Source organism: Phocoena phocoena, chromosome 3 (genome assembly GCF_963924675.1).
Source record: "Phocoena phocoena chromosome 3, mPhoPho1.1, whole genome shotgun sequence".
Taxonomy (NCBI): Eukaryota; Metazoa; Chordata; class Mammalia; order Artiodactyla; family Phocoenidae; genus Phocoena; species Phocoena phocoena.
In genome coordinates, this window is record NC_089221.1 from 63,819,160 (window position 1) to 63,963,338 (window position 144,179).

Genomic DNA, 144,179 nt, shown 5'->3' on the forward strand with positions numbered 1-144,179 from the left:
ATTATATATATATATATATATATAATAACTAGCTTGTATGTGACTTTAATGCTATAAATACTCACTGCCTTTCTGGTACTTTTAAAGCACAGCCAAAAACAGTTTGGAATGGAATTCCAAGTTGGTTCCCTCTGTCTCATAGATGCCTAACAAGTGGTTAGTTCTCTGAAACCACCAGTTCACACTCCTGTACAGCTGTTCCAAGCCAACTGGGATTCTAGGGAAGCAGCTGGACTGACCAAGGGCCTCACATGTGCCTAAATAACCAACCTATCTAAACCCACAGCCAATCCTCAGTCAACTCCATGGTCCTAGGGAGCCCTAACCTGTCGCTTCCATTTTATCACCACTCACTAGAAGGGCAGCCGACAACTGGAAACCTCTGCAATGAGTACAAACAAGCAGAAGCACTCTTAGGGCAGCATTTCCCTAAGTGTATTTCTCAGAACACAAATCCCACATGACACCTCCTAAAAAAAAAAATCCACATAAAAATAAATTAGGAAAATAGTGTATAAAATACAGGCCCTTCTTGGAGTCTGAAACCACCAACAGCATATGTAAGGTGCTGAGAAGCCTACAGTAACTTAACTTTGTCTAACCCAGCATTTCCCTATTTAGCCAAAGAACCCACTATTCATATAATAACAATATATTCTGCCAAAATATATCTTGAAATGCTTCTCCAAAGAACTGAATTACAGTTTAAAACTATCTTACAATATAATTTCAAATTAATAATAATGAGGATATAAAGACTTATTTTCTTGCATTTTTTTAAAGGAACTACTTTGTTTTACTCTGAATAGTCTTTTATCATAACATTCCACTCTCTGTTTACAAACATCCAACTCAAAGCTATCTTCTATCATTGTTCAAGAATGTTCATTCTCATCAGTAATCAATGGCCTCCTCATCTGGAACAAATGATTTTTGTATGCTTTTTGATTCCGAGGATACCTCTCCACCTCAATCACAATAATTTTAAGTCTAGGGGAGGTAACCTGGGCTTCTAGCAAACATTATATCCCAACAAGAGTTTGGGGCTAAATAAATTTAAAAACCCTTAAAAAAAAAAAAAAAGCAAAGCACTCCATCTTTACATCTCTATGAAAATCAACATTTTTGAAGATCTAATGAAACTTCAGTTAAACCTTTGAGACTAGGATTACTGACCTTTGGTTCATGTAATTAACAACAAATTTCTTAAAAATCTAGTCATTTCTTAGGAAATATGAAAATATTGAAAAGTAAATATAAGTTCCACAGAGCTGAACAAGAAAAAAGGCAAAAGATAATTCTAAATGCCAACAACATATACAAAAGACCGTCATTACAACCCAAATATAATATGTGGCTCTACTCAGGATTTCAATTATATAAATAATTAAACCAAGACAAAGTCAATCACTAAATCCCTGTGAACTTAAAAAACAAAAAGCACACAGACACACTGCATTTTGTTCATCAAAGCATGATCCTAGTGTAGAGAACACTTGCAAAACAAAGAAGGATCACCACACAGAGACATGGAGGAGTTTTTTTCCAAAATATTTTATCCTCATAAAAGGATACCATACCATAGGGGAAAAAGATACAATTACAAACATAAAACTGTAGAATTTTTAATCTCCTAGGGAAAAGGGGTTCTTGGTTTTAGGGGTTCTTGTTTTTTCTTTGCTGATAAGGCAAAACAGATCTTTAGATTATCATTTGTTATAAACCTGAGTTGTTTTTTTCCTTTAAACTCAAGAATGAAATAAATTAATTTATATTATGCATTTATTAATCTGGAACTGAATACTGTGTTTAAAGCATTAAATTTTAAATCATAATTTATCTAGATAATGATAAACTTATTGAATTTATTTTTAAAACCCTTTTATTTTGAAATAATTATAGACTCACAAAAAGAAGTTGCAAAAATAGTACAGAGAGATCCTATGTAACCATCCCTCAGCTTCCTGTCTTTACATTTAAGCATTTATATTTTGGTTTCAGAGGGATACAATTTTTGACAGTTTATGAAAAAGTAAACAGTTTAAGAAAAATCTAATAACATGGTAAATGTCTATTCCTGGAAGAGGCTCTAAGAAAACATACTACTGACATCAAATACCACTTTTATCACATGATACTACCTTTAAAAATTGGTTTTCTGAGATACTGTTACGAATTTCTGCCTCTTTTGATGTCTAGTTTTCTTCCATTTTTGCAGACTTCTGAAAATTGTAACTTAGCTCTGATTGAAATAAGCTTCCCCATTCCTTTAAGTTAATATATCTAGCCACATTAAATGAACAGAAATTACAAATGGAAATCAAAATGCTTCAGATTTAACATAAAATCTCTAATCCTCTAGCACTCAAAAAATAAAACAAACATGTCTAGGTTGAAATTTAATTCGTTTGTCAGTGCCAACCTTTTAGGGGGAAAAACATTGTGTAGGAATGACTGTCCTTAAAGGTCTTTTACAGTTTCTTTGGTCTTAGGGGAATGGCCAGTCTTATGGATAACTGATGACAGTTTGCTGATGAAAGATCTTTATCTTATGGGAATTATCTGACCAATTTTCTCATCCTATACTACCAAGAAACATAAACACAAACATAGTCCCTTTTCTCATATTATCCTCCACCATCACTTCCAAAACAAAGTGGCTCACAGTATTTTAAGACTGTGGACCATTTATCTCAGCGAACTCAAACTTTATCCGAAGCATATCCTGACAGGTTGCTCAAAAGCTCTCTGCCCAGTTATTCCTTTCCAAGAGCTTCCTGTATGTGTGGCTGATCCCTGGAGTGGTTTGTGTTCAGTGATAGCTTCCTAGCATCTCATTAGCTTATACCAAAAACCTCAACTAAGTAACCCAGCATATAAATTCTCACTTATCTAAATCATATTTTGCATCTTAGGAAAGATAGTCTGGAAGCATCATGGCCTATATAGCATACAGCTAAAGGGAGTTCAAAGCAGGAATGACCAAAAGGAAATAAATCATATTTACAGTCGTCTTTCTACTGAAAAAGGATACTTGTTATTCTAGAATGATATTTTTTTATTAAACTTTCAACACACCAAACATTACAGTATGCTTACTGGCTGCATCTTTGTGTCGTAAGAATACGATATTACACATTCTTATAAAAATGTAAACACATTTTGCTTACTCATGGACAGTAGTAACCTTATTGACAGAAAACTTTACATAACCCAGTATTATCCTTTGACTTTGCCCATGGAGAAACCTGGAGTTAAATTTACCATTCAATTTTAGAATCTGTTAGGGTTAATATAGTTCTTCCTCCTACAAATTTTTTATTTTGCCAAAAACTAATTTTAATTGTCCTGTTTTACATATTTGACAATTGTAAGTCACTTCAGATACTTTTTGAAAGTGTTAGTAGAAATCATAATCGAAAATGACTACCCCTGACTAAAGCATAAGCAGGTGATTAATGTGCTAACCACCCATCTCCAATAAATACCAATCCTAGAGGACAGTGAAGTCCTATGGTCATGATTTCCAACACAGAATATTCAAACAGATTTCCGATTGCTGGACTCTAACAGAAGACTAAGACTAACGCATAACACACACACACACACACACACACACACACACTCTCTCTCTCTCTCCCCCACCTGTTGCAGAAGTAATGTGAAACTCATTAGTTTCTTTCTCTCAATGCATCCAAACATGAACAAGACTTTGAACACTACCCTGTTTCTCATTAAAACTTTCAAGAAAAAATATTTACAATGACATAAAGACTTCTGTATAAATAGCTACCTAAATACAGAACAAATTGAGAGGATGCAGGTCAAACACAGCTGAGTTCCACTCAGCTCAAATTAGACAAGTCTCTTGAGTCCAAAACTGTTTTCCTAACCTGGGGGTTTCTGCAGGATGTGACAAGATTTGCTGAGCACCATAGTAATCTTTTAAGACACTAATCAAAAACATGGTCCTATATTTTAAAAACCCCAGAAGTAGTTTTAGGACAGCAGAAGCACCTCAGCCACTAAAATAAGCAAGATTCTATTGTAAGTAAAATTACCCGCACAGGAAATCTTTGAACAGTTCAGCAACCAATAAATAGAAAATGTTCTTTAAAATCTGCTATTTCCGATTACTCCATTGAATCCTTCAACTGCAGTTAACTCTATGGAAAATAATTAGTTGTCATAAAGGTTTTGACTGCATGATATGTTTCTTAGGAAGAACACTGGTCTGAGCCAAGCATGGTGAACCTGGACCAGGTGCATGGTAGGTACTTCTAGTTCTCTGGCAGTAAGCGCCTCCTGAGTAGTGTCTAACAACCGGGCAAGTGTCAGTTAGACTTTACAGCCTGGCATAATAACGATGCCAACACATTCAGCTCTCCCGAAATCAACCCAAGAAAGAGATGACTAGAGTTAAAGATGTACTACGAATACACAGGTCTAAAGCTCCAATAAATTAAAACAGCCCTTGCTAACCTGTATTGAACACATGAGCAAATACTTTTATATTGAAGTGCATACAGTCAGACAAATATTATATATAACCATCTTTAATATTTATATGTATGGTAGTAACTCCCCCAAAGATTAGACTTATGAGAGCATAATTAAAAAACACATTCCTCATTGCTTTTTAAAGTTAAATACAGGCTTTTCTATTGAAGTAAATAGAATATTAGAATAATATATTTTCCCTAACATCTAAAATAGGCATCAGATTACTAAACAGAAGAAAAAAAGGCTTCAGCTAAAGAGCCACATATTAGATATTTAGACTGGTATAAGGATACTAAATTAATAAATTAACTTGGATAAACTAACAGTGCACATTCAGAACCGAAGTGTAGCTTTGGGCCAGCAACATGTGAACCAAAGGCAAAAATCTGCCAAGGTTAAGGCAGGTTTTTTATTTACAGTACAACGTGTTTTCTTTTTTCCCCAAGTTCATTTAGCATTTACCTTGATGTTACTTAAAGTGCATTGCCAAGCTAAAACACGAGCTTCCTAACTAAAAAAGAATTGCTGTCATAGAAAGTTTCTTTTGTTTTAGAGTCTTCCTTATACCTATTCATGAATTTTCTTTTTGCCTTCACACACTTCGTGTAAGAGATTACTGCAACAATTATATGACTTTGGACACAAAGCATGAAGACTGTCAGGGTGACAGCCGTTGTGAGGAATTACTTTCTTCTTCTGCTGGAGTCAATTTAAGTGTTGGCAGTTTCCGAGGAGGAAGTTGAGGGCTTTGGCGAAGATTGTCATCCATCTGTGGAAAGTACAAAAGGTACATCTGACTTATGGCTATGGCACCACTTATATGGACTGTGGCCTCCCCATCCAAACTATAGTCTAGAAGAGTACCGAACCTTATGTTTCTAGGACTGCTAGAGAAACCTTTTTCTTGCAAATAATCTCTCAAGAATTCTAAACATCATACCTAAATACTGGCTGACTCAGTATATGTATGAAAGCAATATGGCTCATCCTTGATGACTTCACAAAATTACAATAATTCCACATAATGAACAGTCTACTGAACTCAACCACAGCACAACTTGGTGTAAGAGATCTTCTAATATTAAGTGTAAAAGCAGTATTTCTGTTACATTACTCTCCACAGTTTACAAAGTATGTTCTCATTTGATCTTCCCAACACAACTGTAAAGGAAAAACAAAAAAAAAGGCGGACACAATCATTCCCTACTTTACAGATAAGCAAAATGAAGCTCAGAAAGGTTACCAGATTCGCATTAGGTTGCAAAGCTAGCATCAGAGCTGAAATGTGAACACAGGTCTTTTTATTCTAACACTATTGTTCTTTCAACTATATCTCATTGCCTCAATAAAAATGACCTGTACTCTACTCAGAAAGATCACCTCTTTAAGGCTATGACTATTTAGACCAAGAGAAGCTAAGAAAAGATACAGAAAGAAGGATAAATTCTTTAGACCTAATCCAGAGGCACTGCAAACACTGGATTAGTTCTAAGTCTGCTCCAGAGAAACAAATCAAGAACATATTTAGAAAATGTCCAAGAGTTTCAGACTTACCCTAAGGAGTACGTTAGCATCCCAGGAAATACTAGGACAGGGGTTACTTAGAACTGAGTCAGACCTTATAAAACTACTTAGAAAACTACCTTTAACCAGGGTACCCCAAAATCAGAGTGCAAGGTCCTGGTGTTGAGCTGCTTCATAGAAGACTTGAAAGCAGCTGCCATCAATGACCCAAAACCAACAGAATATAGCATCTTATCACCTACTTGATAGGTAGGCTTTTTTAGAGTTCTGAATATAAGCAGCCCAAAACTCTCATCTTCTCAAGATGCTTTTATAAAGTACAGGGGAAATGTTTCAGCAGAGGTACATAGGGTTCATAATAAAGGGAAAAGAATAAAAGATTAACTCTTAATTTTCCGAGGGAAAAAGTATTCCCAGTGAACTATCTGAATCAATTGTGATGTCTTTTTTTTCCTTGCAAGAACTAAGTTCCTCAAACATAACTCTTTCTTTTTTTTAAGCTCTAGATTTCCTGTCTAAATGGTGAATGGTGGTAGCCAACAGAATTTGTTGTTCTAATGTCTTGTAGCAAACAGTGAACTGTACTGAAGAGCAGATGGGAAGTGGGGTGGAGGGAGGTGCTGATATAGGGTCAGGAAACTCTCATATATTGATGATGCCAAAATGGAACTGTATCAAGTGGTGACAGGGCCTCCCGGCTTCACTTTCTGCATATGTAGGTATTTCATGGTTCCCTTCACATGTCTAATGAATTTGCCACAGATAGAAATGGAAGCTATACTGGACAGCCTTCATCTAGCAGAAAAGTATCTAAAACAGTCTGAGTAATCTTTCCATTATCCACACTTAACTCTCAGTGTATTCCCTCTCATGAGATTTGCTGGGTTAGGCTATGAATTAAGACAAACTTGGCTTTCATTCAGCTTACCCAAACTTTAATAAGAGGGACATGCAATACCATAAAAAGAAATAAAATGGTCATTCCAGAGAGTGGCAGCTATAAATCTGGCTATTACCAACAGTAGTAATGGATACATACTTTCATTCATGAGTTAGATGACTGACTAACTGCAAAGCCCATGCTGGAATCCAATTTCTAGGGTTCAAATTCCCTCTCTACCTCTTGCCAGCTGAAAGGCCTCGGGCAGGTGATGTTATAAGCTACTCTCGAAGCTTCAGTATCTCATCTGTAAAATGGGAATGACAAAGTACCTGCACACACAGAGCTGCTGTGAAGATTAAATGAGATAACTCATATAAAGCTCATATAACACAGTGCCTGTTACTCAATCCCCCAAATCCTCTAGCCAGTGTTATTAAGCCACAATGACCTATTAGTTTGTGAAAGAATAAAGCATTATGCATTTGCATAAGAAAAAAAGCAAGTTTATCAAACATTTGAGGAAAAAATGCATAACTCCCTTGTATTTTTCCAATTAGAATCACCCTTGAAATTTCCATTGTTGGCTCCCTCCCCTACCCAATTCCTCAATATCTCTCTCAACAAATGCATACTCCCGAAGTGGCAGAATATCCACACTGGCAAAAATTGTAGACAACGTTTAGAACAGAGGATAGGAAGGAGACAAAATAAAACCATTTACGTGGAAGAAAGAAAAAAACACCATAGTGCTTTTAGCAAGACAGGATAAGCACAGGTGCTTACAATCTCAAGAAACGTTAACCCTCAGAGACAGAAAGAAGCAGACAAGCAAGCAAGGAGTGTTTTCTTGTTTGTCTCTCTCTTTTTTTGAAGCCAGGCTTTTGGGTCTCCTAACTTGCAAAGTACTACTAATTGGGTGGTAAAAGTAAATCCAATACCATTATCAGATCTTTCCCCATAGCAATCAGGCCATTACTGGCTTCAAAACACTGTATTTTGTACAGCTTTAGTAAATGTATGTTTAAACAGCTTTCTGAAAAAATAAACTTAAAAAAAAAGAAAAACTGAAAAGGTAAAGTTAATGCATAACCCAAAACAATATTAATTGCAGAAAGGAAAATACTAAACTACTATAAAATAACAATTGAAGTAAACTTGACCTTTTCAATCAAGTTGGATTCCTTATTTACAAGTTGTGTGAGTTTCTGCAGATTTGCATCTACCGTTTCTTGTCCAGCAGGAGAGATGCCTAAGAAGCCAGGACAGAAATCAGAAAGAGGAAATTCTGAAAGCCTTACAGGCTGTTTAGATTCAAAGAATATTGAATCTATCCAACCCTCCTAAGTGCCCCATTGCCCACCACACCCTCCAAAAAAGGCAAAGTGAAAAACCATTCTGGGTTCAAAGGCAAACTTAAGAGGGAGAGTAATGCTCCAAAACCAAACCCTAAGCTAAAATACTACATTTGTCCTTAAGGAGACCCTGTTAGCCAAGCATTATGCAGATAGCCAAGGTCATTAGAGCACAACAATCCTCATTTCCTTCTCAAATATGACTTGTACCTTCCCCCCCATTTCACATAGGTCTTTAGTTACAACTATTTGAACAGCTTTCTAAGGCCCAAACAGTTACCCATAAAGCATCCGAAGTACTTGGAGGAACTTTAAAAAATACAGATTCCTGGGATCCATCCCTAAGGGATTCTAATTTAGTGAATCTGGTAGAGGACCCAAGATTTTGTATTTGTTCTGTAGTCAGGTTTGCTAACCGCTGCTCCCAAGTAACAAGGTTGAAAGTTATTCAGTTTCATGACCCCCAAACTAACTAACCCCTCCCTTGTTATATACAAGTGTATTACATACAAAACACATAACCCACTATAAAAAGTAAACTGTCCCTAAACCAACGATCCTTATGACTTCTATTCCTTAAAAGGACAATTCTGGCCAACTCTCCCCATACAAATTTTGTGTCCCAATCACTTAAGCACAAGGCCCAACACTCTCGAAGAATCAGAGCCTAAGTGACAGGTGCCCTCTGTTTACTATACCTCCAGTCTGATGTAATCAGTTTTGAAGTAGTGGAATCATGGGAGTGTACCTCACCAAAATCAATCTGCTGCTCATTTCTGTTCACACAGGAAAATGCTAGAAGCAACATTTAAAGTAACTGCCCATTTGCATTAGGATAAATGCTATCTTTCGGCAGGGACACAATAAATACCTGTGGTTAATTTTAGAAGAAAATGACCCACTTCAAAGGAGCAATATTTAAAGAACAAGAAGCAAGAACTGTATAAAATCCAGAACAGACAAACGGCAAATATATATTTCTCTATTTAAAGAAGAACTAACACATGGGAGTAAAAGTAAGTTGGAAAAATGCAACTTTCTGAAGTTCTATAAACCAGCATTTAAAGACAATATACAAACTTCTTTAATAAGTAATGAATTTGGCTTATACATCCTTAGGAGAATATGCAAGTATTCTATGCAAACAAAGATTAGCTGAAGAGGAACCAGCTTACCTCCAAGACTAAGCCTAAAATAACTGTTTAGGATGTCATCACAAAAGCGACACAGGTTGGAGAGCTGTTTCAAATGTTCTTGTAACTGAACTTTAGGAAAGCGTACTTTATAAAGAGGTGCGAGAAAACCAAACACATAGGCATCCAAAGTAGAAGGCCTAAAAATAAATTAAGGATTTTTTAAAAGCACATAGAAAATATTAATTTGGGATTACGTTAAAAAAAAAAACACTTTTTCTCAAATACATTTGTCAATTCTGAAGTATACAATACAGTCTTTTAAAAGGTTTCCTACCCATTCTGGCTTATAGAAATGATGCAGCTAGGGTTTTACTCAGTTGTAGCTTTTAAAAAATACTCTACCCATTTTATTTAGAAGAAAATTAAGTTGTAAATTAAAGATTCATTTTTACTCATAAGTATTATATAGAGACTGGAGACATGGTGGGAATAGTCTTAGAAGTTTCAAATTCACATATGTAGCATATTAAGTCAATGTAAGATTACCGCAACAGAAAAAGTTTCCTATAGTAAAAATCCATTAAATATTTTTTTTAAGTGAAAAACTCATTGGGGATGGGGTGGGAGGACCAGGCAAGGGAACTTGCTTTAAATAACTGCTCACTGAATACATGCAAACAAAACATCAAAATGGTTTGTAAGGGAATGCACTCACGTATCTCCAAAGAAAAACTGAGATGTTCCCAGTCTGTTTGACAGAAGATTTAGGCACTCCTTGGCATCTCTGTATATCTAATAAGGATGAAATTACATCTCAAAGGTAGGAAAGATACTTTGAGAACTCCTTTTCAGACTGGCATCTATAGATAAGTTCATCCCTGCTCCTTCTCTTGTCCCTCCTCTGGAGGGCCCTTGCTCTGAAGGTAATTCCAATCATACCTGAGCTTCTACATCTCGGAGGTGGTAGAGGGGAGGCTCTCCCCTGGTCAGGAGAATCCTATTCAGTGCTCCCTTAGACATCCTTCCAGGCAGGATCAAACTCAAGGGAAAAGGCATTCGTGAAGCAAACCATGGCTTTGTCACAGTAAAGTAATTGTCACTATCAACCCAGAATGTGTGAAGCTGCAAAAGGAGGGAAAAAACACTACAAAGATATTCTTTTACTAAAAGGAAGATCCTCAATCAATGTGAAAGTTTTTCATAAATATCTCTGAATGAAGTTGACTCCATACAAGTTTTCCAGTTAGGATGACTCAAGGATAAATCAATGTTTTTAAATGTGTGAGTTTTGTTGATTGCTCTAACCCAAGCACCCAGAATAAGGCCTGGAACATAGTAGGTGCTCAATGAATATTTGTTGAATGAATGAATTACAGTTGGCCCAACTCTATACATGGACAAACTCCAATCTTTCACAGAGAATCTTTATTTCCAAAATGATATTATCTTTCACTTTGTTGTTTCATACACTAGTTGAACGTCTAACAGAATCAACCCAGTTCTGCAGTTACATGAAAGAATCAAGACTGATACATAAATGAAATTTCTTCTCTTAAGCCTTTTCCATTATTTTTCTTCTAAATCGATTAAGTACATTTTCAGTAAGTCACTAAGATACTGTAATATTCACCAATGCTCACCACTGCAGGAAGAAGCTTCTCTTCGAGGAGAGCAATGTAAGCTAGTGTATCTGCCCCTTGTTTTGCTGACAGTTCATAATCGGCATTATATTTCTATTAAAAAATAAAAAACCAAAAACCTCATAAGTCAAGAACATCCCAAAACAGTGAAACTAAATAAATTGGGACTCCTATTCTTCCTCAAAAATGGCAAACATATTAAAAGGGGAAAAGAGAAATACAAATTCAGTGACAGATGCTGCTTAATGCAAATAAAGTTCTCAGCACAGCATCATGCACACGTTAAGGTCAATAAATGTTAGTTTTAGGTGTTTATTTATTATTAACTATTATTTCAATGATTGTTAATGACCTAGTTTAGTTTAGTGCATGACATGTAGTACAAACTTAATAGAGGCTATTATTATTCTTATTAACAATAAGGAAAAAGTTCTAATTAGTAGCATTTTCCCCTTGAAAAGAGAAAACCTTCCAACTGAGAAAAGTTCTAAATTTTGTTGATATAGGACTTCTTTTTTTAAACTATTGGCAAAATCAATGATAACTTTTACATTTATGTAAACTGTTACAGTTTAAACATTTTAGATATATAAATCTTGGCATGTTCAGATATTTTGGATACATTATTTCATGAAACATTTAACTGCAACTATTAGTTTAAGTGCTTTTAAAAAATAAATAGTTGCTAGTTGATGGGAACTCAGACCTCACACCAAGCACAAAATGTGTAGCAATTATGGAACTAAATTTACAATCATATCAATAAGTATAATAGTGAAAATGGTTAAATTGAATCTACTTACACCTAAGCTTCAATAAAAACCAAGCAAAGTGCATGAAAATATAAATTGACTATAACTCACTATATGCCTTTTGAATCACAGTACAACTCATGATTTAGAGCAGTGACTCTCAAATCTATTCTTATTTCAAGCCCTATGTATCTCCAAAAAAGAATTCTAAAAAAAAAATTTTTAATGCACTTTCTTTGGAAGCAACATGCAGGGATCAAGAATCTATTTCTCCAGAAGGAACCCACCTGTTTTCTTAAAAAGTTTAGTATTTTTGCCGGCTGAGAAACAATACTGTCTTCAGTTGTCAAAACTGGTACATCTCCTGTAATCACAACACAGTTTACATGTAAGGAAGAGACTCGATATCCTCTGAAGAGACTCCAATAGCCTAAAAACTATGCCAGTCACATTTGGAGAAGAAAAAAATGAGTAACTCATCTTAGGTTTTTGCAATTTCACACACACACAAAAAGTTTTGGAGAGCATTTTCATTTCTCATAATTTCCACTGATTTGGCTTCTCCTTTGAAGTATTACTCAGAATGATCAAAACATAAGCAACACACAGCTAAGGTCGTGGTAAGAACTAAAACCCCAAGGTACTCCATGGCTACAAGCCCCCTAGCTTTAAATAAGAGGGGGGAGGGGGCTCACAGAGGGCAGAAATGGGTGTTTAAAAGTTTACACTGTACCTCTTGAACCTCTCCAGGTGTTATCTATGACATTGACTTTCAGGGGTGCACCAGAAAACTTGGCGTAAGCCTGAAAGAGAGTTTGCAATAAAACATTTTAGACTGAATACGTAATGCAAATCTGCAGGGCAGCTTTACTTCAAAGCCGGGTCCCCAGAAGGCAGAAACGCCTGACTCGGGGGCTGCGTCCCTCCCGCTACTTCTAGTCGGGGTTGCGCGCTACCAAGATTTCGAGGACTTTTTTCCCCCCAAACGTTTGAGGGATGCAGAGCGGGGAGCGCGCGCCTACTGCTTTGGGCTTTCATTCCACTGCACAGACGGCTTTGCAAGGCTGAGAAAACTCGGAGCCAAGCGGAGAAGCCATGACTTCTCCTCCAGGATTCGGCGGGGCCACAGGCTAGGCTGTAACTCGTTGGACGGGAGGGAGACCCGGGCGGTGCAGCGAGCAGCGCCCCGGCCGGCCGGGCCCGAGCGCGGCGGGAACCAACCCCAGCCGCCGGGACCCGGACCAGCCAGCCTCGCGTCTCTGGCCCCGCCCCTTCTTTCCCGCTCCCTGGCCCGCGAGGCGGCCTCACCATCACCACCAGGGACTCGCTGTGCACCGACGGGAGCCCCCAGCCGCCTCCCCAGCACCTGAGCTCCAAGGGCGCCGCCATCTTGCCGGGGCCGACCTTTGCTATCCCGGAAGTACTTTTGCTGCCTACTTTCCGGCACGTGGAAACGCGGGGGCGGGGCGCGAGGGAAGGAAGGGTACTTTGGGGACTGGGAGAGGTGCAAGGCGGGAAGGGCCAATGAAGGGGTTAACAACACGCTTAGCATCAGTTTGGCCTGGGGTTTAAGAGTCCTGGGCAATGTCAAACAACCCGCCAGTAATTCCTCAAGTACTTATTGGCTGCCATGTGTACCAAGCACTTTGACTATTACTACCCTGGGCCTAAATAACCCATTTGTAAACCAGGCATGACAAGTTTATTCACAAGATTGTTGTGTTTAAAATTATGACATAGAGGTAAAGAACTTGGCATATAGTAGGCACTCTGTAATTGTTTGACCCCTTTTCCCCATATATTTGGCTTCTGCTTCTTGCCACTCTCAATCTCAATTAGTCACCTTCATATTTGCTCATTACACTCTTCCTAAAAGTAACACGTTTCCTGAAGTTTGTCAAGTGAATTCTGCCGTTCTTCAGTCTGGAATATTGTTCTTCCCTGGCACTGCTCCCTCAGAAATGAGCTTAACTGTCACCTCCCTGGGACAATTTTCCAAAGTTAGGAACTTATGGGTTCCTGTAGCATCTTGTACATACTTGAATTGTAGCTTCTATCTGATACAAACCTTTTGCCTTTCATTGTACCAGAAGTTCTTTGAAGACAGAACAGGGCTGGCTTCATAGATGTGAGACCTCTGCAGTCACACAGGGCCCTATACTTAGAAGAGCTCACACTTGTTCTGGTGTCATTGTCTTGAAATTCTTAATAATTTTTGAACAAAGGGCCCTGCATTTTTTATTTCAACTGGGCCCTGCAAATCATGTCACTAGTCGTGTCTGTGGGCCTAGTGGGCATGAACTACATGTTTCTTAAACATCAAGCTGACAATTTCTCAGAAAAAATGGAGGAAAAAGAGGAAAGATAGGCCTTGGGAATGCCATGATCGTAACATGCTCTCTGGGTCTTGAAATTAGCACCTGGATGTCAGGCTTCTTTCTAGAAGGCAAAGTAAACTTTCTGGGATACCCTCCCAGTCACTCCTCTGAGATCTTTCCTTCCTGTGCCTCTGAGATGGCTGGGTCCCTTTAAACTACTGAAAACTCAAAAGAAATCTCTGCAAGTTTTCGTAAAATTACAATTGAACAAGTAATTGCTAAGCACTCCCTTACTGTTTACATAGCCATCTAAATTACAGTATGAATCTGCTAAAGTCCATTTTCATGTTTCAAAGGCAAGAGTTCTCAGAAATGGGTAGGGAAGTTATGTCAAAGGTGACATTCCTTTAACAATACTTTAAACTGGGAAATGCATACATATGTACCATTAAAATTAAATGTCAAAATATTTATTGAGCAGCTACTATGTCCAAAACACTAAGGCTCTGGGAGAATACAGAGATAAATAAGATATGACTTCTCTCCTCAGGAGTTTATACTCTACAAAGGAGACAAAGGATTAGGTGTAACAAGTTAGATTATCATGAGTAAAGTTAGAGATAAAAATAAAATACTATGGAAGCAGAGAGTAGGAATGATACATCCTCTGTGGGATCAATGGAGTCTGTCTGTTCAGTCTTCAGAATAAAGCAGGTAATTCAACATCCAGATTCAAGTAATTGGACCTCCCTGTTTAGAGGATTAAAATCCCAAGCCATAAAGCTCAGAGTCCATATACTACAATTAGACATTTTAAATAATCATACACAGAGAATGTAGATTACTTGAGTCTTGTTTATAGGAGGGAGGGAGGTGAAAGTGGATGCACATTCTTTGTGGACACACAGCATAATTACTCAGTTTACCCTTCTCTATTATTGCTGCTGTTACATACAACAGTTTCATTTGCATTAAAGAGAAATTAAATATCCTAGCTTTGAGTTGAGACAGAGAATAGCATGCTAATGCTTCTGATGAGAGAATCCTTACACACAGGTTTATTAGTGCCTGTTTAATAGCAATCTTTTATTGTTGCAATTCCTCTTGAGAGTCTGTATTTTCTAGATTGAATTTTAAAACCCTAGGCCAGTTGATTGCACAACCAGGCTGAATATTGTTCCAGAGAACCACAGAGAAAGCTGAAACCTTCAGGAATTATGCCTGGTATGGGTAGTTGGTATGCCCCTGCGCCTTTTTTCTGGCTGCTAGAGAGTATTATTCAAAGTTCATCAAAATAATTTCAGATTCCTACCAGGAAGCATGCTATCTGCAAAACATTCATGTATGTGTGGGATGACCTGAATTACAGCTTTATAATGAGTATTCCAGACAGTGTTTTCCCTGAGAAAGAAATCTTATTTTTCAAAATATAGACTTTGAAAATGGCTTCATCTAGTGATGGTCATCTGGACTCCGGGGACCTGATCTTGGCATCCATTCCTATCCCTCATGTGTTTCTTAACTTAGGAGACATGGTATTAAGATCTTTTGTCTGGATGATTAAGAATCTGTAATATGGTGCTGTCAGCAAAGATGAAAGGTTTGTGACAAGTGATTATGCATTATGAACTAGAGAGCCTTGAATGTCACTTTCAACTCTAAACTTCTGTAATTCAGTTCCATGTTTAGATAAGGAACCCTTGGGGAGGAAACTAACAGACACTGAATAGAAGTCAGGAGAGCTGGTTTCCTGATTTTGTTTCTAAATAGCCATATGACCTTGAGCCAATCATTTTACCTTTATTCCTCAACTCATTCACTTATAAAGTGAAGGTTGTTTTAGCTCTGAGATACTATCATTTTATGTGTGATAAGCATTTAATAATAGCTGACATTCATGGAACAATTTCTACATGCCAGAAATAGTTTTAAGTATCCAACATAACTCATTTGATCTTCATAATGACTCCATGAGGTAAATACTGTTATGTTCCCCTATTTTCAGGGAGGAAAATTAAGGCACAAAGATGTTAATTAACCTTCCCAAGGTCACCTAGCCAATAGGTGATACAGGCAGGATTTCAACCCAGGCAGTCTGGGCTTATACTCTTAACCACTATGTCATTCTGCCTATAGCCTTCTTTTTCTTTTAAAAAAATTTTTATTGAAATATAATTGATTTACAATGTCGTGTTAGTTTCAGGTATACAGCAAAGTGATTCGGTTTTATATATATAAATATTATATATATATATATATATATATATATATATAACTTTTATACATTCTCTTCCATTATAGGTTATTACAAGATACTGAGTATAGTTCTCTTTGCTGTACAGTAGGTCCTTGTTGGTTATCTATTTTATATTTAGTAGTGTGTATATTTTAACCTCAAACTCCTAATTTGTGCCTCTCTCCTTTCTCCTTTGGTAACCATAAGTTTGTTTTCTGTGTCTGTGAGTCTTTCTTTTTTTTTTAAAGAAGTTCATTTGTATCGTTTTTTTTAGATGCCACATATAAGCAATATCATATGATATTTGTCTTTCTCTATCTGGCTTACTTCACTTAGTATGATAATCTCTAGGTCCATCCATGCTGCTGCAAATGGCATTATTTCATTCTTTTTTATGGCTAATATTCCATTGTGTATATATACCACATCTTCTTTATCCATTCATCTGTTGCTGGACACTTAGGTTGCTTCCATGTCTTGGCTATTGTAAATAGTGCTGCTATGAAGATTGGGGTGCATGTATCTTTCTGAATTATGTTTTTCTCTGGATATATGCCCAGGATTGGGACTGCAGGATCATATGGTAGCTCTGTTTTTAGTTATTTAAGGAACCTCCATACTGTTCTCCCTATATAGTGGCTGTACCAATTGACATTCCCACCAACAGTGTAGGAGGGTTCCTTCCTCTCTACACCCTCTCCAGCATTTATTACTTGTAAACTTTTTGATGGCCGTTCTGCCTGTAGCCTTCTAAGTAGTCCTATAAAAATCATAGTTTCACTCAGAGTAGAATTATCAGTGACATGATATTACTATCATTATTTATTTAATAGTATTTGTTTAGAATTAAGCCATTAAACAAGTTCATGAAGCAACTTCTATATGCCCAGCACCTTGCTGGGCAGTCAGGGAATAAAAACTTGTGTTCATGCTTTCAAAGGGATAGTTGATAAAACAAAGCCTACATATTTGAGGCAACTAGAGATGTTTAGGAGGTACCATTTTGTCAAGCAGACCACAAGTCTAATGTGGCTTTAGACAAAGTCTTTAATGTACTGCAATGCTTGGCAAAGGCCTGGTAGAAGAAATAGGACTTTAGCTGACCTTGAAGGATGAGTGCATTGGATTTAAACTGGCACAGAGGAAGGCACTCCATGGGCTATACTACATATATAAGTCAAGGCTTAGAGATGGGAATGACAATGGCAAAGAATCTGAAGACAAGTAAATGGATGCTGGATTTGACAATAAGCTGGAGACTGATCAGGAAGAATGTTGATTGACTAACTTGAGAACCATAATTGGTGATATTGGAAGGCATGGGGATATGTAGTTTTGAGGAAGTAAAAAAAGAGTAAAAGTCTTAATACAATATTAATGGATTCACATAATCATGGACGGGAGGTGGAATGCTATTGTTTCATGGACATGAGAGGAGGAAGTGTTTTATGAATTCATGCATTGCATTATATGAATTTAAATGTGAAAAAAATGAAGGGAGGAAATGCTGCAGAATATTGTTAGAAGACAGTCACCTGGCACCCTTGCACTGAGCATTTCTCATTGAATAGGTTGTTAGAAATCAAACTGCAAAGATTACTAAAGAGAATGGTATTAGGAATAGGGGCAGGTATAATATCACAAGGAATATGCCAGATAAAGGAAGGAAAGGAATAGGACAGGAGCAGAATACTCAAGATAAAGTTCTTGAAGGAGTTTACAGGGTGGATCTACATACAGACATGGTGAGCAAAAGCCTGAAGATGGCAGAGAGAAGAGTGATGGGGTCCTAGGAATTACCCTAAGAGTTGAGAGGCTGAGATCAGGAGTTTGAGCAGTGGCGCTGGCAATGAAAATGAGAGACATGCTTTCTTTCTGACACTAGAGTAAGTTTCAAGGAGAGCACGGAATTCTGAGTTAGCTCAAATCAGTTACCTTCAAATTTCCCTGTTACATTAGAAAACAAATCAAAAGAGCCTGAGGGAAAAAGATTAGGGGCTCTAAAGAGAGAGAGAAAGCAATTTAGAGGATGTATCAGGGAATTAGTATCTAAAGAGAGAGAGAAAGCAATTTAGAGGATGTATCAGGGAGTTAGTAAAAAGTGAATGGAAGGGCTTCATTGGTGGTACAGTGGTTAAGAATCCGCCTGCCAATGCAGGGGACATGGGTTTGAGCCCTGGCCTGGGAAGATCCCACATGCCACAGAGCAACTAAGCCCATGCGCCACAATTACTGAGCCCGCGTGCCACAACTACTGAAGCCTGTGCGCCTAGAACCCCTGCTCTGCAACAAGAGAAGCCACGACAATGAGAAGTCCACATACTGCAACGAAGAGTAGCCCCCGCTTGCTGCAACTGGAGAAAGCCTGCGCACAGCAACGAAGACCCAATGCAGCCAAAAATAAAAACAAATAAATAAATAAATGTATTTAAAAAAAGTGAATGGAAGCATTGCTGACAATGACAAAGGTCAAATTTAAATTAGTATGAAGGAGACAAATCAAGTGAGAGCCATGGGCAGGCTAATAATTAGATGCTCTTTCAAAGAGACATTCTTTAAATATTTATTCAACTATTTTTATGAAAGTGAAGTTAGCTAGAGAATGTAACAGGATCAATTTACATTTTACCAATTCCAACTATTAGAAGTCCTATGTGGAGACCTGGGTTTTAATACCCTTTAAAGCTTGGCCCTGAGGATGATAGAAAAGGGAAGGGATCCTAGGAATTGCCCTATGAATTGAAAGAAGATGGAATCTAAAGCTTCAGCAGTGGGGCTCAGCCATCTTGAAGCCTAGCTAAGTTAGCACAATTGTGTGACTTCCTCTAATGGTACCTTATTGCCTAGAAATGTAAATGGGGAGCCAGGCTCATTTATTTATTTGGTATCAAGGCTATTAGGCAGTGATATATATTGAAAGAGATTCATTTTGCTCCTCCAGCATAGTGAACCTGTTGTCTGTATTTTGTACAGGCATACCTTGGAGATATTGGTCAGTTCCAGACTACCACAATAAAGCAAATATCGCAATAAAGCAAGTCATACAAATATTTTGGTTTCCTAGTGCATATAAAAATTATGTTTACACTATACTGTAGTCTGTTTAGTGTACAATAGCATTATGTCTTTAAAAAACCCAATTTAAATCCCTTAATTAAAAATACTTTATAGCTAAAAAATGCTAACCATCATCTGAGCCTTCAGCAAGTCATAATCTTTTTAAAATAATAACATTAAAGATCACTGATTACAGATCACTATAACAAATATAATAATGAAAAAGTTTGAATTATTTTGAGAATTACCAAAATGTGACACAGAGACACAAAATAAGCAAATGCTGTTGGAGAAATAGTGCCAGTAGACTTGCTCAATACAGTGTTGCCACAAACCTTCAATTTATAAAAAACAAAACAAAAAGCAATATCTGTGAAGTGCAATAAACAAGTTATGCCTGTATTAAAAAGAACTAAGTGAAAAAAATGTCATTTGACATACTGATCAATTATGCAGAAACAGAAGAATTATATTTTTAAAGTGGGGGTAGTAAAGGGTCCTAAAAAGAAATAAGGTTTCTATACTTCACTCAAAGTGATAGAACATCATATGCCTGTAGACTGTGATAAGTTATATATGTATATTGTAATACCTAGAGCAACCAATAAGAAAATAATGCAAAGTGATATACTCAAAAACATTAAATAAATCAAAATAGGATTCTAAGAAATGTTCAAGTAACCCACAAGAAGAAAAAAGAGAGAGAGAATGAGAGAGAAACAGAGGAATGATTAGCAGGGAACAAATAGAAACCGAATAATAAAATGACAGATTTGAACTCTACAAAATCAGTTATTACTCTAAATATAAATGGTCTAAATACACCAACTAAAAGACAGAGATTGGCAGAGTGAATGAAAAACCACAACCCATAATAAGGACCCACCATAAAACACAGAGAACTCTTCTCAATACTCTGTAATGACCTATATGGGAAAAAAATCTAAAAAAGAGTGGATATATGTATATGTATAACTGATTCACTTTGCTGTACAGCAGAAACTAACAAAACATTGTAAATCAACTATACTCCAATAAAAATTTAGAAAACAAACAAACACAAGCCAGATAAATACTGTCTACAAAGAACTTCAAATATAATGACAGAGGTAGGTTGGACACAAAAGAATGGAGAAAACTATACCAGGCAAATATTGATCAGATAAAAAAGTAAGAGTGGATATATTAATATCAGATAAAGTAGGCTTCAAAGCAAAGAAAACTACTAGAGACAAGAGGGATATTATATAACAATAAATAGGCCAATCCACCAAGAAGCCATACCAATCCTAAATGTGTACTCCAAACAGCTGTGTTTCAAAACACATAAAGCAAAAACTGATAGGTATGAAAGAATAAATAGATAAATCCATAATTATAGTTATGGTTACCCCCTCCCTTCTCAGCAAATTGATAGAACTACTGGACAGAAAATAAGCAAACATCTCAATGAATTAAACAGAGGATTTAATTGACATTTATACAATGCTCCAATCAACAACAGAACACACATTCTTTCCAAGAGCTCACAGAACATTCACCAAGATAGACCATATCCTGAGTCATAAAGCAAACCTCAACAAAAAATTTTGATGAGATCATACAGAATATATTTTTTGACCATACTAGAATCAAGCTGGAAATAAGAAACAGAAAGACAACAGTAAAATCTCCACACTCTTGGAAATTAAACAAGACACTCCTAGATAATCAATGAGTCAAAGAGGAAGTCTCACAGGAAAAAAATATATACAATTGTATAATATAAATATGAAACAGCCTATTAGGAGAATGAAAAGATAAGCCACAGACTGGGAAAAAATATTTGCAAAACACCTATCTGTTAAAAGAATTGTATCCAAAATATACAAAGAACTCTTGAAACTCAACAAGAAAACAAAGAACCCAATTTAAAAATGAGGAAAAGATCACTAGGCTTCCGGGAAGATGGCGGAAGAGTAAGATGCAGAGATCACCTTCCTCCCCACAGATACACCAGAGATACATCTACACATGGAACAACTCCTACGGAACACCTACTGAGCACTGGCAGAAGACCTCAGACATCCCAAAAGGCAAGAAACACCCCACGTACCTGGCCGTGTAGATGAAAGGCTCTCGGTGCTGCAGCCAGGAGTCAGTGCTGTGCCTCTGAGGTGGGAGAGCGACCTTCAGGACACTGGCCCACAAGAGACCTCCCAGCTCCACGTAATATCAAATGGTGAAAATCTCCCAGAGATCTCCATCTCAACACCAGTACCCAGCTTCACTCAACGACCAGCAAGCTACAGTGCTGAACATCCTATGCCAAACAACTAGCAAGACAGAAACACAACCCCACCCATTAGCAGAGAGGCTGCCTAAAATCATAATAAGTCCACAGACACCCCAAAACACACCACCAGACGTGGACCTGCCCACCAGAAAGACAAGATCCAGCCGCATCCACCAGAACACAGACACTAGTCCCCTCCACCAGGAAGCCTACACAACCCACTGAACCAACCTTAGCCACTGGGGACAGACTCCAAAAACAACGGGAACTACGAACCTGCAGCCTGCAAAAAGGAGACCCCAAACACAGTAAGATAAGCAAAATGAAAAGACAAAAAAACACACAGCAGATGAAGAAGCAAGATAAAAACCCACCAGACCTAACAAATGAAGAGGAAATAGGCAGTCTACCTGAAAAAGAATTCAGAATAATGATAGTAAAGATGATCCAAAATCTCGGAAATAGAATAGACAAAATGCAAGAAGCATTTAACAAGGACCTAGAAGGACTAAAGATGAAACAAACAATGATGAACAACACAATAAATGAAATGAAAAGTACTCTAGATGGACTCAATAGCAGAATAACTGAGGCAGAAGAACGGATAAGTGACCTGGAAGATAAAATAGTGGAAATAGCTACTGCAGAGCAGAATAAAGAAAAAAGAATGAAAAGAACTGAGGACAGTCTCAGAGACTTCTGGGACAACATTAAACGCACAAACATTCAAATTATAGGGGTTCCAGAAGAAAAAGAGAAAAAGAAAGGCACGGAGAAAATATTTAAAGAGATTATAGTTGAAAATTTCCCTAATATGGAAAAGGAAATAGTTAATCAAGTCCAAGAAGCACAGAGAGTCCCATATAGGATAAATCCAAGGAGAAATACGCCAAGACACATATTAATCAAACTGTCAATAATTAAATACAAAGAAAACATATTAAAAGCAGCAAGGGAAAAACAACAAATAACACACAAGGGAATCCCCATAAGGTTAACAGCTGATCTTTCAGCAGAAACTCTGCAAGCCAGAAGGGACTGGCAGGACATACTCAAAGTGATGAAGGAGAAAAACCTGCAACCAAGATTACTCTACCCAGCAAGGATCTCATTCAGATTTGATGGAGAAATTAAAACTTTTACAGACAAGCAAAAGCTGAGAGAGTTCAGCACCACCAAACCATCTCGACAACAACTGCTAAAGGAACTTCTCTAGGCAAGAAAAGCAAGATAAAGAAAAGACCTACGGTAACGAACCCAAAACAATTAAGAAAATGGGAATAGGAACATACATATCGATAATTACCTTAAATGTAAATGGACTAAATGCTCCCACCAAAAGACACAGATTGGCTGAATGGATACAAAAACCATACCTGTATATATGCTGTCTACAAGAGACCCACTTCAGACCTAGAGACACATACAGACTGAAAGTAAGGGGATGGAAAAAGATATTTCATGCAAATGGAAACCAAAAGAAAGCTGGAGTGGCAATTCTCATATCAGAGAAAATAGACTTTAAAATAAAGACTATTAGAAGAGACAAAGAAGGACACTACATAATGATCAAGGGATCGATCCAAGAAGAAGATATAACAACTGTAAATATTTATGCACCCAAAATAGGAGCACCTCAATACATAAGGCAAATACTAACAGCCATAAAAGGGGAAATCGACAGTAACACATTCATAGTAGGGGACTTTAACACCACACTTTCACCCATGGACAGATTATCCAAAATGAAAATAAATAAGGAAACACAATCTTCAAATGATACATTAAACAAGATGGACTTAATTGATATTTATAGGACATTCCATCCAAAAACAACAGAGTACACATTTTTCTCTAGTACTCATGGAACATTCTCAAGGATAGATCATATCTTGGATCACAAATCAAGCCTTGGTAAATTTAAGAAAATTGAAATTGTATCAAGTATCTTTTCTGATCACAACGCTATGAGACTAGGTATCAATTACAGGAAAAGATCTGTAAAAAATACAAACACATGGAGGCTAAACAATACACTACTTAATAACGAAGTGGTCACTGAATAAATCAAAGAGGAAATTAAACAATACCTAGAAACAAATGACAGTGGAAACATAACGACCCAAAATCTATGGGATGCAGAAAAAGCAGTTCTAAGAGGGAAGTTAATAGCAATACAATCCTACCTTAAGAAACAGGAAACATCTCGAATAAACAACCTAACCTTGCACCTAAAGCAATTAGAGAAAGAAAAACAAAAAACCCCCAAAGTTAGCAGAAGGAAAGAAATCATAAAAATCAGATCACAAATAAATGAAAAAGAAAGGAAGGAAATGATAGCAAAGATCAATAAAACTAAAAGCTGGTACTTTGAGAAGATAAACAAAATTGATAAACCATTAGCCAGACTCATCAAGAAAAAAAGGGAGAAGACTCAAATCAATAGAATTAGAAATGAAAAAGGAGAAGTAACAACTGACACTTTAGAAATACAAAGAATCATGAGAGATTACTACAAGCAACTCTATGCCAATAAAATGGACAACCTGGAAGAAATGGACAAATTCTTAGAAATGCACAACCTGCCAAGACTGAATCAGGAAGAAATAGAAAATATGAACAGGCCAATCACAAGCACTGAAATTGAAACTGTGATTAAAAATCTTCCAACAAACAAAAGCCCAGGACCAGATGGCTTCACAGGCAAATTCTATCAAACATTTAGAGAAGAGCTAACACCTATCCTTCTCAAACTCTTCCAAAATATAGCAGAGGGAGGAACACTCCGAAACTCATTCTGCAAGGCCACCATCACCCTGATACCAAAACCAGAGAAGGATTTCACAAAGAAAGAAAACTACAGGCCAATATCACTGATGAACATAGATGCAAAAATCCTCAACAAAATACTAGCAAACAGAATCCAACAGCACATTAAATGGATCATACAACATGATCAAGTGGGGTTTATTCCAGGAATGCAAGGATTCTTCAATATACGCAAATCAATCATCATGATACACCATATTAACAAATTGAAGGAGAAAAACCATATGATCATCTCCATAGATGCACAGAAAGCTTTCGACAAAATTCAACACCCATTTATGATAAAAACCCTGCAGAAAATAGGCATAATGGGAACTTTTCTCAACATAATAAAGGCCATATATGTCAAACCCACAGCCAACATTGTTCTCAGTGGTGAAAAACTGAAAGCATTTCCACTAAGATCAGGACCAAGACAAGTTTTCCCACTCTCACCACTCTTATTCAACATAGTTTTGGAAGTTTTAGCCATAGCAATCAGAGAAGAAAAGGAAATAAAAGGAATCCAAATCAGAAAAGAAGAAGTAAAACTGTCACTGTTTGCAGATGACATGATACTATACATAGCGAATCCTAAAGATGCTACCAGAAAACTACTAGAGCTAATCAATGAATTTGGTAAAGTTGCAGGATAGAAAAGTAATGCACAGAAATCTCTGGCATTCCTATACACTAATGATGAAAAATCTGAAAGTGAAATCAAGAAAACACTCCCATTTACCACTGCAACAAAAAGAATAAAATATCTAGGAATAAACCTACCTAAGGAGACAAAAGACCTGTATGCAGAAAAGTATAAGACACTGATGAAAGAAATTAAAGATGATACAAAGAGATGGAGAGATATACCATGTTCTTGGATTGGAAGAATCAACATTGTGAAAATGGCTCTACTACCCAAAGCAATCTACAGATTCAATGCAATCCCTATCAAACTACCCCTGGCATTTTTCACAGAAGTAGAACAAAAAAATTCACAATTTGTATGGAAACACAAAAGACCCCGAATAGCCAAAGCAATCTTGAGAAGGAAAAACGGAGCTGGAGGAATCAGGCTCCCTGAGTTCAGATTATCCTACAAAGCTACAGTAATCAAGACAGTATTGTACTGGCACAAAAACAGAAATATAGATCAGTGGAACAGCATAGAAAGCCCAGAGATAAACCCATGCACATATGGTCACCTTATCTTTCATAAAGGAGGCAGGAATGTACAGTGGAGAATGGACAGCCTCTTCAATAAGTAGTGCTGAGAAAACTGGACAGGTACGTGTAAAAGTATGAAATTAGATCACTCCCTAACACCATACACAAAAATAAGCTCAAAATGGATTAAAGACCTAAATATAAGGCCAGAAACTATCAAACTCTTAGAGGAAAACATAGGCAGGACACTCTATGACATAAATCACAGCAAGATCCTTTTTGACCCACCTCCTAGAGAAATAGAAATAAAAGCAAAAATAAACAAATGGGACCTAATGAAACTTCAAAACTTTTGCCCAGCAAAGGAAACCGTAAACAAGACCAAAAGACAACCCTGAGAACGGGAGAAAATATTTGCAAATGAAGCAACTGACAAAGGATTAATCTCCAAAATTTATAAGCAGCTCATGCAGCTTAATAACAAAAAACAAACAACCCAATCCAAAAATGGGCAGAAGACCTAAATAGACATTTCTCCAAAGAAGATATACAGACTGCCAGCAAACACATGAAAGAATGCTCAACATCACTAATCATTAGAGAAATGCAAATCAAAACTACAATGAGATATCATCTCCCACCAATCAGAATGGCCATCATCAGAAAATCTAGAAACAATAAATGCTGGAGAGGGTGTGGAGGAAAGGGAACCCTCTTGCACTGTTGGTGGGATTGTAAATTGATACAGCCACTGTGGAGAACAGTATGGAGGTTCCTTAAAAAACTACAAATAGAACTACCATATGACCCAGCAATCCCACTACTGGGCATATACCCTGAGAAAACCAAAATTCAAAAAGAGTCATGTACCAAAATGTTCATTTCAGCTCTATTTACAATAGCCCGGAGATGGAAACAATCTAAGTGTCCGTCATCGGATGAATGGATAAAGAAGATATGGCACATATATACAATGGAATATTACTCAGCCATAAAAAGAAACTAAATTGTGCTATTTGTAATGAGGTGGATAGACCTAGAGTCTGTCATACAGAGTGAAGTAAGTCAGAAAGAGAGAGACAAATACCGTATGCTAACACATATATATGGAATTTAAGAAAAAAAATGTCAAGAAGAACCTAGGGGTAAGACAAGAATAAAGACACAGACGTACTAGAGAATGGACTTGAGGATAAGGGGAGAGGGAAGTGTAAGCTGGGACAAAGCGAGAGAGAGGCATGGATATATATACACTACCAAATGTAAGGTAGATAGCTAGTGGGAAGCAGCCGCATAGCACAGGGAGATCAGCCTGGAGGGGTGGGATAGGGACGGTGGGGGAAGGGAGGGAGATGCCAGAGGGAAGAGATATGGGAACATATGTATATATATAACTGATTCATTTTGTTGTAAAGCAGAAAGTAACACACCATTGTAAAGCAATTATACTCCAAAAATAATAATAAAATAAAAATGGGGAAAAGATGTGAAGAGACACCTCATCAAAGAGGATATACAGATGGAAATAAGCATATAAAAAGATGATCAACATCATTTGTCATTAGGGAATTGCAAATTAAAACAACAATGAGATATCACTACACACCTGTTAAAATGGCTAACATCCAAAAAACTGACAATCCCAACTGCTTTGCAAGGCTGTGGAGCAACAGGAACGCTTATTCTTTGCTGGTGGGAATGCAAAACTTTGCAAGACAGTTCGGCAATTTCTCCCAAAGCTAAACACTATCTTACTATATTTTGTGGGTTGAATTGTTTCCCCCTCCCCCAAAATTATGTTGAAATCTTAACTCCTAGTACCTGTGACGTGACCTTATTTGGAAATAGGGGCTTTGCAGATGTAAACAAGTTAAGATGATATCATACTGGATTAAGATGGACCCCAAATCCAGTAACTGATGTCCTTGTAAGAAGGAGACATAGAGACGCAGAGAAAGAGAGACACAGACACACAGAAGGGAAGACGGCCATGTGCAGATAAGCAGAAATTGGAGTGATGTATCTACAGGCCAAGGAATACCAAGGATTTCTGGCAGCCACCAGAAGCTAGGAAGAGGCAAGAAAGGGCTCTTTCCCAGAGTCTTCCGAGGGAACATGGCCCTGCTGACACTCAATTTTCACTTCATTTCTAAACTCCAAAGCTGAGAGAATAAATTTATGTTGTTTTAAGCCACCCAGCTTTTCATAATTTGTTACAGGAGCCCTAGGAAATTAATATACAATCTAGCAACTGTACCTCTAAGTATTTACTCAGCTGATTTGAAAACCTACATCCACACAAAAATCTGCACAGGAATGTTCATAGCAGCTTTATTTATAACACCCAAAACCAGAAGCAACCAAGATGTCCTTTAATAGGTGAGTAGATAAATAAACTGTGGCATATACATACAATGGGATATCATTCAGCTATAAAAATAAATGACCAATCAAGCCCCCCCAAAGACATGGATGAACCTGAAGTGCATATTGCTAAATGAAAAAGGTGAAACTGAAAAATTATATGATTCTAATTACATGACATTCTGGAATAGGCAAAACTACAGATATAGTAAAACGACTGATGGTTGCCAGGGGTTTGAAAGGAGGGAGAGAAGGTTGAATGTAAAGCACTGGGGGTTATTTAAGGAGATGAAACAACTTTGTAAGATACTGTAATGGTGGACACATGATATGATCCATTAGTCTAAAACCGTAGAATTTTACAGCACAAAAAATGATCCTTAATATATGTAAATTTAAAAATTATTTAGGAGGTCAGGGGATCCCAGCATGGGATATAGACTGTGACAAAAGAATCTTTCTTACAAATGCACGAAACAACCACACTGAAGGGGATGGATGGTGGTCCTAATCTAAGCAACTTTTGAAATGAGTGTAGTCTGTATGACTAAAGGCAAAAAGAACTGTACATATGCTGTACTGTAGTTGATAAAGTCCACAGGTACGGGTATGGGTTAGCAATTCTGGTACTGTTATATGTACTATGGAGTTGAACAATTAAGTACATGGATGGCAGACGATAGGCGTCTTCACTGTTGGAGGTGGGAAGTTACAGATTAGATAAAAATCAAAAGAAATCTGAATAAAGTATGGACTTTAATTATAATTTAATATATAATTTATATATGTATATAAATTCATTTATGTTTATTCCATTGCATTAACTCAAGTTACTAGGTAAGAAACAAATTCACGTGCCTCATTTTTTTACGGTGGTAAAAGTGAAAAATTCTTTTCTCTCTGATCTTTTTAGGTGTAGATGTATTAATTATGTATGTGGACTTGTTTAAAAAACAATCTATTTTTACATTTATTCTTCTTCAAGATAATTTCTACTTGTAGATATGGCCAACAGTTTATAAAAATTAAGAGAGACCAGTTGACTCTCAGTTAAACTGTTCATCTGGTCCATAAGTGTCTTTCTGCTATTTGGATTTCATAAGCCAAATGGTATCTTAAAATTAGTAAATATGCTTACAATTCGGTTGAACATTTTTTTCTATGGAAAATGTTATGAGTACAAAAACGACATCTAGAGATGACTGTCAATATATATTTTCTTTGCATGTATGATATATTTGTTTCTGTGTTTTAGAAATACGTTAGAAGGAGGCTGGGTAACAGAATTAGCAGCAACATTTTAAACTTCCTCCTCACAGTAATCCTAGGAATGGTATTATACTCATCTCACAGATATATCCCTCCCAATCCAGCAAACATTTATTGAGTTTACTAAATGCTGACACCAGTGTTACCAAGATAAATAAGATGTGGTTCTTGTTTTTGAGTGGCTTATATTGAAGGAGATAAACATATAACATTCATTCTGTGTGCTTCGTGCTGATGGGGATAAGTTCAGGGTATTATGAAATTATATGGGAGGGATAATTCACCCATCTGCAGAGCGCTTGGAGTTGCAGTGTCAGGCAAGCACCCCTCATGGCCAGGGAGGAGTTCCTAGCAGAGATAACAACTCCAGTAAAGACAGGGAGTAGAGAAATAGTATGCTGTGGTCTGAGAACGTGTAATTCAACATTTTAGGATGATAAAGTGAGCAGTAGATAATAATGAGAAATAAGACTACAGGCATAGTCAGAGACCTGTGTAGTCATGCTAAGGAGTTTGGACTTGGAGACACCAAGGGTAGATATCTTGTCCTGAAAAGTGATTACATGAGGATTTTTACCTAGTTCTGTTTGTCTCCAAAGCCTGAGCTTTTTACACTAAATAATATTTACTTCATAGGCATTCTTGACATTAACTATTTACCAAAGATATAAATAAATCATATTGTAAGAATGAGAAAAGAACAATTCGGAAAATAGTTAAATAGCATTATTTGGAAAAAGCCACTGTTATACAACCCTACTTCCAACATGCTTTGTACTTCAAGTTTATTGATTAAACATCTTTTACTCTCATATTTTATACCATACCATGCATTCTATTTTTGTTAACTGTCATCAATATTAAAACAGCAAACTGACCGGCACCTAATTCTGGGCTTACTTGGTAGTGCACCACTTGGTGGTGCTCCACAGCAAGCACTCTGCTCTTTGGACATCCAGTTACTGCCTTTAGTAGCTGCCTGACGTAGATGTGGATCTGACACCAGACCTTTACATCAAGGGCACCTCTACCAAGGCACGTCTGCTGGGCCTGATGGGAGCAGAGGTCTCTCTCAGTCCTGGCTTCGGGGTCTGACATCCCCTCATAGGATGTCAGGAAGGCCCTGTTACTAAGGATGACTCTACTGCCCCTAAACCATTAACATTTTCCAATGAGGAACAGCGGCCCAAGGACCATGCTCTCTGCCATGTTTAATAGTCATCCTGCCTCCGAAGGGCTGGAAGCACCTCTCTCAGTGACCTCATGCTCCATCCTGATGTGAATGGTTTTCATCCTCTTTCACCAAATCATTTAGAAAAGGTGCCGAGAAAGTCAACTATATTCATTTGGTACAGAGCAGAGAGAGAACATTTTATGTTCAAGAATAAATTGTCCAAGCAGTAAATGTCATTGGGGTGAATCCTGTAATGAGACAGGAGAGAACAATTGGACAGTTCGGGAAACTCCAGGAGAAAAAAAAGAGGAAAGACTGAGAACTAAACAAAAGAGTATTAAAATTACAGGGATTCAGAAAAAGACTTCTGAACACAATTGTATTGATGGTGTTGGGAAACTTTAACTAGTGCATGCCCCTTCAGCAGGAGGTAGCTGGAGGAACAATTATTTCAATGTACGTTCACTTGAAAAACTTTGTTTCATCTTTCTCTTTTAAAATGTAATTAAGTGCCCTGATTCTTTTTTTTAATTTATTTTATTGAAGTATACATTGATTTACAATGTTGTATTAGTTTCTGCTGTACAGCAAAGTGATTCAGAGATACACACACACACACACACACACACACATATTCATTTTTCTATTCTTTTCCATTGTGGTTTATTACAGGATATTGATATTGAATATAGTTCCCTGTGCTATACAGTAGGATCTTGTTTTTTATCCATTGTATATATAATCATTTTAAATGCCCAGATTATTATCATAAGAAGAAAGAATGTAATTTTTTTTCAGAGAGAACAAGTTTTTTTTTAAGTTCCATTTTATAATCTGTTATAGGTGAATGAGTAGCAAGTTAAGCATTGTGTTTAACTCCTGACATGGAGAATGGAGGGTAGATATATCAGGAGGGTGATATAGAATGGGCTTCAATAATTTGCAATAACAAACTTAGCTGGGTAGTAGGAACGAATATTTGCTATATTATTCCTTATACTTTTATATATGCCCGAAGCATTTCATAGACTTTTAAAAACCAAATTAGAGATTCAGGAAATACTTAGGGAAAGGAGAGAGGGATCAAGAAAGGGAGCAGAGGGGAAGGGGATTAGACAAAGAGGAGGATTAAGCAGGGAGAGATAGAAAAATAGGTGAATGCATGGTTTTGAACCTAGAGAGCTTTCTTTCTTTTTTAAAATATTTATTTATTTATTTACTTACTTAGTTACTTACTTACCTACTTATTTATTTAGCTGCGCCGGGTCTTAGTTGCGGCACTTGGGATCTTTGTTGCAGCGTGCGGGATCCTTTAGTTGCAGCATGCGAGCTCCTTCTGAAGGGTTAGGTTAGTGGTCACACCATGCTGTTTGCTAACGATTTGTCCTGATTGAGTAAGCTCTCTAACCCCTTCCCACCACACATGAGACTCAAGAACTGCCCATGGCATTCTGATCTCTACAAACCAGACATAACAGCAGTTCTTCCAAAGGAAAAAGGGCAAAAGAAAGAAAGAAAAAGAAAAAAAACTGAGAGCAAATGCAAGAAAAAAAGAAAAGAAAAAGCAATGAACATATATGTATGAATGAACGTACAGCAACTCAAAACTGCTCCCCTTTGGGGAAGCCGGTGCCATAGCCAAGTTCAAAATGAAATCCCATATCCCTCCAGACCCCTTGCTAGCCATTACTGTATAATTTATATGCAAGTTGCCTGCATAGTTAATCTTCCTCTCTAGCATCTGGTATTTATCATCAGAAACAAATTGGTGTGAGATTCTGGAGAAGCTCTTCATATATTTTGGGTTTTAAACATTCCTCTACAAGTCTGTTTCTTTAAAAGTTAAAAGTACAGCTGAGCACAGGGAAATAGGTGATAGCAAGTGGGGGGATGGGTCATTCATACTTGGGGCTCTCCCAATATGGCATAAATGAATCAGAGCCAGAGAGGTGACGATAAAGGGAACTAAAATTTAGAGCTAAAAGGACTTTGAAAACCTCCCAGTTCAGCTTCCTGATATTCTACCCGTGGCTGGTCACTTTCACAAGGAATCCTAGCTGCAACAGCTGAGCTGAAACTGGAGGCTACGTTTTCTGAAGTAGCATTCAGGGTTGCCTCAAGGGTTTATTTTTTTCCCCAAATGGAGAAAATAGAAAAGTTTTAGATTATCCATTTTAGAGTGATAACTAAAATGTGTAAATGATATTGTTCATTCTGTAAGTGGGATCGGCGCTGCATTCAACTGGCCTGGAGAAGTCAGGACTCTGTCTGTGCCTTCTAGGCAGGTGCTTTCAAAGGCTGGTGACGCAGCATCTCTTGGTATTTGTTCCTGAGATGCAGATCTGAGGTCCTGCCAGACACATCCTGCAGGCTGGACCTTTGATGACATTGGGTTGGATCCTTCTTGCTTCTTACCTGCTAGAGAGTCTTCCCTTCTCTGAGGCTTGTGGATTTGATTTAGAAATTCAGAAAAATTTTAGAAATGGACAAACAGACGAAAGATTAGAGAATTGTTTACCCATTGGGGCAAAGGGGCAAATTTTAGCATTCTGCAACTGGGGTAAATGAAAAAAGTAAAATGAAAGCCAATTTCAAACATTAAAATAATAACGAGAGCTCAGAAATGACAGTAATTAGACTAAGATCATGTGGAAAAGTTGCATTCAATACATTTTGGAACAAGGTGGTTTTTCCTTGTTCTTTTTCTTAGCTCCTTTTGGGACTATTTTAGTGCTTCAGTGCTACTACTCAGAAAATAGTGTAAATGTATTCATTTTTACTGTAATATTCCCCAGCTCTTCCTATATTGGCAAAAGATAATAGATTATGGATTTCTTAAAGTTTAGCAGCTTGTAATTCCATGTATAATATAAGTATAGTTAAAGTTTAAATTAATTAGTAAATTTGCAGTTATCTGAATTAACTATTCTTTAAAATTTAATTTAGCAGATGTGATGATTTTGTGATAACATTAAGTCATTTCTCATATATTTTAATATACCTAAGTCACAGAGCATCTTAAACTTGGTAAAGAGAGAGCCGAGTGTAGAGGGTTGAGCACTAGATAAGAGATCCGGAGTGAGCCAGTGACAGAACCTCAACCAGAATGCAGGTCTTCTGACCCCAGCCCTGGGTTCATACACATGTCACATATTTTTATGAAAGACAAATATTATTGTTTTGGATCTTACAGTCACTTTTCTTCTAGTGATGTGGATGGTGTATTGGATTTTGTCTGAGATTATCAATATTAATTATTCACATTCTTCTCAAATTATAACCATTTAGTTTTATTTTGAGAGTGAAGAAAGCAATAGATGGTCCTGCAAAAAAAGAAAATGAAAGACCCTGATTTGTGTATTTGGGGTAAGGTCTTAGAACAACCTGGGCCCAGGTCCAGAATAAACGAGGACCATTCCTAGCAGAGCATAAGAACATTAGAAAGTCTATTATCACATCACAGCTATTTAACAAAAATCAGATTGATATGATTTTCAGAGAAGAAACAAAAGATACTCTCAAGCTGTGTTCATAATAATACGGTCTTTCTGAAAGTTAATCAGTTTGTTTACATATCACATTAACATAAAAAATTTTTCTAAACAGTGAGCATCTTCTAACTAAAATCAGTGGTTTAAATTAAAATATAAAAGTGGTTCTACCAGTGAAAACTATGGCAAATATCTCCATCTAAGATAAGGTTGCCAGATAAAATACAAGATGCCCAGTTAAATTTGAATTTCATATGAATAATGGATAATTTTTTCATATAAGTAAAAACTTCAAATTTAATTCATCTTCCTGTATTTTTATTTGCTAAATCTGGTAACTATAATCTAAGGGGCAAATTTTGTTTCCAAATACTGCTTCTGAATAAAATCCAAAGTATATGATAGTCAGTTAATTTGGAAAATAAATACAATTTCAAATCTTATTTAGGTAGGGCTTCTCAAAACCAGCACTACTGACACTCTGGGCTGGATAGTTCTTTGTTGTGGGGGGCCGTCCCGTGCATGGCAGGATGTTTAGCAGCATCCCTGGCCTCTACTCACTAGATTCAAGTAGCATCCCCCCAGCTGCGACAGCCAGAAATGTTTCTAGACATTGCCAGATGTCCCCGGGGTGGGGTGAGGGGGCAAAATCGTCCCTGGTTGAGGACCATTGTTCTGAGGAAAGAAGCTTATTTATACGAAAGTGTGGTACATGTATCTTGGGAGAAAACTAGCCTGTCCTGGTCTTGAAGAAAGAAGGGAAAAACCATATTTTACGTAGTTTTCATTTTAAAGCGTCTTGGGAGAGATACCAATGGAGGACTGATGGGAAATGTTTGAGGAGTTGAGTGGGTAGACGTGGGATTGTTTTACAACCTGAGGCTTTATTAAAGAAGCTTCTGTTTCCTCTTTGAGAGGAAAAGATGGTAGAAAGTACTCAAGAGAAGCCTCAGGTTCCCAACATGGCCTTCATCCAGGCTCTGAGAGAACAGTTAATACAGAGTCTGCTGATTCCTGGAAAAGGAGTGTTTTATTTGGATAGCAATAACTGAAATTCCAACCTAGACCACCTAGGTGAATAATCACGTATGTGTGTCCAAAAAGACCAAATTGCCAAGAGATGTGTTGTGAACCAGAGTGGGGAAACTTTACTATTTGATGTTCAGAAAACAATTCGACAGGGAGTTTTGCTACGAGGTTGTTGCTTCTATTTTCCGCAAGAAAACATATGAATTTAGTTTGCTGTCTAAACCAAGAAAGTAATGTGGTTACACATACTATGGAGAAGTTTTTAAAGAATTGACCTTTCAAGTCTTTGTGCCTCTAATTACTATTCTTTAGTCATACAGAGTCACTAATCATTCCTCCTGCAAGAAATTTTCAGCATAATCCTGTTTTCCACTCAAGTTCTACAGGATTGCCAGATTGCAGTGAAAAAAATCAAATCTACTTCCAGTAAAGAGAGACTCAAAAGAACAGTGGTTCAAATAAAATGCCAAAGAGAATAATCAGCTTCTTATTCTACTTTTATTAATGTGAAATCTACAATTTTGTGAGGATAATACAAAAATTTTTTTTCTAGTAATTGAGTCATTCTAACTAAATTTAGGCAAATAGTCCTACTAATGTTACTTTTTAAAAAACGTATGTTGGGCTTCCCTGGTGGCGCAGTGGTTGAGAGTCCGCCTGCCGGTGCAGGGTATACGGGTTCGTGCCCCAGTCCGGGAAGATCCCACATGCCGTGGAGCGGCTGGGTCCGTGAGCCGTGGCCGCTGGGCCTGCGCGTCGGAGCCTGTGCTCCGCAGCGGGAGAGGCCACAACAGTGAGAGGCCCGCGTACCACAAAAAAAAAAAGTATGCCAAGGCAATTCTACTCTAAGAGTGAAGCGACTCAGTTCCAGAGTTTTTTCTTAGACAGACAATATACACAATGCTTAAAGATGCAGCAAAGGTGCACTGTCCTTAAGATAAAGTCTGGAATCCTTACTGTGGTTTACAAGGTCTTAAATTACCTGACTGGAGTTGATCACACTTTCTCCAACTCCTATTGTATAGGCTAAGCTGCTCTAACATAGAAACCCAACAATAGAGTGGCTCAGATAAGACCAACGTTGATTATTCTCTCACATAACAGACTAGAAGGATGCAGGTGGTCAGTGGTCCAGTGTTCATGGGGAGCTTGACCCATGACATCATCCAGTGGCCCACCTACCTTCTATCTTGTTGCTCCTCTACCCTGTAAGGCATTTCCTCATTCATATGGTCAAAGCTCATTCACCACCACCCTCTCTGTGTTCCAACCAGTAGAAAAGTAGGCAGAAAGAAAGGCAAATAACTTTCTTTTAAAGATGTGCTGCAGGGTGGGTTTCCTAGGAAATCTGAGATGGGGATTAGCATGTAAGAGGTTCGTTAGGCAGTGCTCTTGGGATCAACCTCTGCAGGGGGAAAGGAAGGAGGCAGAATTGTGCAGAGAGAAGTTAGGCTGCAGGACAATCACAGCCAGGCCTCAACTGACCCTATAGTTAACTGTGAAGGAGAGATGGCCCTTCAGAGTTGGGATGGGGAGTTGGGCCTTTATATCCCTTGACCAGTTATTGGCTGTGAGCTGCTCCAGGAAGAGGGCATGACCTTGGATGAGATGGCTCTTTTGAGCTCTTTTTACAAAGAGGGCCGTCAGCCAACAACCACACCCTACCCCGCATGCCCCAATGGCTAGAGGGCAGCACAGCACAGCACAGCACCCATGACGGGATATGACCCGGAAGTTGTACAAACCCCTTGTACTTACATCTCCTTATCTAGAATGTCTAGAATGGCCACCACAGCTGCAAAAGAGGCTGGGAAATACAGTCTTTAGCTAAGAAAACATATGCCTATCCTTGACTAAAAGGAAGAAGGGGTGAATGGATATTGGGGAATGATCACAGGAGGAAAGGAAAATCATTGTTTGAGTTTGTTCAGCTTGTTGACTCTTTTAGATCAAAAACTATTACATCAAGGAAGCTGCCCACAAAGCACAGAGGCAGAAAGAGAGGTAAAAGTGGGGCGAGAACAACTGAGAGGTGATGATATCCAGTGATGTCCCTTGAGGAATAATGACAACACCAAACTTGGCTAAATTTTGGAATGATCCAGGGCTGGCTCCCCGGAGCTCTGCAGGAAGAGGTTCCCAGGGCACACTTCCAATCTGCTCCCCCAAACCCAAGCCACAAGGAGAACTGAATGAAAAGCCTCTCCTTAAAGTGTCCTACTTTGAGCTCTATGCCCACCTCTGGGATTGGATGCTTTTCTCAGACCTGTTACATATCAGAACCAGTTGCTTTATGTAGAGGATAAAAATACTGAAACATGGTTGTTTCTGCCAAAGAACCCCCCCAGTAATTATGTTGACCTAAATCAGACCCAAATCAGACAGCACTAATGTATCACTTTCTTTTAGTGGTAATGGGACTTTCTGCAAAATAACAGTGTGTGAAAAGGAAGGAGGCTAAGAAAAGCTTATGTGCCTGCCCCCCTCTATCTGAACAAAGCAGCTAGACCAGTTCCTGCCACTGACTGGACCAGGGATTGGAACCTGACATAAAAGCCATCTATAGGCTGAACATAAGGAGATCAGCTTCTGAAGAAGCACAGCAATAAAACTCTTACCAAGAGTGGCACTGTATTGGATAGTGTGGGACTAACCAACCAACAGATCCTCTTAGGCATTTGGCACAAGGCAGAGAGACGAGCCAGTATGCACTAACAGTGAAACTAGAGAGAACAAAGCAGAGGGAGGATGAGGAACCATAAACTGTCTGCTTTCTAGAATGGCTGATGGGCTCCCAGAAGTATTCCTCTCTCCTCTCTCCCTGCCCTCATCCCCATCCTTTCCCATACACCCAGTGCTGGAATACAGGGAACTTCTTAGCTGCAAAAAGGCAGGGCCATGGGGATCCTCAAAATGGAGCAAGTTTCTACCCTCCCCCCCCCACACACAAAATAAGTGTTTAATTTCTTAACCCCAGAGGTGTCTTACCAGGATCCTGCATACTGATATTTTAAGAATAAAGTGGTAACATGAAGGGCCCTACTTTGAGCCTTGTGTCCACCTCTGGGTTTTAGCCATAGCCAAGCACATGTGACAGGTGGTAATGGTGGGCTGCCCAAAGTGTATTTGTACCAGTCAGTATAGGATAAAGCTTAAGAAAACAGGTTCCAGAATTCCACAGATCTGGGTTTTAATCTTAGGTCTGACACGTATTAGCTGTGTGGCCTTGGAAAAGTCTTATATCCTCTGTAAGGATCCATCTCCTCTTCTGTAAAATAGGGACATAATAATAGTAACTGCTTCACAGGGCTTTTGTAAAAGTTAAGTGAGGTAAAACTGGCTCTTGGCACAGGGCATAGAATGTAGTAAGCGCCCAATAAATCAGCTGTAATAGTAGTTACCCCATAAATAAGCCTCCTTGGAGGAAAATTACCCTAAGACATGAAGAAAGTCAATTTGACCCAGAAACAAAGTCTCAGAAGAGAGATTCTGGCTATAACTTGGTGCCCAGCTCTTAGCTCTGTCTCCTGGTCCAGCTTCCCAGTGATTCATCATCAAATCCCATAGAGGTAGGATTATAGTAAATTAAGAAAAGAGTTTTTCTTTGAAAACTGGTTAAAGCTTTGGTGTACAAGGCAGTGTTGCTTTGGCATCACCACAACTTCCTATGATACATGTGTTCCTCCTAACCAGGAAAGAAGTAATCTCTCAAACTTCACTTCAAAATGCTGCACAGCTTTGGAATCTCACAGGATCCAAAGCACCAGAGGTGGTACTCAGCAGATGTGACAGTGGTTTCCAGCAGACATGAATGTGGTCACTGCCAGATGTGATAATGGTACCCAGCAGACATGACTGTGGTCTCCAGCTGATGTGACAGTAGTATCTAGTAGACCAGGATATGGTTCCCAACAGATGTAACAATGATCTCTAGCAGAGATGACAATGCTCCCCAGCAGATGTGGTGGTAGCTCCAGAAGCAGAATGGTGCTCTGTGGATGCAGCAGGACCCTTGGAAGCAGCAACAGACTTAAGCTGATTGATATCAAGAGAGGTGCTGGAGCTCAAGGGTGTGATATTGTCTAAGGTCAGGGGAAGAGAGCAAGAAAATGACTGACACCATGAAGTAGCTGCTAGTATTTATTTGTGAACATGTGTGGATTATAGCCCAAGGTACAGAAATTTGGGGTATGAGGGAAGTGGAGAAGAGACTCTGATTTGAACCAGACTGAAGAAATAGGCAGGCAGCTATGGAGTACACTTCTATTGACTGGCATTCCCATAAGAGTCAAACAAAGGGCTTTACTTATAGCACCGTATTCCAAAGCAGACTTGGAGAGAACACTGTACCAGGAGCCTGGAGAACTGGCTGTTCATTCTGGTCTGCTACTGACTGTCTCTGGGGAAATAAGTTAACCTCCTTGAACCCTGGCTTATCCTCATACAGAAAAGAGAGAAGAGGGTTGTACTCAATAACTGAGGCCCTTTCTGTGATAGTCTTATGTCATCACTCCCAGATTCAGATAAAGCCAAGGTCTCCCTAACACTCCTTCCACATTGAAATGTGTTTAACTCCCAAGAACTTGGAGATGTTACCATTCCTGTAAGTAATCTTGTAATGGAAATTTTACATCCTTTAAGATAATTAACATTCAGTACCCAATCTTAGAACATTATCCAAACTTAGATGAGAAAAGATGAAGCAATGAAAAAGGTGTTACCTTATCATACTTTTATTTTTTTGGCATTAAAAAAAAAAGACAATTAAGGGATGAGGAAAGTTTTCATTTCTTTAGTACTGAGTTGGTGGCAGCAAAAGCCAAGTGAGATTTGACGATCTCAGGGATAGACTTGCCCTAGGTGACCCAGGTACCTAGGGGAAGGTACAGCCAAGGTGAGTGATGTCCTCTGGGGCTTACATGGCCTGGTCACAAGTGAGAGACCTTCTATAAAGGTCTCAAAGACCCTGGGAACATAGGAGAGTACATTCTAAAGGGCTGACACCTGCCTCACCTTGGGTGGGTAGGTGGGAGGAGTTAGCCAGGACCTCTATGAGCTGTACTGGGAGAGGTGAACCCATGTTATTATTATTATTATTTTTTTTTTTTTTTGCGGTACGCGGGCCTCTCACTGTTGTGGCCTCTCCCGTTGTGGAGCACAGGCTCCGGACGCGCAGGCTCAGCGGCCATGGCTCACGGGCCCAGCCGCTCCGCGGCATGTGGGATCTTCCCGGACCGGGGCACGAACCCGTGTCCCCTGCATCGGCAGGCGGACTCTCAACCACTGCGCCACCAGGGAAGCCCCTGAACCCATGTTTTGAAGCTCATCTCTTTGGCTTCTGGCACATTCCTTCTTCTGATAAGGAACCTCTGGTAATCACATGTCTCATTGGAACATTACCCTCATCTACTAATGTAAAATGATGGCTGACTGTCAACATTTAGAAGGTCCCTGGGGAGGCCAGGTGTCATGGGGAAGACGGCCAGACTGGCTTCCAAGGGGAATGTTCCTTTCCGTGGTAAAAGTACCATAGACCTGGGTTGGGGATTCAGTCATAGAGATGCAGAAGCTCTTGTCTTGTCATTGTGGAGGGAGGCTGAAGGATAATAAGCAGACTGCCCTTATTTTCATTAAAAGGCAAAGTGTCTTTAACAGGGCTGGCATTAGCTTCAGCCTGGCAAGTACATTCCTTCTTTTTTTTTATTCAAACGGAAAGTCACAAAAATTATAATCATCCTCATCCGTTCACTCAGTCCCATGTAATTAATTTTTTTTCATCTTGATCTTTTGTTAGCAGTTTTATGAGTTCGTCAGTTTTCCATTAGAGTTCTGAAAATGCTTATTCATTCAGTTCAGCAGTGTAGTCAGTTACCAGAAACCTGTACTTGTCAAGTCTTTTCCGTGAATTCCTTGAAGATGAAACCCTTTTATAGGAACATATTTGCAAAAGCATCAGAGTACACCCAGAACTGTCTGTAAATGACAAAAGACTTAAAAATGACCACGGTTAAAGATTTGATGAAAGTTCATAATAATGCAATTGACAAGGAAATTTAGTTATTTCTGAGATATACATTTTAAAGGAATAACTAGAATTATGACTTATAACATTATGTCAGAACATATAAGATTTTTAGAAATTTCATGTAATGTCTGAAACATTTATATTAACATATTTCCATACAAATAACGCAATGAAAGTTTAGTATTAGTTGTTTTGTTTGTTTGGTTTTTTATACTGCAGGTTCTTATTAGTCATCAATTTTATATACATCAGTGTATACCTGGCAAGTACATTCTTAGACAAACTGCCAGGAAGCCAGTTTAACAGAAATTTGCTTGGCGAGCAACAAGGGTGAGGTTGAATGGGGTCAGCCTGTAATTACCTGATGCATCCATTTCTACCATGTGGCCTGTCTGCCACTTGGCCCAGAAGCGTTGTATCAGCGGCCAGGACAACTCACGTATCCACTGCCAACTTTTGCCTCACTAACTCTTCCCATACCACCCATTTCTAAAACTTCAATGTCTGACCAGTTCCCTTTCTGACTGCCACAGTCTCTCCTTAAATGTGTTAAAATTTTTCATTGGGACAGGTTAAAGTCACGTCTCTGTATTCTACAAGATGTGGCTGTATACTGGGTTTACCCATTACCTTTGGTCAGCTGGCAAAGAGCTATTTCTTTGCATAGCCTAATTCTTGGGGTCACCCCATTGTTGGCCTCCTCCCATATAACAACTACACTGTAGTCTTAAAATGTCATTTTGTTATTTCATTTCATTTTTATTTTCTGTGTTCTTTTGAAGGTCTCCACTGATTTTTTTTTTGAGTGGGATTGCTCTGAGAAAGAATGTTATTTTTAGCATAAATTGAATCAAGTGCGATGAACTCGTATAACAAATTCAACTGCCATAATCAGCTTCATTATATCAAAGTAGGGGAGCTTCTTTCTCCATTACTATTTCTACCTGAGAGACAAAACTGTGTTCACAAATGATGAAACATATATATGTATAATATCATGTTTAAAATACTACTAGCTCTAAAAGTTGGTCAGTAGTAAGTTCTCATTTCTCTTCTTCATAATAGATTTTGCTTGTCGTGTTAGTGTTTTGCACCACTAACTGCTACTAAAAACCCCAAGCATAGACAAGCTGCTTGGAATTCCAGCTCTGGATGAATTGATTCAAACAGGGTAGACTAATTCATACCACTCTTCCTGTGCAGCCACTAATGAAGAAGACTAAAGAGCAAGTAAAATAGTTACCACTTTCCAGATTTCAATTTTTTATTTGCTTTAATCATTTCATTTTTACTTATTGATCCATTCAAGTAGATGTTTATTTATTCCTACCTAATTTGTCCTACAGAGCATTTAAGACACGAACACAAGATGAAAATAAGGATCATAAAAAATAAAAATAAATGTTAGATAATCAAAGTGGGAAGGAAGAGTTAAAAGATCTATAGGATAGTAGCTCCTACATAATTATTAAAGTGGAGGTCAATGTTTGGGCGGGGCTTCCAGGTGGCAAAAGCAAAAATGAAAATATAATAGATACAAAATTACCTATTAGCCATAAAGAAATCTCCTAAAATAAACAAAGCTTTTTGTTGGCACTTGGATCTGAAGGAAATTTCTTATTTATAGCTTTATATAAGAAAAACTCAGTGATATGGATGGCACAATCCCGCAATATAGTTTGGCAACATGCAAACCAAAAGAATTTTGTGTATTGGGGGGGGAGGATTTTTTCTTTGTTAATTTCTTCCTTCTACTAGTTCCTGAGCAATACATTTTCTACTCTCCCAGAGGTAAGCATAAATATTTTAATATTTAATAAAATCTAAACTTATCAATCATTTTACCTGCTCCTGAAAAATACAAGATCATTATAAGACTCTATCTAATTGCTTCCCTCCCAACTTTATTGTTTATAGTACTTTAGTTCTATCTTGCTTTTTAATTCTACAAATTAAGCATCATTGTTATTGTTTTATATGACCAATGTTTAAGTCTATTTATTTATAAAACCTTTGCTCATCATTTCTTCTTGTATTTCAGACTTCCAATTTGAGTTCATTTTTATCTGAGTCTGAAGTATATACCTTAGGAATTCATTCTGTGAGGATCTATACTGAGTTTTATTTGTCTTTAAATGTCCTTATTTTACCCTTATTCTTTTCATTAATTATAGAGTTTGGGATTGATAGGTTTTTTTTCCCTCAGCACATTAAAAATAATATTCCCTGTCTTCTGGCTTCCATTAATTATTATTTATCCTGTTTGAGATTTTTGGGGATTCTGTAGTTTGATGTCTGTCAACAATTCTGAAAAATTCTCAGCCATTCTCTCTTTAAATATTGTCTCTTTTCCATTCTTTCTAATATCTCCATCTGGAACTCCAATTAGACATATGGACTTCTTACTCTATCCTCCTTTACTTTTAACTTCTCATATTTCTTTTTAATCTTGTTTCTCTGTGCTATATTTTGTACAAGTTCTTTAGATTTATCTTCTACTTCACTAATTATCTCTTAATTTTGTCCAATCTACCATATAATTCATACATTGTTTTTCATTTCAATTCTATTTTCCTTTCCTAGAAGTTCTATTTCAAATATACTTTAAAAATTTTTTTGTTTCTTGTCCTTATTTTCAGGCTTCTCTTTTATTTCTTGAAGCATATTAAATATACTTATTGTATAGCTTGAAAGTCTGTGAAAGTGTGATTCTGTTTTAGTTGTTTCTGTTGGCTCTCACCTGTGGTGCCTTATTTCCTTGAATGTTTTGTAATTTTTTTTATTATTTGGAACATTATCTGTAGGAATTCTTTGAGAACTGGGTTACAGTTTTTGTCCTCCAGAGAGGATTTTTTTGGACTTTAGTTGCCTGGAGACACTACCAGATCTCTATGATATTTTTTCACGCCATACAGTAGCATGAATTTAGCACTACAAAACCACAAGAAGCAACATCAACTATGAAGGATTCTTCCTTTAAAAAAATTTTTTTTAATTTATCTATTTATTTATTTTTGGCTGCACTGGGTCTTCGTTGCTGCGTGCAGGCTTTCTCTAGTTGCAGTGAGCGGGGGCTACTCTTTGTTGCAGTGTGTGGGCTTCTCATTGAGGTGGCTTCCCTTGTGGAGCACGGGCTCTAGGCACGGGGGCTTCAGTAGTTGTGGCACATGGGCTCAGTAGTTGTGGCTTGCGGGCTCTAGAGCACAGGCTCAGTAGTTGTGGTGCACGGGCTTAGTTGCTCCGTGGCATGTGCGATCTTCCCGGACCAGGGATCGAACCTGTGTCCCCTGAATTGGCAGGTGGATTCTTAACCACTGTGCCACCAGGGAAGTCCCTGAAGCATTCTTGACAAAAATATTTAACTTGAATCTAATAATGAGAAACAATTGGTCAAATTCAGAATATAGGACATTCTACATGACAGTTGGCTGGAATTCTTCAAAAAAGTCATTGTCATACTCACACATAAAAGGCAGGATACTTTTCTTAATTAAAAGAAGCTTAAGAAACAGACCAATCAAGTTCAATGCACTTTGGGCAGCTTCTGTTTTTCTTAAGTCATAAAATATATTTGGAAGACAATTAAGAATATTAGAATACAGACCATATAGTAAATGACATTTTATCATTACTTTTCTGAGATGAGATAATATTATGATTCTATAGGAAGATGTCCTTATTCTAGGAAATGCGTGTTGAAGTATTTAAGGATAAAGTGTCCAGTGATTATAAGTTAATTTCAATTGGTTCAAACCAAAAAAACAGGTATTTATCGATACACACACGTGCACGCACGTGCACACACACGTGTGTAGGTATAGATATCGGTGTATGTATAGAGAAACTGGTGACGCTAGAACTGTTCATTGTACTTTTCTCTTGACTTCTCTGTAAGTTTTAAAACATTAAGTTTTTTAACTTTGTAAGAAAAGGCAAAAACAAAAAACCACATGAAGGATAGCTATAGGTACAACTGCTCAGGGGGAAGATTTTCTCCCCTACACCAGAGCTAAAATCAAGACAGGCAAGATTTCTTGTTCTCCCCTTCCGAACAGAGGGTTTATTTCTAGTCCACTCTTATACTGAGAGTGTGACTCCTTCAGGTCTCAGCTTTACATGGGGGAGGGCGTCCTCCTATTAGTTACTTCATCCTAGGAGAGTCTTAGGCTTTTTTTATCCCTTCAACCTGTGAAGCTGATAAAACAGAAGTTTAATTTCCCAAGGTTTATCAGATACTCTCAGTGTAAAAGCTGACTTCAGTGCTCACTACCTTTTAGGATTCAGGCTCTAACTTTATGTTTGGCCTCTATGAATTTCTTGCTTTCTTACAGCTCAGTAATCAATCTAATTTTTAAAATATTTTCTACTCTGAAATGTTAATTGTTTTTACTAGGAGGATCATTCAGGGCATCTTGTTCTAATATACTACCAGAAACAAAAGTCTTCATGCTACAACATTTTAAATAAAAATTCAATCACAATTATTTTTCTTCCAATTTTTGTAGAGATTTAAATAGCAGTTATAACCACAAGCAAGTTTCAAAAAAATATTCCTTCTCATATCATTATTAAAAAGCCTCTGGTCTTAATACATAAATCCAGTACATTTACCTTTCAGCTACCTAGGTGAAAATACAGTTGTCTCAATAGACAAAAAAGTATGCTATCAAGTCAATCTTTTCTCCTGATTTATGAAGCTCATTTACTCAAATCGTTGTAAAGTCATAATCTACCTTATGTACCAAAAATGTACATAAAGAGAGGCTAGATCATGAAAGAACACTTCTCAGTGTCATAAATTCCTTTCATAACAACAGTGGAAACAGCCCTGTTGACAAGTCTGATACATCCTTTTCTTCATGCTTTATTTATTTGCTTAGATAAGGATCAGACTACAAAGCCCACATCTCTCCCATTTTCTTTTTACGGTACTGGACTTGGGATGGTCTGGCCCAAACTACTCTATGAGGATGTCACAGTTCTCTCAACACAAGGCTCCACCGAAGCACAGGGCAAACCTTTCCCCAAGATAGCTGGGTAGGTTACCATTGATGTCCTCAGTTGGATGAACACCAGCCTTAATTGAACAAGAATATTTATTAAAGAAACATAGAGAAATGAAGGAAAGTAAACAAATACCTATTCTGCAACAAGCAAATCTCAGAATCATAACATTCCATGATGTCCCACAGACCCTGATTATAGCAGAATAATTATTCCCCAATTACAGTTGTGGATTGAGGATATTTTTATCCTGGGACTTTCCTTAGCCTTTACCAGCCTCCAAAACTCTCTATTTTTCTGATCTGTATGTTGGCCAACATATCTAACTGTACCTGCACACACATAAGAGTTACCCAGGAGTGAGATTACAGAGTTTCTATATATAATAGCACAGCCTTCTCCTTGATTTTGAGCTCAATTTTTGCCCTAGGTAACCAAGGCAGCAAAAGCATTAATTCTGCTTGTAGTCAGAGTAATTAAAATTTCCTCTAAGTCCTGCTGTCTTTCCCTTCCTTTTACAAGAGGGTCGGGTGTTCTTTCTCTAAGAGAATATGCTCTACTTGTTTAAAATTGTCAAGGCAACCTACTCTTTCCCCATTTCCTCTCATTTAGGCTCCGGAGAATAATAGATTAACAAACTCAATTTAAAATGGAAATACCTGAACCTCATTCCCCCCAAAATGAAAGTAATAATGAAACCACTTTGTGTCAGGCACTAGGTTAAATGCTTATATTTATTCTCTCACCCAAAAAGTGCTATTGGCATCCCCACTCATCTTACAATGGGTACCATTAGCATCTCCATCTTTTGAATGACACTTCAGACTAAGGAACAGAGCCATTAAAGGCCTTCCTAAGGGCACACAGTATGGAATCAGGATCAAAGCCATTATGGCTGCAGAGCCTACTGCATTCCTAACCAGCACAATACCCCTGTTTATTTTCAGCAGCCCTTCTCAGAAATGTTTCAGATTCACACATCCTGGGAGTCTTCAGGTCCCTGAAGTCAGAGTCTCAACCTAGGAATAAACAACCACTGTTAATTGAAAGTTACAGTATGTCAGACACCATCCTGGAGCTGGTTCTCATACAACTCACAAGGTAGGTATCATTCCCATTTCCCAGTGAGGAAATGGAGACACCACCCCCTCCCCCAACAAAAGTTTTAAGAGACCATACACCTTCTAAGGCCATACATCTAGAGAGTGATGAGCAGCGTTTCAAACCCAGGTGCGACTCCATGTGCCACCTCTCCAGATCAGACACTGCATTCCTTCACAGGACAGGGCTAGGTCATGATACACTGTGCTGGTGACCACAACCATTATGGCAATAGTCTTTAAAAAGTGTAGAGAAAGAAAAGCTAATACTGGAAAACTGAGTTTTTGGTTTCACATAATATATTAGAAGAAAATAAATTAAATTAACAGCAAGAAATTCATTCTTATGGCTTCCCTTCCCTTAGCCTGCCCAGGAAGCAGGGGTTTTTGCATTGATCATTCATTCTCTAGAAGCCAGTGCAGTAGGGTAGAAAGGCGCTGGGCCCGGGGTCAGAGACTTGAGTTTGAGGCCAAGCTTCAGCATTCCCTTGGGTAGGTGGTTCAACCTCCCTGACCTTTAGTTTTCTAGTCTGTACAGTGGGAATTTTAACCATCTTATCTATCTCACTTCAGTGTCGTGAAGATTAAATGAGATCAAAGATATGACAGGGCTCTGTATCTGAATGAGATAAAGTTGATTACTATTATTATGTGAGTTACTAAGACTCTTCCACAGAAAAGAGATAAGGATGGAGTGTGTGTGTGTGTGTGTGTGTGTGTGTACTTATGCATATACATGCATATATATGCATGCATGAATATGCATATAAGTACATATGTATAAGCAAGTTGTGTTGTGCAAATGAAGATAGAAAATTAGTCATAACGTCACAGGAAAAGCCCTGGTCGCGTGTGCTGCGGCAAGCCTGCAGGCCTTGATGTTAGCTGCATAACTAAGCTGCTCATCAGATATGCAGATAGTGTTGAAAGACTGCTGCTGGACCAAGATAAGAGGGATAGTAATCCTCAGAGGACTAGTACCAAAGTCTGTGCTCTCACTGGTGACTTCCGGGAGCCTCACTGAACAGCGTGTTCCAACCAGAGGTCACTGGGAAAGGAGCGCTTACATTCTGGAGGGTGGGGGGGGGAGAGTATGTGTGTAAGAAAGAAAAATGAAGGTATCAAATGGAACATGGGACTCTTTGACGGGTCCTTGAAAAAGAAGCAGCACTTGGGGCTTCCTTGGTGGCGCAGTGGTTGAGAGTCCGCCTGCCGATGCAGGGGACACGGGTTCGTGCCCCAGTCCGGGAAGATCCCACATGCCGCGGAGCGGCTGGGCCCGTGAGCCATGGCCGCTGAGCCTGTGCATCGGAGCCTGTGCTCCACAACGGGAGAGGCCACAACAGTGAGAGGCCCGCGTACCGCAAAAAAAAAAAAGAACCAGCACCCAACACCCCTGCATACAATGAGCTTGTTTTTGAGGGACTCTTGGCTGCCTCCTCACCTTGCCTTCCCCTTTTTCTCTCCTTCTTCCCCCAACTCCTCTGCTACCTTTGCTCACTTCTGCTTTTCCTGCTGAAACTTTTCCTTTCTTGGATTTGTCACGTCTACTTTGCTTTCCCACTGGTCACTTTTTAAATGCGGCAGCCAAAGTCATCAATATCAGTAGCAATTATATCCATACTCAGAATTATTTCTGTGAAGAGACATGCCAGAACACCAGAAGGAAATCACTTTCTGAGAATTATGCAAGGCAGAATCTCATTTTTAGCTGACATGTATGATGAAACACATGCTATCTACCAATGAAATTGAAGGCTCAAGTGGCAGTATAAAAGGTCTGCAGTTCACATTTCCCTAGACCCATAAAAGGAAGCATATTTTCATTAGACAGATTTTTCAAGTCAATGACCAACTCCCTCCCGTTTCTCCTGAGACTGATGTAAAGCTGGTCCACGTTAATACCACTGGCAGGATACTGTACCTAGAGAGAGGAAGGAGAGGAAGGGTAGATTTAATACTTATTAGTTTGTGGTACTAGGAAGTAAGATGTGACGCTCATGCCCCGTGCCCCTCAACTCCTCGGTCTTAATAGAAGACAGGAGAGTAAGGAATGGAGTCAGCAACAGGAGTCTGCTAATATTTGCTTTCTTTCTTCTGCTTGATAATTAAGTCTAACATAATGGATAGGATTTCAGAAAATGTATGGCCTAGAAGAGTGGCCTGTCACTTTTCCCGTGAAGGGCCAGAGAGTAAAGACTTTAGGGCTTTGTAATCCACATGGACTTGGTTGCAACTCCCCAGCTTTGTGGTTGTGTCACAAAAGCAGCCGTAGACAAGTGAACATGGCTGTGTTCCAACACAATTTTATTTATAGACCTTGAAATCTGAAATTTACATAATTTTCACATGTCATAAATAACACTCTTCTTTATAATTCTTTTTTCTGCAGCCACTTAAAAATGTCAAAACTCCCCTTAACTTGTCGACCCTCCAGAAACAGGTGGTAAGCCAGATTCGGCCTGTGGGTCACAGTTTGCCAGTCCCTGGTCTAGAACTTCTTATATATTAAGAGTATTCTTCACATTAAACCCATGGAAACTGAAGTTATTTCGTCTCTTTTTGCCCATCCTCTTTTCCCTAAGTCCATTATTTTTCCCCATCCCCTCCCTCCCATTCTCATTTACCAGTTCACCACTTCTCTTCTAGCTTCGCCTATTTGAGCTATGAACCTCAAAAGAGAATAAGGACCATTTGCCAAATACCCACTTGTAAGCACCCAGCCCTGCAGGGGGCACTAGCAGAATGAGAGACACAGAGCCTGTGGTGACCATGTTGGCCTGGTCTGTAATCCACCCTCCTCTCCCTCTTCCTTCCTGGTCGAGCCCGCTCCCACAGTGGAGGCTGAAAACACCAGTCGTCCCTTTCCCACCCTTCCTGACAGAAAAGAATGGGTCTGTGACCCATTCCTGGACAATAAGACTTGAGGAGAAAGAAGTCTATTTGGGTGTTGCTGGGAAAGGTCTTCCTCATGGAAAAATGAGCAGTGGTTGTAGATTGAGAGAGATACAAGAGCAGAAGCCTCACCGTCCCCTTGCTTCCTACTCTTGGATGATGTCATGTAAAGACATGCTGTTAGGAGCTGCAATAACCACGAGGGAAGTTCAAGAGCTGACCCAGAGGCATAAGGTTGTTAATTCACTGAATCACCCCTGCAACTCTCTCCCTCTGGACTTCATGTTATAGGAGGTAATGAACCCCTGGGATGGGAATTCTGTTACTGTCTTAACACAGACAGCCTTCATTCTTGTGAAGCTTCTGCTGTGATACAGAAAATGAAAAACTATTATAAGAAAACATAAAATATCAAATTTAATAGACCACCACATGACACTAGTTATACTTTTAATGCCTCCTGATTAAGAAAAATCACAGATCATCAACTCCCTCCCTGGCAGCTCTGTTCCATCTACGTCAAAATATGTTCCTATCTCTCCCAATAATTACTGCCCTATCTCCACCTTCCACATCCCGGGCAAGCTTCTTGAAAGTTACCTTACTTTTTTTTTTTTTTTTTAATATTTTTATTTTATTTTAGGCTGTGTTGGATTTCCATTGCTGCGTGCAGGCCTTTCTCTAGTTGAGGCGAGCAGGGGCTACTCTTTGTTGCAGTTGTGCGGACTTCTCATTGCGGTGGCTTCTCTTGTTGTGGAGCACGGGCTCTAGGCACATGGGCTTCAATAGTTGTGGTTTGCGGGCTCTAGAGCACAGGCCAGTAGTTGTGGCACACGGGCTTAGTTGCTCCATGGCATGGGGAATCTTCCCGGACCAGGGCTCGAACCCGTGTCCTCTGCACTGGCAGGCGGATTCTTAATCACTGAGCCACAAGGGAAGCCCGAAAGTTATCTTACTTCTATCATTGTCTTTATTCTCCACTTACTATTCTGTCATACTCACTCCTCAAATGGCGGTACCGTTTTTCTTTCACCCACACTACTCCATCAAATGCTTCCAACAGAGTCACCAATGACTTCCATGTTGATAAGCCGAAGCACAGTTTTCAGTTCTTATCTTGCTTGACCTCTCCAAGATATTGATACTATTCACCATGCCTCCCTGATACCACACTTTCCCAGTTCTCTTTTACTTCTCTCCATCTTTATCTCTGCCTTCTCCTCTACTGGTTCTGAACATTAGTGTTCCTCGGTGTTTTTTCCTCATCTGATGCACGCTTCTTACGCAGTCTCATCTACACCTACAGCTTTAGCTGCTACCTGTAAATTAATGAGGCCACACCTATCGACCTCCCTCTTGATTTACAGACCCATGTAACTAAGCTCCTAATGGACAGCTCCACTTGAATGTCTTAAAGGTGCCTTAACCTCAACATGGCCAAGCCAAACTATCATCTACCCCTCATATCTCAGGGGATGGCACTACAGTCTGCCACGTGGCCCAGGTCAGGACCCCAGACATCATCTTGACATCTCCCTCCATGGGCTTGTACATAACATGCATTCACTCTGCCTGCAATGTTCTTCCCTTACTTTGCCACATGGAGAATGTCTTCTAGGAAGACTCTTCCAATTCTCTCTAACTATAAGTTGCTTTCTCCTCAGCATTTCCTTATTTCTTGGGACACATAACTGTTATAGCCTTTATCATATTATTTATATCCTCTGTATTTCTGTATTTCTCACAGGAGACTGTGAGCTGGAGAACAAGAACTGTGTTTCATTCATCTTTGTATGGCCATTGTCTAACACAGTGCTGGGCACATTCTTGAAGACTGTTGAGAAATATTTGTTGAGTGAAGTAATGAACAGGCACAAAATAATTGTTTGTTGGATAGCTGATTGTATTAAAGAGAAGAAACTCTAATTCAGATTTCATGATTGATAGGCAAATATTCTTTCTAACTCAACAGTTTTGTCAATGATTGGATAGCAACACCTACAGAATTTTATAATTTAGAGTTGGAAAAAATATTTTTATATATGGTCCAGCTTCTTTACAAACTTGTTAGGGCTCATTTTTCATTAGCAGTACCAAGTTTCCAGTTGACAGTTAACTACTAAAATCCTTCATGTGTTCGTTATTTTAGTAAAGTTAAACATGCCCCCAGGAATTCGAGTAATACTATTCACTTGCTTACAAACATTTTCCCCCCATAGATGAATTTCAATCCAATTCAAATCAAATCATCCCCAATTCTAAACTCCTCACATCCAAATGAATATAATTTTAGCGTATTTTGCAGGTTTGCTTTATGTCCTATTATTTCATTGCAGTTTGCATCATATTTTCTTAGCAAATACATTTAGACATCTGGCACTAAGTTTGGGATTTCCCTGGAACAATAATCATTCTTATCACTAGACTTTGCAGAAACCACCATTTGGATGGATTAGTGTATTGTTTAATGAAGCAGTGCAGTTACTTTAAGAAACGCTAGTTGTCAAAACTCTCTCTGGACTTCAAGCTGGGTAGACATAGTTACTGGTAATAAATGTCCTCACAATTGCACTTCTGGCTATTTTTCTAAGGAATCTTTACACAGTATTTAGTAAAGTATATTAAAGAAGCTTAATAAGAATTTAAAAAATAGTCTACTTAGACCCTTAGTGAGATTGAAAATGAGTGATTTTACACACTTCTTTTCTTGCTTCACTAATCTTCAGTGCCTAATTGCTAAGGCAAACTATCTTTTTTTGAGTTCTGTGAAAAAGTTTTTTACTTTTAATTGTACACTAATCAAAAGTCCCCTGCTTGATTTACTAGGCCCTTATTGGTGTTGGCTAGTTTCTAGAGAAGCTATTTTCCTGTCACTTAATCAAGAAACTTCCTTTGTTGAAACTAACTCAACATGGTAAAACAACTATACCCCAGTTTAAAAAAAAAAGGAACTTTCTTTGTTATTAACACTAAACTAAACAGTAGTCCAAAGTCTACATTTTCCAGTGCTGTGGCATAAATGTCATCACATATTACAGTGTAAACCATACTCCCTTCAAACCATCTTTAAATGTTAGTAATTATCTTCCATTTCTATTCCCTTCAAGAATTCTAGTGGAGAAGGGGGAGACCTTCAAGATGATGGAGGATAAGACATGGAGATCACCTTCCTCCCCACAAATACATCAGAAATACATGTACGTGTGGAACAACTCCTACAGAACACCTACTGAATGCTGGCAGAAGACCTCAGACCTCCCAAAAGGCAAGAAACTCCCCATGTACCTGGGTAGGGCAAAAGAAAAAAGAGAAAACAGAGACAAAAGAATAGGGACAGGACCTGCGCCTCTGGGAGGGAGCTGTGAAGGAGGAAAAGTTTCCACACACTAGGAGCCCCTTCACTGGCAGAGACTGCGGGTGGCGGAGAGGGGGAAGCTTCGAAGCCACGGAGGAGAGCGCAGCCACAGGGGTGCGGAGGGCAAAGCGGAGAGATTCCCGCACAGAGGATTGGTGCCGACCGGCACTCACCAGCCCGAGAGGCTTGTCTGCTCACCCGCCGGGCGGGCAGGGCTGGGAGCTGAGGCTCGGGCTTGGGAGAGTTTAGATCCCAGGGAGAGGACTGGGGTTGGCTGTGTGAACACAGCCTGAAGGGGGCTAGTGTGCCACAGATATCTGGGAGGGAGTCCAGGAAGAAGTCTGGACCTGCCAAAGAGGCAAGAGATCATTGTTTCGGGGTGCACGAGGAGAGGGGATGCAGAACACTGCGTAAACGAGCTCCAGAGACGGTCGCGAGCCACGGCTACCAGGGCGGACCCCAGAGACGGGCATGAGACACTAAGGCTGCTGCTGCTGCCACCAAGAAGCCTGTGTGCGAGCACAGGTCACTCTCCACATCGCCCCTCCCAGGAGCCTGTGCAGCCCGCCACTACCAGGGTCCCATGATCCAGGGACAACTTCCCCGGGAGAACGCACGGCGCACCTCAGGCTGGTGCAACGTCCCGCCGGCCTCTGCCGCCACAGGCTCGCCCCGCACCCATACCCCTCCCTCGCCCCGGCCTGAGTGAGCCAGAGACCCCAAATCAGCTGCTCCTTTAACCCTGTCCTGTCTGAGAGAAGAACAGATGCCCTCAGGCGACCTTCACGCAGAGGCGGGGCCAAATCCAAAGCTGAACCCCAGGAGCTGTGCAAACAAAGAAGAGAAAGGGAAATCTCTCCTAGCATCCTCAGGAGCAGCGGATTAAATCTCCACAAACAACTTAACGTACCTGCATCTGTGGAATACCTGAATAGACAATGAATCATCCCAAATTGAGGAAGTGGCCGTTGGGAGCACCTGTAGACTTGGGGTTTGCTTTCTGCATCTAATTTGTTTCTGGTTTTATGTTTATCTTAGTTTACTATTTAGAGTTTATCATTGGTAGATTTGTTTATTAATTTGCTTGCTCTCTTCCTTTTTTAAAAATATATATATATATTTTTTTTCCTTTTTCTCTTTTTGTGAGTGTGTATGTACTTGCCTCTTTGTGTGATTTTGTCTGTATAGCTTTGCTTTTACCATTTGTCCTAGGGTTCTGTCTTTTTTTTTTTTTTTTAGTATAGTTTTTAGCGCTTGTTATCATTGGTGGATTTGTTTTTCGGTTTGGATGCTCTCTTTTTCTTTCTTTTTTATTACTTTTAAATTTTTTTAATTTTTAATAATTTTGTTTAATTTTAATAAATTTATTTTATTTTTTCTTTCTTTCTTTCTTTTTTTCTCCCTTTTCTTCTCAGCTGTGTGGCTGACAGAGCCTTGGTGCTCTGGCTGCATGTCAGGCCTGTGCCTCTGAGGTGGGAGAGCCAAGTTCAGCACATTGGCCCACCAGAGACCTCCCAGGTCCACATAATATCAAACAGTGAAAGCTCTCCCAGAGGTCTCCATCTCAATGCCTAAGACCCAGCTCCACTCAATGACCAGCAAGCTACAGTGCTGGACACCCTAGGTCAAACAACTAGCAAGACAGGAACACAACCCCACTCATTAGCAGAGAGGCTGCCTAAAATCATAATAAGGTCACAGAAACCCCAAAACACACCACCAGATGCGGTCCTGCCCACCAGAAAGACAAGATCCAGCCTCATCCACCAGAACACAGGCACCAGTCCCTTCCACTGTGTAGAAAGCCTACACAAACCACTGAACCAACCTCAGCCACTGGGGGCAGACACCAAAAACAACAGGAACTACGAACCTGCAGCCTGCAAAAAGGAGACCCCAAACACAGTAAGTTAAGGAAAATGAGAAGACAGAGAAACACACAGCAGTTGAAGGAGCAAGGCAAAAACCCACCAGACCAAATAAAGGTAGAGGAAATAGGCAGTCTACCTGAAAAAGAATTCAGAATAATGAGAGTAAAGATGATCCAAAATCTCGGAAATAGAATGGAGAAAATAGAAGAAACATTTAAAAAGGAAGTAGAAGAACTAAAAAGCAAACAATGATGAAAAACACAATAAATGAAATTAAAAATTCTCTAGAAGGAATCAATAGCAGAATAACTGAGGCAAAAGAATGGATAAGTGACCTGGAAGATAAAATACTGGAAATAACTACTGCAGAGCAGAATAAAGGAAAAAGAATGAAAAGAATTGAGGACAGTCTCAGAGACATCTGGGACAACATTAAACACACCAACATTCGAATTATAGGGGTCCCAGAAGAAGAAGAGAAAAAGAAAGGGACTGAGAAAATATTTGAAGAGATTATAGTTGAAAACTTCCCTAATATGGGAAAGGAAATAGTCAATCAAGTCCAGGAAGCGCAGAGAGTCGCATACAGGATAAACCCAATAAGAAACATGCCAAGACACATGTTAATATTAATCAAACTATCAAAAATTAAATACAAAGAAAAATATTAAAAACAGCAAGGGAAAAACGACAAATAACATACAAGGGAATCCCCATAAGGTTAACAGCCGATCTTTCAGCAGAAATTCTGCAAGCCAGAAGGGAGTGGCAGGACATATTTAAAGTGATGAAAGGGAAAACCCTACAACCAAGATTACTCTACCCAGCAAGGATCTCATTCAGATTCAATGGAGAAATTAAAACCTTCACAGACAAACAAAAGCTAAGAGAATTCAGCACCACCAAACCAGCTTTACAACAAATGCTAAAGGAACTTCTCTAGGCAGGAAACACAAGAGAAAGTAAAGACCTACAATAACAAACCTAAAAGAATTAAGAAAATGGTAATAGGAACACACATACCGATAACTACCTTAAATGTAAATGGATTAAACGCTCCAACCAAAAGACATAGACTGGCTGAATGGATACAAAAACCATACCTGTATATATGCTGTCTACAAGAGACCCACTTCAGACCTAGGGACACATACAGACTGAAAGTGAGGGCATGGAAAAAGATATCCCATGCAAATGGAAATCAAAAGAGAGCTGGAGTAGCAATTCTCATATCAGACAAAATAGACTTTAAACTAAAGACTATTACAAGAAACAAAGAGGGACACTACATAATGACCAAGGGATCAATCCAAGAAAAAGATATAACAATTGTAAATATTTATGCACCCAACATAGGAGCACCTCAATACATAAGGCAAATGCTAACATCCATAAAAGAGGAAATCGACAGTAGCACATTCATAGTAGGGGACTTTAACACCACACTTTCACAAATGTACAGATCATCCAAAATAAAAATAAATAAGCAAACAAGCTTTAAATGACACATTAAACAAGATGAACTTAATTGATATTTATAGGACATTCCATCCAATAACAACAGAATACACTTTCTTCTCAAGTGCTCATGGAATATTTTCCAGGATAGATCATATATTGGGTTCACAAATCAAGCCTTGGTAAATTTAAGAAAGTTGAAATCATATCAAGTATCTTTTCTGACCACAGTGCTATGAGACTAGATATCAATTACAGGGAAAAACCTGTAAAAAATACAAACACATGGAGACTAAATAATACACTAATAAATAACCGAGAGATCACTGAGGAAATCAAGAGATTCTGTGCATTAATTTTGTATCCTACTTTACCAAATTCATTGATTAGCTCTTATAATTTTCTGGTAGCATCTTTAGGAATCTCCATATATAGGATCATGTCATTTGCAAACAGTGACAGCTTTACTTCTTCTTTTCTGATTTGGATTCCTTTTATTTCTTTTTCTTCTGTGACTGCTGTGGCTAAAACTTCAAAAACTATGTTGAATATTAGTGGTGAGAGTGGACAACCTTGCTCCTGATCTTAGAGGAAATGCTTTCAGTTTTTTGTCATTGAGAACATTGTTGGCTGTGGGTCTGTCACATATGGCCTTTATTATGTTGAGGTAAGTTCCCTCTATGCCTACTTTCTGGAAAGTTTTTATCATAAATGGGTGTTGAATTTTGTCAAAAGCTGTTTCTGCATCTACTGAAATGATCACATGGTTTTTCTCCTTCAACTTGTTAATATGGTGTATCACATTGATTGATTATGCATATATTGAAGAATCCTTGCATTCCTGGGATAAACCCCACTTGGCCATGGTATATGATCCTTTTAATGTGCTGTTGGATTCTGTTTGCTAGTATTTTGTTGAGGATTTTTGCATCTATGTTCATCAGTGATATTGGCCTGTAGTTTTCTTTGTGACATCTTTGTCTGGTCTTGTTATCAGGGTGATGGTGGTCTCGTAGTATGAGTTTGGGAGTGTTCCTTCCTCTGCTATATTTTGGAAGAGTTTGAGAAGGATAGGTGTTAGTTTTTCTCTAAATGTTTGATAGAATTTGCCTGTCAAGCCATCTGGTCCTAGGCTTTTGCTTGTTGGAAGATTTTTAATCACAGTCTCAATTTCAGTGCTTGTGATTGGTCTGTTTAAATCTTCTTTTTCTTCCTGGTTCAGTCTTGGAAAGTTGTGCTTTTCTAAGAATGTGTCCATTTCTTCCAGGTTGTGTATTTTATTGGCATAGAGTTGCTTGTAGTAATCTCTCGTGATCCTTTGTATTTCTGCAGTGTCAGTTGTTAGTTCTCCTTTTACATTTCTGAATCTACTGATTTGAGTCTTCTCCCTTTTTTTCTTAATGAGCCTGGCTAATGATTTATCAATTTTGTTTATCTTCTCAAAGAACCAGCTTTTAGTTTTGTTGATCTTTGCTATAGTTTCCTTCCTTTCTTTTTCATTTATTTGTGATCTGATTTTTATGATTTCTCTCCTTCTGCTAACTTTGGTGCTTTTTTGATCTTCTATCTCTAATTGCTTTAGGTGTGAGGTTAGGTTGTTTATTTGAGACATTTCTTGTTTCTTTTTTCTTTTCTTTTTTTTTAATAAATTTATTTATTTATTTATTTTTGGCCATGTTGGGTCTCCATTGCTGCACGTAGGCTTTCTCTAGGTGCAGCGAGTGGGGGCTACTCTTTATTGTGGTGCGTGGGCTTCTCATTGTGGTGTCTTCTCTTCTTGCAGAGCACAGGCTATAGGTGCACGGGCTTCAGGAGTTGTGGCACGTGGGCTCAGCAGTTGTGACTCGTGGGCTCTAGAGCGCAGGCTCAGTAGTTGTGGCATATGGGCTTATTTGCTCCACGGCACGTGGGATCTTCCTGGACCAGGGCTTGAACCCATGTCCCCTGCACTGGCAGGAAGATCCTTAACCACTGCACCACTAGGGAAGTCCCATTTCTTGTTTCTTGAGGTAGGACTGTATTGCTAAAAACTTCCCTCTTAGAACTGCTTTTGTTGCATCCCATAGGTTTTGGGTCATCGTGTTTTCATTGTCATTTGTTTCTAGGTATTTTTTGATTTCCTTTTTGATTTCTTCAGTGATCTCTTGGTTAATTAGTAGTGTATTATTTAGCCTCCATGTGTTTGTATTTTTTACAGATTTTTTTCCTGTAGCTGATATCTAGTCTCATAGCGTTGTGTTTGGAAAAGATACTTAAAACTATTTCAATTTTCTTAAATTTACCAAGGCTTGATTTGTGATCCAAGATATGATCTATCCTGGACAATGTTCCATGAGCACTTGAGAAGAAAGTGTATTCTTTTGTTTTTGGATGGAATGTCCTATAAATATCAATTAAGTCCATCTTGTTTAATGTGTCATGTAAAGCTTATGTTTCCTTATTTATTTTCGTTTTGGATGATCTATCCATTGGTGAAAGTGGGGTGTTAAAGTCCCCTACTATGAATGTGTTACTGTTGATTTCCCCTTTTATGGCTGTTAGCATTTGCCTTATGTATTGAGGTGCTCCTATGTTGGGTGCATAAATATTTACAATTGTTATATCTTCTTCTTGGATTGATCCCTTGGTCATTATGTAGTGTCCCTCTTTGTTTCCTATAATAGTCTTTATTTTAAAGTCTATTTTGTTTGATATGAGAATTGCTACTCCAGCTCTCTTTTGATTTCCATTTGCGTGGAATATCTTTTTCCATGCCCTCACGTTCAGTCTGTATGTGTCCCTAGGTCTGAAGTGGGTCTCTTGTAGACAGCATATATACAGGTATAGTTTTTGTATCCATTCAGCCAGTCTATGTCTTTTGGTTGGAGTATTTAATCCATTTACATTTAAGGTAGTTATCGGTATGTGTGTTCCTATTACCATTTTCTTAATTCTTTTAGGTTTGTTATTGTAGGTCTTTACTTTCTCTTGTGTTTCCTGCCTAGAGAAGTTCCTTTAGCATTTGTTGTAAAGCTGGCTTGGTGGTGCTGAATTCTCTTAGCTTTTGCTTGTCTGTGAAGGTTTTAATTTCTCCATTGAATCTGAATGAGATCCTTGCTGGGTAGAGTAATCTTGGTTGTAGATTTTTACCTTTCAACACTTTAAATATGTCCTGCCACTCCCTTCTTGCTTGCAGAGTTTTAAAGATGATACAAACAGATTGAGAGATATACCATGTTCTTGGATTGGAAGAATCAACATTGTGAAAATGACTGTACTGCCCAAAGCAATCTACAGATTCAGTGCAATTCCTATCAAGCTACCAATGGCAGTTTTCACAGAACAAGAATAAAAAACTTCACAATTTGCATGGAAACAGAAAGACCCCGAATAGCCAAAGCAATCTTCAGAAAGAAAAATGGAGCTGGAAGAATCAGGCTCCCTGACTTCAGACTATACTACAAAGCTAGAGTAATCATGAAAGTATGGTACTGGCACAAAAACAGAAATATAGATCAATGGAACAGGATAGAAACCCCAGAGATAAACCCACCCACCTATGGTCACCTTATCTCTGATAAAGGAGGCAAGAATATACAATGGAGAAAAGACAGCCTCTTCAATAAGTGGTGCTGGGAAAACTGGACAGCTACATGTAAAAGAATGAAATTAGAACACTTCCTAACACCATACACAAAAATAAACTCAAAATGGATTAAAGACCTAAATATAAGACCAGACTCTGTAAAACTTTTATAATAAAACATAGACAGAACACTCTATGACATAAATCACAGCAAAATCCTTTTTGACCCACCTCCTAGAGAAATGGAAATAAAAACAAAAATAAACAAATGGGAACTAATGAAACTTAAAAGCTTTTGCACAGGAAAGGAAACCATAAACAGGAGGAAAAGACAACCCTCAGAATGGGAGAAAATATTTGCAAATGAAGCAACTGACAAAGGATTAATCTCCAAAATTTACAAGCAGCTCATGCAGCTCAATATCAAAAAAAAAACAACCCAATCCAAAAATGGGCAGAAGACCTAAATAGACATTTCTCCAAAGAAGATATACAGATTGCCAACAAACACATGAAAGGATGCTCAACATCAGTAATCAGTAGAGATATGCAAATCAAAACTACAATGAGGTATCATCTCATAGCAGTCAGAATGGCCATCATCAAAATATCTACAAACAATAAATGCTGGAGAGGGTGTGGAGAAAAGGGAACCCTCCTGCACTGTTGCTGGGACTGTAAATTGATACAGCCACTATGGAGAACAGCATGGAGGTTCCTTAAAAAACTAAAAATAGAACTACCACATGACCCAGCAATCCCACTACTGGGCATATACCCTGAGAAAACCATAATTCAAAAAGAGTCATGTACCACAAAGTTCACTGCAGCTCTATTTACAATAGCCAGGACATGGAAGCAACCTAAGTGTCCATCGACAGATGAATGGATAAAGAAGATGTGGCATATATATACAATGGCATATTACTCAGCCATAAAAAGAAATGGAATTGAGTTTTTTGTAGTAAGGTAGATGGACCTAGAGTCTGTCATACATAGTGAAGTAAGTCAGAAAGAGGAAAAGAAATACTGTTTGCTAACACATATATATAGAATCTAAAAAGAAAAAAGAAAAGGTTCTGAGGAACCTAGGGGCAGGACAGGAATAAAGACACAGATGTAGAGAACTGACTTGAGGACATGGGGTGGGGGAAGGGTAAGCTGGGATGAAGTGAGAGAGTGGCGTGGACATATATACACTACCAAATGTAAAATAGATAGCTAGTGGGAAGCAGCTGCATAGCACAGGGAGATCAGCTCGGTGCTTTGTGACCACGTAGAGGGGTGGGATAGGGAGGGTGGGAGGGAGACGCAAGAGGGAGGACATATGAGGATATATGTATATGTATAGGTGATTCACTTTGTTATAAAGGAGAAACTAACACACCACTGTAAAGAAATTATACTGCAATAAAGTTGTTAAAAAAGAAATTCAAGTGGAAAACTTGACATAACTAATGATAGCTTCATTCAAATATCAATTAACAAATATGTATATAGCTTCTACTTAGCTGTGCCAAATAGTAGCATGTAATACGAGTAACTTCTCCCCCTTCTAAAGAACAGGAGGAGCAGAAGCAGGATGGGTATCCCCACGCCCAGCTGCAAAAGATTTTGAAAAGGTTTATTACTCACATAGGGAGGCTTTCTGGTGAGAGCAGGATGGGCTCCCAAGCTGGTCTGCAGATGGCTTGAGAGAGAAGGGAAAGAAGGCTGGCTTTGGGGTGTTCATGATGATTAGGGGGTGGGGCTGGGGAGAGTGTTCCCATGCATGATGTAGGGCTTGCACAGCACCAGAGGAAGGAGCACCCAGGCTTTCTTATCCAGTTGCTCAGATGTGGGACCAAGAGGAAGGGGAGTGCTGAAGCTTGAAATCTGTCAGCAAACATCAAAAATGGGGCATACTCTGTGTTACAATAATTAGAAATGGCACAGAACCTAGTATATAATTTGCTACAATAAGATCGTAATGTGACAATAATGTTACATAGTAAACAACCCCCAAATCTTAATGGCATATAAAAATAAATGTTTAAAATAAATAAATAGGGACTTCCCTGGTGGCACAGTGGTTAAGAGTCCACCTGCCAATGCAGGGGACATGAGTTCGATCTCTGGTCCGGGAAGATCCCACATGCCGCGGAGCAACAAGCCTGTGCACCACAACTACTGAGCCTGCGCTCTAGAGCCCACGAGCCACAACTACTGAGCCCATGCACCACAACTACTGAAGCCCGTGCTCTGCAATGAGAGAAGCCCCCACAATGAGAAGCCCCCGCACCGCAATGAAGAATAGCCCCCGCTCGCCACAACTAGAGAAAGCCCGCGTGCAGCAGCAAAGACCCAATGCAGCCATAAATACATACATACATACATACATTTATTAAATAAATACATTTTAAAAAATAAACGTTTGTTCCTCTCATGGCTAGAGTCAACAAGACAGCTCTGCTGATCTTGCCTGAACCTATTCACGTGTGTGAGTCAGCTGTGAGCAGATCTCAGCTGGCTTTACTTAGGGTGACTGTGGTGCCTCAGCTCTGCTCCATGTCTCATCCTCCAACAGGCTAGCACAGCCACACTATCATGGCAAAGGCAGAGGTGGAAAAGTAAGCAAATCCAATCACACACGTATGTTTTTTACTTCTGCTTGTAGGAGTTTTGCTAAATTCTTATTGACCAAGAAAACTACATGGCCAAGCCTAGGGCTACAGCTGGAAAGCAAAAGATATATAGACAACAGTGAAGCTTTGGGGCCATTTTTGCAATCTACGGCACGAATGGATTACTAACATATCACAGCCTCTTACCCTGCTTTACAGTACCAAGAGAAGGAAAGTAAATTCAGTGAGCTACTTACTATCAAGTGTTAGCACTGTACTTGGAATTAGGACTATGAAAATAAATGAGATAGTGCTAAAGAGCTCAGTCTGATATTGGGGAAAATTTAAATAAATTAGTACATTATTAAAATAAATTAAAATGCAGTGTAAGTGTTAACAACAGATATTTTAATGAGGTGGCACAGAAAAGACACAGATTAACTCTTTCACCTCCTTTACCATATATTTCACAGCCAATTTAATGAATTTTATTGTAATCAAATTTCCTCTTGATTCTGAGAACATGAAGAAAAAGCTGACTGAGGTTCCCCAAAGAATAGCCTCATAAAAATGCAGTCTCTTTAAAAACAAAACTAAATTGTAAGTTCTATTAGGCTAGCAGAAAGTCATTTGATTCTTTTGTTGCTCAGGTACACTTAGTAGTCATCCAGTTTCAACCAAAATTTATTGTGTGCCTACCTGTGCAAGCTCTTTTGTTGGGAATTTGCTAGGGTTTGGGGATGCCTGACAAAGATGACTAAACAAAGATGACTTAAAAAAAAAAGGCATCTGCCTTCCAAATAACTTAGTCCTACTTACTCCGAAGTCCGTTGCATAAAACATATACAAGCAGAGCCATTTTGCTTAAAGTAGAAGTTGGGGGCCTGGAGCTCCCTCCAACCCAGGCCACTCCTGAGGACACCGTTTGGTGACTTGAAGATTCTCGAGTCTAATCCATCTCACTAGTGTACAGTCACATTGCTGGAAACATGTGCCCTTTGTCTCTTCAGTGCTCTCTTATATGTAGACATATGGTGACCCACTCCATACAGGGACTTAGTGCAATGCGGCCTTAAATGAAGCCTGGATTAGAACTATGTTAGACCCCAAATAGAAAGGAGCTCTGAATATAGCTCACAAATTTTCAGGTCATTAGCTGTGAGTGGAATCATAATTGGTGAGGGGTTATTCTAGCACAGTTTGGGAATAAGAAGATGAGTTAATCTTCCAGTTTATGGCAGATAGCTTCTTAAACTTTGAAATGGAATTCTTTGAGATTTAAAGATAGGGATATAAATACTTTGCTGGATTTTCTCCATTAGTCAAGATTGTTTAAGAGGAAAAAGGTTGCCATTGTTCTGAAATATTTTTTCCTCTAATTAATCCACATTATTTTTAGGGAGCTTTGCCTAGGAGGAAGACTAATTCCTTATGTTCCTTCCCTCTCTTTTAGGTCCTACTCCCATAGCTTTAAACTGTCACCTGGAATCTTTTGGGAAGGCGGAACAGAAGTGGGCAGAGTGTTTGGAAACCTGACTGAAAAATTCTCCATAAAACACTGCCATCCTATAAATGGTTCTGTCTGGATGGATTCCTTGAGATGTGTTTTATTTCCATTGAAAACTCAAAAACTTTGAAACATTCACCGTTCACGTCTCAAAACTTGATGGGGAAAATATTCATCATTTAAAGTATTCAAGAAAAGCTTGAAGAAATAAAAGAAACCAGTTGTTCTCCGGACCACCTTAGGAGGCAGAAGTTCCCGGAGAGCCTTCAGGGCTCGTTGGGAAGGGAACCCAAGATGGGCGTTATGAGCCTGACCAAACGATGTTCTTCTGTTTAGAAAAGAAGAGGTGGGGGATGGATGGTGCCCAAAGCTAGCGGGTCAGTGTCACTTTCTTCCTCCTTTGCCCCGCTCTTCTCCTTCTTCTCTGTCCTGCGTGTCCTCACTTTCTCACCAGCCCCGCGACTGCTCATCCTTGCACTTCGCATCCTCCTAACCCCCTCGTCCGTGCGGGCCCGGCGACTACGCCCACCCACCCAGGACCGGGTCGGCCCAGGGCTCCTTCCCGTCCCCAGTCCCGAAGCTCACGCCTCTCTCTCTGCCGCCCACGCTCCCCGCTCCGGCCGCCCCCATACTTCCCGGCCAAAGGGGATCCCAGCCAAGTAGGCCGCCCCGGCCTCGGCCCTCCCCCACCCCGGCCAGCCAGACCATAAAGCGCCCTGCCCAGCAGCCAGCGCACTCAGCTCCGCGGCGCCAGGACGCGAGCACCGCCCCCGACGGCAGCCCGGACGCCGCGCTCGCCTCACCTGCGCTGCGCGTTCGAAGCCCGACCGAGGGGCCCCGCGCCGACCGCCCTCCCAGGCAGGGCCCGCGGAGCCGTGAGTCCCGAGCGCCCGCGGGGAGCAGGAAAAGCCAACATGCTGGCCCCGCGCGGAGCCGCTTTGCTCCTGCTGCACCTGGCCCTGCAGCCGTGGCTGGGGGCCAGCGCCCAGGCTACCCCCCAGGGTAAGTGGGAGCGAGCCGGGGCGGGAGCCACGGGCCAGGGTCCCTCGGTCACGGAGCCCGCCGTTCCGCGGTCCACTTGGGCGAACGGAGGGACCAGCTCCGCGCGCGGCTCGGCCCCTCTCTGTTTTTTATTGTGATTGGAAACGATAAAGATTAGAATTTTCGGAGATTCGATTATCCAGCGATGAGACCAATTCCCTATACAATAGTTTGGGGGATGCAAAACTTATTTTCAGGCTAGTCAAAGACGTGGGGTTTCCAATCTTATGGCGCGGCCCTAGACCTCGAACACGTTCTGTTTGAAGTTGGGCGAAATCCGCATTCCGTCCCTCGCGGCTCTCTCTGGCCGGCCCTCCACTCAGCCCAGCATCCTAAATCCTTCGACGCGGCAGGAGCGATGTTCCCACCAGGTTGTCTGAGGCTGATATCCTCAAGAAAGGTGCAGTATGGCTGTATTGCCCTGCCACTCGCCTTTTTCTGCTCCAACTTTGTTGGGACCTCAAAACCTCCTTTGGGAGTTGGCTTGGTCTCTTGATTCTTGAGGTAAATTGAACTGGAAGGCTGAGAAATGGGTCTTTCTCTACAAAGAGGTTAATAAGTTGATGAATAATTTGAAAAGCCACCTGGATGATCAGTCTTCAAACCCCTTTGCGAGATGGGGTGAAAAGAACTGTTGGGCAGAAAGCACTTAAGCTTAAACAGAATTTTGGAAAGACAAAAAGGAAGAAATTATTTAAGCAAGAAAACATCTTAGGGCTTTAACTGGCTATCCAGTGATGACCTTCATCTGTTTGAATTGATGCCTGGGGTTAATTTTTACTGACTAAGGTAATAAAGCTGGAAGAGACACACAACTTGAAGTAAAAATTGCTAATTCAAGGAAGGCAGAATGAAGAAAGTCTGTGCTGGTGCTCTCCATTCCCTTCCCCTCCCACTGCAGTAACTACCCATTTAAACTTTGCATTTCACCAGATAACTCATTTTGATTCCAGACCAGGCAACCAGAATTGTGTTTTCAGGGGGTAGTGAAACTGCTTTTCGTTTGGGCTGAAATGTTTAAAATGCTGTACTTTATAGTATTTATTCATTGTGACCTTGCTTCTAGGAAGGTAAGAAAGGAAGCCTTTTATAAAAATTAATGTATAATTGGCATATAATGTTATATTAGTTTCAGGTGTACAACATAATGATTTGATCGTTGTATACATTGCAAAATGATCACCACAGTAAGTCCAGTTAACATCCATTGCCACACATGACTACAGATTTTTTTCTTGTGATGAGAACTTTTAACATTTATTCTCTTAGCAACTTTCAAACGGGCAATACAGTACTATTAACTATAGTCACCATGCTGTACATTACATCCCCATGGCTTATTTATAACTGGAAGCTTGTACCTTTTGACGTCTTCCACCCATTTCACCCCCACCACTACTACCCCACTTCTGGCAACCATCAGTCTGTTCTCTGTGTCTATGAGCTTGTCCTTTCTTGTTTGTTTTTGTTTTTAAGATTCCACATATAAGTGAGACCATATAGCATTTGTCTGTCTTAATTACACTTACATAATGCCCTCAAAATCCATCCATATTGTCATAAAGGGCAAGATTTCCTTCCTTTTTATGACTGAATAATATTCTGTTGTGTGTGTATCACATTTTCTTTATTCATTTAATCCGTTGATAGACACAGGTTGTTTTCATATCTTGGCTATTGTAAATAGTGCTGTGATGAATAACTCCATATATCTTTTGGAGTAAATGGTTTTGTTTTCTTTGGCTAAATACCCAGGAGTGGGATTGCTGGATCATATAAGGTAGTTCTATTTTAAATTTTTTGAGGAACCTTCATACTGTTTTCCATAGTAGCTGACCCAACTTACATTTCCACCAATGGTGTACAAGGGTTCCCTTTTTCCCACCTCCTCACCAACACTTGCTGTTTCCTGTCTTTTTGCTAAGAGCCATTCTAACTGGTGTCAGGTGATATCTCATTGTGGTTTCGATTTGCGTTTCCCTCATGATTAGTGATGTTGGGCATCTTTTCATGTATATGTTGGCCATCTGTCTATCTCCTTTGGAAAAATGTTTTTTCAGATTTTCTGCCCACTTTTAAATATGTTTGGTTGTGATTTTTTGTTGTTTTGTTTGTTTTTGCTATTGAGTTGTATGAGTTTTTTTATATATTTTGGATATTAACCCCTTTTCAGAGATGTGATTTGCAGATGTCTTCTCCCATTCCATAGGTTGCCTTTTCATTTCATTGGGTTTCCTTCGCTGTGCAGAAGCTTTTTAGTTTGATGTAGTTCCACTTGTTTACTTTTGCTTTTGTTGCCTTTGCTTTTGGTGTCAGAAAGGAAGCTTTTTGACACAGTTCAAGAGTTTTCTTATTGCAAACATTATTTAACAGGTTTGAATTCATGGGTGTAATATTTTGTGTTATATGAATTCTTGATGTTTGAACACACAACTTCATGGTGTGTTGCAGGTATGGATTTTGCTTCTTGGACAGAGCTGCCTGTTTTATGGAGACTTGAAATCAGGCTATACCTAAATTACCTGGTTAATTTAATTGCTGTAGATGATCTGATTAAGTCAAGTTTCTGATAGATTCTTTATTGAGTTGATTAGTTTGCAGTTTTCAGCTCAGCTGAATAATTTATCTCCTTTTTCCTCTGAGCTGCCTTGCTAGTCTTATTGGTAAGTATTCAATTTTCATACAGTGATGGTTGAGCTCACTGGTAGCAGTAATTTCACCTGTAACACTAGAAGGTCGTGCTTAGATCCTGGCGCTATTACTAAAGCGTCATAACATTAGTAGAAATTTGTGGTGTCTCATTGCCTTTTCAAAACACTCTCCAAACTCATTACTAACTAATCCCAACTTGGCCTCTTGAGAGTGAAGCCAGTGGATTAGAGGAACCATACAGATTGAAATGCGGTAAATTTAGTTTCAGCTGAATTATGACGTAATCATGGTCAAAGCAAAAATCAGGAATACCAAGAGTTTAGTTTTGCATGCAGTTCCCATACTTTTAAACACACATCTCTTTCCTGAAGATGTCTTGTCCTGAATGGAACTTTTAAATATATTGCCTTATTTCCCTTTGCTCCCACTGGTGGAAATGTAAAGTTTCCAGTTCTCTAGAAATTTAAAAATTCTATGCCCCTTTTGAAGTACAGTTGGCAGCAGTCCTCATGTTTGGGGAATGTGGGATGCTAGAAAGAACATAATAGATATTCTGCTTTCCAGCACTGCTAGTATTAAAATCATTATTGTATAAGGTTCTTGATACACATGAAAGAAACAATACAGATCCAATCTGAAGACATATCGTCTTTTAAACTAGGCTTTTGCCTGTTTGTTTTATAACTAGTTTTTCTTACAAAAGCAACACCTGTTCATTGTAAAAAAAAAAAAAAAGAAAGAAAAGAAAATTGGATAAGTAAAAGCAAATGAAATTAAAAATGTATAATTATTCAACCCAGAGATAGCTACTATTCTTGTTAGCATTTTGTCATATTGTTTTTCAAATCTTTTTCTGGGCAAATACATATTTCAAATGGGATCATGTTATACATGTAATTTTATCATCTGTCTCCACTTAATATATCATGAGCTTTTTTCCCATATCTAAGTATTCAGCTGCATTACCCTTTTTAATATATAGTAATTTAATATACAGTATTTCTCTTTTTGGGTGGACCAAAATTTATTTATGCAGGGCTCTAATGTAGGACACTTAGTTTCCAGTGTTTTCATACTGTAAATAATTTGTTGAACATTTGCAATGCCACAGGATGGCTTCGGAGGGCTGAAATCCCTGTAATCTCTGTCAAGCCTTTCTGTCTCTGTTAAGAAGAGACAAAGTGCTCTGCCAGCAAAGATTCAGGTTTCCCACCTCTTCCAATTAGATTTTCACATAACTCCTTCCTAAATAGAAATTCTAGAATCAACACTGGTGGTGAATCTCCTAAATAAATTACCATATCATCCATTATTTTCTTAAGATAAATTCCTTTTGTAGCAACGCTAAATCAAAGAGCAAATGTGTCTTAGGGCCTTTGATATTGCTATTTAAACTGGCTTCAAAGTGTTTATACCAGTTTAAATCTTACCCACCAGTATATGAGTACCCATCTTCCTGAATCCTCACCAACAGTTGGGTATTACTGTATTTATTGTTTTTCCAATTTGATGGTGAAAATAATACCTCGTTGCTTAAGTTAGCAATTCCTTCATCATTAATTAACCATATGAACACTTATATATATACTTATTTGCCATTGTAACTCTTTTTCTATAAATTGCCTTTTCATGTTATTTACCCATTTTTCTATTAGGATGCTTATTTTATTGATTTGTAAGAGCTCTTTATAAATTATGGATACTGTGACCCTTTTTAGTAACCAGATTATTGTATCCAGGAGACAGCTCTGGAGCCTGAAGTTCCTGCAGGCTATGGAATTGTCCAAACGATATTTGCATAAACCAAGAAAAATACTAAGTAACTTCTAGTGAGTATTACCCAAATTTGGCCTTTGCCTTTTAAATTAACTGGACATACTCTCTCATAGCTTTCTTAAAATTTGAGAGAAGGTGCTGCTGACTCGATCAAAAGCAACTTACACAGATATACATGCAGGTTCTAGTTTTTGTAGACCAACTCTATCAGTGAGGTTACAATCAAGAAATAGAAACCACGTTGTATGGTTTTGTTTTGTTCCCACATCAGGGTTTCTTAACAGAGAAACACTGGGGCACTGTAAATGCACAAAGGGAACACTTTGGTCTCACAAAGGTAGCAAACTGTTTTGTTAACAGTGTATCTCCTACCATACCCCTGCTTTCTGCTGCATATTCCCTGTGTCACTTATCACTGGCCAGGAAAAGACAACGGGCTCCGGTCCAAGAGGCACATGAGGGACCCCAAGGCAGAAATTCACTACTAGGGGCCATAAGAAAAACAGTGACTTGGACGCTGTTACCTGCGTCCCCCACACCTTATACGTTAAGCCTTTAGTATAAGGGCTTTTAGCCTTTATACTAGCCTCTCCCTAGTGGGCATTTTCAGAGCCACTTCTTCAGCCAAAACGCAATTTGGGGTTTGCAAAGTTTGTCTTCTCTTGGGGGCTATAAGCTTGTGATGAATATTGTGCTCTATTTCTTCTGGTTCAAATGTCCAGCCGCTGTAAGAGTGATGAGGAAGAACCGGCGAGTTTGACAATGTGGAAAAATGATTACAGTATCAGTTTACTTCATAGCTTACTGTCAAATTGTCTCCCCTCAAAAAACGTGTTTGCCCCAAAGTTAAACCTTTCACTGATTGTTCCTTTCTCCCCATTCTCCGCAGTCTTTGACCTCCTCCCATCCGCCAGCCAGAGGCTGAACCCAGGTGTCCTGCAGCCAGTCCTGACAGACCCCACCCTGAACGAGCTCTATGTGATCTCCACCTTCAAGCTGCAGACGAAAAGTTCAGCCACCATCTTCGGACTTTACTCTTCAGCTGACAACAGCAAGTATTTTGAGTTTACTGTGATGGGACGCTTGAACAAAGGTAAGGAGATTTATAGAAATAATTTTCTTAAAAATCCTCTCTGCCTGTTCCAGGATTTGGGGTCTACTTTCCTTCAGATGGTTCCATCCACCATTGATTTCAGTTTTCAATACCAAATTCCTCTGATTGTGCACTTACCTGTACAGGGAGGGTGAGTTGATATCGAGAGAAAGAAGGAAGAATAGCTTGCAACAAAAATGCCCTTTGACGTTGTCTGATCCTCATGTTATTCTGGATCCAGTTCTGGAAGGGACAGGACCCAGGACCGTTTGGCCACTCTGTTAGTCAGCTTGAGCTGCTATAACAAATACCATAGACTGGGTGGCTTAAGCAACAGATGTTTATTTCCCACAGTACTGGAGGCTGGTAAGTCCAAGGTCAAGGTGCCAGCAGATTTGGTTCTTGATGAGAGCCTGGGTCCTGGCTTGTAGACAGCCACCCTCTCACTGTGTCCTCATATGGCCTTTCCTCGGTGTGTGCTGGTGCAGAGAAAGAGAGTGAGCTCTGTCTTCCTTTTCTTGTAAGGACACTAATGCCGTCATGGGGGTCCCACCCTCATGACCTAATCTAAACCTAATTACCTCCCAAAGGCCCACTTTCTAATACCACCATATCGAGGGTTCAGGCTTCAACATATGAATTTGAGGGGAACACACACATTCAGCCTGTAATAGCCACTCACACCATTCTTGTGCTCCCTTAGAAGCATGTGGCTTAGCAGACCTAACTCCTAGCTCTGCAAGCACCTCCCGGACTTGATGGAGAGAATATATCTCAGTGGTAGAACGAAATGAACAGCTCTCTTTTCTACCTGTTTTGCGCCGATTTACACAGGTCTGTCACTTGTTTGTTCCCTCTGCTGTCAAATGTTTCACTGTCAAATTGAGTTCCTACATGTACTAAGAAATGACTTCCAAGGAAAAGGTCACTATTTTTTCATCTCCTTCTCTTCCACCCGTGCCCTGGGGACAACACCTGTTCCTGCTTATTGAGGAATGTGACAGATACGTGTCCATGCTGCTCATGCTTTTAAAAAAGGACTGGTCCTTCCGGCGAGATTTTTTATTTGTTTGCTCTACAAAATAGATATTTCTAGTGCTTCAAACTCTCTGAGATTCTAATTGTGATTGAACACTTAAAGCTGCAGGTGTTGGGAGCTGAAAGAAATTCCTAATTCTTAGCATTCGTAGGACTATAGAGTTAAAAGCAAGAAGGAATGGGCTTTTAACCCCTCCTTTTGTGTCAAATTCCAATATCCTCCCTCCCTCCTTCCATCTCACTCACAAGTCTGCTTTCTCTGTCTGTTCCTCATGGCCTCTCAGGGGCTGAGGTGAAGTTTCAGACAATGAAGGGAGTTGGGGACATGATTCATGATTTAGCAGATGTTTCAACCATTCCTGCTCCCTTTGCCCCGCCTTCAGCCCTGATGGGAGGTAATTTCACCCATCTCTCTGCCTTGATTCTGACAACCCCATTTTGCCTCACATCTCTTGAAGGAACAGCTCATTGTCTAAGAACCCAGCTACTCAGTTTATCATCTATAAAAGCCACCCTTCTTCATCTAAAGGGCAGTAGCTTCTCACCAAATTATTTTAGATGCACTGGAAGGTTTTTCTTTTAGCTCGCTCAGCTTAGTGGCTAAAAGGCCCTCTATAGAGCCAAAAACTCTGCTTCTAGCTTTTCACTCTCTCTGAATCTCGCCCTCTATTTCTAAATTGGCCATTGTAGAAAAACAAGCAACTTCCCCCGAGCTGATGCTTTCTGTTCACTCTATAGAAGCCAGGGTAATGCTAAGTACATGGGCAGGTAGATGGATAGGGAAGGGGGTTGTTAAGTGCGTTTCCTTTGAAGAATCACCAGTCATGTGAGTCAGCTGTTAATACCAGCTGATCTCCATGTTAAAGGAGGAAAAAAACAGGAAAGGATTGAACACCTTTCCACCTGCCAACCTACTAGAAGAGATAAAAAGCTCTTAGAAAAAATATTTTTTAAAAGGAGTCCTAAAAGAATACAGAGATGACAATTCTCAGAAAAAAGAGGAATTTATAACAGTATTAGGGTTGAAGAATTTGACACAGAGAAGATTCCCTGGAGCAATAGGAAAAAGGACAGAGATTTGCCATCCCTTGTGAATCTGAAAGTTCTAGGAAGGAGCAGCAGCCCATTGTGACTGGAACAAGAAAGAAGTCACTGGGTCCATCAGGTCCAGAAAAAGATGCAGCATGTGTTTGTGACTCGCCGTTGAGGTGTTCAGTGGTGGTGCTGGGCCGCACCCTGCAGGCCTCGAGGCCAAAAGAAGAGCCCAGAACAGTGACAGAGACATCAACAGTTTATTGGACAGGGGATCTCACATGTCTGCAGCAAAAGGTCCTGGAGCGACATCCCACTGTATAGAGCAGACAGCAGGCGGGACACGGCAGCGATCTTTGCTACTCGGAGGAGAAGGAGGCTACCACGTATGGGGGAATTGACGTCAGGTTGGCTCGTCAGTTACCAGGGAAACCGGCAGCCGGGGCACATCCCTCACAGCCCCTCAGGTTAACCGCCATCATGAGGGCAGAAGTTTCCCTTTAATAAACTAGCAGGTGGAGGCGTTCTGGCCTAAGGATTAGAAGAAGCGGTTGCCGGAGCAGGGGGCAAGCACTTTCATGTGAGTAGGGAGTAGGTGAAGCAGGGACTGGTTGAGCAGGGGAGTTACAAAGAGCAAGAGACCATCTTCAGTGACCTGACCGTTCAGGGGGCCATGCACACCTGCCATGATTTGTGGAGGGTGGGGGGAAAGCATCTTCCTGAAAGGTGAACCCCAGTCCGTTATTCAACTGACAAGCCTCAGCTGATCTTGTCTTCTGTTGCTTTGCATGGAAAACAGCGAAACAAGAAATCAAGATGTATCTCTCATGACTTAAAGCACCAGAGTAGGAAATAGGACACATCTTTCCCTCTATTAAAGGTTATGGTTTGGGAGAGGGTGACTGCACAGATGGAATCGAAGAGAGGATTTGGTTGTCTGGGCCTCTGACGAGCTCCTACGAGAAACTAAAGTGTATTCCATGAAGACTGCAAAGAATGAGTTTGCCACTGAGCTTTCTGTTTCTGCCCTCTCACTCTCCAAGGCATCCTACCATGGTCGCCTCGTTACTGTTCGCAAAGCATAACATGGATCTAGTTATGCCTGACTGCAGAGACCTGTAGTGGCTTCCGATCCCAAACTGAATAAGGTGCAATTGCCCAGGCTGGGCATTTAGGGCTTTCTATTGCCTGACTCCCAACCGGCCTTTCCAGTTTATCTGTCCTTCCAACTGTCCGTGCAGCCTGTGCTTCAGCTGGATGGACTAACTGCTGTTCCCTGGATGCACCCATGCTGTCGCTCCTTCTCTGTCCTTTTGCTCTTGCCCTCTGCTCCCCCTGGTGCATGCCCTGTACCACCTCAAGTGACTGAAATCCTACACACGTAAGACACATCTCCAGCTCCTCCTGACACCTTTCTTTATATGACTTTGTACCTCCACAGAAGGTGCTACTGTTCGCTTGCCTTGTATTTGAATTACTTGGAGGTCTTTTCTCCAGTAGGTTATAAGCTCCCCTAAGGCAGAGACTGGGCATCCCTTAACTCACCTTTGTGTATACTGCAGCACATAGCACAGTGCCCTGTACATAGAAGTGGCTCATGAAGAGACTGGATAGAATAAATGGAGGCTGAGAAGAGTAGCTTTGTTTAAAAAAAAAAAAAAAACATTGTTGTGGAAATTCTAGATGTATACAATGTCACACAATAGGCCTGGCTCGGAATCACTTTTTGAATGAATGAATGTTGAAGACCATTTGGTTGAGGACGTAAAAGTGATACAGGTAGTATTTCTGATAGAAGTGCTCTATCAGATTATTAGTAATACAGTGGTATAGAAATAAGCATTCTATAGAAACCACCTAGCTGGGTAGAAGATATTGTTGGTGATTTTCTTGAATCTGGCATAGAGACAACTTTCCAGTTAGTATCCTGAGTTTGAGTCACAATTAAAGGTCTCAGGAGCTGTGTCACCATGAATGCATCTCTGAATCCCCCTGAGCATCGATTTACTATCTCTAAAGTGGGGATGATAACAGCTACCTCCCAGGTTGATTGCAAGAACTGACTTACATAAAGTATAATAACTTAGAGTCTGAAGCTCAATAAAAAACTTCAGGTTACTATATTAGATAGATTAGATAGATAGTGAGAGACAGAGACACCTTTCTATTATTTAGGCAACTGTCTTCCAAAAATGATGAGTCGGTGAACTCTTGGCTTACCTTAGTGAAAGCTTCACCTTTCAGAAAAAGCATGAGAGGACCGCTTCTTTAGCCTTAATTTGAGAGCCTCAAAAAAACAACTTGATGCTGTGGAAATGAAGGGAACTCCAAGAATTAGCAGTAATGACTGGAGAGAGGCTCCTCATCCTATGACAGGAGAAGTCAAATGGTTCAGAGTAGTTCTGAAACCTGCAGGCTAATGAGAGATACAGTTGAAAGAGATGGAAGAGTTTAAAAGTTAGAATTCTGGAATTCCCTGGCTGGCCAGTGGTTAGGACTCTGAGCTTTCACTGCCAAGGGCCCGGGTTCAGTCCGTGCTGGGGGAACTAAGATCTCGCAAGCTGCATGGAGAGGCCAAAAAAAAAAAAAGTTAGAGTTCTAAACCAAATAATGAACGGGAAAAAATGAGGTGCCTCAAACGCTTATAATAATATTTATTTATGGAGCCATTACAATGAACCAGGGCCATGCTAAAGGCTCAACGCTCATTTTCCCTTTTAACTTTCACAGTACTCTTATGAGGTACCCTTGAATGAACTCAGTTTTAAAATGATGATATACAGAAAGTGGAAAGAATTTTCGTGGACTTTAGGACAAACCTTCAGAGGGTTGTACTGTTTTATTCATGCATTTGGGGATTTCCTGGAAAAGAAAGCTGGGATTATTTGAAGGCAAATAGGTTTACTAAAAATAAATCCTGCCAAATTTTTTAATGAATTTTATGAAGTCACTCATTATACCTTTCTGAATAATATAAAAAAAGAATAAACTAGATAAATAGTACTGTTAGGAGTTGGTAAATTGCCTTATAGCAAAGTATCTAGTGGTTTTTGACAAGGCTCTGTCTTGGGCATTGAACTTTTCAACATATCAGTGACTTAGGTGGAAACATAGTATTTTAACATGTTTGCAGTTGGCACAGAGCTGGAAAAAACAGTTGAACGTGTCAGATGCCGTTATCAAGATTTGCAAGGTCCTACCTGGCTGACACACAATAGGCCACCATCAGATTCAATTTAACAATAATAAATGTAAATCCATCCTCTAGGAATGAAAAGTAAATTGTAGACACCCAGGATGTGGAAGGCCCATCCTAAGCATTCTAGTCAACAACGTTAAGAACCAAGCAATGGGGCTTCCCTGGTGGCGCAGTGGTTGAGAGTCCGCCTGCCGATGCAGGGGACAAGGGTTCGTGCCCCGGTCTGGGAAGATCCCACATGCTGCGGAGCGGCTGGGCCCGTGAGCCATGGCCGCTGAGCCTGCGCGTCCAGAGCCTGTGCTCCGCAGTGGGAGAGGCCACAACAGTGAGAGGCCCACGTACCGCAAAAAAAAAAAAAAAAAAAAAATACAAAGAACCAAGCAATGTTGAGCACAGTGCCTGGCACTTAGTAGTTGCTCAGAAATGTTTGCTGAATGAATGAATGAACAGATACACTGACGCAACTTCTTTTTAAAGCTTTTTAAATTTTAGGCTTCATTAATACACACATGTGGCCAGATTAAGGGCACCGATAGTCCCACTGCACCCTTAATTGTCCAGCCACATCTAGAATACTGTGTCTAGTCGTGAGCACATTTCACAGGGACACTGTCAAGTCAGAGACTACCTTAAGGAGAGTCACCAAGCCAGCATCCTTCTGGATCCCGTTTTTTTTTTTACCACATCACAAGTCAAAAAGTTAAAGGAACTGGAGAAATCAAGGAGCCAGACAGAAGACATGAGAGAAGTGCAAGTTGCCTTAAAATATTTGAAGAATATCATTTCGATTGATGATATCTGTCTATAGTTCGGAAGAGTAAAATTAGGACACACTGGTGGAAGTCGGAGGAAACAGATATTGGCTCTGAATTAGGAAACTCTTGGGGAGCAATCCAAGAGTGAAATGGGTTTTTCTGCAAAGTAAAGTTCTTTGTTACTGGAAATGTGCTGGTAGAGGCTGCTCTTTTACTGAAGGGATTTGTGAAATGAGATATTAAGCTGGATGACTTATAATGCTAAGATTCTGTGGCTCTGCTAAGGCTAGAGAGCATTCCATGGGCATTTAAGAAGTTGCTGTGCACCTCTCTCCTATAAGGTGACCTTGGGATTCTGTGCACATTTACAGCTCTGTTACCTACCTGATAGTTGTTTACAGTGATGCCTCGTAACTTAGCAAAATATAAAGCCCTTTGCAGATGTTCAGTATAACTGCTGTGCTTCCTTTCACCGGATGGTTTCTTTGCTCCGTGTGTGTGTGTGCGTGTGTGCGTGTGTGTGCGTGTGTGTATTCTGTAAGCTTTACATTGGTTTAAACTGCTACAAAAAAATTTCAAAACATACAATACTGCATTTATCACACCTGGGAGTCACCCAGAGTACTTTTAGGAAAAGCAGTTTGATGATTTACCTTTTATGTATTTCCAAAGCACTAAAGTTACAAAGACCTTAGCGTATAAGGCATAAAGATAAATGAGCCAAGGCAAACAAGAATATCCGTCACAAGAAACATTAATGGCAAGAAGTCTTTTTTTTAATGTATAGTTATTTAGAGAAGAAGAGGAAAGGTTGACAGCAATTGCTTTCATCATATATTTAAAAGTGCCAAAGAGCAAAGCCATTTGCCAAGCAAAGCCATTCGCCAAGCAAAGCAGAAAGCCCCGGACTACCTTGCTGAGTTTGCTGCCTGCAGGCTAGGTCACTCGAATTTCTTTGCCCAAGCAGACAAAATATTATCATTTCCAGTTTTTTAGAGCTGGTAGCCTGCTTCATAGCTTTGACATTCAACACATCATAATATTTTTGACCGCCAAGTCCGTCCACTTTTCAAAAAGCACCTTTTGAAAGTTTTCCCAAGATAGCAATATTTCAAATCTTCATTGCTTTGGTTTGCTTCTTCGTCTTCATCCCCCGCCAGTCACTGAGATGGTTTTAATCAGGTCGGGCTGGTACCCAGACATGGAAATGCAGCCATAAAACGGGGCTGCAAACTCTCAAGTACACAAAGATGCTAAGTTTAGAAGGAAAGGGTTTATGTACGTAAACTAATAGAAACTGCTCCCCACACTTTTAAAAAGATTGTGGATTAAAAAAATCAGAGTAGGGGGCTTCCCTGGTGGCGCAGTGGTTGAGAGTCCGCCTGCCGATGCAGGGAACACGGGTTCGTGCCCCGGTCCAGGAGGATCCCACATGCCGCGGAGCGGCTGGGCCCATGAGCCATGGCCTCTGAGCCTGTGCGTCCGGAGCCTGTGCTCCGCAACGGGAGAGGCCACAGCGGTGAGAGGCCCGCGTACCGCCAAAAAAAAACCAACAGAGTAGATACATGAATACTCTATTTTATCTATTTTTTCATTCAACAGATTGTTGTATTTGGTGTTCTCAGATGCTGTGGTGTATGGGAAAATTAGTAAGAAATAGACTGCTTGTCCCAAGAGTTTATGCTTTAGCAGAGAAGATGAGAAATAAACAAATATACTAGTACCTACGTTTGTATAGCAGCTTATATTTTTGCATTTTCTTGTTTGATCACCACTGAAAACAAAATGACATAGGAAGGACAGCTTTTACTGACTCCTTTTAATAGTTTAAGAAGTGGACACTTCAGGCCCAGGGTCACATAGGGATTAAGGGTCCGAGCCATGACTGGAACCTGAGTCCTGAAAACGTATACCTAGCAAAGCACCGAGAAAGTGTTAGGGAAGACGAATGAGGCAGTAACTTCCAACCATGGGGAAGATGGAAGACTAGAGGGAGTCTGGTGCATTTGAGCTGGATCTTGGCTTCAGATTTGTGGCAATGGAGCAGGAAGGAGAGGAATGGAGAAGAGAACATTTGCACAGAAAGAAAAGGATGAGGGAGGCTGGAGAAAGCTAGAGAGGGGTGAAAATGGGTTATTAGAACTGTTCGTTCAGCTTGGCCGGTGATCAGCAGAATGGAAGGTGGCAGGAAGGTTGGGCCCGTCCTGGGATAAGTTACACATTAATTAGGGAGCTAGTGAATGATTCCACTGGCTCGCTCGTGCGTTGCATTGAAAAGGCAATCATCTGGTCAAAACAGTCCTGTAAGAATGTCAAGCTTTCAGTCCAGAAAAACTGCATAGAAAGAGACCCTCAGCAGGAAGGTGAGTAAGGAATCTGGCAGAGAAACCCAGAGATAGAACAAGGTAGAGGCAGAAACACCGTTTGAAGACCTGCAGCCTTCAGTTCTAATCAGAGGAGTTCTTGGTACTCGCCCTGAGAGAGAACAAGGCTGAAATCACCAAGCACACTTGTTGCAGTGAGAAGCAAGCAAGAGGATGGAATGCGCTTCAGCTGAAGAAGCAGAGCTGTACCCAGTGACGGTTTTCCTGAGTGCGTTGCTCCCTGGGGTGCTAAGGGGCAGAAGTGGGCTGGAGCCGGGAGAAGACTGCTCCTTTCGGCTTCCAGGCCTGATTTTTCACTCCTTCTGGAGGCAGAAGTGATGTCTTACTGGCTCACTTGTATTTTCCCCTCTGTTTTGCTCCCCTCTGCTCTGTGTGTATGTTGGGCTAAGATTGGGCAAGGTGAGCACTGGGAAAGGGGGACCAGAGAGAGGAAGGGAACCATGTCTGCTCTCTCCCCTCCAGTGGTGCTGCTTCTGGAGAAGGTCAGGGAATCTCCCAGGCTGCAGGCTCCTGGGTTGTTGAGGCTGTTTCTAGACTCATTGTGACTGATGGGAGAATGCTGAGTTTTCTGAGCAGGTGCCTGTCGACCCTCTGGGGTAGTCTTACTGCTCTGAAGATAAAATAAGTATAGAAGCACTGAAGTAAGGGGTTTGCAATAAAAAAGAAAAATGAAAAAATGGAAGCCATAAGCAAAATGAAAATTCTTGGATCAAGTATGAAGAATGGTAAATGTCAAAGCACTTGATAATTTTCTGCTAACGGACCTTGTGAAGATGGAAGTTTCCATAAGTCTTCTTTTCCTTTATTTCCTCTTGCTCTTGTCACAAGACCTATGAGCATGAAGAATCTGTCATTTCAGCGCTACACTGCAACACAAAGCAAGGCAGAAGTCTAGCGTGCCCTTAAATGGCAGCAGGAACACAATGGCAGGTTTGGCTGCCTGCAATAGATGTTAAATTGCTACTCTCTAAACTTTTAAATTTATATGTGAAAAGCTTTCGATGCAATCATTTAATTATTCATTGAAAGTTTATATTCACAACATTAATGTGCAACTGTTATACATGACGTACTCCACTAGGTACTGTTTATAAACTTAGCGATTCAGTTATGAAAATAAATCATGGCCCACATGGCCTGGAAGGCCTGCTCAAAGCAGGCAAGGGCCCATGAAAATGTGTTTCCTTTGAATTACACAGAAATCCCAGGAGAGAAAGACCAAGGGTATTTGTTTTAAGCTGTGTATCCTCTTAAACTGTTACTATGAGGAACAGAGGTTGTGGCCATAATGAAAATGAGGAGATCCTGAGTATATGTGTCTATGACCTGGTTGAAGTCTGGTAGTCCAAGTGGTGTTTCCACTGGCCTGTAAAAACGCCAGGGATTTGCAAAACTATTCAAAAAAGTAAAGAAATAGACGTCTTAAAATATTGAATTAGTGCATATATTTGGGTTCATTTTCCCCCTCTTTTGTGTACCTTATGCCTCCAATTTCCAGCCATGCTGTTACAATTATAAATTCTCAACAATATTAAATAAAGGGGTAAAAAAACTCTGTTGTATCCCATGTTTAAAATACCTCAAGAATTTCTACTCACATCTTTTTTCTTTCTCCTCATACCACATTTACTTAAGTCTTACCAATACTTTGCTTCAGGAAACGTAGTAATGTACTACAGCCAGAGAAAGGCCTTCTAGCCAGTCTGTTCTGTCAGGTCTTACCAATTCTTCTCTCTCGGTAAGCAAGTGGTGGTGACCACGTGGGCACGAGAGAAGATCTCCTTACTCCTCAGGGCATCTCTCTATACCACAGACCCTGATGCCACCTGGCCCCCTCCAGCCATGGTCAAATGGGAAAGCAAATCTAGTCAGGGTTTAGAAGGGTGGGGAAGTCAACCTAGAAAGGCTAAGGTATTTGGAGGAAGTCTTCAAAAACATCTTTAAACTTTCATAGTAGGGATTATTTTTTCTGGCAGTATTGCAACATAAACAGATATTCCTGGCTGGCTACTCCATGGGGCAGCACCAAGTTGGCATTTACACTTCACAGAAGAGGTATCTGAGGAAAGATGGTCCCAGTTACTTGTTATGAATCATATAGACTGACTGTAGCACACTCTGGGTTTATGTGTGGAATTCATTTCTTTCTTTTACTTTTTTGTATTACATAAGTAATGCATGTTTCTTGTAGAAAAATCAGGCAATGAAAATGAAGAAAAGGAAAAAAAACACATCGTCCAGCAATGACCGTATTAATATTTCCTTCTAATTTTCTGTATATGTGTATATAAGTCTGTGTACATACCTACATAGTTTTTTCGGAATGAACCCGTACTGACTCATAACCTTTTTTTCACTCAACGTAATACTGGGAATGTCTTTTTGTGTAAGGTGGTAGATCTCCCATGAAGTCCTTAGAAAGGCCTATCCAGGCCTAGCATTCTTTTAGTCATGGAATAAACCACACTCAGTTTCAAATTCTAGTCCTGTCACTTACTGTGTCCTTGTGCAAGTTCCTTCGCTTATCTGAGCTTCCCTTTCCTCACCTGTAATCATTCCAGTTTCATAGGGTTGCAGTGAGGAGAAATTAAGTGTTTACAGCAACGAAGGGCAGCACCCAGCCCTGTAGTAGCGCTCAGTTGATGTTTGCGAATTAGTGAGTTCATGCCCTCAGGAGCTTACCTGGATGTTACTTGACTTTTGATGGGTTCTACTTGCTCACTCTACTCATCATTATCTGAAATTATTGTTTATTTCCAAATTTACTACTTATTGTCTCTCTTCATGAGCACAAAACGTTCTCAGCAACAGAGTGGCGGCCAGTGCCTAGAAAAACGCCTGGCACGCAAAATGTTGAAGATTTATGGTGCCGACTTACGTGCGTCTTTCCAATGACCCAGCCTTGCCATCGTCACCTGGAGGCTGTGTAGCACAGAATCACGCCCTTTCCCTTTATCTCATTATTCGCTGACCCGTGCTTGGTTCTAGCCATCCTCCGTTACCTGAAGAATGATGGGAAGATTCATTTGGTGGTTTTCAACAACCTGCAGCTGGCCGACGGCAGGCGGCACAGGGTCCTCCTGAGACTGAACAATCTGCACCGGGGAGCTGGCTCTGTAGAGCTCTACGTGGACTGCTCGCAAGTGGATTCCATTCACAATCTCCCCAGAGCCTTTTCTGGCCTCGCCCAGAGTCCTGAGGCTGTTGAATTGAGGACTTTCCAGAGGAAGGCACAGGTAAGAACCCACAAACCATTCTCCAAACTGGAAAGATGAGTTTCTGAAGCTTCTGCTGAATGCAGAAGAGTGGGCTGAGGTCAAGAGTGGGTCTAATTTTGACTGCATGTTAGAAACACCTGTGGAACTTAAAAACCGACTGCTAGAGGGCCCACCCTCCAGACAAGTTAAATCAGAATCTATAGCGGTGGTGCCTCGGCATCAGTATTTTTTAAAATACTGATTCTAACGTGAAGTCAAAATTGAGAGCTGCTCTTTTAGATGGTAAGTGGAGACTTTGGCGATATAATTGTAAAGCAGGAAAGGAATAGCAAAAAGAATAGCAAAAATTTTTAAACTTTCTTAGGGCAATAGGATGATCTACTTGTAATCTTTCTATAACGTTATTATATTTTTAGTGAAAGTAAAAAAGAATGATTGGAAATTGCCAAGCACCAGGAACAACATTTTTCACAGGTCTCACTAGAGCATCCTAACAAAAAGACCCTTATTGCCAACTTAATTCCATGAGGCCTTACAAATCACATCACTTCTGTCTTCCGTTTTATGCCCGGTTGATGGTATTTTTTTCATCATATCATTGCACCTACTCTAGAAATTGCCACATATGCTTCTCTTAGAATTTTGCACTAGGGGGACTTCCCTGGTGGCGCAGTGGTTAAGAATCCGCCTGCCAATGCAGGAGACATGGGTTCGAGCCCTGGACCGGGAAGATCCCATGTGCCACAACCACTGAAGCCCGTGCTCCTAGAGCCCGTGCTCCACAACGAGAGAAGCCACCACAATGAAAAGCCCATGCACCACAATGGAGAGTAGGCCCTGCTCGCCGCAACTAGAGAAAAGCCTGCGTGCAGCAACGAAGACCCGATGCAGCCAAAAATAAATATAAAAAAAATAATAAATTTATTTTAAAAAAAAGAATTTTGTGCTAGGAAATACTTTGTTTCCTATAAATAACTAGTAGTATTCTTTGTCTTTTCCAATTATTACTATAACTGCTCATCGTTCCAGAATTTCATCTGATACGGAAGTCAATCCCAAAATCAGTAACTACGTTCATCCACTGTGGCCCATTGTTTTATACATTGCAATCACTATTTTCCACTTTTATTTCATTATTATATGCTTTAACTAAACTATATGTGCTCTTACCAAGTTATTCTGAGCCCTTTGTGTAAAGAAGCAGGGTGTAAACAGTAATTTCCATTGTAACTAGGAATGCTGAGGAGTTTTAGATAATAATGTAAAAACTATGAATCAGATACTAGAATTTGTGCTTGAAACATAGGAAGCATTTTCAAGCAGAAGTTTCAAGAAAGCTAAAATCCAGGTTTAGAGAGAGGGAGAAAGAGTTGTATATATATTTAGTGTAGATTTATAGAGAGAGAAAAAAATTAATGGAGAGATATGCCAAACTTTATTTCTGAATCCCCAGTGTAGCCCAAATAGTCAGAATGACAGTCAGAAATTGTGTCAGTGACATTTCAGAAATTAGTCTCCACCAAATAAGTCCATTTCTAAAAACCCAGGTCATCAGAAACAGATGGAATTTTTTGGAATTTTGTCCAAAAGTTCTACCTCCTTAGGCTATCAACAAGGACCACAGTGCTCTGTCTTCATAGTCACCTTCTCAGTCAGTCAGTCAGTCAGTCAATTAGTCAGTCAGTAGGCACATTCTAGGCATCAGGCCAAACAGTCATGGCTCTGCCTCCATAAAGCTTATGGTCTGATTCCAACAAAATACCTATTATGTAGCACGTGTTGCATACATCTTAACTTAGCTAAATGGAAAAGCAGAGTCCCTCTGAAAATCCTTAGCATGCTCTTTTCTAAAATAAGAACGATGACTTTATGTTGCCAGTTAACATAAACATTTTCTATCATACATATATAAAATAATGAGTACAGTAAAAGCTACAAAATTAAGGGGTGAGAAAATTGACTATGACTAACAATGAATGAGGGATATAAACCAGTAATGTGAAAATATATGAAAATATACATCACAGAATATACAGTTTAATATCACTAATTATTAAAGAAATGTAACTCAAAACCACAATGAGGTATCGCCTCACTCCGGTCAGAATGGCCATCATCAAAAGGTCTACAAATAATAAATGCTGGAGTGGGTGTGGAGAAAAGGGAACCCTGTTGTACTGTTGGTGGGAATGTGAATTGGTACAGCCACTATGGAGAACAGTATGGAGGTTCCTTAAAAAACTAAAAATAGAACTACCCTATGACCCAGCAATCCCACTACTGGGCATATACCCTGAGAAAACCATAATTCAAAAAGACACATGCACCCCAGTATTTATTGCAGCACTCTTTACAATAATCAGGTCATGGAAGCAATCTAAATATCCATCAACAGAGGAAGGGATAAAGAATATGTGGTACGTATATACAATGGAATATAACACAGCCATAAAAAGGAATGAAATTGGATCATTTGTAGAGACTTGGATGGACCTAGAGAGTGTCATACAGAGTGAAGTAAGTCAGAAAGAAAGAGAAAAACAAATATCATATATTAACATATATATGTGGAATCTAGAAAAATGGTACAGATGAACCTGTTTGCAAGGCAGAAATAGACACAGATGTAGAGAACAAATGTATGGACACCAAGAGGGGAAAGGTGGGGTGGGATGAATTGGGAGATTGGGATTGACATATATACACTAATATGTATAAAATAGATAACTAATGAGAACCTGCTGTATAGCACAAGGAACTCTACTCAGTGCTCTGTGGTGACCTAAATGGGAAGGAAATCCAAAAAAAGAGGGTGTATATGTATAAGTATAGCTGATTTACTTCACTCTACAGCAGAAACGAACACAACATTGTAAATCAACTATACCCCAATAAAAAAGAAAGAAAAAGAATATACGGAAAAAAAAAGAATGTACGGTTTATTCCTCCTCATAATACAAGGAAACCAGAGACTTTGCTAAAACCTGAATCCAAGATACCCTAGAAACAATAGTGTTTAAAATTGGGGTCAATGTCTTATTCATTACAGTCTAAACTCCATAAACAAACAACTCTTAAGAGGCTCCTGCCACAAAAGAGCTTGTCTACCATGAAGGAAAACTGCCTTTTCTCTTCTCCGAGTCACCTTCATGAGCTCTCAGACCACGCTGGACGCCAGCACTCTCCTGAGCTACTGGTTTCTTCCATATTTGCTTCAGCCAAAAGGATAGGGCTGGCAGGCTTCAGGAAAAAATGCAAACCCACAAAATTATGTAAAGCGTCAGAGTCCAAGTATTCAGGCCTACTGTGTTATGAAAATTGTGTGCGTCTGCAAGCTCGCTGGCTTTTGAATGACATCAGCAATGTATGGTATGAATCCGATTTCTTCCAGGACTCCTTGGAAGAGCTGAAGTTGGCGGTGAGAGGCTCGCTGTTCCAGGTGGCCAGCCTGCAAGACTGCTTCCTGCAGCAGAGCGAGCCGCTGGCTGCCACAAGCACAGGTGTGGGCTCTTGGGCAGTTTGCACACCTCCATCAACACAAACCCCCAGGCCCCCGGCTGGACTGGGTCCCATCCCAGAAAGGTGGGCTGTCGGCAGATCAGCCCTACAGGATCATGTACCTACAGAGATGAGGCTCTTGCCCCACGTCCAGGGCAAGGAATGTGTTCATTGCACTTTTATTAGTATAATTCATAGGAATTTGGAGTAACCAGCCCAGCGGCATCATTATCATTATGTTTTAGATGAATTAAATGAGTTTTACCCTAAACTAAATTCCTGTATCTTACGTTCGTTGTCTTGATGGTCTCTGGGAAATCATTTGTTTTTGAGTCACTGTAGAAATAGCTGTCACTGACTGAATGCGCCTTACCTTCTGCTGTTCCTACAGGAGACTTCAATCGGCAGTTCTTGGGGCAGATGTCACAACTAAACCAGCTACTGGGAGAGGTGAAGGATCTTCTGAGACAGCAGGTAACAAGTAGGACATACCATCAGAGAAGGCCCAGTCTTATCAGAGAAGCTCTGTGTTGGAGTTAATGGATCTGCAGGCCTGCAGAGGCAGGGAGGGGACCTGGAGCCTGACCCCAAGTGGCCCCGTGCAGCCCGCTGCCCTGGGGCTCTGAAAATGGGGGACCAGCCTGTGATAAACACACCAGGGCTCCATGCAGAGTGGGAACTACCAAGAGCTCCTTTAACACTCCTTTAAGTACTGCTTAATAGTTTGCTACTCATGGATTCTTTCACTCCTGGATTATACATCAGGAACTCCTTTTCCATCTTTTTTTTTCTCCCTTCCCATTTCTAAAGGTCAAGGAAACATCATTTTTGCGAAACACCATAGCTGAATGCCAGGCTTGCGGTAAGTGCTTTTCTAGTAACTGGTGCATTCTGAGTTGGACCAGCAAATGCCAACTGATGAGGGCCTGGGTGGGTGAGGCTCCACTGGCGCTGGTTTCTGGAGGTTTGGCACAGAGGCGGAGGGAAGGGAAAAGAAGTTCACTGCGAAACTAAGCTTGATTCTGTATCAGCTCTGTTTTCTTGGTGGTTTATAAGCCTGTGGATGATGGTTTTCCTCTAGGTCCTCTCAGCTTTCAGTCTCCAACCCCCAACACCGTGGTGCCCCCCGTGCTCCCAGCATCCCTGATACCCCCAGTGCGCCGGTGCGATTCCAACCCGTGTTTCCGTGGCGTCCGATGTACCAACACCAGAGATGGCTTTCATTGTGGGCCCTGCCCTGAGGGCTACACAGGAAATGGGATCACCTGTTCTGACGTTGATGAGGTAAAAGTGCAACTAGATAGGATGGGGCTCCCTCAGTATCTTGTACATCCGACAGCTTATGGAAAAAGAAGCCATGTTGATGACTAAGGGATGACTTGGGTTGTCCTCCAGGCTACATAAAAAGTACTCCCTCAGGAATCCTTAGAGATCTGTGATGGTGGGAAGGAGGAGGCATGACACACAGTTGTGGCCGTGATCATTGAGTCTCCCCTCCATGGTTCCCACTCTTCCGGTTTGTGTTACTACGATGCTGAGATTTCAGCCTTCAACTCTAACATTGATTCTTTCTCTTAAGCAGTCTCTGTGACAATTGTGATTTTTCCACACATTTGCAAACATGGGAGGGGGAAGATCTGGGTAAGGGTATATTTCAGGGGTTGCAACTGATTGCTTCAGGCTTCCTAAAACAGAGGAGCAGACAGGAATCTCAAACCAATAAGACCTCTTGAAGAGGCCCCATTATCTGTGAGTAACCTAAAGTGCCCAGAGATGGAGCCAGAAGGACATACAGCAAATACGGGCTGTTTGGCCAGCTGGCAAAGCCTCTGAAGGACCATCGTTAGCCAGTCACTGGTCCAGTCCCAAAACAGTGTTCGCAGTGGGTAGCGAGGCTGCCCCCAGAATGTGCCTTTGGCCAGAGGAAGGCTGGAAGGAGCTTTCACACACATGGATCCTGCAGGCTTGTGGTAGCTGATGACCTCCCCAAGGTAGTCAGCAATTAAGATGGTCTTTAGTCATCCCTCCACTGGAAGAACATCTGCACATGTTTCACAGAACTGCATCTGGTTTTTATCTGTGAGCTGGAATTTCCCTCCTTTTGAAAGGGCAGGAAGTGGTCATGTTTTTTACATTAGTTGAACTGGTTAAAAACGAAACAAAACAAAACAAAATCAGAATGAACCTCCTAGACTGTGAGAGCCTAGGAACAGTCATGGACTTCGTAGGGCACAAAGGCAGGCACAGACCCTGATGAATCACATCTTACTCAAGAAACAACAACTGCCCTGGTTTTGTCTTCTCAAGGTCTTTTTGTTTGAGTAGTTGGTTCCTTTGGACTCAACTAATAGCTAGCCGACAAGTAGTCCGGGAACACTGTCCTGTCACGGAGGTTTTAAAACTCCAAGTTAGAATATCAGGGAATTTGCACTGGGAGGTAGACTGGTTAACATTAAGGACTCTTTCCACTCGGCTGTGCGTGATTCTATGATATAGCAAAAGCCCACTACAAGGAAACCTCCAGACCGTGTGGGTCAGGGATTCTGTGAGTAACTATGAAATTGGAAGCCTTTATTGCCTTTGATCATGTCAAGCACCAAAAAACGATAGTTAAATGAATCCCCAAGTCTGCACAAATAGATGAATGGAAGTTTGAGGGTGTTTTCTCCATGCGGCTAAAGAGTGAATTTTTCTTTCTCTCTAGTGCAAATACCATCCCTGCTACCCAGGCGTGCGCTGTGTGAACTTGGCTCCTGGCTTCAGATGTGACACCTGCCCGGTGGGCTTCACGGGGCCCACGGTGCAGGGTGTTGGGATCAATTTTGCCAAGACAAACAAGCAGGTGGGCTGAAGTTGTGGCCTTTTAATCTCTAATTACCAACAGAAAACCTTTGGTTGGTTCCCACCTCTTTCCATATAACCCTTTACCTCCCTGAGCGGCCAAGGGTGTGCAGAATGTCCTCATGTACTGCGGGCACATTAGGAAGTTTTCCAACTCATTTCATCAAGGCTAGTGAGGAGGAAGCTAGTCAGCTGGGATAATCGAGTAGCACTAGGAAAGCAGTGAAGGGGGTAATCCTGGATATGTGACATGTTTCAGCCTTATTTTGTTGGTAGCCTTTTGAACATTTTGTCCCACCAAATAACTTAAGAACTGGGGAAACAAATAAAAGCTTTGAAAAATTAGGTCACTTTCATAGAGTCATTGTTGCTGATCAGAAGCTGTTTTAGAGATAAGAGGATTTCAAGAGTAGAAATAATCCCCTGAGGAAACCTGCCTTTCTTCTTATATAAGCCGTAAATTGCTGTAAAGCACTCAAGCACTTTGTGACAGTCTCCGTTTATTTCCAAATGTTCTCCTATATCCTGGCCATTATTTAACTGACTGACCTGAAATTCTTTTTGATGTTTTCAGCCCCTAAAAATGGTTGGTCTATAAATATATTTTACTACCTTACGGAAATTATTAGCTTTAAAGAAGGGCGGAGGTTCATAATTTCCTAGCAGCCTATCAAAGGATTCTAGAGGGCATCATTTTTTAGACTAGAAAAAGGAGCCAAGCTCGACACACACGAATGACAAGCCATTGGAGTAATGACCTAAGTTTTTCTTCCTCTTCTCTAAAGACAGAATCGCCAAGACTAAGCTAAGGAAAATAGACAAAAAGAAACAGAAGGTGCTTTATGTAAGCTAGGAAGGAGCCCTTCCAGTGGATTTCCAGAATATGGTAGAATGAACTCAAGTCAAAGGGAACCAACTTGCTGAAATTAAACAACAAATTTTAATGCATGACCAATATCAAAAGAAATAAGAGGAAATGTGCAGGTTCGAGAAACAAAGAGGGAACTCAAAGTCAGAGCTGTGGGTGGAAACTGATGTCACAGCAGCTCATGGGAGGTGGGAGATGGTTTTAGGTCCTCCAAGTGGGAAACTGGGGTTCAAGCACTGTGTGGGTATAGCAGATGTAGTCTTGAACCTTTAGAAAGACCTAATACCCCTGAAGAAAGCCAGAACCTTAGAGAGCTATCCTACTTATTACAAGGAGATGCGAAAACTTTCTTAGCCCCCAAAAATCAACAGGAAGCTTGATGTCAGCTTTGGGACATGGTTGACAGAAATGACAGTTGCCCACAACAAATCAAAGCTCCAAGCTTGTAAGACATATAGTCATGAGCTCCAAACCTATGTTACACATAGAATGCAGAAACAGGAGCCCCAAAATTGACATAAAAACCAGCCCTAGAGCAGTAAAATCCCCAGGACCCTGGCTAATACCACTTTGTGAAGAGACTCCAAAACTCAGGGCAATGGGACACCCTCAAGCAAAAGCAGGGCCACTAAGGATATACTCTGATCACCAGCCTACCTGAAATTGCACGTCCTCGCTTCACACAAAGATGTCAAAACAAAGCAAAATGTATTTGTCTTTCGACTTAAACAGTGTCCCTTTAAACTTCTCTGCACTAGGTCTGCACTGACATCGATGAGTGTCGAAATGGAGCGTGTGTTCTCAATTCTATCTGTGTTAACACTTTGGTGAGTATTTTTCATGGCTCTTGTTATCGAAGACCAGTTATTAAAACAAGTATGTGTACATAAATCATAACCCCAAAACACATGGAGAACATATGGGCATAGTATATTTGACTTGCAAGTGAGGATAAAATTTGTGCTGAAAAACAGTTTTTAATGTAAGAGTAATTTATAAGTAATTTTCTATATAAGAATGATTTTATATGGGAATTCCCTTGTGGTCCAGTGGTTAGGACTCTGCGCTGTCACTGACAAGGGCTGGGGTTCAATCCCTGGTCGGGGAACTAAGATCCCGCAAGCTGTGTGGCATGGCCAAAAAATTACTACTACTAATAATTTTATAAATGCCAAATTTGTTCTTTATCTTCTCTCAAAGTTGCAGTGTTGGGCTTTGGGGATTTTTTCTTTTTTTTTATACAGCAGTTCTCATTAGTCATCACTTTTATACACATCAGTGTATACGTGTCAATCCCAATCTCCCAATTCATCACACCACCACCACCCCCTGCCATGGCTTTCCCACCTTGGTGTCCATACGTTTCTTCTCTACATCTGTGTCTCTATTTCTGCCCTGCAAACCAGTTCATCTGTACCATTTTTCTAGGTTCCACATACATGCATTAATATACGATATTTCTGTTTATCTTTCTGACTTACTTCACTCTGTATGACAGTCTGCAGGTCCATCCACGTCTCAAACAAATGACCCAATTTCGTTCCTTTCTATGGCTGAGTAATATTCCATTGTATATGTGTGCCACACCTTCTTTATCCATTCGTCTGTCAATGGGCATTTAGGTTGTTTCCATGACCTGGCTATTGTAAACAGTGCTGCTATGAACATTGGGGTGCATGTGTCTTTTGGAATTATGGTTTTCTCTGGGTATATGCCCAGTAGTGGGATTGCTGTATCCCACTAAAAACTAAAAAATTCTATTTTTAGTTTTTTAAGGAACCTCCATACTGTTCTCCATAGTGGCTGTATCAATTTACATTCCCACCAACAGTGCAAGAGGGTTCCCTTTTCTCCACACCCTCTCCAGCATTTGTTGTTTGTAGATTTTCTGATGATGCCCATTCTAACTGGTGTGAGATGATACCTCATTGTAGTTTTGATTTGCATTTCTCTAATAATTAGTGATGTTGAGCAGCTTTTCATGTGCTTCTTGGCCATCTGTATGTCTTCTTTGGAGAAATGTCTATTTAGGTCTTCTTTCCATTTTTGGATTGGGTTGTTTGTTTTTTTGATATTGAGCTGCATGAGCTGTTTATATATTTTGGAGATTAATCCTTTGTTGATTTGTTTGCAAATATTTTCTCTCATTCTGAGGGTTGTCTTTTCATCTTGTTTATGGTTTCCTTTGCTGTGCAAAAGCTTTTAAGTTTCATTAGTTCCCATTTGTTTATTTTTGTTTTTATTTCCATTACTCTAGGAGGTGGATCAAAAAAGATCTTGCTGTGATTTATGTCAAAGAGTGTTCTTCCTATGTTTTCCTCTAAGAGTTTTATAGTGTCCAGTCTTACATTTAGATCTCTAATCCATTTTGAGTTTATTTTTGTGTATGGTGTTGGGGAGTGTTCTAATGTCATTCTTTTACATGTAGCTGTCCAGTTTTCCCAGCAGCACTTACTGAAGAGACTCTCTTTTCTCCATTGTATATCCTTGCCTCCTTTGTCATAGATTAGTTGACCATAGGTGCGTGCCTTTATCTCTGGGCTTTCTATCTTGTTCCATTGATCTATGTTTCTGTTATTGTGCCAGTACCATATTGTCTTGATTACTGAAGATTTATATTATACTCTGAAGTCAGGGAGTCTGATTCCTCCAGCTCCGTTTTTTTCCCTCAAGACTGCTTTGGCTATTCGGGGTCTTTTTTGTCTCCATACAAATTTTAAGATTTTTTGTTCTAGTTCTGTAAAAAAGACCATTGGTAATTTGATAGGGATTGCATTGAATCTGTAGATTGCTTTGGATAGTATAGTCATTTTCACAATATTGATTCTTCCACTCCAAGAACATGGTGTAGCCATCTGTTGGTATCATCTTTAATTTCTTTCATCAGTGTCTCATAGTTTTCTGCATACAGGTGTTTTGTCCCCCTAGGTAGGTTTATTCCTAGGTATTTTATTCTTTTTGTTGCAATGGTAAATGGGAGTGTTTCCTTAATTTCTCTTTCAGATTTTTCATCATTAGTGTATAGGAGTGCAAGAGATTTCTGTGCATTAATTTTGTATCCGGCAACTTTACCAAATTCATTGATCAGCTCTAGTAGTTTTCTGGTGGCATCTTTAGGATTCTCTATGTATAGTATCATGTCATCTGCAAACAGTGACAGTTTTACTTCTTCTTTTCCAATTTGTATTCCTTTTATTTCTTTTTCTTCTCTGATTGCTGTGGCTAGGACTTCCAAAACTATGTTGAATAATAGTGGCGAGAGTGGACATCCTTGTCTTTTTCCTGATCTTAGAGGAAGTGCTTTCAGTTTTTCACTATTGAGAATGATATTTGCTGTGGGTTTGTCATATGTGGCCTTTATTATGTTGAGGTAAGTTCCCTCTATGCCTACTTTCTGAAGAGTTTTTATCATCAATGGGTATTGAATTTTGTCATAAGCTTTTTCTGCATCTATTGAGATGATCATATGGTTTTTATTCTTCAGTTTGTTAATATGCTGTATCACATTGATTGATTTGCGTATATTGAAGAATCCTTGCATCCCTGGGATAAATCCCACTTGGTCATGGGGTATGATCCCTTTAATGTGTTGTTGGATTCTGTTTGCTAGTATTTTGTTGAGGATTTTTGCATCTATATTCATCAGTGATATTGGTCTGTAGTTTTCTTTTTTTGTAGTATCTTTGTCTGGTTTTGTGTGATGGTGGCCTCACAGAATGAGTTTGGGAGTGTTCCTTCCTCTGCAATTTTTTGGAAGAGTTTGAGAAGGATGGGTTTAGCTCTTCTCTAAATGTTTGATAGAATTCACCTGTGAAGCCATCTGGTCCTGGACTTTTGTTTGTTGGAAGATTTTTAATCACAGTTTCAATTTCATTGCTTGTGATTGGTCTGTTCATATTTTCTATTTCTTCCTGGTTCAGTCTTGGAAGGTTATACCTTTCTACGAATGTGTCCATTTCTTCCAGATTGTCCATTTTATTGGCATACAGTTGCTTGTAGTAGTCTCTTAGGATGCTTTGTGTTTCTGTGGTGTCTGTTGTAACTCTTATTTTTCATTTCTAATTTTATTGATTTGAGTCCTCTCCCTCTTTTTCTTGATGAGTCTGGCTAATGGTTTATCAATTTTGTTTATCTTCTCAAAGAACCAGCTTTTAGTTTTATTGATCTTTGCTATCATTTCCTTCATTTTCATTTATTTCTGATCTGATCTTTATGATTTCTTTCCTTCTGCTAACTTTGGGTTTTGTTTGTTCTTCTTTCTCTAGTTCCTTTAGGTGTCAGGTTAGATTGTTTATTTGAGATTTTTCTTGTTTCCTGAGGTAGGCTTGTATAGCCATAAACCTCCCTCTTAGAACTGCTTTTGCTGCATCCCATAGGTTTTGGATCGTCGTGTTTTCATTGTCATATGTCTCTAGGTAGTTTTTGATTTCCTCTTTGATTTCTTCAGTGATCTCTTGGTTATTTAATAACATATTGTTTAGCCTCCATGTTTTTGTGGTTTTTACATTTTTTCCCTGTAATGATTTCTAATCTCATAACGTTGTGGTCAGAAAAGATGCTTAATATGATTTCAGTTTTCTTAAGTTTACTGAGGCTTGATTTGTGACCCAAGATGTGATCTATACTGGAGAATGTTCCAAGCGCACTTGAGAAGCAAGTGTAATCTGCTGTTTTTGGATGGAATGTCCTATAAATATCAATTAAATCTATCAGGTCTATTGTGTCATTTAAAGCTTGTGTTTCCTTATTTATTTTCATTTTGGATGATCTGTCCATTGGTGTAAGTGAGGTGTTAAAGTCCCCCACTATTATTGTGTTAGTGTCGATTTCCTGTTTTATAGCTGTTAGCAGTTGCCTTATGTATTGAGGTGCTCCTATGCTGGGTGCATGTATATTTATAATTGTTATATCTTTTTCTTGGATTGATCCCCTGATCATTATGTAGTGTCCTTCCTTGTCTCTTGTAACATTGTTTATTTTAAAGTCTATTTTATCTGATATGGGTATTGCTACTCCAGCTTTCTTTTGATTTGCATTTGCATGGAATATCTTTTTCCATGCCCTCACTTTCAGTCTGAATGTGTCCCTAGGTCTGAAGTGGGTCTCTTGTAGACAGCATATAAATGGGTCTTGTTTTTGTATCCATTCAGAAAGCCTGTGTCTTTTGGTTGGGGCGTTTAATCCATTCACGTTTAGGGTAGTTATCAATATATATGTTCCTATGACCATTTTCTTAATTGTTTTGGGTTTGTTTTTGTAGGTCCTTTTCTTCTTTTGTGTTTCCCACTTAGAGAAGTACCTTTAGCATTTGTTGTAGAGCTGGTTTGGTGGCACTGAATTCTCTTAGCTTTTGCTTGTCTGTAAAGCTTTTGATTTCTCCATTGAATCTGAATGAGATCCTTGCTGGGTAGAGCAATCTTGGTTGTAGGTTCTTCCCTTTCATCACTTTAAGTATATCATGCCATTCCCTTCTGGCTTGTAGAGTTTCTGCTAAGAAATCAGCTGTTAACCTTATGGGAGTTCCCTTGTGTGTTATTTGTTGTTTTTCTCTTGCTGCTTTTAATAATTTTTTTTTTTTTTTTTTTTTTTTTTTTTTTGCGGTATGTGGGCCTCTCACTGTTGTGGCCTCTCCCGTTGCGGAGCACAGGCTCCGGACACGCAGACTCAGCGGCCATGGCTCACGGGCCCAGCCAGTCTGCGGCATGTGGGATCCTCCCGGACCGGGGCACGAACCCGTGTCCCCTGCATCGGCAGGCGGACTCTCAACCACTGCGCCACCAGGGAAGCCCTAATAATTTTTCTTTGTCTTTAATTTTTGCCAATTTGATTACTATATGTCTCGGTGTGTTTCTCCTTGGGTTTATCCTGTATTGGACTCTCTGCGCTTCCTGGACTAGGGTGGCTATTTCCTTTCCCATGTTAGGGAAGTTTTCGACTATAATCTCTTCAAATATTTTCTCTGGTCCTTTCTCTCTCTCTTCTCCTTCTGGGACCCCTATAATGCGAATGTTGTTGCATTTAATCTTGTCCCAGAGGTCTCTTCAACCTCCCAGAGGTTGTCTTCATTTCTTTTCATTCTTTTTTCTTTCTTCTGTTCTGCAGCAGTGAATTCCACCATTCTGTCTTACAGGTCACTTGTCTGTTCTTCTGACTCGGTTACTCTGCTATTGATTCCTTCTAGTGTAGTTTTCATTTCAGTTATTGTATTGTTCATCTCTGTTTGTTGTTCTTTAATTCTTCTAGGTCTTTGTTAAACATTTCTTGCATCTTCTCGATATTTGCCTCCATTCTTTTCCCGAGGTCCTGGATCATCTTCACTATCATTACTCTGAATTCTTTTTCTGGAAGGTTGCCTATCTCCACTTCATTTAGTTGTTTTTCTGGGGTTTTATCTTGTTCCTTCATCTGGTACATAGCCCTCTGCCTTTTCATCTTGTCTATCTTTCTGTGAATGTGGTTTTTGTTCCACAAGCTGCAGGATTGTAGTTCTTCTTGCTTCTGCTGTCTGCCCTCTGGTGGATGAGGCCTTCTCAGAGGCTTATGCAAGTTTCCTGATCAGTGTTGGGCTTTTGAATTAATGTTTATTGAATAAAATATTATCATTCTAGTATTTTTTAAATAGGAAGAGCTTTTTAGTTTGTATTAATAGTTCAGTATTCCAAAATATGCATTTTACTCGTGACAACACAATTCCCAAATGATATTCATTATTTTCATAGGACTTCTCAAAAGTCATTTGTGTTAAATTAAAATGCCTAATGCTTAATGGGTTGAAATTTTTTTTTTAACATCTTTATTGGGGTATAATTGCTTTACAATGGTGTGTTAGTTTCTGCTTTATAACAAAGTGAATCAGTTATACATATACATATGTTCCCATATCTCTTCCCTCTTGCGTCTCCCTCCCTCCCACCCTCCCTATCCCACCCCTCCAGGCAGTCACAAAGCACCGAGCTGATCTCCCTGTGCTATGCGGCTGCTTCCCACTAGCTATCTACCTTACGTTTTGTAGTGTATATATGTCCATGCCTCTCTCTCACTTTGTCACAGCTCACCCTTCCCCCTCCCGATATCCTCAAGTCTGTTCTCTAGTAGGTTTGTGTCTTTATTCCTGTCTTACCCCTAGGTTCTTCATGACATTTTTTTTTCTTAAATTCCATATATGTGTGTTAGCATATGGTATTTGTCTTTCTCTTTCTGACTTACTTCACTCTGTATGACAGACTCTAGGTCTATCCACCTCATTACAAATAGCTCAATTTCGTTTCTTTTTATGGCTGAATAATATTCCATTTGGGTTGAAATTTTAACTAATCAGATTTGGCTTTTATTCCTGAAAGTTCCTGTTGACTCTTTCCAAGGTGATAGGTGTAGCACAGTAGACTGTCAATGAAGGAACTATTGGCTCCAGGTATGACTGCTTCTCATTTACTGTATGTTCCTGGGAAAGGTTTTTAATCTCTAGGTTCCTAGCTTCCTTATACATCAAAGCATTTTATAAATATCAAGTCACTTATTTTAATCCTCACAACAAACCTGTCAATAGGCACTATTATTATCCCCATTTTACAGTTGCAGAAACTGAGGCACAGGAAAGTTAAATAATTAGGCGAAGGCCACACATCTCATAAGACATCCAGTCTGGCTGCAGAGCCCTGTTCTTATCCACAATGCTGCCTAGGAATATACTGGGACTTATTAGCTTTTTAGCTTCTTAGATTTTTACCAGGACAAAGCTAGTCTGCAGAAATGGATTTGGGAGACACTGACATGAAGGTAATAACTAAAGCCACTCAGGGAGAGGAGAAGTAGACAGTGGAACTGTCTACAAAATAGAACTCTAGAAAACCTCAAAAATGAAGGAGTAGGCAAAGGAAAAAGAGCAGAGAAACAAAGAAAAGGAAAGAACTGACCAAAGGGAGTCTTCCAATGAGGCTGACAGATCAAGAAAAATCATTGGAGAGAATTCCCTGGCGGTCCAGTGGTTAGGATTCTCCCAGGGCCTGAGTTCAATCCCTGGTTGGGGAACTAAGATCCCACAAGCCCTGCAGTGTGGGCAAAATAAAATAATAATACTTGGAAAGCATCTTTTGGATTCAGTGAGTCAGGGGTTGTGAGTGACCAAAATCATTGAATTGTGTAGTTTATGTGGATGTCTTTCATGATATGTAAAGTCTATCTCAGTAAAAAAGAAAAAAAAGAAGTCAAGCTTGCCCCGGAAGTGCCATCGCAATGGAGCTGACAGCTCACTTGCCAGGTTTCTTTCACAGCACCCCACCTCATCAAGAATTCTCAGTGCAAGGCCAACGACATTTCTCTGTTCCTTTGTCACTTGATTGTTAAAAAAAAAAAAAAAGCCAAATGAACATTAAAAACAATTTTCTCATTTGCTTTTTTACCAAACCGTGTTCTTTGTCCCCAGAGTAAATTTTCTCACTCCACCTCCCAGGACTTCACTGGAGTTTTCAGCCCTTTCCTCCTTGCCCTCCACAGTGGAGCCGGCAAGTCAAAGTGGCTCACTGGCCAGCCTTCTCCCTTCGATTGTGTTCCTTCACGTCTCCGTGGCCTGCTGTGGCTTCCAGTCTGGTAGTGTCTCCCCCAATACTCACACAGTGTTAGAAGACGTACACATAAGCAGAGGCAGGCATGGGGCTCACTTCGTCCTGGCATCGAGTACATGTAAAAATAGACACAAGCGCCGTACCTATGCTCATGGGTCTGAGGCCCTGGCTCACCGTCTTGCTCTGCTCCTTACAGGGATCTTATCGCTGTGGGCCTTGTAAACCAGGGTACATTGGTGATCAGAGGAGGGGATGCAAAATGGAAAGAAACTGCAGGAATCCAGAACTGAACCCTTGTAGCGTGAACGCACAGTGCATTGAAGAGAGGCAGGGGGATGTGACATGCGTGGTAAGTTGTTTGCTACTTTCTTTATCATCTTCCCCCTTCCATTGGAAACACCATGCCTCTCCGGTTTCTACTTGCTTCAGGGTAAAAGTACTCAAGAATGAAAACAATTCCATCAAAGTAAACAAAGGATGTAGTAATAACAGAGTCAGCTGAGTTTGTGGGGGGCAATCTGAAGTCCACCTGACCATCAGCCACCCTCTTTCTCTCCCTCTTGGCCGTGGGTCGGCACCGTCCCCTTGGGGACCTCGGTGGTGGAGCCCCAGCTCCCAGCCACCCCCTCTGGAAGGCCCAAGAAGTGAACAGCCGGAGCGGAAGGAGCCTCCTTCCCTCCCTTCCGACTGCTGCCCTTACTGTCCTCACCCTGAGGGCATCCAGTTTCAAAATCTGGCCTCATACTCCAGGAAGTGAGCCACAGTGGAGGGGTGGTGGGCTGCTCTTATAAACCCTGGGAGGAAACCTCCCATCTTCCGCAGCACCCTCTGTTCTCTGTGTCCACCTCGGCCGGGTTCAGGAGTAGCTCAGTGGGAGCTCACTCTCCTTCCCATGCGGTTCCCCACCTGGGAGCCGGCCTGGGGAGGAGGAGGTGGGTAGAGGGCAGGGCAGTTGCAGCCTTGCAAGGGTCTCCCACCAGGCAGGTGTGTAGTGGGCCCTTGGCGAGGAATGAGGTTCATGCCTGCCATCCATCCTGCCCTGGAGTCCTGGGGGATTCTAGGCGCTGTTCAATCAGCCATCTTCAGCCACTCACCTCCCCAGGGAGCCAGGCCCTTTAGAGTTGGGGGCTCATAGGTTCATGGCGATCACCCTGAGCGGCAGGATGGATCCTGGGAGACTTTTTCTCTCTTCTTTATACCTCAAACTCAGACTCCCTTACCTTCACATTCTCAGAATTTTCTACGAAGGGCATATCATTTTCAAATAGGAAAAATGAGAAGAATCAAAACTAAGTTAGAGAAATAACTGTAATGGCACCAGCTCTCTCCATCAACACAGATAACTTGTAACAAGATACTGATGAGGGAATGGGCTGGGTTCAAGGGGGAGAAAAAAATCAACAGTTCCTCTAATTCCTGTTGATGGGGCATGTTTATTCCCATTGAGAGGCAAGCGTATATCTATGTTTAAATCCTCATTTTCTGTGAACAAATTAACGATTCCCCTGGGATGGTGGGTGATGAGGCTCTTCATGTGTTTTGTTTTTTTTTTCCCTTAATGTGTTTTTGAATTTGTGGTAAGGCACAATGACAGATGGTAAAGGATTAATACACTTGGTGTGACTACTAAAATAATTTAATCTGCCAGAAAATGGCTCATTAAAAACATACTTGTTCCTAGAGGAAATGTTTTCTTCATTAAAGTGAGTCAAGGACCATACCCCACGGCTGAGCTCTCCAGGCCCTCTGAAGGCCCTGCTGAAGCAATTGTACAGAAATAGGGGTAGTTACTGGGAGGGGTGTCTTTGGATTCTGCCTTCTACATCTCTGGTTGCAGAAGCGGGGTGCACATGATTAAGGACAGCCAGGCTGCAGCTTAGGAAGTCACTGGTCTTAAATCACGTTATTTTGATTAATGAGGGCAGGAAATTTAACATTTACTCATGTAAAGTTTCTTTTTCCTTGGCCCTGTTCCCCCGGCTCTTACCTGCCCCTGCCTTGCTGGTTCCCTGTCATTTTCCAGGCCCCCTTGTCTCCTGTTCCTTCTGCAGTTCTGCCTGCCCCTCCTCAGGCACCTGTCCTGCTCCTGAGCTGAGCTCCCAGGTACCACCTCATACCCAGGACACCGCTTATGGAAGGATTTCCTTTCTCTTGGGTTTATCATTCATCCTTTAGCCAGGCCAACTATATGGAATATCAGAGGGAGAACTCAAAGCGCACGTTAACCAAATACATGTGGCAGAAAACATTGAACTGGGACAGTCTCGAGTTCAAGTCCCAGCTCTGAGACCTTGGGCAAGGGACTTAGCCACTCCGAGCTGAGTCGACTCTTTTGTAAAATGGGATAGTGATGACCTTGCAAGGACTGGAGATAATGCTTATAGAGTCCGGTATAGAATAACTGTTATTTTAATGCCTCTTCTGCTGACAATGAAGGCTTGCTCTTAGCAGCTGGTGGTGGCACGGAACTTGGGTAGACTTTTCCAGAAACGTAGAGAACATGCAGACCCAGCACTACACCTGTGGGAATCTTCACCTGTTAAAAGATATGAGTAGAGGTAAAGCACTTTGGAAGGTTCCTGCTGTGGTGGAAATTGATGTAGAAGACCATTAGATTCAGAGATACGACTGTGGCTCCAGAATGCTAAGGAAAGTGCCACAGCAGCCACTCCACCCTTGTGTGCATTCATTTCCATTGGGAGAAGAAATTGGATAATCATATGGAGAACATTTTGACAATAATTCAAAAGTACAAATACCCTTTGAACCAAGAATTTCATACTAAGAAGCCAGTACATGTGCAGAATGATAAATGTCCTCAAATTCTTTGTGGCCCCGCATTGTTGGCGACAGAAAAAGGTTTTAACGACTTGACACCGACCAGTAGGGGACTGGTTGAATTAATTGAGGTGCACGCATTCCACTTTATGTATGTTATATCTGTGCCCATTAAAAAGGAAGACACTAATCTACGTGTGGTAATATGAAAAGAGCTCTAAGATATAATGTTAATTTTTTAAAAATTCAAGGTACAGAGCAGTGTTTATATGTGTGCTACCAATTGTGCAGAACGACAAAAGGAGAAAAAGAACATATGTGTGTTTGCTGACCTCTGCCCAGCGTGTCTCTGAAAGTATTCATGAGAGCAGATTGCCTTGATTCCTGAGCCAAGGTGCAAGAGCAGGAAGGAGTTTTCACTCTCCCTTTGTACTTTTTGAATTTTGAAGCATTAGACTATTCAAAACACAGTTGAATAGTTTTAAAATCCTGCGAACAAAGCTTTCTGGCCCTCCCTCTGGGGATGCACACACAGGAGCAGAGGCCCCTGTCGGACCCTGGCCTCCCACCAGGCTCAGCTCCTGGACTCCTGATGGGTTTTTCCTTCACAGTGTGGGGTTGGCTGGGCTGGTGACGGCTACATCTGCGGAAAGGACGTGGACATTGACAGCTACCCTGACGAAGAATTGCTGTGCTCTGCCACGAACTGCAAAAAGGTAAGGGGGTCGAGCAGGAGAAAAACACACACACACACACACGCACATGCACGCACGCTCTGTGGCTTTCCAAAGCCACATCTTATATGGGGCAGAGGTTCTGTGGCTTCCATTTAAAATTGTATTTTTGAAGTAGCTGCATCTCAAATGTAGCAAAACAGCCATCAACAATAAAGCCAGACAGGTAGGGACTTCCCTGGTGGCACAGTGGTTAAGAATCCGCCTGCCAATGCAGGCAGAGACACAGGTTCGAGCCCTAGTCTGGGAAGATCCCGCATGCCGTGGAGCAACTAAGCCCGTGCACCACAACTACTGAGCCTGCGCTCTAGAGCCCATGAGCCACAACTGCTGAGCCCACGTGCCACAACCACTGAAGCCCGTGAGCCCGTGTGCCTAGAGCCCTACTCCGCAACAAAGAGTAGCCCCCGCTCACCGCAACTAGAGAAAGCGCGCAGCAATGAAGACCCAACGCAGCCAAAAATAAATAAATTTATTTAAAAAAAAAAAAGCCAGACAGGTACAGGCAGAAATAGTTTTTGACTTAAGACAGATGGAGATGGGGATGGGGGAAATGGGGAGAAGTTGATGAAAGGGTGCAAACTTTCTGCCATGAGGTGAATAAGATCTGAGGATCTAATGTATAACAGGGTGACTATAGTTGATAACACTGTACTGTATAGTTGAAATTTGCTAAGAGTGTAGAACTTAAATGTTCTCAGCCAGAAAAATGGGGAGATAAACATGTGAGGTGATGCATATGTTAATTAACTCAATGGGGGGATCCCTTCACAATATCAACGTATATCAAATCGTCACATTATACACTTTAAATGTCTTGCAATTTTATTTGTCAGTTATACCTCAGTAAAGCTGAAAAAATACAAATGTAGATGTGTCTCTGAGCTGTGTTTCTCCAACTTAGGACAACTGCAAGTATGTGCCGAATTCCGGCCAAGAGGATGCAGACGGAGATGGCCTTGGAGATGCTTGTGACGAGGATGCTGATGGAGATGGGATCCTGAATGAGCAGGCAGGTACCTGCTTTGCTGGGAGGGCCTACGAATTGCCACGTACCAGGGATGGTGGAAGAAAGGCCGTGAAGTCAACTATTTATATTAATCATCCCGACTGTCTGTTTCCATGCCTGCGTTCCCATGGCACTGCAGTTTTTTATTCTAAGATTCTGAAATGTTTATAAAACTGATGAACTTGGGCCTCCTGAGTTGCGACATCTCATGCCAGTCGGGGGAAGGTTGGCTGGCGTCCACCGCAGGACCAGGCACACAGTGGGGATCCACTAAAAGTCAGAGTTAATGTCGGTCTTTTGATCCTTTAGGACAACTGTGTCCTGACTCACAATGTGGACCAGAGGAACAGTGACAAAGATATGTTTGGGGATGCCTGTGATAACTGCCGGAATGTCCTAAATAATGACCAGAAGGACACTGACGGGGATGGAAAAGGAGATGCCTGCGATGACGACATGGATGGAGATGGTGGGTGTGTCTTGCTTAGTCTTTTACTTGGGACTCATTTGTCCTTTTTCCCCTTGTTCTCTCTTAGGAGCAGGAATAGAATGACTGACTCTGAGGGCCTTTCCACTCCTGGGGGTTCCACATGGCCTGTGCCTGGCGGCCCCAAGGCCCACTTGTTTCCGTGGAAGAAGAACCCTGGTGTTCTGGGAACTCTACATCATTGCCAGAAACTGTAGGAATCCCTTCGAGCAGTGTCTTGTCAGGGATGTGACTGTGTAGGGCATCTGTCTTCCCAGACTGCAGCTTTCCTCCCTCCCCACCATCCTTCTCATGCATAAGGGTCCTGGAAGTGGAGGATTGAGGTAGAGGGGCTGAGCAGTGTCATGGGCTGCAGCCCTGGGTCAGGCTCCTCCTGCAGAGACTCAGGCATTTCCCAGGAGCCTGGGAAGAGCTGTCAGGCAGGGCGGCTACATCACCCAGCTCCAGGGTCCACTGAAGGGGCCTCGTATTGTGGTCTGTGTGAATAGCACCTCTGGAGCACAACTCTGGAGCCCCACAGGCCGTGAGGGAGGACGTTTGTTCCTGTATAGCTTCCGTAACATATAGGTGACTATCATCAAAGTATAGGCTGGATCCGATGGTTTCTGAAAAACACATCACAACACAGGACATTGAAGGAATTTCCTTTTAGAAATACACTACACCCACCACTAACCAACACACACCCCACACTCCAGACTATTCACATGTCTCTAAAACACGATCCCACCTTCTATAAGCCTGACTGATGGTAAACCAGCTCAGCGAAACAAACAAAAAACGCCCCGAGTTGTAGCATTTGCCAGTTTCCATTATGTAAATACCACTCCCACCATCACTGGTTCTAAGGTACCAAGAGGAGATGACATGACTGAACGGGAAGCTGGGGAGAAATGGGTATGACTGGCCTGACTCCAGCACACCACTGCCTGAGCCCCGGGGCCCTTGTCATAGCTCACACACCCGTGAGGTCCTCCCTCTCCAGGGTCGGCCCACCTAGCCCTCATGACCCCCTCATCTGGTTGCAGTGATAGCCCTTGATATCTTCAACAGATTCTAACTCAGTGGATAAATGCCTTCGGTCATTCTTCTTTTAAGTCTCCCAGAATCCATCCTTTGACATTACCTCCAGGTAACTGCTGGAAAAGGTATGGCTCTCTGAGGATGGCCCAGGCAGACATTACCTACTGTGTGCCATGTGCTGGCCTGATCTCTACAGCACCTGGAAGTCTGTGCTCCGGACCTTTCTGTGATGTTCACCTGACTCAGGGAAGCACTCCTTTCTCATAGGAATAAAAAACATCCTGGACAACTGCCAGAAAGTTCCCAACCGTGATCAACAGGACAAAGATGGTGATGGCGTGGGGGATGCCTGTGACAGCTGTCCTGACGTCAGCAACCCTAACCAGGTTAGTAGGATCCAGGGGCATCCAAACTCTAGGCTGAACTGCCCAGTGCAGAGACTCATGTAAGACACGTGTCTGGAGGAACCCAGCCAAGCCCGCCAGGCCGGTTCTTTGCTGTTGTCTCATACCTAACAGCAGAGGTGGTGAAATTGTATACTTAAGCCTGGAGGTGATGGGGAGAACATTACAGGAGATCTGAGGCCTTCTGGACTAATCTCACAGGCTGTGAAGTCCCTGTGAGGTTAGGAATAGGAGTTTTTGGGGTTTCCTAAAATTTATTTGGCTGCGCTGGGTCTTAGTTGCAGCACGTGGGCTCTTCGTTGCTGTGTGCGGGATCTTTAGTTGCAGCATGCAGGATCTAGTTCCCTGACCAGGGATCGAACCCGGGCTCCCTGCATTGGGAGCACATGCTGGACCTGGTGGTCCCTGCTGGACCACCGGGGAAGTCCCAGTAATAGTTTAATGATGCCCAAAACAAGTTGGGTTTTTTTGCTGAAAGGAAAATGCAATGTGGCAGTTAACCATTGGGAGCCCCATGTCCCTTTCATCCCCAGATCCCAACAACAGCCTATGTATGGACATTTCAGATTGGGATCAGTCAGCGATGTGCTGTTTCCCTTCTCTCTCCTCCTTCCTGTCTGGATAATTGGATGTGATGTGTCACTTATTTTTAAAGCCCTGAGAGAGGGGCGTCATTATTGCCCTCTGACTCACTCCCATTCTGGCTCAATTCCAAAATGCAGAAGCAAAGCAAAATCTGTTTGCCTTGTCCCCGTGCCTGTGGCTGGCTCCCTTCCGACCCGTGCCAGAGTGCCACGTCTCCACCTGCCACCATGCTGCCCCAGCGCCCTTCTCCAATCAGCTCATCTGGTGTGTAGGCAGCCCATCCTTGGAGCTTGATATTTTGGAAGGCTTTTTTGAAAATTCAGCATTGTGCCTACACCAATATGGTGTTGTCCTTTTGCAGTTTGCACCACCCCAATTCCAGAAAAATAATTCCTGAGATCCAGTGATGATGGGCTGGGTCTGCCTTCTCTGGAACATTCTGTGCAGGCCCAGGGGTAAATAACACGTTTTGTTCTCTTTGCAGTCTGATGTGGATAACGATCTGGTTGGGGACTCCTGTGACACCAATCAGGACAGGTATGGCGTGTCTCCCAGCTGCACAGGGCTGATGAAAATTCCAGAGAAAGTTTTCTCTTTCAGAGCTCTCCGTTGCTACCATGCTTTGGGATCTCTCTGGGCAGATTGAGTTGCTGGAGGGACAATAGCCCTGTCTTTGGTCAGGGTCACTGCACCTCCATGAATGGGGGACTTGACGGTACCAGGAGGGGCCACTAGGCACTCAGGCAACTGAGACTCTATCACAGGAGAGGCGGTGTAGCATCATGCTTTAGAGCTGGGCTCTGGAGCGACACAGCTAGATATAAATCCCAGCTCCTCCACTTACACATCAGCTTACCTTAGGCAAGTTACCTCATCTCTCTGTGCCTCCATTTTCTCATCTGTGAAATGGGGATGGAAATGGAACGTAGCTCTTAGGACTATTGTGAAGGTTGAGTTAATTTATGGAAAGGACATATTACAGTTTCTGTTGCATAGACGTTAGCTCTTTTGCTGTTGTATTCTTTCAGCTCAGGAAAGCTTCATCATCATCCTAAAATAGAGAGCTGTCAGTGTGCTGAGGGAATCACTGTTATTTCATTGTCCTTGGAATTTTTTCTTTCAGTTTTCTTTATTTGGGTGGAGTTGTTCTATGCAAATGAATGTTGTCAGCCCTTCTAGCCCCACATGGATGGAGTCCTACGTTAAGACACAGGGCTGGATCAGATGCTATAGGAACATCAAAAATGTAGGCATGGCCAGCTCTGCCCTAGAGGTACCTGCCGTCCAAGACTCTAAACCCTTTCCTCTCTGTAGGGGATTAAAGGGGCAGCAGGACAGGGGTGAGAGAGGGAAAGGAGTCTAAAAGGCAAAGCAGGAAGAAACACAGCTGCCCTTCTCAACCTCTTCTCCGAGGCTTCCCTGCAGGCAGCAGCTCCCAAGCCCAACCTTGCTCAAGGACAGCTCCTGTCAAGTCCTTGTGCTCCGTGTCCTTGATGCACAGCACATGCCAGCTAAGTGAACGTCAACAGACTTCTCAGTCTCTGAGTCTCAATTTCTTCATCTGCAAAGTAGAGAGAATTAAATGCCAAGTGATGGTAAAAAAGAAAGATAATGTAGGTAAAGCTCCTACCGACAGTGCTGGCCCTCAGATGAGCTGCAGAAAATGGTAACTGAGGTATTAGTGTTATCACAGCATGAGGAAAGGAGAGGCAAGTTGGAGACAGTTTGACATAGGATGTCTCCGTTTTTGAGGGGAAGATGCGACTGGTACCCTGACGACGTCCCTCAATAATGTACATCAAGAATGTTCCCTGTTGTAGGTCATCCTGTGCTCTCGGTGCCATCTAAGTGATTTCTAAAATAGCCTGTCCCACCAGCCTCTAGATTTTCTGCCTAAAATAACTCATTCCACTACATTTTAATTCCCACAAACTTGAGGACAGAAACTGCTTGGTTTTGCATAAAAATGTTCAGGGCTATATGGAATGGCTGCTAATGGAAATAGCTCAATCTTATGATTTGGAAAGCAGCCCTGCCACATGCCCAGGAATTCCACTGTTGGAGTTGTGTCACCTTCTGCCTGTCAGGGTTGACCTCACTTTCTCTGGGACCCATCTGGGAAGCATTGGCCTGCAGGGCAAGGACTGGCCCCTGGCTTCCCTTCCTTGTCCCACTGTGGACAGCATGGGGCAGTTGCTGGTCCAGGACGAGCTGTGGGTGGTGCCCGTGAAAGGAGTACCTGCTCAAATCCAGGGTAGCCGTGGGAGGCCTCCATCAACTCAGGGAAGCCTGGGGACAGGGCAGACTCATCCTCAGGTGGCCGTTAGGCCTGGAAAGAAGGAATGTCAGGTGGGCAGAGAACGAGGGTTCTGAGAAGTGCGTTAGCCCAGGGCCGAGCCCGGCCTACGTGCTCAGTTCTTGGGAAGGGCGGCCCTGCTGTTCCTGCCCTTCTCCCTGTGCATTCCCGTCTGACGCTTCTCAGGCTTACTGGCCGGGCATGGTGAAGAGTCACAGAAAAGGAAACACCTTAGGGCTTCCCAAGAGCCAGGCACTTAGAAGTGTTTTTCTTATATTAAAACGTAACATGCAAAATTCTAATCACTTAATCATTCAATCTTCTAACAACCCTGTGAGGTGGGCTGTTATTATTCCCATGGTACAGGGGAGGATGCTGAGCCGTAGAGGGGTAAGTGTCACGTCCGGGGCCCGATGCTGGTACGCAGCTGAGCCAGGACTCACAGCGGGCAGTGAGTCCACTGCCCCTCACTTTGTTCCCCTCCCACTTTCTCTGTCGGGGGTCACAGTCGTGCCCGGGGACTGAAAGGAGCATCTGGTCACCAAATCACAGAAATAGGCCCTTATTTTGAATAGAAAATGATCTACTTGTTTCAACAGGTTGGAGAAGTGGGAAATGATCTCTGAGGCCCATAAGGCAGCGTCATCTAAGGACCTGTGGGGGTGATAAAAGACCAAGCCTGGTTAAGACCCCAAACCCAAACTCTCCCTCCTGAGAACTGGACTCTTCGCGTCCTCTGCTGAACTGGGACGCAAACCCCCTCTCCCTTCTCCCACAGTGATGGAGACGGGCACCAGGACAGTACAGACAACTGCCCCACTGTCATAAACAGTGCCCAGCTGGACACTGATAAGGATGGAATTGGTGACGAGTGTGATGACGATGACGACAATGACGGCATCCCAGACCTGGTGCCCCCTGGACCAGACAACTGCCGGCTGGTCCCCAACCCTGCCCAGGAGGACAGCAACAGTAAGTGGGCTCAGCCCCAGGCTCCCTTCAGCCAGGCACAGGGTGGCCCACCTCTGCCAGGGCCCCAGCTTCTCTGAGCAGCCACAGCTTGTGTGGACAGTAGACATCTGCTAGACACCAGTCTCCAACTGTCAGATAAGAGCTGCTTCCGCGCAGCCCGAGGAGGAGACCACACGGGGCAGGGAAGCAGCCACGTGCTGTTTGGGGCTTGGAGAGCTGATTCACCATCTTGCTCGTGCCTTTCACCAGAGTCACAGGGCAGGAGCGGGATGGAGGGGAGGGCACCGCAGCGCTGCGTGATGCCTGATGCCAGCAGGGGCCAAGCTGTTAAGGAAAGGTATGCACAGAGCCAGAAATGAGACAGCAGAGGGGTGAGGACACACGGTGGTGTGTTGGTGAGGGCATGCCCATCCCAGTATGCACATTCAAATTTTAATACCATCTGTCGGCTGGACAAAAGACACTGAGCTATATTCAGCCTAAGGATCACTGTAAATTCTTCTTAGATTTTGGTGACCATAATTTCCCTGCTTTTTATGCATCATAGTCCAGAAAGTACTGTAGACATTTGCTTTCGGAAGGTCAGGCTTAAGATCCACCAGTTGGGGCTTCCCTGGTGGCGCGGTGGTTGAGAGTCCGCCTGCCGATGCAGGGGACACGGGTTCGTGCCCCGGTCCGGGAAGATCCCACATGCCGCGGAGCGGCTGGGCCCGTGAGCCATGGCCGCTGAGCCTGTGCATCGGAGCCTGTGCTCCGCAACGGGAGAGGCCACAACAGTGGGAGGCCCGCGTACCGCAAAAAAAAAAAAAAAAAAAAAAATCCACCAGTTGGTGAAACCCCTGTCCTAGAGGACAGCCAGGGTTTCCTGTCAGGTCAACATTGAAGTGTACTTTTTTTTTTAAGGTTTTTTTTTTTTTTTGATGTGGACCATTTTTAAAGTCTTTATTGAATTTGTTACAATATTGCTTCTGTTTTTTATTTTGGTTTTTTGGCTGCGAGGCATGTGGGATCCTAGCTCCCCAACCAGGGATCGAACCCGCACACCCTGCATTGGAAGATGTAGTCTGAACCACGGGACCACCAGGGAAGTCCCTTGTCAGGTCATCTTTGGACAGTTGCCCTCCACTCTGTCCCTAGGAAGTCCTTTTGATCACCTGCACTGGGGTTCACTCACCTGCAGTGGGGTTCACCAACCCACCACGAGGACCGCGGGGCCGGCTCAGGCACGGCTGATTCCAGGACTCCTCGCTCCACGTGGAGCTGGGTCTTGGGCTCTCTCTGCTCCTTGCCCAGCCCCCCTCTGTCACGGAGCGGGTGGCTTGAGGGTAGTAGGCATTACTGAACTGATCCCCTCCTCCTCCACCCCCGCAGGCGACGGCGTGGGGGACATCTGCGAGACAGACTTCGACCACGACCAGGTCATCGATCGGATCGACGTGTGCCCAGAGAACGCAGAGGTCACCCTGACCGACTTCAGGGCCTATCAGACGGTGGTCCTGGACCCTGAAGGGGACGCCCAGATCGATCCCAATTGGGTGGTCCTGAACAAGGTGAGGGTCATGCGGTTGGCACCGGCTCAGCGTTGCCTCTCAACACAGGCCCTTCTGAGAGTAGTTGGGTAAATTTTGAGGGTGCCGACCTCCAGCCAGGTACTGTTCCACGTCGGTTTGTTCCTCTCAACAGCCCTGTGACAGAGCTCTTTCGTTAGCCTCGTTCTACAGATGAGCTCAAGTGTTACAAAGCTTGAATGATGACTCATGGTGCTAAGATTGCTGGACTTGGGACCGAGGCAGTCTGACCCTAGAGCCGTGCTTCCAATCTCCGCAGTAGATGCTCCGGTGTGTCCTCCTCCCCGTGGACCTGAAGAAGACAGGCACAGAGAGGCTTCGTAGGTTTTCCAGTGTCACCCAGGAGGTCACATTCATTAGAAGCATATGTTCCCTAATGGTTTATTGACTCAGCCTAAGTGACAGTTTTAGCAAAACTATTTCTACTTAGCTTTGAGGGTTTTTTGGTTTTTTTTCTAAGGGTACGCTTTCTTTGAGCACACAACAAGGTAGAGCAGTTCCTCAGATAATGAAATCTTTACATGGAGGTCTGAGGTTCTGGGCTTCTCTGAGATTATTCTACCCCCTCCAAGGTTAATCTTAACCCCTTCAACTCTCTCGGCAGGGCATGGAGATCGTGCAGACCATGAACAGCGATCCAGGCCTGGCAGTGGGTACGTCCAGGGCCTCATCACCACTGGTACAGAATTCACTCTTTCAAGCTGGTGTGGCTTGTCTGTTTTTCTCATCTATTTTGATCTTTACAGGGTACACGGCTTTTAATGGAGTGGACTTCGAAGGGACCTTCCACGTCAACACCCAGACGGACGATGACTATGCTGGCTTTATCTTTGGTTACCAAGACAGTTCCAGCTTCTATGTGGTCATGTGGAAGCAGACAGAGCAGACGTACTGGCAGGCCACCCCGTTCCGAGCTGTTGCAGAACCTGGCATTCAGCTCAAGGTACTCATCTCCCTTTCCTCTGGGCCCTTCACCCACCTTTTAAATTCTGTGTTCTCCCATATGGCATTTATCCATCTAAGGAATTGATGCATTCGTGCCAGCATTCAAGTTAGGGAACACTGGAGCCCATCCAGGACCTTGCCTTCACTCCTGCGTACAAGCTACATGCTTCCCTCTGGGTGACTGATGGTGAGAATGTCAGCCCCAGTAGGGGCCCAAGAGGTGGGGAGGATTTGGAGGTGCAGCTTCAGGCACACTCTTTTGGAAACTGGTATTGTGTCTCCTCGATGGGGCCAGCTTTGTACAGGAGGGCTAGGAGGCTACCTCTGTTACTCCTGCTGGGAGGAAAGGCACACTTCAGAGCCCTCACTGGCCAAATGTGGGGAGCAATGGATTTTCAGCAGGAAAAACATGGGCTGGGTTAGTGGAATACTGGCCAGTGCGGCTTACTGAAAGGCTGGGGGGAGCATCGCAGTAGAAATGGCACTTAAGTGTTTATGCTTTGTGTCCAGATCCAAAGCCACCAGATTGTAACCGTGAATTCCCACCCCGTCACCACCCCAGGGATGGAGGGTGCGGGAAGGGCGGTCTGTGTGTTCTAAGACCTCACTCGTGTCGTCCAGGCCGTTAAGTCTAAGACGGGTCCGGGGGAGCATCTCCGCAACTCCCTGTGGCATACCGGGGACACCAGCGACCAGGTCAGGCTGCTGTGGAAGGACTCCAGGAACGTGGGCTGGAAGGACAAGGTGTCCTACCGCTGGTTCCTGCAGCACCGGCCCCAGGTGGGCTACATCAGGTAGGTGCAGCGCCCCCTCCTCACCGTGCACTTGAAGTAAAGCGCATCCTCCTTCTGCATCACAGAGCCTCCGCTTCCCTGAGCCGAGGGTCCCCGAGGACACGCTGGGACCTCAGGCTCCCAGAAAAGAGGTGGGAGGACGACACCTGGCTCAGACTGACTGCCTGGATGGTAGGGCCAAACTGGCAGTAGAAGGACCTTCTGTGGGGGAGGCCTTGGTACCGGGGCACCAGAACGGGGATTCCCCTCTGCCATGCTGACCCGTGTGAGGTGAGACGTGTACTGACTCTCCCATCCGCATCCCCATGTGGTCCCTCTATCATCACTTACCCACAAACATTTCACGCTGCAGCGAGTCCCTCACGGTCTGATAAACTCCACGAGGGCAGCACCCATGTCATTTTATCTTGGTCTCCCCAGTGCCTGACACAGTGATGGCGTGTCCCACCCTCGGCATGAACTGGCCCTCATGTGAGCCGATGTCATCTCCCTTATTTCCCTGTAGGACTATTTAAAAAACAACTGTTCTCAGAAGCTAGGATGCCTTAGCACTACATCTTTGAAATTTAGTCGGTGTACTTTTCTCTCTCATTCCTCAAACTTACAGATCAACACCCATGCCAGCTTATGTAGCACTTTTAGGAAGGGTGCTGATTGCTTTCTGCTGACTGGGAGCAAGGAAGCTGCTGAGTGGAAAAAAGCGAATCATGAGGGCTAGTTCATATTTTGTCCTTCTTTGAGACATTACATCAAATGTAATCTGTCTCACAGTAAGATGACCATGTTCTCAGCCCTATTAAGCTTAATGCCCCTTTTTTATGACATATTTTGAGATGCCCCCTCTGTGTCCCAAAATAAAATCATAGAAAATATAACCTACCTGCACATATTATTTTAAAGAGTCAATCTGATCCCTAATAGAGAAATAATAATTTATAACAAAATCGTGTAAATGCTTGGACACAACCACAGCCAACACAAAATGAGACAGACACTGGCACCTGTGCCTAGAATCACGGCAGAGACGATGTCCTACTACAGATTGGTGTGTTGTAGACACAACAGTGGTAATGTGACTTTCTAAAATGGTGAACAGCTACAGAGAAGGACAAATATTGTACGACATCGCTTACATGTGGAACCTAAAAGGTACAAATGAACTGATTCACAAAACAGAAGTAGAGTCACATGTAGAAAACAATCTATGGTTACGGGGGGGCGGGGAAGGGAAAAATTAGGATAAATTAGGAGGTTGGGATTGACATATACACACTACTGTATATAAAATGCATAACTAATAAGGACCTACTGTACAGCACAGGGAACTCAATATTCTGTAATGGCCCATGTGGGAATAGAATCTAAAACAGTGGATATATGTATATGTATAACTGATTCACTTTGCTGGACAGCAGAAAGTAACACAACATTGTAAGTCAACTATACGCCAATGAAATAAGTAAATAGTAAACAGCTTAATTGTTAAACAAGACGAAGTACAGCTGACCTTTGAGCAATTCAGGGGATCAGTTCCAGGACCCCGCCAGGGATAAAGATCTGCAGATGCTCCAGTCCCATAGTCGGCCTTCTGTATCAGCGGCTCAGTATCTGCAGAGTCAACCACCTGGAGATCACATAGTAAAGTAGTATTTGGGAAAAATCCACATATAAGTGGACACATGCAGTTCAAGCCTATGTTGTTTCAGGGTCGACTGTACACAGGTTTTCAATTTACCCTGGAAAATCAGTCAATACCAGTGCAAAAACTACTTGATGTTCACAAGTGAGAGAGTTAGGTTCTAAGCCCAGATAACAGTCTCTTCACCTACCCAAGGGTCTGGAGGAGCACCCCAAAAGTGTCTGGATGCAGGACAAGTTTTGATTTTTCTCTCCAGGGCCGTGTGAGCCACCCAGCACCCCTGGCCTCTGTCACTAAATGCCACGGTGACAGCTCAAAATGCTCCCACAAATGTCTCAAACCCTGCTTAGGGAGTGCCGTCCCTCCCGAGGAGAATCATTGCTCTGGGATTCCACCAAGTGTTATCAGTTCGACCTAGAGAAAAGCAGTGGTTTTCAAGCATGAGGTCTGGACAAGGTAACTCACTGGACAGTGAAGTCACAAAGCCTCTTGGTCCTGAGGCGTATTGTGATTTCTCTTTAACTCATCAGCGAGTACCCAGCGAGTTGAACTCGGTGCCCAGCATCGTGCTAGGCCTTTGGAGAGACGGAAGAGGGGAGACGTGGACAGGTGGTCCCTGACCTCATGGAGCTTCCGGTCTCGTAGGGAAAGGGGAACACGGGAGCACGATCCAGGTCTGTGAAAAGTGGAGTATGAAACAGCAAAGACGCAGGTGGATAAGAAGTGGGACCCCTAGGTCTCATGACAGGCGCTTCCACCAACCTTGGTTGGAGACCCACTCATGGAGACCCGCTCTGGCTGTGTTGTCCTCAGGGTGCAGTTTTATGAAGGCTCCGAGTTGGTGGCTGACTCGGGGGTCACCATAGACACCACCATGCGTGGAGGCCGGCTCGGCGTGTTCTGCTTCTCCCAGGAGAACATCATTTGGTCCAACCTCAAATATCGCTGCAATGGTAACGTACATTCTTGTCACTGCATGCTATTACTACTAGAAAAAAATCAAAGAATGCCACCCTCTTGTATAGCACACATCCCTTCCAGGAGCCACAAGCTCATGCCACATATTCCCGAAACCTGAGAATCCCTGTGTCATCCAAGTAAGAGGTAGATCTCATTTTTCCTATTTTTTTTTTTTTTTTTTATGCGTTACGCGGGCCTCTCACTGTTGTGGCCTCTCCCGTTGCGGAGTACAGGCTCCGGACGCACAGGCTTAGCGGCCATGGCTCACGGGCCCAGCCGCTCCGCGGCACGTGGGATCTTCCCAGACCGGGGCACGAACCCGCGTCCCCTGCATCGGCAGGCGGACTCTCAACCACTGCGCCACCAGGGAAGCCCTCATTTTTCCTATTTGATAGATGAGGAAATTGAGCCCCAGAGAATTAAACTGCTTGGCTTAGGACGTGGGTTCAGTGAGAGATTCAGGCAGGTTTAATTGACAGGCACCCTTCATTTTCATACAGCTCACACATAATCATAAACTCAAAAAATCCATTCTGCGTGCAAATTTTCTTGAGGCCTATGAATGAGCATTCCTGGGCTTTAAGCCAACAATTTGCAAAGCAGCCGGCGGTAGAAAATGGCTGCCGCGGGTGTGGCGTGAAGTGGTGTCTTTGAGGGCCTGCTGGGTGGGCTGACAGCAACCCCTACAGGATGCCTCCCAGCGTGAGATGCACCAGGATGCGGGCTGGAGAGAGCCTTCCTAATCCCTCTGTGCCTGTTCTCCTTTGCAGACACCATCCCAGAGGACTTCCAAGAATTTCAAACCCAGAATTTCGATCGCCTGGATAACTAAACCAAAGAAACAATCCGTGACTGCTTTTCCAGACACTGAAACCACATCTTTTTTAACCTCCTACAACTTTCTTTATATACACTGTGGCTTTCTTTTGCCCACCCAAATATACCAAACTTTTTATATGAATGTAGCAATAAAGAAGAGAATTTCTAAAAACTGTGTTACCCAGATATCACTTGCACGGGGCTCAGGCTTTGATGATGTGTGTGCCGTTCTCTGTGGTGTCCACGTGCAACAGTCAAAAGGCTCAGGCCAGAGGTCTCATCTTCCGTCTCTCCAGTTAGCTTCACACAAGCCTCACAGTTCCGTGCTCACCTCAGCAGCCTCCTTATTCTGGGTAAGAAGCCTCAGAAACACTGCTGAGGGACACTTTTCCTATGAAGACTTTTCCTGACCCATCCTGGGGCAGATTTGTCCACTTCCTTCTGTTACCCTCCCCACCTCACACACACACCTTCTGCCCAGACTTCTATGCCAGCACTTTCAACACGGTTATTGTGCTTATTTATATATTTGGCTCCCTCTAGTGGAATATCAGCTAATTGAGAATAAAGGACCATGTCTTAACTACAATCTGTATAATCTGAGTGCCCGACATGGAGTAGATATCCAGTAAATTTTTGGCTGGCTGGCTGCACGAATGCCTCTTAAGTAATAAGGACAATAGCGTATATGGATCATAGAAGCCCTCCTACAACTCAGAAAGCTGCTCACAACATACACTCTATCTGCGGTGGTATCGGCAGCCTCGCTGTGTGTACGGGACAGAAACTTGCCTGATTTTTGCACTAGCCTTTCTCCCATTCCATTTGTTAAGCAAAGATCCAGGCAAATTTTTATAAGTTCCCTTAGATTTTTGTTTCAAGGAATATTGCTGGGCAGTAATATATTCTCCAAATTCTAAAATTCCTGGAAGTATTTTAAATCATAAATAAAGGATAAATACTGTGACCACTGTTTTATTATATTTCAGTAGTCAGAAAACACAGTGGCATACGCATGACCAATATGAGATGGGCAGGATTTCGGGCCACCTCTCACATGTAAACCCTACAGATGGAGGTTGCCTCAAAAGTCAGGACTTAGACCTTCAATCAGGGTCTTCAGTGAGTGGACAGAACTTAGACCTGTCTACCAATTATTCCCTCTGCTGACACAGAGGGAATCTAGTCTCGCAGGCAGATCCTGCTACAGGAGCTGCCTTCCCAGGATCTCTGGGCCATATTTCTGTCGTGACACATGTGGTTCCACATCTACAAATCTTTCCCAATTCTAAAAAGCCCAGGAAGGAGAAGTAAATTCATATGGTTGGAGATTGTCACCTCTCAATCTTCCCCGCTTTCCTTGCTTTTTGTATCCCACTGAAAGGTTATTTCCTGAGCCCCGAGGGCCTCCAGGAGCTCTCTGGCCCTCCTGGTCCACACCCACTCTATGGTAGAGTTACGTCATACCTTTATAGGTATAAAAGGTATTTCATACTACAAAATTTTAGTGTGCTTTCTCTGGAGTCCTTGGCACTTTACTAGCAATATGTGATGAAGGCTACAGATACTGTTCTTGGGGGATTTCATTCTAATCACTGAAGTACATGCCAAACTGAAATATATATTTTTAAAAACCCATACAACTCAATAACAAAAAACAATCCAAGTTTTAAATGGACAGAGAACCAAACAGTTTTCCAAAGAAAACATCAAAATGGCCAACAGGCACATGAAAAGATGCTCACCATCACTAAGCATCAGGGAAATGGAAATCAAAACCACAATGGCGGGGGGGGGGGGGCTTCCCTAGTGGCACAGTGGTTGAGAGTCTGCCTGCCGATGCAGGGGACGCAGGTTCGTGCCCCGGTCCAGGAGGATCCCACATGCCGCGGAGCGGCTGGGCCCGTGAGCCATGGCCGCTGAGCCTGCACGTCCGGAGCCTGTGCTCCTCAACGGGAGAGGCCACAACAGTGAGAGGCCCGCGTACCGCAAAAAAACAAACAAACAAAAAACAATGGGATTCATCTCATCTATTAGAATGGCTATCATCAAGAAGACAAGAGACAACAAGTGCTGGCGAGGAGGTGTTGAAAAGAGAACGCTTATATACTGTCAATGTAAATTGGTCCAGCCACTGTGGAAAACAGTATGGAGTTTCCTCATAAAATTAAAAATAGATCTACCATAAGATCAGTATATACCAAAAGAAATGAAAATAGGATTGCAAAGCAATACATACACTCCCATGTTTATTGCAGCATTATTCACAATAGCCAAGATATGGAAACAACCTAAATGCCCAATGGATGAATGGATTAAAAAAAAAGATGTAGTATACACACACAATGGAATATTATTCAGGCATGAGAAAGGAGGATCTGCCATTTGCAACAACATGGATGGACCTTGAGTATAGTATGCTGAGATAAGTCAGATACAGAATGACAAATACTGTGTGATATCACTTATATGTGGAATCTAAAAAAGTCAAAACTTTTGAAAAACAGAGTAAAATGGTGGTTGCCAGAGGATGGGGAGTGAGGGGATAAGACTGCTGTTGTTTAAGGGTACAAACTTGCAATGAGAAGTAAATACGTCATAGAGAGCCAATGCACGATACAGTGAATATACACGACAATATTGTACTACAATCATCAAACTTGCTGAGACTAAAACTTATCCCACCCACTAAAAAGAAATGATAATTATGTAATATGATAGAGGCGCCAAATATCACTGCAACAGCAATCACATTACAACATGTAAATATATCAGATTAACATGTTGTATACCCTAAATTCACACAACGTTATATATCAAATATATTCAATTTAAAAAAGCGAAGAAGTGGAAGAAACTATGAAAATCGGGAAGCACTTGAGAGAAGCTAGACAAAGGCCAGACACACACCATAGGAACAGACTAGCAGGTGTGGTACCCTCTTCCCCAAGTCACAACCTGGGACTTTTGAATGTTTACACTCAACTTTATCTCAGTGACTCAAATTCCTATTAGAGTTTCATTCAGGTTAGTAAGGTCCTCCTTTGAGTTTTAGTAACACCCCTAGGAGTCTGAGCAGCCATCACTCACTCACCAACGAGGATAAAGTCATCCCGTTGCCTATCCACCTCCTCACTTCTGACTGAGATCAAGGGTCCTGGGGGCGTGGGAGGTGTGACTGGCCGAGAGAAGAGGCTCATCACTGTGGGAAAAATACCGTGCCTGGGTAGACTCCCACCAGGTGTGGGGAGAGTTCTTGGGGCAGGAGGAGGGTGCAGAGGGCATCAGGAGACAGCTCCAGGGCCTGGGAGCAGGTGCAAAGAGGGAAGTAGAGCACATTTTGCCTCCACCCAAGAAAGAAAGGAAGCTCTCCCGTCTCCCCTCCCAGGTTATTATTCCGGGATCTCAGAATTAACTAAAGATACAAACTACAAAATCTGAAGTTTATAAGTTCAACTTAAAACTCTTACTATACTCGGGGAAAGGGCAGAGAGGATAAATTAGGAGTTTGGGATTAACATATACACACTACTATATGTATAATAGATAAGCAACAAGGACCTACTGTATAGCACAGGGAACTCTGCTCAATCTTCTGTGATAAACTACAAGGGAAAAGAATCTGAAAAAGAATAGATATATACATATATACACATATATGTATAACAGAATCACTGTGCTATACACCTGAAACTAACAAACATTGTAAATCAACCGTACTTCAATTTTTTAAAAATCTTACTATTCTACTATACTCTATCAATATGCAAATCTACTTAGTACTCTATAGCAAAATTTATAACCACTGTTAAGCTTTTGTTTAGTCCCATTTGCAAACTTAATTAAATCTCCCTAAGCATTTAAAATTGCACTTATAAACTTAATACATTAATCTATAACATAACACTACAGTAATTTGTGATATACTATAAATTTACTATGTTTCAATTTCACTTATAAATTTTTCTGTCATTTGTCTGACAAAACCTACCTACATACTTACATAACTCTTACAAATATAACAAACATGAATATTGTGGATCATAAGGTATCTTAACCACCTATTTATATATTCAACCAAACCCTCCCATACCTTTTAACTTAAAATTACAAGACTAAAATCAAATACTCAAGTTCAGTTTATTAAATTCTCGAATATGCCAAAGTCTCTTAAATATTTCAAGTACTTTACACACCACATAGTCAAAGATAATTTCCAAACACCACACAAAAATATTGGGATGACTGGTTCAGCATCTCTATATTTAAGTTTTCTTAGGAATAAAAGACCCTTACCCAATAAGGAAACTATACTGTTTCAAGACATGTGGGGTGAACTCAGTGGACTGAGGTTATTAGCCAAAGTTTTGGGGCTCTGGACACTGAAGGGGATTTTTCTCATGACCCCAAAGGGAAAGCTGAGCTCTCCTATAGTCCCAATGTTATTAGGGACTCCAAGTGTATGCCTTCCAAACAGGGGTGGCTCATATCCCACTCCCCTAGATTCGTGTATAAATGACCTAGTTCTCAAGTTTCCTCACCTCTGGACCAGATTCTTTTTGTGCTGGAAGGATCTACAGTAGCCATAATTGTGTTTTCTGTGTACAAAAGCTTCCCTCATAAGGAAAAAAGCAAAATCAACAAAAAACAGCTAAGTGACAACATTGATAGATTTTTTTTTTTTTTTTTAATTTTGGAGGAGTCTGGGAAATGCATCCCCAACTCCAAATAAGTGGCTGACAATTGTTCTAGAGCACAGCCCATTTCTACCATGGGGATTGTCACTCTACAGAGGGGCCTGTCGCTGTACCTTGGTGCAGCCCTCCCTGGCTCCAAGGCCATCAACACACAGCAGGCTGCAGCATCACTGAATGGCCTGGCGATCCTGCCACGAACCCTCCGAGGCAATGAGCTCAGGGTCCACCCTCTGCCTGAACGGAAGAATTGGGGGAAAGGGAAATATGAGCAGGTGGGTGGGTCTGTGTCTCAAGGTGCTACCCTACCTCATTCTGAATGATCTCAAATGTTGGTGATCTAAAGGGTAGGATCATCTTTGGGTTTCTGGGGCCTACCTGAAAAAACAAAATAGCCACCAGGGATACGGTTTGGAAAAGTAGGACTTAATGAAGGAATGAAATTGGAGTTGGTCTAGAGGCAGAGGGGGGTGGCCCTTAGAAGAGAGAAAGGGATTCCCCAAGGCTGGTGGAGCAGAGGGGTGGTGGGGTCTGGAGTGGCAGGGTCTGCCCCACTCCCACACAGCAGGAGAAGGTGGAGGAGCCTCCAGTGGGGCACCCGTGGGTGACTGTGGACTGGACACTTAGCCCGCACCCTGAGAGCAGAGGTGAGGGCTCTGGGTAGCCAAGGCTGCAGGGGCAGACAGGCCCATTATGAGCAGCATCACTGCAGCCACCAAGAAATGGCGCCCCCGTGTGGTGGAGGACCAGACGCCCGCAGGAACATCCAGTGGCTGAAGAGCAATGGTAGAGTGGGTGACCACCAAAGATAAAGCCCCCAGTCTCATATTCTGAAGCCACAGAAGCCCAGGGATACTGAATGGGGGCATGGGGGTGAGGGAGGAGCCCCAGGAAGAACTGACAATGGAGGTCGGCCGGATGAGTGGGCAGGAGGCCAGAGTGAGAGCAGGGGCATCTGCTGAGCCCCAACAGAGTGGAGCAAACAGAAGGAAAGTCAAGGAAGGGAGGACATGAGGGGCAGCGCCAAAGGGATCTGCACTCGGAGAAGAGAACTGGGCCACAGCGAGAGCGGGACCGCCTCCACGACCCACACTCCCAACGCCAGAAGGTGTTTCTGGAGACACTGTCCATCCAGCTCCGTTCACCAGAGGCAGAAGCAGGCAGCCCTAGACCCACATGCAGAAATGGGGAGCCTGCAAAGCACGTGTACTGTTCTAAGATAAAACTCCTGACCATGTGTTGTTTCTATAAGAAAGAATGGAATACAAGTTAAGAAACAGACCAATGAGGGCTTCCCTGGTGGCGCAGTGGTTGAGAGTCCGCCTGCCGATGCAGGTGACACGGGTTTGTGCCCCGGTCCAGGAGGATCCCACATGCCGCGGAGCGGCTGGGCCCGTGAGCCATGGCCACTGAGCCTGCGCGTCCGGAGCCTGTGCTCCGCAATGGGAGAGGCCACAACAACAGTGAGAGGCCCGCGTACCGCAAAAAAAAAAAAAAAAAAAAAAACAGACCAATGAGCGGTTTAAATGGGTTCAGCAAAATACTGCCTAAGAGAAGTAGAGATGAATAAATGATACAAAATGAGAGCAATTAAAATACAAACAAAACAGCCTTGATTTCAGCTCCTAGCTCACACCACCAAGGCTGGACCCCAAGCCGGTTTCTTGAGCCACTACAAATCAGACTTGCATTATTCAGCTCCTACTGACTAAATTTGTTCTTAAAATCAAAAGCTGCCTGTGTTTAAACCAGGCCACATCCTTCACCTTAGAAATTCCACAAAATAGCTCCTGAGCCGAGGGGTCCAGATGGGTGGCTGGGTGGTGGAGCCAGGTCCCAACCCTGCCCTGAAGGGTAGCCCTCAGAAGTCACAGCTTCAGCTCAAAGTACTCTGAGCAAAGGATTCGTTTCAGTCCTTGATCCAAGTGGTGAACTAACACACAAGTTTCGCCTCCGTGAAGTTTAACTTGCTAAGTACTACCAAATTTATACACGATGAAGCACAACAGGAATCCCTGTCGGGAGCATGTGTGCCCACAAAAAAGACTTGTCCAACTAAGCGTGAACATCTGTTGCCACGTTTCAGGTTCTTAACTAAATACTTGTTCAGTAATGCTTATTTTATAGCATCCGCTAGAGTAAGCAGTAGCAGACATCCAAAGTCTAAGAAAAATTTATGGAAGGAAAATTCTTACCGAAAATTTCTCCGTTAATTTATTTTTAATGAGTTATCCTGTTCCCCAACCCTCTCCCACCAGAATTCTGAGGATGAGAGTTCGAGAACCAACATCTCGCAAGTCCCTTCTCACCCTGCGGTTTCTGTGAGCTCCTGGAGGATGAGGACTGTGCAGTTTTCATCTCCATCCCTCCCCTCTCCAACCCCCCACCCCCGCCCACATTAAAGTGTTGAATTGGAAAAGCCAACTGCATCAAGCCCAAGAGCAGTCGGCTTCAACTTCCTGTCTTTCTCCAGAGAATCCACTAGGTGGCGGCAATCCTCTAAAAATAGGCCTATTCTGAACAGACTTTTTTTTTTTAGCTAAAAGACAACTCCTAAAGTTCATTAAAAGTAAAATAACAACTACTACAGTTTATTAAAAACTTACTCTACCCCTAGCACTGTTAACTGCTAATAGTTCAGTGCTTAAGAACTCTTATTTACCAAAACATAACAACTAAACCAAAAACAAGCACCATACATGAAACATCCTAAATTTGAATTATTGCAGATTAGGCTCTGAATGAACACTGAAGCCTCATTTCCTTTGGTTTCTTTCAGGAATTGCCTAGAGAAGCCTTTTTCCATGTCCCTCAACCTAAATTCACATGATAGTCTTCTCTGTGAGCCAAGCAAAGAGCCATTCTCCATCCATTCATTATTCATTCATTCACTCACTCATTCATTCATCAAACACCCAATAAGTAATTACCATGTGCCGCACACTGTGCTAGGCACTGTGAGGGCTACAAAAAAGGTACACAAATGCAGTTGGCTTCAGTCCAGGCCTCTGTATGAGTAAAGTCATTTTCATTCTAGTACTGATCATAATTGTAAAAGTATTATTTATTTTAGAATTAGATGAACCTTAAAGCCAATCTCTAGATTCCCTTGCTCTTAGACTATCTATAACACATTTGTCTATTGGAAGAACCCCTACTTACTTAATCCTGAGAGTTCTTAGCTGGGTCAAAAGAACCTTGTCCTAAACGTCCCACCAGGAAGGATTTTCCAGGGAGCAGAGGGCAGAGTCCCAGGCCAGGGCAGGTGGCTTGACAGAAACTGATTGAGGCAAAAACTGGCCTGCAGGGTGTTTTCGTTGTCGTTTGGTAGTTTGTTGGTTTTGTTAACCTGATCAAACATTTAAAACACGGAAGAGTTCACATAAAAATCTGGATTTCCAGCTTCCCTCAAAAAATCAAAAGCTCTGGCCACACCATCTGCATTCCTGACCAGGAACCTCAGCGAGGGCTATGTCCGCCAGGTCTCCCAGGCCCCATTCAACCCTCGGCACTCAGTAGGCTCCTGCCTGGCTGCTACGGGCGTCTGAGTCTGACTGAGACCCTTAACTTGCCATATCCAAGGTACTCGGCAAAGCCAGCCGGGGAGTACAGAGAAGGGTTAGACACCAGCCCTCTGCCTGATGACCTGCTAGATACCTTGGCCCTAGTCCCACAGCTACTGAATGGCTCAGCCTGGGCTCTAATCCAAGTGTCCTAAGTCCTCGTCCTAGCAGGACTCCGCAAGAAACAGAAGGCTGTCAAATTCGTAACTGAGAAGACATTAATAAAGGGGCTAATGCAGAAGGTAGGGGCAGGTTTCGGGAAACCAAAAGCGAGAATACAGTATCCCTTCCTCTGCTGCCGCCCCACTCCACCCACCAAGCACGAGAGGGGGGCTGTTCCCACCCCTCCCCACCTCCCTTGACAGAACTAGAGGCAAGAGTTGTCACCACTTCTGGAGAGGGTGAGGGCAGTGAGTGCAGCCAACAGGACCTTGGGTAGAGGGGCACAGCCACACCCCACATGTGCAAAATCCCACGAAGGAGCCAAGGAAACAAGCAGCCCACCCTCAGTCTCCTCCCCCTCCCCGATCACTCAGACTCAACCAGAGCCAATGTGCCAGGGGGTCCACTGATGCAATACGCCAATGCCAGCCCCTCTAGACAGAAAGCAGAGGAAGGGCAGGTGGGGAGTGGGCCCCCCTTCTGACCCAGGACAAAGAGAAGACCCCCTACTTCTACTCCACCTTAATTCAGCTCCACCACACTGCCCTCTGCCCCGGGCATTGGACCAAAATATCACACACCAACACAGACAGGAAGGAAAAAGACTAACAGTGGGCTTCCCTGGTGGCACAGTGGTTGAGAGTCCGCCTGCTGATGCAGGGGACACGGGTTCGTGTCCAGGTCCGGGAAGATCCCACATGCCGCGGAGCGGCTGGGCCCGTGAGCCATGCCGCTGAGCCTGCGTGTCTGGAGCCTGTGCTCCGCAGCGGGAGAGGCCACGGCAGTGAGAGGCCCGCATACTGCAAAACAAAACAAAACAAAACAAAAAAGACTAACAGTAACAGCTCGACTCAGAGAGCATTCCAGACACCTTGTACACATTACATCTAATCCTGACAACAACCTGCAAGGGAGGAGGAGGGCAGGGGGAGGAGGGAGAGGATTCCCTTCTTGCAACTGAAGAAACCGAGGCACAGATTGGGAAAGGGACTTGGCAAAGGACACCTACTTTATAAATGGCAGAGACAAGATTCAAACCCAGTGTCCCTGGCTCCATAACCTGAAATTATTATATAGTTATAGAAAATATGCATCAATTGTGCAGAAGAGTTAAAAAGCAGGCCTGAGATTTCTATCCTAAAAGCCTGCTTGCAGTTTTGATCATGAAGAGATGTCGAATGACAAAATTGGTTTTTCCTCCTCTACTACAGGGACTGCTTGGTTATTCTGCTTTATTCTGTTTATACAGTGAATTACATTTTTAGGTGTCTTTTAATATTAAATCATTCCTTAAAAAAAAAAAAAAGCCTGCTTGCCAAGTTGGCCTCTGGCTGGCACCTGAGAGCCTGGGTTTGGGAAGGGCTACCTCCATTCCCAGAACTGATAAGTGTGGCCCATATTGTACCATGTGGCTTATGCTGAACACCTGCTTCCCTGCCGGGCGTCTGGAACTTTGGTACATGCTAGGCAGAGTGTGCTTGCATGCCCAGCCCCCAGTAACAACCTGGCTGCTGAGTCTTTAATGAGCTTCCCTGGTGGACATTTCACATGTGTTGTGACAACTCCTTGCTGGAGGGGATTAAACACGTTCCTCTGGGAGAGGAATCTTGGACACATGCACCTGGTTTCCTTAAGATTTTGCCCCGTGCCCCTTTTTCCTTTGCTGATTCTGCTTTGTATCCTTTGCTGTAATAAATCATCACCATGAGCTTGTCTGTATGCTGAGTCCTGGGAGTCCCCTAGCAAGTCACTGTATGGGAGGTGGTCTAGCGCACCCCTGAAACATCAGGCACCTCTCACTAGCAGCTGAGTGAGGCCGTGGGGCTTGTCAAGTGCAAAGACGAAATGAAGGGCTATTTCTGCATCATTCATGAGGAAATAAAGAGGGATGCAAAGGTAAAAGCTAAGGCTAATAACTACAAATGCCCTGTGGGACCAGAGGAGAAGACTCACAGTGGAGACCACTGAGGTGAGACCCACATGACCAGGGGCAGAGACCAAATGGTGTGGCTTATTCAGCTAGTCCTGCACCTGGAGGAATTTAAGGTAGAGGCTACGACTCCCAATATCTGCTCTATCCTTCTTTCATAGGCATAGAGCCCACAATTTTACCTGGAACATAGATGCCTGGAATAAGTCTACATCTCCCAGATTTCCTTGTAGTTCGGTGTGGTCATATGACTAAGTTCCAGCCAATGGCATGTAAGCAAAAAAAATTATGGTAGCTCTGGGACTCTTCTTTTAAAGACAGTTGATGTTTCCTCTCTATCCTTTTCTCCCTCCTCCTACTCTGGAATATGGATGTAACGGCCAGAGGTCCAGAAGCCATCTTCGACAGAGGAGAAAACTTCGGGAATGGAAGTGTCATAGCACAGAACAGGATAGAATTGGTACTGTGAAGTCACACACTGGCCCTAATATTTCTACATCTCGGCTTTTTGAAAATGAGAATTTTTTATCAGCATATTTGGGGCTTTTCTGTTACTCCCAGTTGAATTTAATTCTCCCTAATACAGAAGATACTCAGGATGGGCAAGTGTTTGCAAAGTTATGTATCCAAAACCATAAAATCACCAGATTTTGTATCTGAATGGTGATTAGGGACCATCTTTTTCAACCTCCCCATTTTACAATTGGAGAAACGGAGACCTGGTCATCTCTGATTTGTCAGGGTCCCATAGCTAGTTAGGAGCGGGGCTGAGACTAGATGCCAGGTGTGGGAACCTGCGGGCTCAAGCTTCTCCTTCTGCTGTGAGAACCACCTCAGCTAGGCCAGGTCAGAGGTGAGGTCTGAAACGCTGCTCCCCTCCAGAGCGCTCCAACAGAAAGTGCTAATAGAAGGTACGAGGCAAAATTCCAGGAGTCTCCCTGGAGGCCACCACACCTCCTGTTTTGATGGGGAAGACCCAGCAGTGGAAGGTGGGCACGTCCTGGGACTTTGGAGGCCCCAGCTTTTCTTCTCCACACCTTCTTGTCACCCTCACCAGACTTCATGCCTCCATCTATCCTTGGAGCTCAAACCCGAGGCTACTGGGAGTGCCTCTGACCCATGTGGTGCATATTGAGCAGAACCCAGGCTGGACTTGAGCCCCACCTGTGCCTCCTTGGCCAGCTGCCTTTATGAAGCGCACAAAACCAGCAACTTTATACAGCTGACCCTTGAAAAACACAGGTTTAAACTGTGGGGAGTCCACTTAGAAGTGGGCTTTTTTCAACAAACACGTACTGCGGTACTACCCAGTCTGCAGCTGGTTGAACCTGCAGGTGAAGAAACACATAATACGTAGGGTGGACTGTAAAGTTATACTGGATTTTCCACTGTGCGAGAGGGTCAGCATCCCCAGCCTCCATGTTGTTCAAGGGTCAACTGTACAGCGGCCCTAGTCAGCCTCAGGCTTGAGAAAGAGCTCACTGGCATCCATCTTGCTTCCCAAAGCACGCTTGGCCTTGCTTCCATCAGGGGAACTTATGTTCCTGCTGAAAAACACTGTGGCAGATGCGTTTGGTGTCCATCTCTCTCAGCACTTCTCACTCACTGATGTCAAACTGCCGGCCCTTTGTTCCAGAAAGTTCTCTGGTGCCGAGACAACTTTTCCACCCATGTCGCAGGCTGGAAGTACAAGGGAATTAAAGAGTCCCGGGAACAGGCTCCAACTAGCCCCTCACCTTGTGGGGGGATGCCCCTGAGGTATTGTTGCAATGTACATAGAAGTGAGAGTTTTCTTTCTTCTCCTGAGGGCAAGGAAAGCAAAGGGAACCGCGAACAGGCTAGAGAAGAAACATAACCTGGCCTGAAAGAGTTAATCACTCCTTGTTTTACTCTGTCACTAATCTGTAGTAAATAGATTTGTACTTTACAAAGCTAACCTCACTCCCTGACACTATGTAATTTACATTTGGCACCTATTATCCCCAACTCTCCGTGAGTTACATCCCATAAACCAGAGGCAAAGGGATGCAATTACCCGGTGGCCTGACAACCAGCTATGACTGTCTTGAAATAATGTAAAGGAAAGGAAGAATGCAAGACCTTCACTACTTTGATCCTTATCATATACCCCGGACTGCGAGACCCACATATAAAATCTTCCCTGATTTCCAAGGGATGGGGGAGCACAGTTCTTGAGGCACTAGCCTGCTGTGTCTTCCCTTCTGCCCGGCAGAAAAATAAAGCCATCTCTCTCTTCCTCCAAATTCCCTGTCTCCGTATTTTTGTTTGGCACTGGTGCACAGGGAAGCCGATATTTCGGCAACAGTATGTGTTCTCTGTCACCCCCAGCACGATGAAGCTCCAATTGCCTCAGTGGTAAATGCCTTCTTCTCCCTGCCTCACTCTCCACTCCCCTACCTGGGGTTCCTTCACCTCCAAATAAACAAGCTGTACTCAAATCCTTAATTCAGCGTCTGCTTCTGGATAAACCAACCAGAAGTAAACCTCCCTCTCTACTAGGCCACTTAGATTTTACTTGATCCAGAGTTAGGGAAACTGAGGCTTGAATGGATACTCAGTGCTCATGAACATGCGCACACATACAGACGTAGAAATGTCCAACTCCCCTCTGGAGCAGTCATCCCAAAGATATCCATGTGTCTCAGCCACTTAGCTAGGCTTCACTGTCCCTCCATGAATAGCCCAGAGGTCCAGTAAATAAAAGGAAAACGAGAACAATGAGGGCATAGTGATACTGGATCTCACTCATCTTTTCAATCATACCCGCCGTCCACCATCACATCCAGCCCACAGACTTTGGTAAATGCTCATTAAATATCTGTTCATTAGAGAAGCAGTTAGAAACAGGCAGCTTCCACTGCACAACAGCCCACCTCCAATGCCCAACTATCTCATCTCTCTGGGCACCGAGGATAATTCCCCCACCCCTACTCTCTCCACACGTAGCGGTGCAGAAACTGTACTTGGTTTTTTTTCAAACTATTCTTCTGCATCTTCAGAAGCATGTGCCAGGAACATGCTCATGAAACAGCCTGCTTGTTCATAAGTACATTTCCATTTTAGCAAGCGCAACTGTCGTTCCTGCTGGTCTCACCCATGCCACCTGCCCAGAGGGAAAATTTAATTCACAGAAACTCAGAGTACCTCCCAATTCAGGGGTTCTCTCAAGAGCCTCCCTGACAGTTGTCATCTCGCTATTTCATAAATACTTCAAGTGACAGGGAACTCACTACCTACAAACGTTTGACCTGATAGGCCATAAGAGGTAGACACTATCCTTTTGTTGGAAGGTTCTAATTATAATAGTTTTGAATAACAGACATCCATTAGACATTTACTATATGCCAAGTGCTATTAAAAGTGCTTTACCTGTGTGAATTCATTTAATCACCACAGCAACCCCATGAAATAGTTGCTATCGTTATCATCCCCACTTCAGAGCACAGAGAAGTTCATAGCTTGCCCACTATCACAGAGCTGGCAACTGGCAGAAGGAGATTTCAAATCAAGGAAATCTCACACCAGGGTCTTCCTTATTGCCTTTTTTTTTTTTTACTCGGGGTAGAAATCTCCCACCATATTAACTAATAAGCCCTTGTAGGTCCAGATCCTTGTGAAATTGTGATGAAAGCCAAGGACCCTCCCTCTCCCTTTGCTAATGTGCAGATGGACACAACATTTTGCATATAATTTCAGGGAGTCAACCTGCCCAGCCCATGGCACGCAGGTTAAGAACCACTACCAACACACCAACACAGAATATTTTGCATTTGCCTCTACTTGAAAGTCATTTGAGGAGATTTTATGTATCCAAAGGGCTTCCTCATGTTTCTCCAAGCTAAATTCACCCAGTTCCATTATGAAAGAATATTCAACCACCCCTCCCCCCAGTAACCAAAGAAAGACAAATTTTAAAAATAATGAGATTAAACAATAATGAGTGCTATTATGTACTTAAAACAAGCAACAATAAAGAAAGACTTAAAAATCATGTGCTTGAGGGTTGTACTCATTTGTTGCTGCTGGCATTGGACCTACATCCACTACCTTTAGAAAGAAATTTGGCAACACACAGGAAGGAGTGACGAAAATGCCCAAAAGCTTCTGACCTGACAATTCCACTCCCAGAATCTATTCCAAGACAATGATTTATGTGGAAATAAAAGCCATATATAGAAAGATATTCATAGCAAACTTACTTCTAAGAGCAAAAGAGAAAAAAAAGGAAAAACTTAATGCCCAGAAAACAATGGGATAATTATATAGTTATTAATAATGCAACATATCAAACAATGGAAAGCATTATAATAATATTCAGAGAAAAAACGTGTAACAGAGAAAGAAAGTCATGATTGTTGTTAATTATGGAGTGATAGGGCAGGAACGCCCAGAGAGTTTTAATTAGCTTTTTAGTGCCTCACTCTAAAATGTGAGACCAAACAATGACAATAAAAGCAGCTCAGAGGGGTGAGAAAGAGGCCATAAAAGGACCAGAGGAACAAGTAAAAGAAAAAAACTAAATAATACCCTCCTTGGGAATTCCCTGGCAGTCCAGTGGTTAGGACTCCATGCTTTCACTGCTGAGGGCCTGGGTTCAATTCCTGGTCGGGGAACTAAGATCCCGCAAGCTGCGTGGCACAGCCTAATAATAATAATAATACCACCCACCTTGAAGTATGAGAAGATATGTGCTATGGTCCATATATTTGTGTCCTCCCTAAATTCATATGTTGAAATCCTAACCTCCAAAGATGATAGTATTAGGAGGCTGGGTCTTTAGAAGATGTTTATGTCATGAGAGTGGGGCCCTCAACAACAGGATTACTGCCTTATGAAGAAAAATAAAAAGGCTACAGAGACAGCCCAGCCTCTTCCACCCTGTGAGGACACAGCAAGAAGGTGCTGGTATGAGCCAGGAAAAGGGCCCTCACCAGAAGGCAACCAGGCTGGCACCTTGATCTTAGAATTCCCAGCCTCCAGAAGTGTAAGCAACAAATTTCTGTGGTTTATAAGCCACCCAGTCAGTGTTTTTTTTTTTTTTTTTGTTAGAGCAACCTGAACAGACTAAGACAATATGCATCCATGAAACAAGAACAGAATGCTATTTTTAGGGAGGGAAAAGAATAATCAGAAAACAGAAAAGAACTCTTGGTAGATAGAATTATGATAGCTAACATAATAAATTCAACAGAAAATCTGGAAGATAAAATAGAGAAATCTCCAATAAAGGGAACACAATAAATAGAAAGTGGGAGAGAAAAGGTGACTAATCTGGAAGGCTCAGTATCTACCTAAGAGGAGTCCAGAAAGAGAGATCAGAGACAATTTCCAGAACAGGGAATTTAACTGGCCAAGGCAAAGGCATATGCCCTGCCCACAGCTGGGCAGGGAGGGGAGGATTTGGCCTCTGAGTTCTTTAGAGAAAGGGCACTGCCTCCACCACAGCTATACCCAGGAGTATCGTCTCCAGGAGAGAAAGTAATAAGGTGCTATTAGGAAATGAAGTTTAGATAATGGACAGACAAAAACTACTAATGTCACTACACAGGAACACATGTTGACTCCTAGAAAACATTCTTCTCCAACTTCTGATAGAACACCTTAGAATCCTATCAAATGCAAAATCTCCCATCCTAGATCTTTTGTGTATCATCATAGGATAGATTTCTTGTGGTGTCCTACGTTCCAGTTGCTTCATATAAGTTATCTCATTAAAGCCTTACAACAAAGCAAAAAGGTAAATACTCTTAATATCCCCATTTTGCAAATGAGGAAACAGCTACCCAGAGAGGTTAAGAAGCAAGTTCAGATAAGAACCTGCTGTATAAAAAAATAAATAAAATTGTAAAATTCAAAAAAATAAATGAAGCAAGTTCACCCATCTAATAAGAAGAAAAGCCAGGATTTGGACCGAGTTCACCTGATTGTGGAGTATGCCCCCTTACCCATATACCACAGGACTTGATATTCCTCTCCCAAAAGGCTTCCCAGTGCTCCTAGAGACCCAGATGTCCCACCTTACTCAGGACTCCAAAGAGGATGTAAGGCAGCTCATTAAATGGCCCAGAGCCTCAGCAGAGCCATGTACCAGGAGCATGTAGCTCAGCATCTCAGCTCAGAAAGCCCTTGGCATCCATGGTCACCCACAGGAGGGCCATGAGCCTTCTCCAGGCACTTTTTTTCTGACATAAAACATTACTTTAGTTTCAGTTGTACAGCATAATGATTCAATTGATATTTGTATACATTGAAAAATGATCACAAAATAAGTCTAGTTACCATCCATCACCACACACAGAGACAAATGTTTTCTTCTTGTGATGAGAACTTTTAAGAGTTACTCTCTTAGCAACTTTCAATATGCACTACATTATTATTAACTATAGTCCTGAAATATTTTCCAGGATAGATCACATGCAAGGCCACAAAACAAATCTCAGTAAATTTAAGAAAACTGAAATCATATCAAGCATCTTTTCTGACCACAATGCTATGAGACTAGAAATCAACTACAACAAAAAAACCTGCAAAAAACACAAACACATGGAAGCTAAACAATATACTACTAAACATTCAACAGGTTAGTGAAGAAATCAAAGAGGAAATTAATAAATATCTGGAGACAAATGAAAACTCAGTGATCCAAATTCTATGGGATGCAGCAAAATCAGTTCCCAGAGGGAATTTTATAGTGATACAAGCCTAACTCACAAAACAAGAACAATCTCAAATAAACAATTTAACCTTACACCTAAAGAAACTAGATAAAGAAGAAAAAGACAAAACCCAAAGTTAGTAGAAGGAAAGAAATCATAGAGATAAGAGCAGAAATAAATGAAATAGAAACAAAGAAAACAATAGCAAAGATCAATAAAACTAATAACTGGTTCTTTGGAAAGATAAGCAAAATTGATAAACCTTTAGCCAGACTCATCAAGAAAAAAAGAGGACCCAAATCAGTAACATCAGTTATAAAAAAGGAGAAGTTACAAATGATACCACAGGCATACAAAGGACCATAGGAGATCACTATGGGCAATTACACACCAATAAAATGGACAACCTAGAAGAAGTTAACAAATTTCTAGAAATGTAAAATCTCCTAAGACTGAACCAGGAAGAAATAGAAAATACAAACAAACCAATTACCAGTAATGAAGCTGAATCAGTTAAAAAAAAGAAAGAAAGAGGGAAAGAACAGAAAACTCCCAACACAGAGGAACCAAGATGGTAGAGTAGAAGGCCATGCTCTTACTCCCTCTTGCGAGACGCCAGAATCACAGCTAGCTGCTGGACAATCATCGACAGGAAGATACTGGAACTCACCAAAAAAGATACCCCACATCCAAAGACAAAGGAGAAGCCACAATGAGACGGTAGGAGGGGCGCAATCACAGTAAAATCAAATCCCATAACTGCTGGGTGGGTGACTCACAGACTGGAGAACATTTATATCACAGAAGTCCACCTACTGGAGTGAAGGTTCTGAGAGCCATGTCAGGTATCCCAACCTGAGGGTCCAGCAATGGGAGGAGGAATTCCTAGAGAATCAGACTTTGAAGCCTAGTGGGAATTGATTGCAGGACTTTGACAGGACTGGGGAAAACAGAGACTCCACTCTTGGAGGGCACACACAAAGTAGTGTGCATCGGGACCCAGGGGAAGGAGCAGTGACCCCAGGGGAGACTGAACCAGACCTACCTGCTACTGTTGGAGGGTCTCCTGCAGAGGCGGGGGGTGGCTGTGACTCAAAGTGGGGACAAGGACACTGACAGCAGAAGTTCTGGGAAGTACTCCTTGGCATGAACCCACCCAGAGTCTGTCATTAGCCCCACCAAAGAGCCCAGGTAGGCTCCAGTGTTTGGTTGCCTCAGGCCAAACAACCAACAGGGAGGGAACACAGCCCCACCCATCAACACAAGTGGATTAATGTTCTACTGAGCCCTGCCCACCAGAGCAAAAGTCAGCTCTACCCACCATCAGTCCCTCCCATCAAGCCTCTTAGATAGCCTCATCCAGGCTATCTAAGGAGAAACACATCGAGACACATAGTAATCAAATTGGCAAAAATTAAAGACAAAGAAAAATAATTGTAAGCAGCAAGGGAAAAACAACAAATAACACACAAGGGAACTCCCATAAGGTTAACAGCTGATTTCTCAGCAGAAACTCTACAAGCCAGAAGGGAGTGGCATGATATACTTAAAGTGATGAAAGGAAAGAACCTACAACCAAGATTACTCTACCCAGCAAGGATCTCATTCAGATTCAATGGAGAAATCAAAAGCTTTACAGACAAGCAAAAGCTAAGAGAATTCAGCACCACCAAACCAGCTCTACAACAAATGCTAAAGGAACTTCTCTAAGTGAGAAACACAAGAGAAGAAAAGGACCTACAAAAACAAACCCAAAACAATTAAGAAAATGGTCATAGGAACATACATATCGATAATTACCTTAAACGTGAATGGATTAAATGCTCCAACCAAAAGACACAGGCTTGCTGAATGGATACAAAAACAAGACCCATCTATATACTGTCTACAAGAGACCCACTTCAGACCTAGGGACACATTCAGACCGAAAGTGAGGGCATGGAAAAAGATATTCCATGCAAATGCAAATCAAAAGAAAGCAGGAGTAGCAATACTCATAACAGATAAAATAGACTTTAAAATAAACAATGTTACAAGAGACAAGGAAGGACACTACATAATGATCAGGGGATCAATCCAAGAAGAAGATATAACAATTATAAATATACATGCACCCAGCATAGGAGCACCTCAATACATAAGGCAACTGCTAACAGCTATAAAACAGGAAATCGACACTAACACAATAATAGTGGGGGACTTTAACACCTCACTTACACACATGGACAGATCATCCAAAATGAAAATATATAAGGAAACACAAGCTTTAAATCACACAATAGACCAGATAGATTTAATTGATATTTATAGGACATTCCATCCAAAAACAGCAGATTACACTTGCTTCTCAAGTGTGCATGGACATTCTCCTGGATAGATCACATCTTGGGTCACAAATCAAGCCTCAGTAAATTTAAGAAAATTGAAATCATATCAAGTGTCTTTTCTGACCACAATGCTATGAGATTAGAAATCAATTACAGGGGAAAACCCGTAAAAAACACAAACACATGGAGGCAAAAAACTACGTCACTAAATAATCAAGAGATCACTGAAGAAATCAAAGAGGAAATCAAAAAACACCTAGAGACAAATGACAATGAAAACATGATGATCCAAAACCTATGGGATGCAGCAAAAGCAATTCCAAGAGGGAAGTTTATAGCTATACAAGCCTACCTCAAGAAACAAGAAAAATCTCAAGTAAACAATCTAACCTTACACCTAAAGGAACTAGAGAAAGAAGAACAAACAAAACCCAAAGCAGAAGGAAAGAAATCGTAAAGATCAGAGCAGAAATAAATGAAATAGAAACAAAGAAAACAATAGCAAATATCAATAAAACTAAAAGCTGGTTCTTTGAGAAGATAAACAAAATTGATATATCATTAGCCAGACTCATCAAGAAAAAGAGGGAGAGGACTCAAATCAATAAAATTAGAAATGAAAAAGGAGAAGTTACAACAGACACCGCAGAAATACAAAGCATCCTAAGGGACTACTACAAGCAACTCTATGCCAATAAAATGGACAACCTGGAAGAAATGGACAAATTCTTAGAAAGATATAACCTTCCAAGACTGAACCAGGGAGAAACAGAAAATATGAAGAGATGAATCACAAGGAATGAAATTGAAACTGTGATTAAAAATCTTCCAACAAACAAAAGTCCAGGACAAGATGGCTTCACAGGTGAATTCTATCAAATATTTAGAGAAGAGCTAACACCCATCCTTCTCAAACTCTTCCAAAAAATTGCAGAGGAAGGAACACTCCCAAAGTCATTCTATGAGGCCACCATCACCCTGATATCAAAACCAGACAAAGATACTACAAAAAAAGAAAATTACAGACCAATATCACTGATGAACATAGATGCAAAAATCCTCAACAACATACTAGCAAACAGAATCCAACAACACATTAAAAGGATCATACACCATGACCAAATGGGGTTAATCCCAGGGATGCAAGGATTCTTCAATATCCGCAAATCAATCAATGTGATGCACCATATTAACAAATTGAGAATAAAAACCATATGATGATCTCACTAGATGCAGAAAAAGCTTTTGACAAAATTCAACACCCATTTATGATGAAAACTCTCCAGAAAGTGGGCATAGAGGGAACCTACCTCAACATAATAAAGGCCATATATGACACACCCATAGCCAACATCATTCTCAATGGTTTAAAACTGAAAGCATTTCCTCTAAGATCAGGAAAAAGACAAGGTTGTCCATTCTCCCACTACTATTCAACATAGTTTTGGAAGTCCTAGCCACAGCAATCAGAGAAGAAAAAGAAATAAAAGGAATACAAATTGGAAAAGAAGAAGTAAAACTGTCACTGTTTGCAGATGACATGATACTATACATAGAGAATCCTAAAGATGCCACCAGAAAACTATTAGAGCTAATCAATGAATTTGGTAAAGTTGCCAGATACAAAATTAATGCACAGAAATCTCTTGCATTCCTATACACTAATGATGAAAAATCTGAAAGAGAAATTATGGAAACACTCCCATTTACCACTGCAACAAAAAGAATAAAATACCTAGGAATAAATCTACCTAGGGAAACAAAAAACCTGTATGCAGAAAACTATAAGACACTGATGAAAGAAATTAAAGATGATACCAACAGATGGAGAGATATACCATGTTCTTGGATTGGAAGAATCAATACTGTGAAAATGACTATACTACCCAAAGCAATCTACAGATTCAATGAAATCCCTATCAAATTACCAATGGCATTTTTTTTACAGAACTAGAGCAAATCATCTTAAAGTTTGCATGGAGACACAAAAGACCCTGAATAGCCAAAGCAGTCTTGAGGGAGAAAAACGGACCTGGAGGAATCAAACTCCCTGACTTCAGACTATACTACAAAGCTAGAGTAATCAAGATAATATGGTACTGGCACAATAACAGAAACATAGATCAATGGAACAAGATAGAACACCCAGAGATAAATCCACATACCTATGGTCAACTAATCTATGACAAAGGAGGCAAGATATACAATGGAGAAAAGACAGTCTCTTCAATAAGTGGTGCTGGGAAAACTGGACAGCTACATGTAAAAGAATGAAATTAGAACACTCCCTAACACCATACACAAAAATAAACTCAAAATGGATTCGAGACCTAAATGTAAGACTAGACACTATAAAACTCTTAGAGGAAAACAAAGAAAGAATACTCTTTGACACAAATCACAGCAAGATCCTTTTTGATCCACCTCCTAGAGTAATGGAAATAAAAACAAAAATAAACAAATGGGAACTAATGAAACTTAAATATTTTTGCACAGCAAAGGAAACCATAAACAAGACAAAAAGACAACCCTCAGAATGAGAGAAAATATTTGCAAATGAATCAACGGACATAGGATTAATCTCCAAAATATATAAACAGATCATGCAGCTCAATATTAAAGAAACAAACAACCCAATCCAAAAATTGGCAGAAGACCTAAATAGACATTTCTCCAAAGAAGACATACAGATGGCCAAGAAGCACATGAAAGGCTGCTCAACATCACTAATTATTAGAGAAATGCAAATCAAAACTACAATGAGAGGGGCTTCCCTGGTGGCACAGTGGTTGAGAATCCGCCTGCCAATGCAGGGGACACAGGTTCGTGCCCCGGTCCGGGAAGATCCCACATGCTGCGGAGTGGCTGGGCCCATGAGCCATGGCCGCTGAGCCTGCGCGTCCGGAACCTGTGCTCCGCAATGGGAGAGGCCACAACAGTGAGAGGTCTGTGTACCGCAAAAAAAAAAAAAAAAAACTACAATGAGGTATCACCTCACACCAGTTAGAATGGGCATCATCAGAAAATCTACAAACAACAAATGCTGAAGAGGGTGTGGAGAAAAGGGAACCCTCTTGCACTGTTGATGGGAATGTAAATTGATACAGCCACTATGGAGAACAGTATGGAGGTGCCTTAAAAAACTAAAAATAGAATTACCATTAACTAAAAATAGAAAAATGATACAGCAATCCCATTACTGGGCATATGCCCAGAGAAAACCATAATTCAAAAAGACACATGCACCCCAATATTCATTGCAGCACTATTTACAATAGCCAGGGCACGGAAGCAACCTAAATGCCCATCGACAGATGAATGGATAAAGAAGATGTGGTACATATATACAATGGAATATTACTCAGCCATAAAAAGGGGTGAAATTGAGTCATTTTTTGAGACGTGGATGGATCTAGAGACCGTCATACAGAGTGAAGTATGTCAGAAAGAGAAAAACAAATATTGTATATTAACGCATGTATGTGGAACCTAGAAAAATGGTACAGATGAACCGGTTTGCAGGGCAGAAGTTGAGACACAGATGTAGAGAACAAACGTATGGACACCAAGGGGGGAAAACCGCACTGGGGTGGGGATGGTGGTGTGCTGAATTGGGCGATTGGGATATATATGTATACACTGATGTGTATAAAACTGATGACTAACAAGAACCTGCAGTATGAAAAAACAACAAAAAGAAAGCAACTAATACTAAACTTTCTTTGGGTTATTTGTATGGAAATATGTTAATATAAATGTTTCAGACATTACATGAAACTTCTAAAAATCTTATATGTTCTGATATAATAAGTCATAATTCTAGTTATTCCTTTAAAATGTATATCTCAGAAATAACTAAATTTCCTTGTCAATTGCATTATTATGAACTTTCATCAAATCTTTAACCGTGGTCATTTTCTTTTTTTTTTTTTTTTTTTTGCGGTACAAGGGCCTCTCACTGTTGTGGCCTCTCCCGTTGTGGAGCACAGGCTCTCCGGGCACGCAGGCTCAGCAGACATGGCTCACGGGCCCAGCCACTCTGCGTCATGTGGGATCTTCCCGGACCGGGGAATGAACCCGTGTCCCCTGCATCGGCAGGCGGACTCTCAACCACTGCGCCGTGGTCATTTTTATGTCTTTTGTCATTTACAGACAGTTCTGGGTGTACTCTGATGCTTTTGCAAAAATGTTCCTATAAAAGGGTTTCATCTTCAAGGAATTCATGGAAAAGACTCTGACAAGTAGAGGTTTCTGGTAACTGACTATACTGCTGAACTGAATGAATAAGCATTTTCAGAACTCTAATGGAAAACTGACGAATTCATAAAACTGCTAACAAAAGATCAAGATGAAAAAAATAATTAATTACATGGGACTGAGTGAACTGACGAGGATGATTATAATTTTTGTGAATATTTGAATAAAAGAAAAATCAACCAAACAAACAACAAAAAATCCCATCAGCCTCCCAGAGGCTCCTATGTGTATTTTAATAAGAATGATCATCATGAATGACGAGGACTACTGTCATCATCTGCTTTGTATTTAGGGGTGGGGAGGGCTCTTGGCTCTGCAGACTTGGCCGGGGGGCCTCACCCAGGCCTCCCAGGAGGAAGGTGGCCAGTGTGCCTCTCCAGGCTTCAGAGGCACCCCGAGGGGCCTGCCCAGGCCCAAACAGCTGCACCTCAGGAAGAGGAAAGCCCTACCCACCACCACTTACTGTGGCAGGCTTTCCCGGTCCCCAGTCTCTCCTGGGCTACTCATCTGATATCCTTAAGCTTCATGGTTAAGAATGCAGTTTTAGGAGCCAGACAGGCTGGGTCTGAATGTGAGCTCTGCTATGTAATCTGGGCACAACTTCTCTGTGCCCACCTCATGGGATCATTTTGAGGATTACATGAATTAACACATGGATCATGCTTAGAACGATGCCTGGCATGAAGCAAAGCTCAATAAATGCTGGCTTTTATTAACAAACAAAAAAAAACTCCCAACAAACAAAAGTCCAGGACCAGATGGCTTCATAGATGAATTCCACCAAACATTTAGAGAAGAGTCAACACCTATCCTTCTCAAACTATTCCAAAAAATTGCAGATGAAGGAATGCTTCTGAATTCATTCTACAAGGCCAGCATCACCCTGATACCAAAACCAGACAAAAAATATATCACGAAGAAAATCACAGGCCAACATCCCTGATAAACAGATGCAAAAATCCTCAACAAAATATTAGCAAACAAATTCAACCATATATTAAAAGGATCATACACCATGATCAAGTGGGATTTATCCCAGGGTTTTGATATCCACAAATCAGTCAATGTGATATACCACATTAAAAAACTAAAGAATAAAAATCATATAATCATCTCAATAGATGCAGAAAAAGCTTTTGACAAAATTCAACATCCATTTATGATTAAAACTCTCAACAAAGTAGGTACAAAAGGAATATACCTCAACATAATAAAGGCCAAATATGGTAAGCCCACAGCTAAGATCATACTCAACAGTGAAAAGCTGAAAGTATTTCCTGTAAGATCAGGAACAAGACAAGGATGTCCACTCTCACCACTTTTATTCAACATTCCAATACTATTCTTAGTATTGAAAGTCCTAACCACAGCAATCAGATAAGAAGAAGAAATAAAGGCATCCAAATTGGAAAGGAAGAAGTAAAACTGTCACTGTTTGCAGATGGCATGATACTATATATATAAAATCCTAAAAGTGCCAGCAAAAAACTACTGGAACTCATCAATGAAGTCAGTAAACTTGCAAAATTAATATACAGATACAAAATTAATATACAGTAATCTGTTTTCGTTTGTATACACTAACATCAAACTATCAGAAAGAGGAATTAAGAAAACAATCCCATTTACGTCAAAAAGAACAAAATACCTTGGAATAAACCTAACTAAGGAGGTAAAAGACCTGTACTCAGAAAACTGTAAGATACTGCTGAAAGAAAGTAAAGACCACACAAACAGATGGAAGTATATACATGCTGATGGATTGCAATAATTTATATTGTTAAAATGAGCATACTACTCAAGGCAATCTACAGAGTCAGTGCAATCCCTATCAAAATATCCATGGCATTTTTCACAGAACTAGAGCAAATAATTCTAAAATTTATAGGGCAACATAAAAGACCCAAAATAGCCAAAACAATTTTTAGAAAGAAGAACAGAGCTGGAGATATCATGTACCCTGATTTAAGACTACACTACAGGGGCTTCCCTGATGGCGCAGTGGTTGAGAGTCCGCCTGCTGATGCAGGGGACGCGGGTTCATGCCCCGGTCCGGGACGATCCCACGTGCCGTGGAGTGGCTAGGCCCATGAGCCATGGCCGCTGGGCCTGCGCGTCCGGAGCCTGTGCTCCGCAACGGGAGGGGCCACGGCAGTGAGAGGCCCGCGTGCCGCAAAAAAAAAAAAAAAAACTACACTACAAAGTAACAGTATTAGCAAAAAACAGACAGGTAGATCAATGAATCAACAGAATACAGAGACCAGAAATGAGCTCATACTTATAAGGGCAATTAATCGACAGCAAAGGAGACAAGAACATAAAATGGGGAAAAGACAGCCTCTTCAATAAATGATGTTGGGAAAACTGGACAGCTACATGCAAAAGAGTCAGACTGTATTATTCTCTCACACCATACACAAAAATAAATTCAAAATGAATTAAAGACTTAAATGTAAGACATGAAACCATAAAACTTCTAGAAGAAAACACAGGCAGTATGTTCTTTGACAGTCTTAGTAATATTTTTTCAGATATGTCTCCTCAGGCAAGGGAAACGAAAGCAAAAATAAACAAATGAGACTACATCAAACTAACAAGCTTTTGCCAAGTGAATGAAACTATCAACAAAGTGAAAAAGCCACCTACTGAATGGGAGAAGATATTTGCAAGTGATATATACAATAAGGGGTTAATATCCAAAATATACAAAGTACTCATACAACTCATCAGCAAAAAAAAAACAAACAACCCAATTTAAAAATGGGCAGAGGATCTGAATAGACATTTTCCCAAGACATACAGATGGCCAATGGGTACATGAAAAGATGCTCAACATCACTAATCATCAGGGAAATGCAAATCAAAACCACAGTGAGATATCACCTCACACCTCTCAGAATGGCTATTATTAAAAAGACAACAAATAACAAGTGTTGCAAAAATGTGGAGGAAAGGGAACCTCGTGCACTGTTGGTGAAAATGTAAATTGGTGCAGCCACTGTGGAAAACAGTATGGAGATTCCTCAAAAAATTAAAAATAGGACTACAACATGGTCCAGGAATTCTACTCCTGGGTATTTATCTGAAGAAAAGAAAAACACTAATTAGAAAAGATATTTGCATCCCTATGTTCAATGCAGCATTATTTACAATAGCCAAGATATGGAAGCAACCAAAGTGCCCACTGATAGATGAATGAATGAAGAAGATATGGTACATATATATACACACAATGGAATATTGCTCAGCATTAAAAAAAATCGAAATCTTGCCATTTGTGACAACATGGATGGACCTAGAGGGTATTATGCTAAGTGAAATAACTCAAACAGAGCAAGACAAATATTACATGATTTCACTTATATGTGGAATCTAAAAACAAACAAACAAACAAAGTAACAAAACAGAAACAGAGTTATAGATACAGGGACCAAACAGGTGGTTGCCAGAGGGGGGCAGGGTAAAGAAACAGGTGAGGAAATTAAAAGGCATAAACTTTCAGTTTCAAAATAAATGAGTCACAGGCATGAAATGTACAATATAGTCAATAATTATGTAATATCTTTGTATGATAACAGAGAGTAACTAAACTTATCGTGGTGATCACTTTGATACATATAGAAATATCAAACCACTATGTTGTATAACAGGAACTAACAGTGTTGTAGGTCAATTATACTTCATAAACAAACACACAAATGAACTCATAGGAAAAAGAGAACAGATTTGTGGTTACCAGAGGCAGTGCGGGGTCGGGGTGGGGGGCAGGGCAGTGCAGAGGGTTGGAGGGAAGGAGAATTGGATGAAAGCAGTCAAAAGGTACAAACTTCCCCTTATAAGGTAAATAAGTACTAGGGCTGTCATGTACAACATTATAAAGACAATTAACACTGCTGTATGTTATATACGAAAGTTGGTAAAGAGTAAATCCTGAGAGTCTTTAATCACAAGAAAAATGTTTTTCTATTTCTTTAATGTTCTATCTATATGAGATGATGGATGTTTCATTAAGCTTATTGTGATAATCACTTCATGATGTATGTAAGTCAGATCACTGTGCTGTACACCTCAAACTTATACAGTGCTGTATGTCAATTATATCAATAAACCTGGAAGAAAAAAAAGAACTATAGTCACCATGCTGTATGTTACATCCCCATGACTTAGTTATTTCGTAACTGGAAGCTTGTACCTTTGGATGTCTCTCACACCTTTCACTACACTCCCACCCCCGCCTCTGGTAACCTCCAGTCTCACCCCTCCTTCTCGTCTCAGGTCTCACTCAGGGGCTCTGCCTGCGGGTTTGCTCAGGCTATGGAACAGGAACGCCTGTTCCTCCCCAGCTGGGAAGCCAGACGAAACAGAAAGAAGCTCGGGCAGTTTTGAGAGCCCCCAGACCGCTGACACCTCCTCCCAAGCAGCAACACACAAGGCCGCAGTGCTTCACCAGCATGAGAGCGGCTACGCAAAGAGCACACTGATCTCTGAGCCGGTGGAAGCTTCCACGGGCACAGGCTGTGGGTCAGGTGGAGACCCGCCTTGGAGCACGTGCCTCTTTTTTGCCTTACTCTTCCTTGTTGCTTTTCTTTAAAATGCTGACCTGGACAGAGAAGCTCTCAGCACTTAGGAAACGTTCACTCTAACTCCATCAAATGTGAGCTCTCTATAAAAGTTCCTGAAGTGGCTCCCAATCTCAGGCCACAAGTCCAGGTGTGCAGAATACACACACTTTTTCTATTACTGAATTTAATTTGTTTTGATCCCCATCCCACCAATGTGGCAAAAGCATAATCTCAGTTTGGAATTTACCCCCTGCCTGAACCTAAGATCTTGTCAAAGTCCCCCTAAGCTTTGAGGGTTGGGGTCTTCAATATTCTGGCTGTCCGTGTGTCTGGATGCTGTCACATATTGTCACTTGTGGCCTGCACAATTGCAGGCTCACCATCCGAACATTTCCCATTGCTGCTGGAACAAATTCCCGCAAACTTAGCAGCTTAAAACAACACAAATATATATTAACTCACAGTTTCTGTAGGTCAGAAGTCCAACACGGGTTTCTCAGGGCTAAAATCAGGTGTTGGCCAAAGCGGGGCTTCTACTGGAGATCTTAGGGAAGAATCACTTCCAAGTACATCCAGGTTTTTGGCCCAGCTCAGTCCTTTGTAGTCAAGGGACTGAGATCCCCATTCCCTTGCTGGCTGTCCACCAGGGTACCCCTAGTTCCTAAAAGTCTCTCTCT

The 144,179-nt window shown here is 41.6% G+C and overlaps 2 protein-coding genes across 2 annotated transcripts; one reads left to right on the plus strand and one right to left on the minus strand.

Moving 5' to 3' along the window:
• Nucleotides 1-5,161: 5,161 nt before the first annotated feature.
• MTX3 (metaxin 3) lies at nucleotides 5,162-13,179 on the minus strand. Its single transcript, XM_065875182.1, has 9 exons — nucleotides 13,099-13,179; nucleotides 12,524-12,593; nucleotides 12,078-12,154; nucleotides 11,039-11,131; nucleotides 10,338-10,520; nucleotides 10,114-10,190; nucleotides 9,438-9,595; nucleotides 8,071-8,159; nucleotides 5,162-5,272 (listed from the first exon to the last, which is right to left on the minus strand). Exons 1-9 carry the CDS (start codon nucleotides 13,177-13,179, stop codon nucleotides 5,162-5,164), a joined length of 939 nt encoding a protein of 312 aa, XP_065731254.1.
• Nucleotides 13,180-65,104: 51,925 nt separating this feature from the next.
• THBS4 (thrombospondin 4) lies at nucleotides 65,105-115,502 on the plus strand. The gene is made up of 22 exons (XM_065873968.1): nucleotides 65,105-65,363; nucleotides 70,720-70,923; nucleotides 82,320-82,567; nucleotides 85,941-86,049; nucleotides 86,439-86,521; nucleotides 86,858-86,909; nucleotides 87,129-87,331; nucleotides 88,752-88,889; nucleotides 90,515-90,583; nucleotides 98,514-98,666; nucleotides 101,707-101,811; nucleotides 102,734-102,841; nucleotides 103,148-103,307; nucleotides 104,616-104,734; nucleotides 105,822-105,874; nucleotides 108,412-108,605; nucleotides 109,977-110,155; nucleotides 110,778-110,826; nucleotides 110,920-111,116; nucleotides 111,740-111,912; nucleotides 114,365-114,504; nucleotides 115,282-115,502. Exons 1-22 carry the CDS (start codon nucleotides 65,276-65,278, stop codon nucleotides 115,341-115,343), a joined length of 2,886 nt encoding a protein of 961 aa, XP_065730040.1. The 5' UTR covers nucleotides 65,105-65,275; the 3' UTR covers nucleotides 115,344-115,502.
• The last annotated feature ends 28,677 nt before the right edge of the window (nucleotides 115,503-144,179 follow it).

Coding starts and splice junctions, on each gene's coding strand:
- THBS4 (XM_065873968.1), top strand. CDS start 65,276: ATGCTGGCCCCGCGCGGAGCCGCTTTGCTCCTGCTGCACCTGGCCCTG. Junction 82,568..85,940: donor CTTTCCAGAGGAAGGCACAG/GTAAGAACCCAC, acceptor GATTTCTTCCAG/GACTCCTTGGAAGAGCTGAA. Junction 98,667..101,706: donor AGGGGGATGTGACATGCGTG/GTAAGTTGTTTG, acceptor TTTCCTTCACAG/TGTGGGGTTGGCTGGGCTGG.
- MTX3 (XM_065875182.1), bottom strand. CDS start 13,179: ATGGCGGCGCCCTTGGAGCTCAGGTGCTGGGGAGGCGGCTGGGGGCTC. Junction 10,521..11,038: donor AGAAGCTTCTTCCTGCAGTG/GTGAGCATTGGT, acceptor CTCCTTTTGCAG/CTTCACACATTCTGGGTTGA. Junction 5,273..8,070: donor AATCCAACTTGATTGAAAAG/GTCAAGTTTACT, acceptor TACTTTCCACAG/ATGGATGACAATCTTCGCCA.